The 144,179-nt window shown below is 27.1% G+C and overlaps 4 protein-coding genes across 4 annotated transcripts; 1 reads left to right on the top strand and 3 right to left on the bottom strand.

Annotated features, from left to right (window-relative positions):
- The first annotated feature begins 49,052 nt into the window (after window positions 1–49,052).
- On the top strand, window positions 49,053–74,490 carry LOC129611952 (uncharacterized). The gene is made up of 13 exons (XM_055525381.1): window positions 49,053–49,290; window positions 49,717–49,884; window positions 68,725–68,906; window positions 69,076–69,260; window positions 69,333–69,436; window positions 69,517–69,765; window positions 69,868–70,054; window positions 70,130–70,287; window positions 72,287–72,485; window positions 72,544–72,903; window positions 72,985–73,700; window positions 73,918–74,098; window positions 74,172–74,490. Exons 1-13 carry the CDS (start codon window positions 49,053–49,055, stop codon window positions 74,488–74,490), a joined length of 3,246 nt encoding a protein of 1,081 aa, XP_055381356.1.
- Window positions 74,491–76,456: 1,966 nt separating this feature from the next.
- Window positions 76,457–94,163, bottom strand: LOC129612038 (cardio acceleratory peptide 2b). The gene is made up of 3 exons (XM_055525481.1): window positions 93,480–94,163; window positions 77,875–78,015; window positions 76,457–77,728 (listed from the first exon to the last, which is right to left on the bottom strand). Exons 1-3 carry the CDS (start codon window positions 93,565–93,567, stop codon window positions 77,505–77,507), a joined length of 453 nt encoding a protein of 150 aa, XP_055381456.1. The 5' UTR covers window positions 93,568–94,163; the 3' UTR covers window positions 76,457–77,504.
- A 3,374-nt stretch (window positions 94,164–97,537) lies between these two features.
- Window positions 97,538–103,610, bottom strand: LOC129611880 (transient receptor potential protein-like). Its single transcript, XM_055525293.1, has 13 exons — window positions 103,318–103,610; window positions 101,684–101,891; window positions 101,382–101,619; window positions 101,185–101,327; window positions 100,736–101,114; window positions 100,438–100,672; window positions 100,228–100,380; window positions 100,017–100,162; window positions 99,576–99,943; window positions 99,152–99,506; window positions 98,526–99,084; window positions 98,111–98,467; window positions 97,538–98,049 (listed from the first exon to the last, which is right to left on the bottom strand). The coding sequence occupies exons 2-13, from the start codon at window positions 101,860–101,862 to the stop codon at window positions 97,670–97,672; spliced, it is 3,492 nt and encodes a 1,163-aa protein (XP_055381268.1). The 5' UTR covers window positions 101,863–101,891; window positions 103,318–103,610; the 3' UTR covers window positions 97,538–97,669.
- Window positions 103,611–105,470: 1,860 nt separating this feature from the next.
- LOC129611741 (transient receptor potential protein) lies at window positions 105,471–117,425 on the bottom strand. Its single transcript, XM_055525034.1, has 16 exons — window positions 117,236–117,425; window positions 114,887–115,122; window positions 114,672–114,816; window positions 114,511–114,606; window positions 114,302–114,444; window positions 113,462–113,663; window positions 113,115–113,291; window positions 112,297–112,531; window positions 110,890–111,042; window positions 110,532–110,677; window positions 110,028–110,395; window positions 109,611–109,965; window positions 108,119–108,344; window positions 106,792–107,109; window positions 106,534–106,697; window positions 105,471–106,464 (listed from the first exon to the last, which is right to left on the bottom strand). Exons 2-16 carry the CDS (start codon window positions 115,069–115,071, stop codon window positions 105,739–105,741), a joined length of 3,639 nt encoding a protein of 1,212 aa, XP_055381009.1. The 5' UTR covers window positions 115,072–115,122; window positions 117,236–117,425; the 3' UTR covers window positions 105,471–105,738.
- Window positions 117,426–144,179: the final 26,754 nt, after the last annotated feature.

Below are 144,179 nucleotides of genomic sequence, written 5' to 3'. Positions count from 1 at the left end.
TATACTATAGCAAACTATAAGAAGCGATGTCTTTGTTTGAAATAAACAATAAATTTTTTTCTAGTTTTTTGAAAATTTTTTATTTATTCATCAGTTTAACAATTGAAATATAAAATGTGTTTTATTCAAGACAAGCTCTCTTTATAGCTCAATATACTCATTTACAATTTTTTTTTAAATGTAATGACAGAGTAGAGTATTTATTTTTTTCTCAACAAAATAGTTAAGATGTGTGAAATTTAAAACATAAAAATTAGAAATATCGAGGGTATTTTGTAAATAAAATACTCTAATCGCAGATATTGGTTTACTTTCCAAAATTATGTATTACAAATTTCTTAGTCACCTTGTCGTTATTGCAACCCGCACTTAATACATAACAGCATCGAATTTAGAAATAATAGGACTGAATTTTACTGCATTTACTAGTGTTATAAGCAAAAATATCACTGTAAAGCAATAAGTTAGAAAAAAAAGAAAAATATTTTATCCTGAACCTTTTAAATGATGACGTCATTGACTTCTTAGGTACTACTAGGTTAAGAACAATGAATTCCCTACCCTTGTTTTATGTGTTCAATATTTACAAAATATGTTGAGAAAATTTAGGGATTTTTTTTAAAGGGTGATGTCTTAATTTATTTGTTACTAAACGGAAATGAATTCCGCAGACTTTGTTTCAAACAGGTATTCATGACACAGTCATTTTCTTTAGTGAAAATTCTCTTTAAGAGAAAAATCAGCTGTTAAAATTTATTACTTTTTTTTTTTTATTTTCATTATTAATATTTGCGTCAAAGCATAAAAATCGTATAAAAGAATAAATAATTTTGTATTCAAATCAGCACCATTAATGTTAAACGAAAAATTTATAAACGTGTTTTTTGTATACTTGAATGCTTTAACATGATTTTATTCCCCAATATTTTGATAACATTTTTAACTATCCCACAAAAAGTATGTAAGTCACATAAAAATTAGCATTTTTTACTGAACATTATTCCATTCAATGTACCGGAAATTATCAAGAGACTGGAGAAAAAAAAAATATCAATAATGGTAACCGGGAAAAATCATGGCGTTAATTTCCATTATTTCGTTGTACAATATTATTCTTTATTGTAACAAGAGTATCCCCTCAGTGTAAGTACGTAGACCAAAAATTCATATTTTCTCTTTGCATGTTATCTGGAACGTTATAACATTTAAAATGATTAAGAAGTAAATTTATAACATTATTTAATAATTTTTGAAATATTAAGAAGTCAATGAAAGAATTTTTAATGTTTGCTGCTCGAGGTGGCATATAAAGTACTTTAAAATTGGGTACGGAAGGGGAATAGGGGAAAAATCATAACATCATTTGGGAAAATTTGTTACAACATGTGCTTTTCTGTGATGTTGATAAACTTAAAGCTATTTTAAATTTTTAAATTTCGTGAAGAATGAAATTTGTTATATTGCCTTTTTTGATGATTTGAGTGGTACTTGTAAATTAAAGAAAATAAGACGCAAAGTGTTATGCTTTGTTATTTTATTTAACATTGGAATGTTCAATTAAATTTTAATTCCTTTAATGATTTTCACACTTTTAACAAGTCGAAACCGTAAGCTTGATTAATGCACTGAACAACTTTAAATGAATTGTAAAATTTTCTTTAAGAACTATTTGATACGAAAAATTTTTGGAAGATTTTTAGTCAAGGGAAACTCTGTGGACACAAACACAATTCGCCACAAAAATGTTTTTAAAGAATTAAAAAACAATTTTGTAGCTTTCTTTTAATTTTTTAACTTTCTTTTAATTTTGTAGTGGAATATATAAGGTACCGTCTTAACCGCAACAGTTAAATATATAAAAACCGCACTAATTAGAGTTCTTAAAAAATTTTAAACAGCTTTTGAAATTTTTTAGATTCTTTTTTAATTTTAAATATCCCAATTTATTAAAATTTTTTACTGCGATCTTATTTCTACACTTGAAAAGATTTAGAAATGAGATCTTCAAAGCAGTAATAAGTTCTTATTATTGCTAACATTCAAAAATATTATTGCAAATTTTAAGAAGAAATTTTTAATTATGAAAACGACTTGGTTTTAACTAATAAAAAAATTTTTCCAGGAATTTACTTAGTCCTGTTTTCAGTTTCAAATTCATATTGTGATAAAAAGTATAAAATAATTTCAGTTTCAGAAGCACTCAACGTTTTAGATTTTTATGCAAGTATCATGAAAATTTTAACGTCAACAAATATTTTAGAATTTAAAATTTTATTACAAGAATTGACGTTGCGTTGTACGAAGAATTTTCCAGGAATAAATTACACATTCGTACTTGGTCCACCACAAAAAATCTGTAAATATAAGTAAAGGCAACACTGTTTACAAAATTTTCAATATTTCTCTAGAACTAATACTCACTATAGTTGATTCATTAAAATTGGTGTTTCTTATCTGTTCGCACATGAGTGCACAAAATTTTTTCACATTTTTTGATTACGTTCTGTATAACACTTTTAAAAAGTACAGTACTAATTTAAGAACTAAATAATTTGTGACGTAAGTAAAGTATGAATGAAAAGTAGTTTTACCGTTGATGAAAACAACAATAGAAAATTGTTTTATTTGCTGCAACAAAAGAAACTTAGGAGAGCATTCCACTGTGTACTTATTAATACCATTTTCTCACGGTATACATACTTGTTTACGTAATATACAAGTATAAAGGTAGAAATAATTGAAAATTTCGCATAAATACAACAGTAAGTTATGAGCGTGTAAATAATAGTTTTGTTATAAATAATGTGAAAAGAATTCAATGAAGTGAAATGAAAAAGTATAAAAATTTTGTATTGTAAATCAAAGTAAATAATGGTTCTTAGAACGGCAATGATTCGACAATTAAGAACTTTTTGAATTAAAAGTTGAATATGTGGTTTATGAAAGAATTTTGCGAAAATCATGGAATTTAAAGTGACTTGAAAGAAGTTCAATGTGTTACTGTTTAGGAAATGGTGGGAAAAGCTGAAAAATTATGATTTTTAATTTTTAGCTGAAATTCTCATTCTAGAAAATCTAGAAAACCAAACAAAATTCTGTAGTACACAAAATAGAATAACCCACGCGTTGGACTTATGATAATTACAAAAATTTGAATTTCAAAAAAATTAAATAGGAGAATTTCGCATTAAATTCAAGTGCTAATAAAAGAGGTGCGTAAACTCTAAGGAATTTTTTGAATTAATCGACGCTCCGAAGAATAATCTTGTCCCAAAAGCACTAATCTTACTCAATCAATTTTATTTCAACGCTATATAACAAATCATTACGTTAATCATAATGAATTCTTTAAAATTTTTCTTATCTATAAAATTTATATGAAAAAAACCTTAAAATATGGAGACTTTAAAACAATGCCGTTAAAAAAAATCAATATTTTATTAATCAGGTTCTTATTTCAGTCTGCCAATTATAAATTTTTAATTGCAATAAAATAACACTGGTGTAACACAAACATAAAAAATAAAATTTATTCTTTCAAATAAAATAAAATTATATTTATTCAAAATTCAAAAATTAATTAAATTTTCCAGACAATTTCACTCACTATAGAATTAAAAATATTCAATGACGAAAAAAAAGATGGTAGGGATTTGGGTAACTCAATGAAAATAATTTTTATAAATTTGTTTTTTTTGCAGAGCGTATGTCTCATTAATTACCTTTTTCTTACTTTCCCAATTAAAGTGTTAATATTAATTTAAGAGAAATTTTTGAGGATATTTAAAGATTTGTGCATTCATTTGTAATGTAATATTCTTGTATGCTTGCAAAGAAAATTCGAAAAAAGAGAAAATTTAGCTTATTTTGTTTCAGAGCATGCGATAAGAATAATCAATAAATTATCCAATTCAGGGTATTGTTCCCAATTAGCAAAAAAATGCGTGCTAATTAATTATATTTCAATCAAACAGTTGATTACCAAATACTTAAAGCAACAAAATGAGTTTTATTTAGCCGCGTCAAAATATTGACTGCTCTGAGATCTTGGAATATCAGGGTTTGGGACTGTTATCAACAATTACAACAATAAAATCACATTATTAAATCAAATTTGTTTCTGCAGTACCCGTTCGAGATCCACCACCCTGATGTATTCGAACAATTTTAAAAGAGCCGAACAACGCAACTCTGCCGCTATTAGAAAAAAATCCCACAGTATTTCCTTTTCCTTGCGAGCGAGAGAAGCATACTCTTCCAAAAGGCTTACCGAAGTCTCCTTAACTTCATCCCAAAAACCTGCAAGTATCTTAAGCAAGTATCCTGAAAGTTCACGCAGTGATTCAACATGATATCGGTGAGAATTCTCACCTGATTTTTACTCATCTATAACCAGAAGCTCTTTGGCCTGCCGCATCCTGCAAGATTCCCCCAGCGACCGCCTCCTCTCTAATTTCTTTCTTAGTTCACAAAAAACAGTAAGTCGGTCGATTCCGTAGAAAGGCTCCAGTTGAAAGAGAGGTACGCTGGTCCCTCTCCTAAGCAACACTTCAGCTGCCTCAATTTCTTCTACGCCCACATAGCCTAATATCCAGCGCCTAGTTACCCGGTTACGTCTACCTAATTCATTCAGTTTCTCAAGGCAATTTCATATTTTGACGACCTTAGTATAACTGTGACAACCTTATGGCTATGTCAAAATTTGTTAGACTTAATATGAATTTTATGTAAGTCTTAACAGTGGAACGAATTTTTAGATAATTTTGAAAATGTCATAACTGCACAATCATTCCATTGAAAACCTTAATATTCAAACCCTAGCAATATTTAATTTTTTTCACTTTCTTACCTTTACTTGTTAAAAAAATGAACCTTTGTTTTGGAAGATTGATGTTTCCCATCAACAAAAAGCAACCTTTCAAACATCTTTCTTTTATTTTATTTTACTTTTTTTTTGCTAAATTCAGAAAACAACAAAACTGAATCAAGGACAAAAATTACCTTTTTAAGGAACACATATATAAGGTTAAATTATTTTTATTTTTCTTGTATAATAAACTGAAAGACCCAGTTTGACGACGACATCATTAATTTAAGAAGTATTTTTTCATCATTTTCAAGTTAAAAAGAATGAAATGTGAAAAGACAAGAAGAAAAAACGAAAAGCCAAAAATATCTTTTCCCTTATGCAATTGTTTTGTTTGTGTTTTTGTTTTTTTGTTATTTTTTCCCTGACAATTTTCCATTTCGATGATTAAACATTAACTTTGGCACTTTAAAATCTGCTTTTATTTTTTTTTATATAATTTGAAAATTTTTTCCCTCTTTAATTTTGGGATCACTTTTTAAAGTCATTTTTGGAAACTCCGTTCTATATTTTTTTTTAATAAAAAATGAAAATATTCTTAATCTTTTATCTTCAATACTTTCCCAGTTGATGAATTAATATAGAGGAATTAATTGTAAGGCAATGAGAAACGACGTAAGCAAAACAGAAAACAGAAAAATGCGTAAATTGAAATTGTAAAAATAAAATAAAATTTAAGAAGTTGTGATGAGTATGCAAAGTGTAGGTATTTCATGTGATTGAATTACTGGAAGAAAAAACAGAAACAGAAAAGTGGAAAAAATTGTGAAAAAAAAGAGAAATGTTCTTTTCACAATATTATCATTGCTGAACGCCATTACAACAAAAGTGGTATAAAAAATTAAAAACACGGTCTGGAATGGTCCTTTTGTTAGTGTTTAATAGGTAATAAGATCGCCATTCTCTCACTTTAATTTGATATTTTATCAATCAATTGAAAATTAAATTTGTTCACTTTTAATTTTGTTTTTAAGAAAATCACAAAAAGTGACTAGACGAATATTTTTTTATTTTGTTTTTTATTTTTTTATCTTCTTGCAAGTGAATTTAAATCAAAATTTCTTAAATTAATCACGAAAATGTAAATTTATTTTATTTTTTATTCATTGGTAGCTAAATAACAACTTGATAGCTAAAAAGAAATAGCTAATTTAGTTCAGTTAAAACAAGAACAATTCTCTATACGTAGAACAATATTTCAGTATCTTCTCAGGTGGAAAATGACCTGGTAAATCTTAAATCGAAATCACGTTTTCTTTAAATATTTTAAAAATTAATTTGTTTCATTGAATGCTATACAATTTACCTTAGAAGCCACTTCATTATTTTGTTCTCATGGATGCCTGAATTAAACTTTGACTTCCATAAAATTATTGGGGTTAATTCAGAATATAGAATCAGTAAACCATAGTCGTATTCGTCACGAAAATTAATTGTCATTATTGTAAACACAAACCGATTCGTCTCCATGATAAAGTGCTCTTATGATCAATGTCACTAGTGCTTCGATACTCGTTATTAGCCACGTTGTAACATATTCCTTCCTAGAGTGACTAATTAAGAATGAAAGTTAATTTGACAATGTTTTTTATTTTCTTAAACGTGTGGTTTGAGTAGAATTATAAATGATCCTTATATTTTCATAATGCCAACACATTTTTTCGCCGGCTTGTGTTACTCATATGCCATATTTTTAACAAGAAAAAATATTTGAGAAATAAGAAACTTTAATATTTAAAGTAAATTCACAAAATAAGTCTGCAATACTTTTTTATTGTTCTAAGAAAAAAATTTACAATAATTTTATTATGTGAAAATGGAAAATAATAATAAAAAAAAAATGAGACAACAATGGTGATGAAAATTCCATATTTTCATTCATTTTTATTTGCTGTTTATGTTTTTTTCGTTATTAAATTTTCACCTGTAATTTTTATTCATACGTAAAGTGGCAATTCATCTAAAATTATTTTTATTTTCATACACCTGTTTTGTATGTAGTCAATATTACGCATAAACGGAATCCCGTGAAAATTTATGAGGAAACTTATTGTATATTAAAAAAAATTTTTTTTTTATTTGATTTAAATGCGTGTAGATAAAAATTTTCGACATTATTATATGCGAGCATACATAGAAAATTTATTTACCGCACTTTTATTAATATTTTCGTTTGGTTTTTTTATTTTTCTTTTCTACGCATATGAAAATTTGTTGAAAAGATAAAAATTGTAATACATTTACATACATAAAGGTATACATGTGAAGGTTCATAATTTAAACATTAAAATATGGAGGAAGCAAGCATAGAGGAGTAATAATTTTTAAGAGAAAAACAAAAAAGAACTTTAATGTAGTCTAAAATATTCAAAAAATATTGAAAAATTTAAAATTCAAAAAAAGTTTTTTCCGGCATAAACTTCTTTGGGTCGAGGCAGAAAATTGTTTTTTTGAAAATACTTTTATGAAAAAATGCTTTTTGAACAAGAACGTAAAATTTTAATATTATTTTCCTTACTTTTTAAATAAACTGCTCTAATAATGGTATATGCGTGGAACGTAAAGGAATTAATGTAATAAAATTCTGTTATTTAAAACGAGATTAAGCTGAGGCCAGATTAAAATTGTTTACAAGTTTGTGGAGCTGATGCGGAAATAGGAAAAATAAGAATAAAAAGACCTGAAACCAAGAGAACAGATAGATCACTTGCTCACAATGGCAGTTGTAACCCTTATGTGTTGACACGGAACAAATTAAAGGTAGTATTTTTGCTGAAAGTGAAAGGCGTTTAATCCAAACATATATAACTTTTTCACACAGAAATCTCATGATTTTTAAAATATTCCCTTATACTTCTTACAAAATCCAAATTTTATTCAATTATTCATTAAAATAGTTGACGGATTGCAACAATTACCATTGGTTTAACGTCCATTTTTATAATCCAGTTATAATAGTTATTGGGTTAACGCCTTCTTCAGTGCGTGTATAACGAATTAAAAATTAAAATTTTTCATGTCCTTTTTAACATTAGAAAACTCGTAGATTTTCTAACACATCTTATTTACTTCTTAACAAGGCAAAAAGTAATAATTATTTATGAGAAAATTCCTTAGATTATTAGAAAATCTATAAAATGGATTTCAAAATTATCCTTGAAAGAATTCCTTTAATAGTCCACATTATAATAGCACAATAAATCTAAAGTCATTAAATTATTATATTTTATTTGATAATAACAGTCATATATGCGGGCACTTTAATATTAAGATTAAATTATAACGCCATTTTTGAAATTTAATGTGTTAACGCTTTAAAAATCTCTATCAAATAATTTATTAGTTATCAAAAGAGCAATAAATCTCGTATAGACCTATTATTGATTAGATTATAATAAAATAATAAAAATAACCTTAAAATTTCATTGGCCATTTTAACCAGAAGATTAACAAAATCATAATTTTTAATTGTATGTATGTACGTACATATATGATTAATAAAAAAATTTTATGATTTAAGAGTCTAATATAAAAGTTTATGGTCTTTATAAACTCAAATTTCTTACATCATAATAGTAAAATATTATTTCAAACAAGGGGCATAATTAAAATTCTTTAGAGTTGAACAAAAATGTTAATTTTAGAGAGTGGGTACGAATATTGCAAATATCGTTTATGAATACAAAATTGAATTTATTATTTAAGAATTTAGTAAAGGTGGGAATTAAATTTTGAATTTAGTTTGATGAAATTTACATGACTCCAGGTTTCACGTTTTGTTTGAAGAAAACAAATTTCTTCACTACCAAAGTAAGAGTAAAACAAGGCGACAATATTCAATACAAATATTTTTTAACAAAATTTTTAATTTTTCTCTCATTTAAATTTCAATAAAATTTACCCACTTTATAATGAATATCTTATAAATTTAAATTATTTTAATAATTATTTCCAAAGCCTTTATGAAAAATTTTCTTTTGAAATTTTCGTTTGAAGAAAGAATTTTTCTTTTAAGAATAATTAAAATTTTTCCTTACAATTTGCACCCACTTTGATTTTACTTGGGTAATATTTTTTTCTTCAAATCAAATTAATTAGATCAATTTCTGTGATACTTAAAAAAGAGAACGAACATTTTCAAATGTAATATGATTATTAAACCCACATTTTAGAGGAAATTTCAGTAAAAAACAATTTATTCGCAATTTGGCCCAAATTATTGATATAAAATTATACTCGTATTGTAGGTCAAAGTTTTATTTTGTAAGCGCAATAAAAGGGAAATAAAAAAAAAATTTATTTTTATTTGAAAAATTTAATTATTCCCTTCCATTCACCGACTATTATTACTGTCTTTGTCTACATTTTAAAGAATCGAAACGCTGTTATTTTAACCCCATATAAGATGGCAAACATAGTAGTTAATAATGGCATTATTAATTCAAATTAACTATTAAGTGGCCACCAACGTAAATTAATATTTTAATTGTACAATTAATTATCTTAAGGGAGAGCTTTACCCTCTGAATATGAATTCTATACGAAAAATGAAATTATTTGATTACAAAAATCTCCTAGTAAAACTTTTAATAAGCTCAATTTGATTTATTAATTTCCTTTACTTAAATAGATTAGCCCGGAATTTTATTTGAATAGCACAAAAAATTAGGATTGTTAATTGGAACAACTGAATATCAAGCTTACATCGTAGTTTAAAATTTTGGGACAGATCTAAAAATTTTCTTTATAAATTACAACTATTTTATAAAAACAGTGCCTGAAGTTATGCAAAATTATTAGAAATTACTATGAATTTTATCATCGACACACATTACAACTATATGCTCACTAATTGAAAATAATTTCGAATTTAATTGTTATAAAAGAACTGTCGGTTGAACAGCCTATAAAAATCTTTAACTACATACAACTTTATTATGTGAAAATTTTTAAATGAATGTCATTGAAGAACTCAATTAATTTACATTTGATTGAGAGGATCTGCACTACAAGTGACATATACATAAAAAAAAATTTTCATAATAAAATTTTAAAATCATTTTAATATGGTCAAAATTTTTAATATTTCGATGTCCTTTTTCATAACCATTTTAGATTTTCAAAAGGATGTTTTATTATCCTTTATGTTTCTCAATTTACTACTCACCAATATAATTATATTTATTTAGGCAAAAATAAGAAAATTAAATAAAATTTTTGAAATGCTTGACGTAAACATAAAAATAAAATCATAAACTTCCTTTTCCTTTATTTTCATTTTAGTACATTTTTTCTTCGGCTCTGGTCTGAATTTTTTTGAAATTTTCAATTACAAAACTTTTTGACGACCACTTCTGAATAAAATTTTTAATGGAATAAAAAATTCTTGTTCATATTAATTTCTTTATAAGTTAATATCATATCGTGATAAGTTTTAATAAACATAAAAAGGACATAATCCTTAAAACGAAAATTATTTTGTCCTTTTAAAACGGAATATTAAAATATATATATAATAATTTTCGGAAGTTTTCGATTATTTCCTATGTTTCACTTGAAGTATTCAAGATGGAATATGAAAATAATTTTGTTTGAAAAATTTATCTTTAAAAAAATTTAAAGATTTTTTGGTAAACCATATTGAGTTTAATAATAAGTTTAGGCAAATTGTAGGAAAATTATTTTTAAATATTACAAATTTTTTATTTTTAATAAAGTGGCAACATTTCTATCTGACTTTGCGCTTGTAATTAATAATTTGGCTTTAGTTTATAAGACTTTAATCCTAATTATAATTTTTGTGTGCAAGTTATGGCAATATACATAGGTTTTTTCAACAGCTAATGAAATTGACAGAAAATATTTAATAATTCGAAATAGACTAGGAAAATGAAGCATTGTATATGAATTTATTTCAGCTTTTTGAATCAAATTGGATTTTTTATGACATGTTTGTGTGAATATTTGCTTCCCTAAATATCAAAAAATTACTTAAAAAATGGTGACTTTTAAAAATGTAAAAAAAATGTATTTCGTAGCCATAAAATATTTTATTTATCGATTAAAACCATGTCAGAAGACAAGTTACTCCAAACTTTAAGTAAAATGTAAAATTTCTATCAAACTAAGAATAATGTGATGTGATTCTTTCATTAAATACATTCAGTAACAAACGGTGTGATATTTACAAAAATGTGAGTGTATTATACCTAGTTTTACCTTTAGAAGGTTAATAAAGTGTTTAGCTCTTTTTATTTTAAAATAACTACCTAACTCCACAGGAACTTCATTCGTGGAAATATTTTTCATCATCAGTCATAATTTTTTTAATGATTTTATTTTTAAATTTCGCGTGTACCAACAATTCAGTTTTTGGCTTTATTATTTAAAAATTTTAATATATGGGTAATTCAGTTTTCGTATTTTGCAATTGACTTTCGAAATCGGTAAACATTTCATTCCATATAACCCAAAAGGACATAAACGCACACATGTCATAATAATCAAAAAGTATAGATTTTTATTTGTGGTAAATTAATTATCTTTAAAATCCAATATTGAATATTAATTCCATGCACAAATAAGCAACCTAATAAAATCTAGTAATATACATATGTACAATAATGTATGTGTATTCAAAATAACAATCTCCAATAACTTTACGCAAATTATTCGCACATTTAATAATACATATATACATACAATTTAACATTTTAGGTTCATATTTTAATTGCCATGAAAAAGATTTTATACTAATATGCCACAAAATATTCTGTTTTCTATTAAGCCTTATAAATAATATGCACGTATCCTCATCTCTACATAAATAATATATTATGATTTTTTAAACCCTATAGGAATCATTTTTGTATTTCGTATTAGAAATTTGTTATTCCACCCGTAGTCTATTAAAAAGTTTTAAATAGTTGTTCGACGGCATAAAAAGTTCTTAAAATTCGTTTAAACCCTGCAATTCAGTCCTGATAGAATATTTTGCAATTAACAGTTGTATAGCTTTGGCATTATTATTTGCGGAATATCGGTATTCCTTATATTTAACTTATTATCACAATCGAGTTTTAAACTAATCAAAGTTACGACAGAGCTATTACTGATGAAAAATTTATACGTAATCATAATTACATGAGCTTCTTGCGTTCAATTCATTGATTGTGGCCTTCATATAATAATTATCAACACTATTAATGCCTATTAGGGAAAAAAACCTAATAAGGGTTTCCCAAAACAACCTATCTAAAATTAAGTTTTAGAATACACATAATATGGATTGTACTTTATGGTCCATAGATTTATTTCATTTCTGAAATATTACGGGTGATTAATATGAAATCGGATCAACAAATATGAACATAAAATCAATATTTTCAAAAAATATTTTGTTATTTTATTAACAGTCGGCAATTAATTATAATATATCTTACATGTACACATGTATGTATGTGGAATGCGATTATAATGTGGAAAAGGCTTATCAAACTATAAACCTAGCAAAAGGATGTAAGTATTTATAGTAATTATAAAATATTTACAATAATTTATTTGGTTCACCATTAAAAAGCTTTTTGGGGATTTTACAATCAATTTAAATTTACGAGTATCCTTGGTAAAAAAGTTGGTGTAACTATGATAACTATTTTGGGACCTGAACCTTAAAAAATTATTAAATATTGATACTTTTTTGTGATTAAAATATTATTAGAAATTTAAACATTATATATACGATTAGAGAAAATTTAATTTCCTAAATAAAATCTAAAAATTTAAATCGATTTTTATAAAGAAACACACCTGCATGTTCCAAAAGAAACTAGAATTTTTCATAATTTTTCTTTGATTTTGTATAATTTTTAGAAAATTGGAATAAATTAATTAATTTTTTTTCAAATTCTTCACATTCTTAAATCATTTTATTCATCAAGATGTGTAAGATATCAAAATCTGATCGTCAGACGTGTGTTCTGCAAAATTTAAGAAGCAGAAATCGACGTTTTCTAAATAAAAGGTTAAGTCGATAGCTACTTCCACTTATATCCTTGGTTGCTGCTGCTTATTGTATTGATTTTAATTTTTATATTGTAATTAATGTTTGTAAATAAATAATTAAATAAAGGGTTATAAAAAAAAATACTCCTTCATTTTATTTAGAAAAATGGGCTGTACGAGGACGAAAATTTGATGTTAAGGTTACTGCTGTAATTATTTATTTAAATATTCAGAAAATTTTAATTATTTAATAATTAAATTAATACGAATGAGATTGTTTTATTTTATATGTTAAAGGTCCTTTGCTCTTTATATAGCCTGGAAATTAAAAAAACTATAATACATAATATTTTCTTATATACTGTTTAACTTATTATACACTTTGGGATTAATTTAAAAAGTCATGTGAATAAAATAAAATTTTTACAACATATTTAAAAAATTTCAGAATTTGTTTTAAAATTTTAACCTTCAAATATTAAATTTTTACAAAAGAAATTTTTTTTCATTACAAATACGTTTTTGGTTTAATTATCAAATAATATGAAAGCATTTCAGTCCAAAACTCTTGAGAATTGACAAGGTTTATACATAAGTGAAACTGGGAATTTTAAAGAATATGACGAATACTTTCATTAAATACAGCAATTTTAAAACAAGTAAAACTTTTTTAATAAATTTATTTAATAAGCTCATATGAGATCTTGCATAAAAGAAATTAATTTAAACCTAAACTAAATATTAAATGTGATAAAGGCTTTGTTGAATTGCAATAATGGACGAGGAACAATGAAAACTTCACGTAGAATTCAACAACGAAAAAAAAAAATAAAATTAAAAAAGTGAAACAAAGTTCAATCCCAAAAGAATTTTTACAAAATTTTATGTTTTAACAAATTAACCGGTTACAAATTGCGAGAAATTATAGGTGGATATAAATGCATATCGTATGTTTTCAAAATTATATTATTTTCGGGTTTTATTTAGAAAATATAGTTAAATAAATTCATGGTTGATAAATTCAGTTTTAACAATTTAAGTCTACAATTCAAGCTGGGGTCCAATTAATTAACCGCAAGTGACACAACTATTAAGTCAATTTAAATCCCAAAATTTATACTTTATATTATGATACTCGTAATATAAATCATTGGTTGGCTTAAATTGTTTTACTGATGATGTAAACTTACGATCCACGATATACATTGCGTTGAAGATCGTATTTGTTGACCCAATGAAAATTAGAATATACATTTATTAGTTCTGTTAGGTAACAAAATTGGGGCAAATTTCTATAAAACGTAAGAAACTAAATATTGTTTACATTTTTTTTTTTCTTCCTTCTTTCATTCCCTTTGGGATCATAGGGCTTCCACATAACCTCTCCACCGTACTCTATTATTTGCCATTACTTTTATTTGTGCCCAGGTCTTGCCACTAGCCTTACCTTCTTTCTCCACCGTTCTCCGCCAAATTGTCCGATGCCTTCCCACTTTCTGCTTCCCTTGTGGGCTCCACTCAAGCACTTTCCTTCAGCGGCCTCCTCAAGGTATGGTCCAACCATCGGCAAATTAGCCAAAATTAGCCAAAACATGCTTGTGGTAAAATAATTGGAACAATTTACTCGACCAACTAACATTTTCTTATAGCTTTTTATGATGGAAAACATAGGTTCTAATCTCTCGGCATAAACAAAATTTGCAAATGGCTTTCGGTTTTAATTAAAAGATTAAAGTTCCCTTTTAACGAAAGATGTGTATGGAACAAAAGTTTTATTTATACCCAAAACTTTTGATCTTTCAGCACTATAGTGAATTTTAGTTATTACTTACTTACTTAAAAACATTAAAACTGTACGGAAATAGACAAATTAGTATACATTATACATTATTATGTATACGAACACACACATTACATATACTTAAAACAATAACCAACGGCAGTATCTTTCAAAATAACCACATTTATCACAAAAGGAATAAAAAGTTGAAAAACCAAATCTTTTTTGTATTATTTCCATTTAACATCTGGCACACGAGCAATACATATTTTTATACTACTATAATAAATTATATATGTATACTATATAAAATATGTGTATAGATTATAGTATAACAGTTTGTACACACACGTAAATTTTGATGTAACATTCATGAGATTTTTAGGAGTAGGATAAAATGCTATCCTATGAAGTGTTCCAGCTGCAAGTGAATTTTATTTTTAAAAGTTTCACATCATTGTACATTTCGCTTGTGGTTCTAAATACCCTGGGATTTAAGTTCAGTCATTTACTGAAAGTTAAATTCAACTTAAACTGCACCTAGTTTTCCCTAATAGCTTTTCAAGTCTAAAATTTAAAGACCCTTTCACTAGTTTTCTTCAATATTATAGTTGCCAATAATTATTTACTTAGGAAATATAAGAATTAAACATTAATCATTTGATTTTTAAGAGACATTCGACTCAAATTTGAAAATTTTATTCTGTACGGCACGATCAAAATACGGAATGCCTTATTAAAAGTGATAAAAATTAAATAAAGTTGGGTCAAACCAATGGTTTATAGAATAGCGCTTTTCCCATTGAACAAGTGAACACTAGTTATTTAAAAATAATCTACCACATTATTTAAATTACTTTCATTCATAATATATCAAAATATATGAAATAATTGCATAGATTTGGGATAACAAAAAAACAATCGAAAAAGGCGTAAACTTAATATTCGATTTTGACAGTTGAGTTAAATCTTTTGATTTCATAACATGACATTTATAGTTAGCTTTTTGCTTTCACAAACATTTGGAAAGTATGCAGTTTCGCAATCATATACAACTTCAATATTTATGACTTATAACCATAAGGTGCAGAAAATTCAAATCTTACAAATTTCAAGAGGCTTTAATTTGGTTCTGTAATATTTTTCTCCTAACAAAATAAATTATTTATTAATGTTTGAAAGCTGTCTATTCTGCTATGTTGTGTCGCCGTAAACAAAAGACGTCATTTCTTTCCAATTTAAATAACTTTTAAAGCGGGAAATAAAGGAGGAACTTCCTTCTAGAGAAATTATTTTCTATTAATGATCGATTTGTGTACATACAAAATTTCACAGTGTAGAAGTTTTGTAAACAGACACACAAATGGACGGATGGATGAACGGGCAGGATAAAACAATTAAGTACTTATTTTCCGATTTTTTTTTTTTGGAAAAAGTACTAAAAAGATAAGATATTTCAAGGTTGAACTAAAATACCTCGTAAATGACTTATGTTTATAATAATAACAGTGATAATAGGGGAATATAAAAGTATATATAATGTAAAATACACCCACACATTAATAGATGTCCCCAATTCATATAAATATGCAAATAGCACACACATTCTAACAAATAATCTGTGTATATTATTATAAAACTCAGTCTATGTAACAGATGTAAAATTCTTTAAGAAGAATATTCAAACAGAAGCAAATTACTATCTTTTAAGGAAATAGCTGTACAATAATAGTAAATTAAGAAACAAAAGAAAATAATCAAAACAATGAGGAAAACTAAAATTCATGAAAAATTATAGCTATAAAGAAGTTTATAGCATTTTATTTTCTCTTCTCAATTATAGTAACCCAGAAAAAATGTCGCCAACAAAAGCCTAAAAATTAACAAAGAAATGCTAGTTATAAAAAAAAAACTTTATTAAATTGAAATTGAAAGGAGGATTTTAATTATTTTGAGAAGTTGATTAAGAATTTCTAAAAAAATTTTGGGACATTTTTTATGATTTGAAACAATTACTTTAATTTCATCAATTTGAATGCACAATGTCTTGCTATTGGTAAAATGGAAATCATTCCATTAATTTTCGTAAATAATTGCTTAAGTGACTACATTATTTTGAATGACAAAAACCTACCACAAATGGCACTTCTAATTGTTATTGAGTTAAGTGGAATTCAGATTAGTTTTTCTAATATAAATTACTAAGGCATCTATCTTTAATAGAGACACACTTCAGTGTATATGTTTATGGGTATAAACATATTTTAAATTAATTTGAAAAATTTCGTATGTAACATTTTAAACCACCTATAAAGATTTAAAACCCAAACACCATTAAAATACTAACATGAGAAAATTTTATATTTCATAGCATTAAAAATTTTCATAACCAAAAAATTGTACTCTCAATAGAATTTCCACATAAGAATGCTTTAAAACGGCACGATACTCTAAAAGTTTATTTAAAAAGAACAAGAAGAAAAAAAATAAGAAAATAAAAATCATGGGAAAACCATGACCAATTTATGTCTGACTGCGGATTGTCTGAGTTTTCAAATATTTAATTTTATAATATTAAAAACAAAGCTAAACAATTTTATCAGTTAAATAAATTACATTAATTTAAAAGCATGACAACAAAAGTTAGAGGATGATTGTATCGAAAATAATATTCTCCATAAAATGGTATTGTACTACGAATAAAATAATGGGGATGAAATAGGGTTGATGAACTAATCTTTTTAAGTCACTGATTAATTTAAATAATAAAAATGATAACTAAATTATTTTACTTGAATCAATGAACAATACTCCAATTTATATTTGAAATACAAAGGGTAACAGCATGAGATTCGGTGCAACAATAAATATTTAGAATTTTTATTGGCAATGTTATTTTGTAAGTGTTCTCAATTATAATTAATTGGTGTTATCATGTTTTAAATTGTGCTGCAAAACAGCTCTTTCAGACCGCAAGTTTTAGTAATCTGAAAGTTTAATCATCTTTTAGCTTCTAGACTTATTTCAATAGAAGAAAATGTTTTTTCAAGTCCATCCCCTTCCAAGTTATCGCCTTCCAAAATGAGTAGAATTTCAATTTTTCCACTACTCTTTCCCCTTTTACTTTAAGATAAAATAACAAGGGGATATTCAATCCCCTTGATACTTTGTCTTAAAATTTAACAATTGTGCTAAAGCTGCCCTCAATTTCATTTTTTTTTGCTCATCCTAAAAATATGCAATGATTTAATGGATTGTTATAAATAAAGATAATTTTTTAGAAGAATTTTCACTTACCCAAAGGAAGTGCTATTTTTCAAAGCATTGGCTTGATCCGATGTACTACAAAAACTTATTTAATCTCAAAGACTTTTGCTGAACAAGAACACAATGTATAATATTATAACGTCCATACTTAATTTTTTAAATGTTATAAATGGATTTGGAAATTTATAATTCTTTTGAGCAAGCGTTGGTACGGGTTACTGCCTTAAATTTACTTAGCGGAAATGTCTCTTTCTGATATTTTGTAACGATTTGCAAATGTAATATTTTTTACATGAAGAATAGAAGCCATGAAATGAAAGAGTTTGATTCCCACTATATAAGGTGCTAATTAGATCGAAAATTTTGCTTTAGAATGTTATGATTTTCGACAATATTTATTTTATTAAAACTCCTACTCTCTGCTGCTAGAAATTCTAAAATCCTTAAAAGTCGTTTTTATTTAATTTACAATTTGAATTAATTGGTATTTTCACTCCATTACACAGTTGTTTAAATGAAATTTTCATATAGTTAATAATTTTTCATTCGAAGTAATTATTCTGTTAACAATATTATGCAAAATATAACCGTAAATTATACAATTATACGATACAAATATACGATACGTATATATTAACTTAAAATATATTAATTTTAAAGAGTCCTTGAACACATAACACACAACTCTATTATAATGCTTCGTCAGTTTAACTCAAGAATAAATTCTTATGGGACCTCAATAATCATTAACACCTATTTCCGATTTTCCAATTCATAAAATTTAACAAAATTTTACTTGACAAATATCTATAATGTCACTTAAAATTTTACATAAAATTATAATACATTTCAAAATATAACACATACTTACATAATATTACATACATACATATATTATATGTATACAGAAATAATAAGGAAAATTGTATATTTGAAGCTAAAAATAATATTTAACCTAAATTTATACAATATTCCAAGAGTCAGAGTATATTACAGCGGTAGATCTACGCAATATAGTAGCACATATAACAACATGTTTGTATCTCTCTAGAGAGTAAAAGCAAATAACATTAACACATTCAGAATAAAATTCGTGTGTGAGTGTGTTACTTAGAGTATAAATATGGAAATATATAGAAATATACTTTAGGTTCATCATTTCATTCATTCATTCATATAAGTGTTTCCAAAATCAAAAAACCAAAACGTTTAATATAATTTTAAATGAAGCATAAAATATATTTATAAAAATATGACGGAAATCATAGTGGAGTCAATATTAACGTATGTAATATAATATGAAAATAAAGATCGCACTTAAGAGTATATTTCACATACAAAGTAACCGAAGTTAATAACTTTATCTCTTTACAATATTCAGAAATATTAACCTATTTAATATTAAAATTTTAAAAGGATTTTAAAGTTAAGTTGCCATTTTACTGTGGAACGAAAAGATTTTAGCTATAATTTTGTAGGTGGTTAAGTAGTTCGATTAGTAATTGTTATAAATTTCGGGGATTATATAGAGTGTCAACTGTCAAGAGGTGGATCCCTGCCTAGATGGACTTCCTTTCTCCGCAACTCGTGGGACTAGTATGGAGGAAAAAACGGGAAAAACATCGATGAGTCCGGTACTCATAAAAAGCCGGAAAGGAATTTGGCCAAGCCAATTCCTCACAGTAAAACTGGACCTTGCAGAAGGCGAGTCCACTACTAAAGCCAGAGGTAACCAATAGAAATGCGGTAAGCACTGTTGCGAAACCAAAGGTGAAACAGGAACCCCAACCGGGACCAAGCAGCGGGGCACGAGGCTATGACAAAGTCAGGCTCAGTGCCAGCAGTACCGCATCGGGTGCAGTCACGAAGACTACCCGGAGGACAGAAAGGGCACCAACAGCAACAATCAAGCCCTCACAGAGAGCCTACAGGGAACGGCGATCGGCTTTCAGAAATCTGGATAGGATCGGCCGTACTCCGGAAAAACATAGGTCGGATGAAGAAAGATCCACATACAACTGGACAAAGAGTATAGTGGACAAGCACACGAGCGAGAAGGGGGTGGCTACTAAGCGTCAACGCTCCACAGAGGAACCACCTCGTGAAGCTAATAGACCGAGGCCACCGAACAATCCTTCAAGCGTTACAAGGCCGTTCAATGGAATCCTGAAAGGCCATCTAATTGTTTCAGTGGTAGACCAGGCAAAAGATGATGGCAGTTATGCTTCAAATAATCCAGATCAACCTCCATCACTCTAAAGCGGCATCGGCTGCGCTCCTTCTCCGCCTACAAAGGGGCGAAGAAGACATAGTTCTGGTCAAGGAACCCTGGCTGGCAGGTGGAAGGATCTGCGGACTCAGGACGGCGAACTATAAGCTGTTTTATAGCAACAGCGACGGAAAGGTAAGATCATGCATATTAATTAAAAGTAACTTAAATGCTTTTCTGTTGCCTCTTTACAGCAATGAAGATTTGACTGCAGTCAGTCTCGAGGTCGGTGGCAGGATCTCCTGGTGGGCCTCAGTATACCTGCCCTATGATTCCCAGGGGATGCTTCCACCTAGCAATCTGAGAGACCTGGTGGAGAAGGCGCGGTCTCTTGGCACTGGTCTCATCATTGGGAGCGATGCCAACGCACATGACGTGATCTGGGCAATCTGGGGATACCCACACTAGGTGAGTCACTTTTTGATTTTATCTTGAGTACTAACCTCACACTATGTTATAGAGGCTCAGAGCCCACATTCGTTACTAAAAATAGGCAGGAGGTTATAGACATAACCATTGCCTCACAAATTATTTTTGGCTCGGTTACGAACTGGAAAGTATCACAAGAGCATTCCTTTTCGGACCATCGCTATATAGAATTTGAATTCGTTGCTAGGCACAATTCTCCTTTGACTTTCAGGAACAGTAGGCGGACTGATTGGCCAAAGTTTCGAGACTCTCTAAGCGATTTCCTTGGACCCGAGGTCCCTTCACGTCCTGAGACGCCTGCAGACTTCGACAGTATGGTTTCTACGCTCACTCGAGCCATGAATGGCGCCTCTAGGGAGGCATGCCCGTTAACTCGGTTAACAAGAAACCACAATGGTGGTCCCATGGGTTAAAAGCCCTTCGTAAAAAATGTAGAACTCAGTTTAACAAGGCGAAGTTCACCGGGACACCACCTGATTGGTGCGCTTATAGGGATGACCTAAGGAAGTATAAGAAGGAGCTAAGGAGAGCTCAAAGGTCGTTCTGGAGGGAGTTTTGCGGCAGGATTGGAGAGACTGCGGAGGTCTCCAGACTTCGGCGGGTCTTGACAAGTGAACCGGCCGTGACGAGCTATTTGATGGCTGCTAGCGGCTCCTGGACCAATTCCGCTTCGGAGTCTCTGGAGCTGCTCTTGGATACGCACTTTCCTGAAGGTCACGAAAAGCATGCTCCGAATACTCATTTTGGCGAGTCCTGCGCGGGAGTAGTGATACTCTGGGCTATTCGCGGCTTTGATACATTTAAGTCGGCTGGCCCTGACGACACAGTGCCAGCAGAACTACAATACGCTGCGGAGGTCATCCTTCCTTGGCTTAAGATCATCTATGAGTGCTGTATAGACTTAACCTACATTTCAAAAACGTGGAATCCTAACGACAACCTAACCTAACCCAAAATGGTCTTCATCTCTAAGGCTGGGAGAAGTTCTCACAGCTGTCCAAAGGATCTTAGACCTATCAGTTAAACGTCTTTTCCATTAAAGATTGAAAAAGTTGATGGACGTATACATAAGGAGTAACCTTAATCCAAGGCTTATATCTCTACAACATGCGTATCGTAAAGGGAGGTCAACGGAAGCGGTCCTTCACTCTCTGGATTGAGCGCTCCGCTGGTAGGGTCACCCCGAAAGGAGGTGTGCTTTCTCCTCTTCTCTGGAACCTCGTAATTAATTAATTATCTGGAAAGCACTTTCATGCCTCTGAATCCAAGCATGGTTTATTGGCTATACACCGCAGTGGTGAGACCGATCCTGATGTATGGCGTTCTGGTATGGTGGCCGGCGCTCCACACAGCGGGGGGCCTCAGGCCGATAAGCAAGATTCAAAGAATGGCGATGGTATGTATTGGTGGATTATTACACTTCACCCCTACTCAGGCTCCCGAGATTCTCTTCCATCTGTCGCCATTAGATGTGCTGTGTTGGCAGATGACTGCGGGATCTGCGGTGCGCATCTCAGTGGTCTTGTGCCCCTAGGGGACATGGTTTCGTTCTCGTGGATTGTGGACATGCTGTGGGGCCAACAGATTATGTGCCCCCGGTGCTCTGATTTGCGAGGAACTTTGGGACCTCGATTCCACTCAGAGAAGCCTGGCTGAACGAGGGAGGTACTGACGACGGATCAGTACATTTTTACACAGACGGATCCAAACTCGATGGCGGGGTGGGTAGTAGAGTTTATTCTGAGCAAATAGATGTTGAGCTCTCCTCCCGTCTGCCGGATCACCGTAGTGTATTTCAGGCCGAGGTGGCCGCAATTGGAGAGGCTCTGCGCTGGCTTGGTACGACGTCGTATTGTCTGGTGGCGTCAGTAATTTCACTGACAGCCAGGCCGCGATAAGGGCACTAGGTTCTCCACGTCAAGAACGGTCCGGGACTGCAGGTCGTCTCTCAATGAGATGGCAGAGCAGTTCGAAATAAACTTGGTCTGGGTCCCCGGCCACAGTTTGGTTCCGGGTAACTGCAAGGTGGACGAGCTTGCGAGGCATGGAACTACTCTGGAGATTCCACCTGAAAAAGAGAATTTGGGCATGCCTCTAAGAACCATAGGGCTGCTGCTGCGCAACGCGGCAGTGGAGCACACCAACCTTAGCTGGTCTAACGGAGCAACGTGTAACGCGACAAGGAATTTGTGGCCAAAGCTGGATTTACGTCACACAAGGGATCTGATCTCTCTCAAAAGGGAAGATATCAGTGCTGTGGTAGGGGTACTGACGGGCCATTGTCTGATCGGCGAACATGCTAGGAGAATGGACCGCCCCGCAAAAGATCTTTGTAGGAGTTGCTGTGACGAGGGGGGAGGAAACGGTGACTCACCTTCTATGCTCATGTCCGGCACTGGCGAACTCCAGGCAGAGATTCCTTGGGTCTTACTTCTTCGGGCACGCTACGGACTTGGCGGATGTAAGCGTTAGGAATTTAAACCGATTTTTAAAGGGTTCGGGCTGGTTCGGATGAGGAGCGGGAGAGAAGAGATCCAGCGGTACCACAACGGGCCTAGTTGGCCTAGCCGCGACAACCTAACCTAACCTAACCTAGAGTGTCATCCTAATTCTAATAGATAGCGAATAAACACATTTAATAATTTAGTTTCTCTCGAGATTTTAAATTCTTCAATGAAGTGGATTTCTTAGACTTTATATATGAATCTTTGCACAGACCGCAAACTTGTAAATACGTAAGTGTAGTTTAAAAGCCAAATATATTGTGGCCGTCCTCATTTAAAAAGTTCTTGCTCCTAAATGGAATTGAATTTTATTTTTTGGAGGGACATTTACTAGCTTATTAAAGTTTAAAAAATTTACAATATTATAGAAATTATACTTGTAGAGCTTTAAGTGATGTCCTCCCTCGTATTTTATCAAATTTTATTTTGAAAACTTGTTTTTTCTCCACCCAATTGTATTAATAACGATAACAAATTACAATTAGTGTTCAACCCATAAAGTAATAATAATAACGTCATAAATATCAAAAGTTTAGATTTCATTCAAAAAGATTTGTTAATAAATTTGAAAAATATGAAAAATTCTTAAAATTTTTTATTTTCAGAAGCATAAAATATTTTCTTTGTTCTTGATTTTCATACCAAAACTAATAAATTTCAAAAAAATTCAATCTTAATAATTTCACCTATTTATATAATTTAAAAACACCCCTTTGGCTTATACCCCCTCCCACTTTTATCGAAATATTGCTAGTTAATATTATGAAATTTCTTAAAGTAAGTGTGCCATTATTATCAATGAAGTTTATTTAAGATTACGCTTCTTTGAAGCACAAATTTTACACTACAATAGGAAATATTAATTGAAAACTTTAGATTAATACAATCTTTAATCTTCAATATTGATCCTCTAGTTGTTTAAAAGTTTTGAGGCTACTAAACCTAGTTATTCAGTCTATTTACTGCAAGTATATTTTCGTGAATATTTAGAATATAGTATAGTAGAATAGATTATAGTACGCAAGAACTTATTGTAAAGTACTTACTCGGATATAAGCTTAAAATGTTTTAAAATTGCTTTTGTTTCTTAACTTAAGACATAAGGGTTACAATAACTTTTAGCCCCCAAAATTACTTAGTACAATCTTTAAACTTGAAAGGTACAAAACGAAGACTACCGTTTGTAACATTTTACTAAACAATATTATTCCATCGTGCTCTTCGCATTTCTTTCAAACATAAAAGAGGTTTTTGATAGTTATTACAAAATAATTTTCCATGTCTTATACAATAATAGAATTTGTTTGTAAATTATTTGGTAAACATTTTGAGCAATAAAAGTAAAAATAAAAATATTTCAAATTTTGAGTAATAAAAGTACAAAGCAATTGAAATGCGAAATGAATGTTATAGAGAGTAGCTGTAGGCACTTAAAATTTTCATTCTTTATGAAAAAATGAAAGGATTTTTATGTAGGTTGAAAAAATATTTAAAATTAATATTGCTATGGGTATGAAATTCCAACCAATTTTAGAACTATATAATACGAGTATTGTACCGACATTATTTTGGAATGTTCAAGTTATTTTTGTACTCTTTCGAATATTCGATGATAAGTGTATCGTATTATAAATGTTGGGCTTCTTTTGAAATGATTGCAAAGCATTTTCAAAAAGCTGTCCGGATTTGAAACTTCAGATGAATTTTTAAATTCAAAATCAGTTCTGACCATAGCTTTACTATTGGAATTCAAAATTTTTTATAGCATTTAGGCTATAAATTTAGACTCAAATTTTATGGAAATTCATCGCTCATTTTTTCATAAAAATTTATTTGATTTTCATTTTTCTTATTTAAAAATTAATGAAATTAGGCCCACATAAAATTAAAATCGTTTCTGATTAAATTTTTTTTTATTCTGGAAAGTTTTAAAATTTTCAGTCATTTTGAATTTTTCGTTTTCTTATTGAAAATCCAACATTTTAATTTTTAATTTTCTACATTACAGTTTCAGCCCATTTGCTAAGTTATACTGCTGCTAAATAAGTATGTTAATGTATTCGTTATATTTATACAGTTAAATGTGCTTCTTCTGAAGTCCATTAAAATTGATTACCATTAATCATTAAATATTGAAATCGTTTAATGGAAAATATTTCCGAACATTAAAATAAAATGGAAAAAGAAAAATTTTAAATATTTAAGAGAGAAAATTTTTATGCTAAAATTACCAAATTGTTTTTAAAATCTTTCTAAGAAAAAATTTTTAAAAGACGCATAAAAGCAACATATACAACCCGAAAGAGCTGTAAAAATAATATACACACATATGTGGGTTATAAGATCACAATGTTGCTTTTACGAATTTAATTTTCAAGAAATTGATACTCGTATCTGTTGAATGTTATTCTGTTCTATATTTTGTACAATTTTATTACGATATCATACGAATCAGTTAAACTCAATATCATACGACATTTAAAGACGATAAATACTTGGCACTTAAAAACAATCGCCATCGATTTCGAAATAAGGACATTAGAGGTGAAGTTCAATGTTTTATCGGAAAATCTGCTTATTTAGCCCCTATGCAATGCAATTTTATTTTATGAAATTAACTTCCTTAAAACTACTACTCGTAAAATAGACTAAACTATTTTTATCAAATATTTTCAGTAATTGCAACTGACATTTGAATTGAATCAAATATTATCCTTTTTACTTTTTAAATAATTTAATAAGCATTAAAATCAAAATTGCGTTAGCCATTTTTAAAAAATCTTCAATAATAAAATAGAATAAAATATATTTGCTAACAAAATGTCTAACATAAACGAACAAGATGTGAAAAAAATGTGGAAAACTATTTTAAAATAAAATATAAAATTAAAATGAATTTCTACTTTTATTTGCTTTTGTAATTATTTTTTGTATTTATTTCTATGCAGTAAACACATTTTGCTGAATTAAAATGTCACGTATTCTATTAAAGCAGAAGCATAAACTAGATTCATTCCATAACACTGTGTTCTGTGAGTAGTGGGAAGGATTTATAGACACATGAATTAAATTTGAATTCAAACTGCTGTGTAATATTAATTTACGATCAGATATTACGATATCCGTATTTATAAGAACAACTGTGTGGGAAATAATTTATTACAAATCCTTTCACTAAGTTGTGATATATATTGAGGTTTAGTTTTTTTGTGATTTAATGATACTGTGTATGCTGGATCCATTATTAACACTAAATAATACTATATTTAAATAATTCAATATTCAAAAATTATTTAATTCTGAAAGTGCTTTGATGTTAATTTGTCATTAATTTTATTACTTTTCATCTCAGCTCTAATCACGTATATTAAAACTAAAACTGAACTAAACAACGAAATAACTTTAATTGTGTTTTAAATTTAATTGCTCACACTTCACTTTAAATCAATTCAACATAATCGATTCATTTTTATCGTTCTATATGAAGATATTGATTTATGATTCATTGGTGCAAGGACTAAAGTGAAGCAAATTAATTCTGTTTTAGTTAAAAAGTGCGTTTTTAAAATTGAGACCAAATGGCCAATAATTTAATCAAAGAATATTGTTCTTTCAACAATACTCGCGTAATTTTTTCGTAATTACAATTATTTTACGATTTTGTTTTTTTTTTTCTAATGAACTAAACAATTGAATTTGCTGATTGAATTATTCTGATTTCAAAATTGCAATAGTGCTTGAGCACTACTTTACAAATCTATTCAATAAAATTAATTAATGAACTGTTAGAATATTCAAAATAGCTATATAAAAATACCTAAATCTCATTTAGTTTTTATATTTAAGAAATAATTGCTATTTAATGTTAAATAATTTTAAATAAAAATTTTATACAAATTCGCAAGGATCACTATAATAATCCTTAACATTTTTTCTGTTAACAAAAAGCATAATATGTATTTAGAACAAATTCGTAGTATTCCTTTGAAAAATAGGATTGTAAATATTGTTTGACAATATTAGAAAAATTATTCGAGTAAAAGGTGCCTTCACTTCCAAATAAAGTAGAAGCAAAATTTAAGCGAAACATTGTGATGAAAGTATTGCAAATGATTTTTTATGCTGCATTACGGTTTTTGGGTTTTGCCTTTTGGGAAAACATTGGAAAAATATCAATTTGTTCTGAAAAAAAAAACTCAAGTATTATAGCACACTTCGAATTGGACCCATTATTAACACTATATACTTACACACATTTTTATTTTTAACTTAACTCCTGAAAATCCTCCTACTTCGTAATAATCAAAATTTTTTAATCAAAATTTCCCGTGCATAAAAAATATTAATGGATTGAGAAAGGATGCTTTGAAATCATTGTCTATCAAATTTATCAAAATCGCACAAATTTATAATCTTATTTAAATATTACAATTATTTTGTTAATGTATAATGTGTGCATGAAATCTTGTTAATGGTTGCAAATATCGTAAGTTGGACTTATAAAACCTTTCTGTGTTGATAGCCCTGCAATTAAAAATTAATTATAAGTAAATAAATAAATAAAATTTCTCTTTTGAGTAGAATGTATTCCACTCACAGAATTTGGTATATTGAAAATATTTTTGATTTTCACTTACATGAATTCGACCTTCAGTTCAAAATAAAAATTTTATAAATTCCAACACAAAACTTAAAGTAAGAATTCCGCTCTCTAAAAATGTTGTAAAAAGTTTTTTGTGTTGTCTGTTCTAATGATTTATTTCAATAAAATTCATTGTTACTTCCAAATTTTTTGGAATTTATGAAGCTTTTTAACATAAAAAATTAGGAAAAAAAAACTAAATAATTTCAGCACTTTCCGATTGGTGATTGAAATTTCCCTATCATTTTTATATTTTATAAATAAAATATGAAAAATAAATTCATATTTTCTCCAGAGTTAAAATTCCTACCACTATAAAATTTAATGCTCTTCATAAATATAATCGATCGACCTCTTGAACAAAAGTTTTGTAAATTCTTGAAGAGCATCATCGGTAAGGAATGTGAAATTATTGTATTATGCATAACAAATATAAAAATTTTGGAGATCAATTGATTTTTATGATTATTTTTCTTTTAAAAATAAAAATTGAAAAAATGTGCTTATAAGTTTCATTTTGTTTGACCGTCGGTTCATGCATCTTTTTGCTAAACTTTCAGATTTTTTAAGATAGAAAACTAAATCTTGCTAAATAATCTTTTTTTGTAGAAGTACATTTTAAGTTGCTCAATACAAAAGCTTATGACCCTGTTACCGTATAGAAATATTTTGAAAATTTCTGTTTCCAAATCACAAACGGCTTATAAATCTGCAAAAGTAAAAAAACATTAATTTCCTTCTACTTCTGCAGAAGGTAGTTGGTTATTTTAACTCTTAAACTGCAAAAGAGAGTTGTTTTTTCTACTTCTTATACAACAATCATTGCAAAGGTAATTAATCCATGTTTCAAATCCCTAGTAAGTAATTTTTTAAAACTTCAGCCAGTCTCTAGTTATTGACTCAATCATAAAATCCAAAATCAGAAAATTTTTAGTTTTCAGTATCTGATTTCTTTGAAACTACTGGTCTCATCAAGTTAATATAAAAGTAAAGAAGTACCGACTGAGTCTATTCGAATTTGTTAAAACTTCTTTTAATTTTGTTTTCATCCGATAGATATGCAATAATTATGATATAGTGAGATGATTTTAAGAGAAAATTTGTATTTATGCCATCTTTTATGCTATTTATTATGCCATCTTTTATGCTACTTAAAATCTGGTTTCTCACAAATCATTAATTGAGTTGATCCGAATTGTTTGATTATTTGTTTCGATTTTGTAATATGTAACACAATTTGAAAGAAATATTTTTATAGTGTCAATGACAATACGAAAACAACACTTACTTGGAAGACGCCATGTCTCGTTCATTGCAATTTCAATTCAAAAATTATAGTAACTGAAATTTTTTCGTATACAAGCTTTCTATTTCAAAAATGTTTGCGAAATTAGTTAAGATTGACGATCGCGACTGTGAAAAGCAACTGTGGAAACATTGTACTCTTCAGGTACCATCAAACAGGTAGAATTATGAATGGTACTAAAAGAGCACAGTGTACATTTTAAAGATAACAAGAGTAGGTAAGTAAAGATAATATCACCCAATATTTGGACTAAAATAATAACTAAAACTCTTGTTGCATTTCAAATATCAAATTATTATACAATTGACAAAATACCGTAATGAACAACAAAGATGTCTTCAAATCTACAAGCTGAAGTTGTCAGTAAAATTTTATTTTGTGTAATTTTCTTTGAAGGCCTATTTTTATTTATTTTAAGATTAATTTTGCAGTCTGAAATTTAACATGAAATTTATTTTATGTAATAAACACATTTTGTATATTGTTTGTTATTAAAATATAAAAAATAATATTCTCGAACAATAATTTCGTGCTCTTGTCATATTTTTATATTTATGTGTACTATATTGAATGAACGTGCCTATTTTATTTGTGTCTCTAGTGATCTCATACTTTTCTATTAAGAAATAAAGGCAAAAAAAAAATAATTTTTAAGTGGGCAGTAGACACAATGGACATTACTATGGTAAGAGAATAGCATATATGTATGTATATATAGAAATCATATATGAAAAATATCTCATAAGAATTATGAGAGTCCCTGCATTTAGAATTAAAAATAAGATAATTTTACAAATTCTATGTTTTGTTGTGTAGGGATCAGCTTTTAGTAAGAATAATTTGGGAAAATAAAATAACTCTGTTCAGGTGAAAACACTTTGATTCAAGGTTTTTTTTTTCGTTTTATAACGTATGCACATTGTATACTAAAATATAATAATTTCTTCTATTAAAAATGACCTTGAAACTTAAAAACTACTTAAAACACACCGTCTAAAGATTTTTCATATATTTTTGTCTTTAATACAAAGGAAATATGTGTAAAAAATTTAAGCATGTCAAAGCATTTGGAATAACAATGATATTCTGAACAAAAAATTAAGTCCGAGATACTCGTATTAAGATTTTGTATTTACATTGCGTACAATAAAAAAGGATGTAGAATTAAGTATATTTTTGTGTCATCATTTACAATAGTTAAAAAGATTTCGGCCCCTTTACTTTTATTGCAAATTTTGTTTGAAAGTTCGCATTTACTAAATTTTTACCTTGATCCCTTGTTTTCATTTTACCAGATCAGTTCTTCACTAACTTTTTCATTATACGTTTGCTGCATACTTTAATGGAATCTATATGGAATCACACAAATTTGTATTAATAAAATATTTTGATATCTTAATTGAAAATCCTATTCATCTCAGTTTTATAAAAAAAAACTGAATTTTCATCAAATCACTTGCATTAATAGAGAAACATCTAATACCCACCTAATAACTCAATAAAGTTTATACGAATAGATTGCGAATTTGAGATCGCAAGTTGAGCGCATAATAACATTCGAGTCCATATTAGGTTTAGGCTATATATGGTCTAAATAATGTTCTGCAGTTTAAAATCTTTGTAACCTATAATAATCATAATAAAAACCCTAGTAAGTCAATAGATTCTTTTTGCGCCGATTAATGAGCGGTTAATCAATAGATAGTGGCAATTCATTTAAGTATACTTTTGCATTCAATTTTTGACTGAATTGTATCAAATACAAAGGCTATGGCAAGTGAAAAGCAAAAACACTCGAAGTAAAAAATTTAGTATGTAAAGTTAAAAAAAATTTGGAACAATGGATTAAGGAAAAAATTTCAATTTGTATAAAGGCATTGTGGGCTCAAAATTGTTCATTACTTCTGTACAAGTGTCCATTTTCAAATAACATTTGATATGCCACTTTTGGGTCACTGACTCCCATTTACTCTATTATTTACAAGGCAATCAAAGTGAAAATTAAAAGTAAAAAAAAAAAACTCTTATATTTTAGAATTCCGTTCACATTTTCACAATAGAAAAATGAAAGTTTTAATTTTTTTTCATTTTCTTTTGTTTTTCCTTTTTATATATTTTCGTTTTTATAACGGTATCTCAAAAGTCATAAAATTTTTAAGATGCGAATAACAAACAATGTATGGAGAGACAAAACAATAGGAAAAAACTGACCTTTCCTGAATTAAATTACAACAAAAGCACAAAAAAAAGCAAAGAACAACAAAAACTATAGTAGTTTTCCTTTTGTAATACGAGTTGAAGGTGTGAGAAATGAAAATAATTTTTTGTCCTTTTTATCACGTACACGTGCTTGATTTGTATTTATGTTCTACAGAGAGTTTATTTTCGTAATAAAATCAACACAAATATGTATATATGCATATACTGAGAAAATACGAGAACCCACCAAAAAACAAAAAAAAAAAGGATTAACATCAAAATTGATATCCTTTTTGCCTTAACGACAACTTTAAATCTGAACGCATTTAAGAATGCCTCTAAAAGGACTGAAATATTTTTTTTTCTTTTGTATTATCCTTCCCCTTGTTTTTGGAATTTTTGTGCGGAAATTAAAGGAATAAAGTCGATTGAAATTGGCTTTCAAAATAAAGAAAAAAAAATAAATATTGTTTTAACGCAATGCCAATTTTGTATATGCTTCAGATACTAGATAAATACTAGTATAGGACACAGGATCAGAACATTATTTTATATCTTATACAAAGAAAGATAGGTGATTTAATTGTGGATTTTGAAATAAATTGAATTCTGCAGACTTGTGTCCTGATAAGTTTTTAATTACTGTGCTATTAAACGAGAAATCAAAATCTTATGAGAGCACCAACACTATGATTGTGAACTTTTACGATAGTTCAAAGAAGGTTGGTTTGTTTATTAAAAAAAATGTATTTTTCCTGTTGAAGAGAATAGTTAACGAGTATATAAATATAGAAGTGCATAAAACTAGTTGGACGTTTTGTAAGCAGACCATATACTCACGAGATAAGGAGCACCTTTTTTGAAAAAGAGCACCTTGATCTATATGATTAGGAAAATTCACATTAAAATTTAAGACACCTTATCCTTACATATATTTTAAGGGTCGAAAATTGAAGTAAAATAAAGAAAAAACGCTGATTGTAAGTTAATAAAGAAAAAGGGTTTAATATTGAATTGTAGTTGTATTAAAACAACCTAAAATGACCCCATAAGGGTCAAAAGGTAATCGAGTAATCGATAGATAAAAACAAAATATACTTCCCACAAAAGAAAAAGCAATGTGTAATAAAACTTGTTTCCTTGAAAATTATCTATATATTTCGATCGATTTTAAAGGAAATAAAGTTGAACTTATTTTGAGATTTACGAGATGAATTACTAGATTTTATTTTTCCTCATTTTCTTTCCTAGGAATTGAATGCATAATTTTCAAATTTGAGGTTTAAATCTTTAAAGAATAATTTCACAAAATCAGTTAGCTATAATGATCGATCCTTAGAAATAATATTATAAAAGGATTTGAAAAAGGGATGAAAAATTTTCAATTAAATGTGAATGAGAACTTGTACCATATAAAAATGCGGATATCTTCGGAATTACTCGTACAATTAAAAATATTTCAAGATATTAAAACAATTAGCCATATGAATAATAATGAGATTAACAAACCCGAAATCATGTAGCAACACATACACACACGTAATTACTTTTTGATATGATTGACAATACATTGATTTTTAAAACTAATAAAAATTATATTAAAAAATTAACTGACAAGGCGCCGTTTAAGCAGTAAATTGTTCTATATGCCAATTTAAATATTTGGACATAGCAGTGGTATATATGTCATGTGTTATAAAGCGTTGCACAAATATTGATGACATTGTTGTTCTATATGACGCCATTTTTCAAATTTGTTTATTTTTGTTACCCTAACGAACTCTGTTAGGGGCCATTCGTTTTACTTTTACCCATGTGATGTTGGTCATGGTGATTTCTTTCTTTATTGTTCTTTGCCATGTATTCTTGGGTCGTTCAACGCTTCTTTTCCCTAGCAAGTTTGAATCCAATACTTGCCTTGTAATTATTTCAGGTGGCCCAGTTTTTTAGTACTTAACACTTATTAAATACTCTAGTAGCTACCTATACGAGACAATAAAAACTAAAGTTGTTTCTTAAAGTTTTTACTTTTTCTATTGTTATAAGGAAGGCACGTCTTTGTTAGAAAAGTTTATATTAGAAATTGTTTTATTAATATCTGAAATAAACGATCGCATTTTAACCAGTTTTGTGAAAGGTATTTCTCATAATTGTTGACCTTTTCAGTCATTTTGGATTCAGCAGTTTTTGTTTCATTTTTCACGAAGTGCAACATCGCCATGTGTATAATAGGACATTAGTCGATTAATTTATATTTGTATTCTATATAATATTCTAACATCTACTAAATGCTAATAACTGTTTTTGATAATAGCCTGTGTTTTGTTTCACTAAATTTCCAAATGAATTTTCACATATAAAGGCAAGTTGTATGTGCAAATGTTATCATACAGTTCAGATATTGTATTTAAAATTTATATACTTGGATATAAACTAATAACATACACCTACATAAACTTATATATAACCTATAGCGTATAGCATAATGTACGAGCACATAATTATATATTTTCCGCTTGAATTTTCAATATTTTAATTAAGTTACAAAAACTAAAGATTCACTTAAAGTAATTTTCGTAAATACGGGGAAAATAAGTAAGAAAATAACGTTGGATTAAATTACAAAATATTGAAATTCCAAGGTACCATTAGTATCGTGGCTATTTTCATATAATTTAAAATATACCATTTCGATAATTGCTAAGAGTCATATATGTACATAATTATCATAGAGTTAATAAAGAAGACATTGAATGTCGATGTTACGAAATATAAATTTTTCCTTAAAAATTGCATCTGTTCAAAGGTCTTCAGGTGAATTTTTTATAAATTAAAAGAAAACTATACGTTAACGTGATAGCAATTAGGTTTTTAATGTGCTTATATGAGGGTATATGTATAAAGTTTTATGAATATTTTTATTGCGACTTATTAGAATTAAAAAAGCTATTCGGTCAATGAAGAAACAGTTAATTACGCTAATTACGCGCTGTTTTGCTTTAGGTTGGTAAAATGATTATGTAGTTTTTTGTCTCACAGAGTGCTCAAATTAATATTGAACATACTAACTTAAAAATTAACAGATGAACGTTATGCAATATTTAAACCGTACACAAGGATGTAAATTGATGAGGGTTATAAATATTTTTTAAGTGCAAAACATAACATTAAACGACATAGGCGTGTGAGTTAACTGATAACAACTTTCGATTGTTCTTCATGCATACCTAAAGTAATAAAGGAGTAGCACACCTTTTCGCTTTTTGTACTTTCTTGCAACTACAAGGAAATTTTATGTAGATAACTTATTTATTTTTTATTATGTGAGTTAATTTAATAGCGGTTATTAAGTACGAAAGAGATTTAAGTCAATATTTTAATGATGACAGTATCAAATTTAGTGTGGTTTTTATGTTAAATTAAATGATAGCGAGGTGAAATTAAGTAGTATAAATTAGGAGCAAAACGTACATAACATAAGCGGTCAAATAAATTGTGTGCCTTGCAGTAATATCGCAATGTTTATTTCAAATATAATTGCCCTCATTATTAGAGCCATAGACAAAAATTTTCCTCTCTGCAAGTATTTCTTTGTGCATAGAAGAATTTAATTAGTTTTTTATTGCCGTATAAAATTTTGAAGTTATTCTACTTTTAATATTCATGTTTATGTTCAATATGTCGTGGCTTGATTTACAGCCTCACTTCTTCGTTCAAAAAATAAACCATTTTTCCGTATAATTTAAATTTTTTTATGAATTTTGAAATTATTATCCATTCTAGGTACTATCGTAAAAAGTTGCACTTGGAATTCATGGACATTTACTTTTATGATTATTAAATTAAACTTTTAATTCACTTCATTATGATTTAAAATTCAGTGACACGTTTGGTTCCCCATTTTCATAATTTTTGCAGTGAGTTTTATGCATTATGCATTGTGAAACTCTACACAAATGGCACATTAAAACTTTTTCTACATCAGAATGAGTGAGTGCGTTTGTTCTGCATATTTAAACAAACATCATTGTTATAGCGTACAAGAATGTCGTACATGCTTATTAGAAAAAAATGTTGTAAATGTTTACTGTGTGAATTACCCAATTATATTTAATTATTTAATAAAAACTAAAATTTAATATTAAAGACCTGGAGTGTGCCAATGATATTCAAGATTCATACGAAGTTATAGAATAATTTTCGTTCCCAAAGGATTTGCATTAATACAGGTAGGTTAATTAATGCAGGTAGGGTTGAGTTCCTCGGTTGGCTATGGACTTGTTCGCCTTCTTGTTACCCGCGAATCTCGATATAAATAATCTTGATATTAACATATTTATAAAAATCATTTTAATTCCGTATACATTTTGTCCATATGCCATAAATTTTTAACTTTAAAACTACCTTTTCGCGATTATTAATGATTCAATTGAACTAATACTGCAAAATTGACTGAAAGTCCTTTCATAACAAATCAGTTGATTTTTCAAATTAAAATTTTTTTAACTCCCTTTAAACAAAATGCTGTTCACATTTTGAAATTTCTTTCAACATTTCAACATTTCAGTTTTTCAATAATTCTTGTCATGACCTCGAGTCGCCATTCATTTTTAACTTTTATAATTTTATGAATAGGATTTTCTTTTCAATATTAATTAAAATTTCATTAAAGGATTTTTAAGAGAAAATTTTGTTTATTTTATTCTCAATTTTTGTTTTTTTTTGATGAAATTTTTATAATAAATCTTGAATTAACTGACCTTCACAAAGCGTTAACTTTTATTTTCAAAGTAAAGAAGAAAATAAATAAAAAAATATTAAAACTTTAAAATGTTCCCAGAAACATTTCTATAAACCTATATTATACACGTGTACACACACACATAATTTTGCAAGCAATAAGTAAAATAGTCGAAGTAATTTTTAAATAAGAAAAGAAATCTATAGAAGATTGGCCAATTTCTGATTTCTGGTAATAAAATGACGCCAATTATTCTTTAAGATTTTAATGGAATTTTTACACAAATTTTAATTAGTAAACAATGGTAAATTGTGATTTGATTAGAAAAAATTTTTGGCAAATAATAAAATTTAGACTAAAATATTGTTAGGAGTGGAAAATTTTTTCGGATATAATAACCTTTCATTATAACCTTGAAGTGTAAAAGAAATTTTGATATCAAAAGAAGAAGCGTAATGAGAACATATCAAAAACTGTAAAGTTGTTACAGTAGAAAAATGTAGGTTTTCCAAACAGATTTAAATTATTTTCTTTCTATGCTAACCCATTTTGTAAAATTCATAATTAAAATATGTTTACAATATTCAGAAGACTTGCGAATTTTAGCAAATAATTTAACATCAATTCAATCTTTATAAAAATTTATGTAATACGTGGGAAAAATAACGAAAAACGCCGGATCAGGTTAAAGGAATTGCAATGCTTGAAAGCTTGAAATGAACTTTAATTAAAAATTATTTTTTATTGAATCTACTTTTTTACTGTGTTTTGTTCTGATAGTACTCGTACCTAAAAAGGCAATAACAAAGGTCATCTAAATTCAATTAAAGAAACTTGATATTTTCATAAGCAAATGATTGCAATGTGTTTTTTTTTATTGTATTTAACTTTATAGTGAAATAAGCTGTGTGCCAAAGTCAAAAATTTTTAAATAGGTGAAGGTCTAAAACTTCTATATCATTTATCAGAAAAAGAAGTACACAAAATTGTTCAAGAAAACAGTTCATTTGAGATAAATTCCGCCACATTGACGTTTCGGGCTCAAAAATATGCGTTGTTATAAATTTACAATAGAAGTTGACAAGTGCGTTCTACAGAAAGTTCTATATAAGGATAAAACTTCACGTACCTACAGAATTCTTTTTGCAATTTTGGTCACAATGTGATAATAACGAAACTTTGTTTAAAATAATTACTAAAATATTTCTAATTATCAATTTTCTACATTCCACAATCTTTATCACATTATATTGTAACCACCTTGTTCCTCTTGGGACCCTAATTATAAATAAGCGTGGAATAAGAAGAGATTTTAACCAATTATGTAGAATACCTAACCTATTACCTTTGAGATTTGAGACGTTCAATAATTCAAGTTTAATCTCTTTTGCAGACTTTTTAAGCAAAATTTTTATAAAATTTATGAATAAAAATTTGCTATCAATTATCGATTAAGTCAATTTAGTATAGGTACACAGAATATAATACAGACCTACAATGATAAAACAAAGTACTTACAAACAGTGTGTTTATAAACTGTGCGTTTGGGTGTCAATATATGTGTTGACGGTAATGAAATATCATCACAGTCGTATGTACTCATAACGTTTTTTGTTTCTAATTTTCTATGTATACAAAAAATGGTAATTTATTGTTTTTGCTCCTTCTAGTCGTTTTATAAAATTTAAAAAAAAAATTCTTCATAGCCTTGACTTTAATGTAAAAGAAAATTTGTTTTGTCGTTTTGTCTACGCTTCTCACCTTCACTGTTACTCTCCTAAAGAAATGCAAATTTTAATATTTAAAGATTTCAAAATGTTGGTCACGTTTTGTCATAAGAAAATTTAAGGTTATATGAATAACTTTGGAATTGATAAAATTTTAAATTTTCAAAAGTTTATCCTATATCTCTCATATTATTTTTGTTCTTAAAGCTAATATGAAATTAATATAAAATTTAGTAACTTCAGTTCGGTAGGCAGTATGAAAATTTAGAGTCAGCATTCGTGAATTATCAATTTGATGATATAAGGACTTCTTTGGGAAAAATCAGTTTTTGAGGCGAAAATTAGAATTATTTTAGAAAAAAACCAACAGAAAAATGCATTCCTTAATGCACAAGCGAAATTTGGTTATTTCTAGATGTTTTAGAAAATTAAATTTCAGACTATTTGGAGTCATAATTCATAAGTGCATTAAAAATATTGAAGAACAAACTGAAATAGAAAGTTCTGATAGTAAGCAGACATAGTTTTAATTTCAATTTTGGAGCCTATTATTTTTATTCAAAATTCGTTATAGAAAACCACCAAAATAGAAAATAAAAAGCTTTTGGCATTCAAAAATAATAAAAAGAAGTTTTCATTAAAACTTAAGAAAGAAAAAATGAAAAAGGCATAAAGCAAGGAAACAAATTTCCTTTTTAATTGCTTTCGAATTACACGTGTTAAAAATTAAAAAACATAAAGGAAAAAAAAATTAGAAGCAAAAAGAAGCAGTCGCACGTAGTAAATCGGAATAAGAAAAATGTTTCTTTTCTAAATCAAAATGCAATACAAGGGACGCAACGACAAAAGGAACTTTTAATTTTCTTTTCCGTTGTTAATGTAAGAGATTGCAATCGTATTTAATTGATAATTTTTTTAAAAATAAAAAATATGTGAAATCTTTTCAAAAACAAGTAATTATGAAATTATTGAAGCGGATGCTTACTCTCCCGCAAAGTACGAATATGACGTGTGTCTGTTTTCATGTACTCTGAAATTAAAATAAAATTAATATTTTTTCTTATTGGAACGCAGTACCCGAGTAGGTGCTGCCCACAATTCCATACTATCTTTACATCACTAATTGACATTCCTTTGAGCTGCCTTCTGTAAGCCCCAGGTTCCTGTTTCTTGCATCAAGGTTTTTCTTAGATCCTCTTTGAACATACTTGCTGGTGCAACAGAAACTGCTGTAATGAATTATAAATCAAAAATATTAGAATATTAATTAATTTTCACCATATTTTTGCTCCTACCAGGTTCTGCATAAAGTAATGGACTTATCATATCTCTGCATATATTCGGAATGCGTACATCTTCTGCTCAAAAGCAGTTAAAAGCGTAATTAAATTTCTGGACACTCTAATATACTCTAATAATTTTTAGATCCAAGAGTTATTCCTGAATTATAATATGCTGGTCCGTACATTGTTTAAGCTATAATTATGTGTGTGTATTTTGTTTCCTATAATTTTTCTGAAACTGAAACAGATTATGATTTCCTAATCGAACTTTACGGACTAAGTATTTATTCCTGGGTGTGCATAATAAGTTACCCGACGAAAATATCTAATTCATTTCATATGCGTAATCTTACTGTTTCACTCTCTTGAACTTTCTATTCGAGGTATAAAAACTTGGATATATGTTTATTGTCCTTTCTAAATATGTTCAAATAGATCGTTGTTAATTTCAATATTGATTAAAAGTTTTGGTCATTTAGAATTTTGACTTATTTCATACAACAACTCTTTCAATCCAAAGTATCTGTATCGGTAATCTTTACAGTTAATAAAATTTGGGAATAGATGAAGATAATAATGGAAATCCTCCCTCCCATCAGCATCCTTTTCATTCATGTTATTGTGTTTCTATTGTTTATCCTGTATTTCATTCATCTTTTGTTTAACTTTGTGATATGAATCCTTTCTTAATATTCTTAAAATATTTTCTAGGATTCTTTATTTTTTGTTTTAATTTTTAAAATATTTTTCCTTTGTGATTTTCATATTTTCTATTATGTAATTTTATTTACTTTTATTTTTTTTATTTATTTAATCCTATTTGTTAAATTTTAATCTAATAATTTTGAATGAACATTTTTTTTCATTTTCTTTTGTTTTTAAGTTTTAATCTTTTAGCAGTATTTGTTTTTGTCCCTATGATTCTGAATTTCATGATTCTGTATTTACTGTATTTTATAAATAAACATGAAAATATTAGGAAAGAAAAGCCTTGTTAACTAATTACACATCTGGAAAAGGAAAACGAAAATATGGAACAGAAATTATGAGATTTTTACTTTTTGTTTTTGTTTTTTGAGGAAGACATTGAAAATGTTATGCGAAATCAAAAGGAAATATAAAAATGATTCATGTTTATGCTTTGACTTAATTTCTTCTTTCATAAATATTTCTTTTCTTTTATTTTCTTTGATCTTAAATTAAAGCAGTTAAAAAAACAATCAACAAGATCTGTAACGTAATGTAGATAACAGAACAGGATAAACTTCTACTAAGGCAAACGTCGTAATAGACATAAAACCAGTAAAATTGTATCTATGTAGAATAAAATAATAGCAACTAATTCCAAATTTCCTCAGAGTTAGCAGCAAACAGAAAGAAGAGTTGCTGGTTCATTTAAAAAACAGTTTAGAAGTGCACGGCGGTCTCATCGCCGCCCCCACAAAATCTGCACAGGGGGGAGCCCGACTTCCCCAGCCTATGCAGGTGGTACTTCACTGGGCAGTACCCCGTGAAGAAATTTGCAATAGTGTGAACCCGGCTCCTGCTCATCCCCAGCAACTCTGCGACTCATCCCCAGTAATCCGCTGGAGTACGGCGAAAGAAACACCTTCGCATGACGGCACCCTTTCATGTCGTCTTTTTATTATTTAGTATATTCAATTCTAAATTCTAATTAATCAAAATTTCATACTCTGGTTCAATGTTTTAAACTTAAAATTACTTATATAAGCTAAATAGCTTTCAAACTGAATATTACATTAAATTTATAGAGATAATGTAAAATACTGGTTCAACACAAAACTATTCTTTCTCACTACCATAACAAATAATAAATTTCAAATCAGGATAATTTGTGTTGTTCTACACTATTTATTTCCTGCTATCACGTTTAACCGTGCCATTTTCCTTAAAGCTCTAATTAACTGCACGATAAATCAAAGTGATAGGTGGAGACCAATATTTTTACAAAATTTCTTATACAATAACTGAGTTAGAAAATTTTTTTTTTTTTTTTTTGTACGTATGTTATGTTCTCATCACATGTTCTATAGATTATCGATATGTAGGTTACATATACATTATCAGTGAACACCTAAAAGATTATTCATTATATATTTCACTATCTTTTATATAAAACACATAAATTTCACGTATATGTTAGATGGCCTACTCTGTAAAACATGGTTTAGTTTATATGTAATGGATAATATGTGTGAAAAAAGGTATTTCGAACTAGATGTAATAAAAAAAACAACAAAATACACACCTCACTTTTCTGTGTTCATTAAGCGATTGTATAGGATTAATTCGGAAAATTTTTGAACGGAATTGTCTTTCACACCAAATTTATACTACCCGGATATTATTATCGTATACTTGCATTCAAATATAGTTTTTATCGGAATACTGTAGGTTCTGTTGATTGTCATAAGTGAATTTTTGAAAAAAAAAAATGTTATTAATCTATAATATTACTATTATTAAGGTAGTCTGTTCATAAGATTGGTATTAGCTCTTCAAAAAATGAATGTAGCTAACAAAAAAACAAGAACATACTGAAAACAATTCGTTTGACTGAAATGGCTCCCAAGAGTGGAAGATTTTTAATCAGTTAACAAAAAATATTTATAAACAAAATGATAGTCGTGAATGATAGTCATGTTTTTAAGCAATCTTTACCAGTTTTCCGTAAACATGTTTGTTAAAGTTTTATATTAAATGAATTCAGCTTGTATAATTTCCACTGTTGTGAAAATACAAAGGCCTCAAGACATTTAAATGCAGCTCCAGCCTGTATAGTAATAAAGGATGATATTTGCAGACTCCGTTATAATTATAGGAGTAGGGCTGTGTAAAACATATGCCAATGTTCCTTGCGAGATATATTTCAAGGTCACTCAATAAATTACTAAAAATCTGAAAGTGAGTCGACGAACAACTAACAACACAATTCGTAAACAAAAAGCTTAAATACTTCATTGTTCAAAATATTATCAAAGGGCAGTAATCTCAAGACAATACAATTTCCTTGTACATTATTTTTATAACCGTACGAACGTATGTTCGAAAGGTATAATAAATTTATCTTACCGTTTGTAACGCTAAGAAATAACGGTCTAAGATATAGACTCAAGTGTATGTTTTTGATCAGCGTCGAATTCTGAGTTGATTTAGCTTTGTTTGTCGTTCCGTCCGTTCGTCCCAACGATAACTCAAAAACTAATTGAGTTCAGTTCACCAAATTTTCACGAAACTATAAAAGCTATGGTATTGAAATTTCACACAAGTGAACATATTAGTAGGGCCGATGTGCTTGATAAAATTCGTTAAAATTTCTTGGCTCTTTCAAGTAGCTGCCGTACAATTTCAATAGTAGTTTGGCACACACAGTATTTTGAGAAACACAGTAATGAAATTTTGCATAAATTAATATGGTAATACGGCACATTAAAGTCATTGTCTGTCCCATAGTCAGTTACATGTTTCGCACATACGATAACGAATTCGTACGGGTATCACAGAGTTGACAAGGTCAACTCTATTTTTTCTCGTTTTTTTTAACTTTACTTATCAAATGAGGATTGTTATGTGTTTATAAATTCTTAAATCAAAAGTGTGATAAATTGGATGAAAATTGCCAACATATTCACCTAACCATTTATATACCTTTGTATATACATAAATACATTATATGATAACAAATTCCATTTTGTTTTTTATGCCTACATTTTCATAATTAGATTGTGGAAAACAAAAATTTCGGGTCTTATGTACTTTGTGACATTTTATTTTAATTAATTTAAGAGGAGAAATTATATGTGTTTTAAATGGTTTGCAATTTATATTGTGTCAGGAATGCTTAGGACTACATTTATTTAGATTTAGAAATTGTACTTTTTACTTTAATAAATTATGATCAAATCACAGAATGTGATAGTTACACAAAAAAGAATGATTGTATACAAAAATAGATATAAAATTTATTAGGTAAATTTTTTTGTGATGATTGGTTTAGGAGACAAATTGTAGTACATTCTGGGAAGCTCTTTGCTTTCAGCACCTAATCTACTCATAGAAGAATTGGATAATTTATATTGTATTTACCGTAAATAAAATTAATATTGCATTTTTAATTTTTTGCGACAATTTCCATAAAAAAAACTATAGAAGTGTTAATCAATGTTGTAATTAAAATTTGAGAAAAATTGCCTTTACACTTTATAGATTATATTGGGCAAAAGTGAAAAGTTAAGCAAAATGTTGAAACATAAGAACTTTTCTTATCTCCGGACACATCTTGAATTATTACGATTTCCATTAGTACAAAATCGACGAGGCTATAATGTGGGAAACGGATCGAGAAATATGATTTTCTAATTAGTGAACACAGCAATTAACATTTTTAACAAGATGTTGTCAATCATATAGAAATACTCGTACTCTCTATCTAATCCAAGCTCATATGCTTCTTGCAATCCCAACACCTTCGTTTATGATGAAATTCACCACAACTGAGATTACGTAAGTAAAAAAAAATGCTGACTGAAAGCATTTACTGACTTGAAAGCATTACGGATCAAGTTTCACTTAAAGTCACTTTGATTCACAATATTTAATATTGCATTTTGACGAGTTTCGGAATTAAAAAAACATAAAATTTGTTTGTTCAATTCAATTCAAAATCCTTAAAAAAACTGATTCGGCATTAGACGTAACTGAATACTGACTTCAAAGCAATATTGTTTTCATAACTATATGCAAATATGTATATATGTATGTGTAGATATTAAAATGTCAACTAGATGTTACACAAAAGTTAACACGGTTTTTCTTAATTACATTATGAGTTTAAAGGATAAAATAATCAAAAAACAAAAAAAAAAGAAATGAAAACTCACTTAAAAATTCTTTTGATTTAACACTTTCGAAAGTCCTACTCACTATAGTTACTTTGCGTGTTCAGAATAAACTACATGCACTCATAAAAGAAAATTCGATATAATATGTACCATGTTAGTAATGCTTTAGGTCACACACTAGTACTTAATTACAAAATTATGAAAAGTAAATTACTTTTCAGTGAAAGAAGCAAGGATTTCAAATTCTGCTTTTTCTTCTGTTTCTTTTTTTTGTTTGATGCCGTTCTTTTTATTCTATCCTATAGTGCTTATGTGTATGTATGCGCAAATATACTTACATAAATATTTTTGAAAAGCAAACAAAATATATTAAGAAATGAAAACAACAATGATAAAAGTTTCACAAGAGTCCTTAACTAAAACTTTCATATTTATTTTCTTAAAAGGATCTTTGGCTTTGACAAGTTCTTAAGAAAGAAGACAGAGAGAAAAAAAAATTGAAACTTTTTGCATTTATTTAATAGCAGGGTTCTTTTCTTTTATATTAAAAAAAAAAAAATGAATTTATAGAAATAAAAAAATTATTTTTTTTTTTGCAAAAAACGCATTAAAATCAAACATTTTAAAATATTTCAAAACATATTTTTGATTTTTATGAACTAGTAGTCATCTTATTATTTTTCAAATTGAATTTTTTCAAGAATTTTCAGATGAATTTTTCAGATTTATAACCATATTAAAAGATTTTTTATGAAGCATTGTACTCAATAATTGAATTGACTTAGAAAAATTACTTAGCAACATCATAGCAAAGCCTAAAACAATAGGCTCTCATCAAAATTTTGGATTGCCTATAGTCTTAGGGTTGCATAATTTTAATGAACATGCTATATGCACATACTAGGATCACAAAAAGGAAACATATTTTCACACTGAAACTCTAACATTCTCAAAATATGATTCTTATATTTAGGGCGACTTTTCAGTGTGTGAAAATTTAAAGATTCTTACTACTTTTGAAATAAATACATTAATAATAATTTTAAAATTCATAAGTTGACTTAAATCAGTAAATCTTTTCAAATGGTGACAAAGCTGCGTATAATATTCTCAGATAAATAATATCAAAAAAGAGCATTTACGACTCTTGATAAGACTAAACTCTTTAGAGGAAAATCATAAAATTAAGCGAGTCCAATCATTATTTTTACCAAGCTATTAAAGAAAACTGAAAAATCATTATTTGTCCATCTTAAAATTTTTCTTTTGCTTTAAAATCGAGTTCCGACATAATATACGACACTTCCGACCTAATATACGACAACAAACTAAAATGTTAATGTTAAAGTTCACATTGAATTTATTCGATAAATTTTTGTATTGCATAAATTATTGGCAATTTGTTATCTTCCTTTTTCCTTGCGACCATATCAAAAATTCCGCTTGCCAAAACCAAATGTACAAAACATGAATTTTTTAATGTATTATACAAGATTTATTTTTAACATTTAAATTCCAATTGATATTCACGTAATTGCATTTTTATAATTGCACCTGTAAAACTCATTTTATAAAATCTGAGATTTTTAAAAAGAAGAAAAAAATTTACTTATAAATTTTTAAAATAAAAAATATTAAAATTTATTCTGTTAGAAATTTCTTACCATAAGTAACACGATTACCGAACACAAAATAATTTCTATTTAAAATTTTAAATTTACGTGATGTGCTTCTGACATATTTTTCTCTATATATATTCAAATAATAAACCACATTGTATATTTTAATGTGGTATTACATTTCTATACCTAGATAGAATATAATAATTCTTGTAATGAGTATACACATACACATACATAGTTTAAATTTACAATTCTTACTAAAAGTATGTATGAGCTTTATTCAGAAAATTTATTTGAAAAAAGGCAGGAACAACGTCAAGATAAATAAAATTTGCATCCTGAATGCATCCTGATTTCTAAATTCGTTTTTTAAATTTTACGATAATAGATAGGATTACTTTGCTTTACCAAACTTTGGGATATTTGGGAATCTGGTTCGAAAGTATTTGAAAGAAATTGAATGTTGATTTTGAAATTTTTACAGTGTGTTCAAAAATTGGAATAGGGAAACCACAATTTTTAATAATTCGTTTTGTAGGAGTAAAGTTGAGCCCTATAGTTAAAATAATTTCGTAAGCAATATTAAACTCAGTAGTGTGCACTGCGTACTCGTAAAATTTGTTCAAACACCATACTTAATTATAATTTTGGGATTAAATAAACAGTTCCACGGGACTCCTAATTAACTCATCACAATTATTTGTTAGTTGGGAAGTCTTAAAACAAGACACTCAATAAAAATTTCAATTTTTTTATTCTTCAGTCATAAATCAAGTATAAAATTTCCAATACCTTTTACATGTAGTAGACACTGTACATGATTGTAAACACTAAAAAATCTGAAATTTACAGACTTCTCGGAGCATATTTTTCTCTTATCGTTTTATTCAACTTCAGGTTTCTTCTTTTAATGTGACAATTCAAAAAATATTTTTAATAAAAAATTTATAAGATTAGAGATGAAATATTTTAGAATAAAAATTTTGTAGTAAATTCGCTGTTTGTTGTTGTAAAATATGCAATTCATATAACAGTTTTTAAAGAATTTTTTAAAGAATTAAATATAAATCATGTATATGTAGTCAGTTTGTTAAAAAAAATTGCATTTTATAGGATTACCACCAGTGCAAGCATGTGGAATTTTAGACTTTCTGAGTAATTGAGACTTTGGTAAGATTATAGATTTAATATCCAATCAACATTTATTTATGTTATATCTTAACACCAGTCGAAAATTGGTTCTGTAAGATTATACAAGTTGACGGTTGACGGTTGTTTCATATGATTTTTCTCATTTACTGCGTATTCTTGAGTCGTTTTTAAAAAGTTCTGTTCTAATTCATAAATACAATAACCTTCCTGTTGTTACGGAAGAACTTGTTCAATTAAGTAGTTGTGAGTACTTAGTGCACGCCTAATAACAAAAATATGTTTGCTCCAAAATTCTTGTTTGTTTTAATTAGAAAAATTACTTATTAACAATCGTGCTTGGAACGTCTGCAATTTAATAAGGAATTCAGGCATATTTTTGATTTTAAACACAAAAATTTAATATAATTTAAAGAATACATATACTCTGTGCCTTTAGTACTGATATAGAGGGAAGAACGTGCAGGAAGAAAAATTATTTTGCTTCCATACGAATATAACAAATCTCTTTGTAATTCTTTACAAATGCATTTCACAAGAACAAATAATCTTTCCGCCATGGACTTAAAATTTTTATTTTGAACCAACATATACATACATACATACTTACATTATACGTGTTCATTAAAAATTAAATGTAGAATTTGAGAAATGTTTTAAAAGGAAAAATTTAAATTTAAAAGAAAGTTGTTGTTTCAGTTACTGTAATTTAATAATTTTATTCAATTGTCATGACATACAAGTTCAATTTCCTCCTATTTTACAATTTTTATCTAATTTATTTTTCCTTTTGCATTTCTTTAAAATACTTGAACAATTTTTACCACAAATGCAATGTAATTTTTGTAGTAGCGAAAACATTTTACTGGCGCCGGTGGTGTCTTCTGTACATTATGGTTTTTGTTTTTTTTTTCGCCACAATATTGATTCCAAAAGTATTTTATAAGTAGTATAAGTTAAACGAATGGAAAAATATTTATTTTGTCCTTCTTGTGGGCTAAATGGTCAAGGATTTATGAATAATAACAAGAATAAGTAAAAAATTATATTTGTTTAAATAATCCAGTCTACTTATTGTATGTGTCAAAACTTTAAAGTTGCCAAGATAAAAATTAAAATGAAAATATTTTTTAAAAAGAAAAAACAAAGAAAATTGCAGTGCCGAAGATTCTGATTGTAATTTATTGGCAAATTCGTAGAAATGAAAAAAAAAATTGTTTTCAAGCAATAATTTTAAAAAACAATAATTTTGTGATTGTTACATTTTAAATTTTTTTTGAGTAAAAAATAAGAATTTTAATGGCCCTCGTTTTCAAACATTTAGTAAAGATCTTTCGGAAGCAACTGCGACATGTTCAAGTACTAAAGTATTTTTAATTTATTTTTTCACGTATTTTTTATTTAATTTTGTACAAAATATAGTTTTTCTTTTAAGTGATCTTAGTTGAATGCATGACACATCTGAAAATCTTCTTCCGAGAATATTAGCATTTAAAGAATACTTCTGCCACTTCTAATTTAAAAAGCATTCCATAATGCAATATAATCTGGGATAAAAATTATTTGAAAAAATTTTAAATTGATTTTATTGTCAAGATGATTTCTATTATACTTGAGGAATTTTTCAGTCGTTTGAATTCGTTTATACTTTGATAGCCTAAATCAATAATTTTAAAGGCTTCGAAGCGAATCAATTTTGTAATACAGGAGAATTTCAGTTTTATTTTATTATATATACGAAAGTTTTAAATAATAAATGAATTAGTGTAGGCCTTCACAGTTTTCTTTAATTAAATTTAATTTATACAAAAATTTTCGAACCCAATGTGAAAGTATGAATGTAAATTTCAAATAAAAATTCCCACAAATTTTGACTGTTTCAATTCACCCTACCTTTCAAATCAGTGTTCTAAAAATAAATAAAAATAAACATTAGGAGAATAAATACAACAAATCAACTTATTTCAATTGCATTGTCCCCCTTTGTACAATTCTAGTGCTATCGCAACTAGAATTTTATCCTTGTACAAAATGTTAAATTGATGTATTGATTTTCATCATTAATTTTTCATATAATCATTTTGTATCTATCATTCAACCGCGACACTCAAATCGTGTTATTCGTGATATAAAGTCTAATTAGGTAGGTTTTATTTTTTATGTGGATAATTTAACCTTTGGAATTATAAATTAACTTGATATTTTACTTTAGTCAATTTATTGGACTGAAAATTTTCGTTAATGCATTCATGAAATATTTGTATAGGTCGAAAACTTTGATAATCATTAGAAAACAAATTGAAATACAAAATTTATGAATTACTTTGTTGAATATTATTGTAGAGATTTCGTTTATAATTTTATTTAACATATACAAGTCCACCAACTTCAAGAAAATAATATGGCAAAAACACGTAAAGAAACCACAATTGAGGAAAGGGAAATAATAATGAAATTAAAACATAAAGGCAAATCTTTCTCGACAATTGCCCAAATAATAAACCGTACCGAAAATTCAGGAACCGTAGAAAATCGTCAGAGAATTGGTCGTCCTTCGAAAATGGATAACCGTGCTAAGAGAGGTGTTTTACAAGAATTAAGGAAAAATCCAAAACTGAGTGCTCCAAAATTAGCTGCAAGTATATCACAAAAAATGGAATACTGATATTCATGCCCAAGCTATTCGTAGATTTTTGTGGCAAGAAGGATATCACAGCCCAGTTCCACGTAAAAAACCTCTAATATCAGATATTAATAAATGCAAAAGAATAGAGTTTGCAAAAAAATATGAAAAAGCAACTTAACAGATAAAAGTAAATTTAGTTTAGTTTTTATTGGTGGGAAAATAGATCAGGGGCAATATTTAAATATTATTAAAAATAATTTAAAGCAGTCTGCCGAAAAATTAGAGTTGGGATCTACCTGGGCCTTTCAACAGGATAACGATCCATAACATACTGCGAGAGTCGTAAAGGAATGGCTGTTGTATAACGTTCCAAAACAACTTCATTCACCACTCCAGTCGCCTAATTTGAATCCCATAGAACATCTATGGGATTTTTTAGTACAAAAAATCAGGAAACACGATATAACTGGCAAGGAGTCTTTGAAACGCGTTATAATTGAAGAATGGCATAAAATACCGTCGACGGTTACTTGTAACCTAGTCCAATCTATGCCAAGACGTTTGGAAGCTGTGCTTCAAGCAAAAGGTGGACCAACAAGGAATTATTGTTTTATAACTTTGAATTAATGAATTGCTTTTGTTATATATAACCTTATATATTTGTTTTACTTCATTTTCTAACAAATAATAAAAATATTAACTTATTTGGATATCTTTGGTGGTAAATTATTTAAAAAAGTAATGGTGTATGATGACTTTCGTTGCTTTGTGTATAATGTATATTTACGATCACATTCCAGTTAATCAAACTTGAAATATTCTAGAACGATCCAAAGAGAACCAAATTAATGTTGAACAATTTTAGTTTTTAGTTATTTATGAAAAATTCCCATTTTCCCATTTCTACTACTCTGCTAATTCCCATGTAAAATTTACACATATGCATTAATGTGTACATAACACCTTTATATGAGAGAATTTTGGAACTAAAACATGAAATATGGTTAATTTTCTACAGTGCAATAAGGAAATTTTTGCATGGAAATTTTTGGTTGAAAATTTTTCGGTCATTCTTTTTCACAGATGAGCAGGATATGAGATTGGCGAATATGAAGATGTAATTTGAGCACATTATTTTCTTGAGTAAATAGGCAGCCTCATTATGCATAAGTTGGCTTTGCAACATTGTAATTTTACGTGTATGTTCTATGTCCTATTATCTGAATATGTCGTCTTTCATTCCATACCATACAAAGTTTTACAAAATCCCTTACGGCGTTCTTTTAGTTTACTGAACTAAGCCTGTACCGTAATTTATTAAAAATTCATTTCTACATATTTTTATAAATTATTTTCTGTTTTCTTTTTGTTTTTCTACCTTTATCGTAATTTATGTAAACATGACATATTTTTATATAAATAAACTGAGAATATTATTGTACAATATTACAAATTCATTTTCATATTTTTTTGGTCTTTTTTTACATTTTCTTTAGAAATACTCTTTTGAGCCAATTATTATGGTGGTCGTCATTTATAAAATATATTTTTAAACAATATTATCGTATAATATAGTTAAACCACCTGTCGAATAAAATATTCATACACGCGTGTACCAAAAAATACACATACAAATATATACATGAATTCCATTATAAATTTGAGAATATGATTTGTATATTATTACTCGTATGTTTAAGTATATCTACATGAATGTATTTTTATTTTAAAAATATTTTAAAAGGACATTAATGTAAGAGCGTCCTTGAACATCTCTAATTTCAAATTTGGTAAAGTACAAAATAGCATATTGTGTGGAAATAAATTGGTGTATGTAATGAAATTGTACACACATACATACTCACAAAATGAAATGGTATAGTGGGTAAGGTAAATATCATAAAAATTAAAATAAAAATATTTTAAATATTACAAGGACATTATATTGTCAGGTTAAATAAGGATATATTGTTATTCTAAATATTTTTAGATGTGTAACACACATAAGATGTTTAATTAAAAGATTTATTATTTAATTTAAATGAATATAAACCTAATTTACCTACGCATGTTATGGCACACATACTGAAATGCAAACAAAATCAAACTCAAGTCACACATTCTGATTTTATATACAAATTTCATTTACAATTCGAACTGACCATTTTTAATATGAAGTTAATAAAACAATGTCGTCACTGAAAGTTGTTACAAAGTTACAGTTTTCAAAAAATTAAACTCCAAAGTAAATTGGTCAACATAATGTACATGCTGTTTTAATCAACATTTTAGAAATTAAAAACTCTGAACACAAGTTAAAAATTTTAATAATAATGGTAAAGTTGTTCTAATGTGCAATTATTTTCATCCCAACCAACAACTCTGAAAAATATTAACTAAGTATTATAATTTAAAATATTAGACAACATTATTTTAGTTCACTTCAATAAGGCCAAGTTTTACATGCCAAATTCAATGAATTTTATTTGGTAATATTGTGTAAATCAAATATGTATTTTATCCGCTCTTTGAATTATTTTACTAGCATCTGGACCGAAAATTAGTTGTATACTAACAAGGCAAAGAAAAATATGTACTTATCAAAGTACTTGTATAACAGTTATCTTATAAATCTAGGATCTATTTTTATTTTATGGAGTGATATCGGAACATTTTGGAATTGAAACACTCAATATAATTGAATATTATTTATTCGACATGGAAAAAATATTTAAAGCTTTTTCGAAATAAATTCAAAGCTTTTCTAAATAAAATTTTGATTTTGAGTAAATAATGCTCTTATATAAAAATTAAAATATATATATACAATAAGATTATGTAAAGACAAAAAGGAGAAAAAAATAATTGTATCATATGTGCTTATTAATGTCAGCTGATTTTCTACATAATACGAGTATTGATTGGATGTTTGTGTTATACATAAACTATATGTATGTGCATGTGTATATAGTACATTACATAAATTTTATTGTTATATTTATTAAAAATTTTAAGGTAGTTATCGATTCTATTCACTCGTACTATTAAATTTTTTGAAAGCATTAATACTGCAATTCTTCAGGCATTTTAGTTAAATGAGGAAACAAGAGTCTTTTATAGGATTTAAAAAATCATATTTTAATGTAATTTTTCACATTTCTATAAAAAGAAGAGAAATTATTTGCATAAGCTATCGATTATTGGGGTTACAGTCGAATACATACATTATTGTTTAATTACTTTAAGACCACGCTGTTATTAAAGGAATAAAGTTACTGAAAATTAGCAAATATAAAAACATATTGTGACGGAAATAGAAATTAGAGTAAACAATTGAAAGGCAAATTCGTTATAGAATAAAGAAAGTGTAAAACAGTAATTTAAGTAATTATTGTTGCAGTTACAGGGTTATTATGCTACAAGAATTGATATTTTTAAAATGCTCATAAAGGCTATAAAAATGTAATAATTGCCACTTATTACTAAAACTTTTTTTATTACATTTTCTTCGGTTTGAGAGTACAATTTCGTGCTTCATTTCAATTTAAATTTTCCCAAGTTATTTTGGGAAGATTTGAATTGTACATAGCTTTTTCCGCCGTGGCTGAAATGATTCATTAAGACCTAAAATTCTCGTATCCATTGCATACGCTTATCCCATACTCATATCCCATATAACAGAAATTCTTAAAAAAAAAAAAAAAACAGAATTAATTAGTTCATTGTGTTGCACTCTATTATAATGCAGTGCACACAATAAACTAATTAGCTGTATGCAATATTGAAGAAAATGACATGCTGAAAGCAATATTCATAACAATGTCATCATCGTGAGAATATAAATCAAGAGAACTTCAGGGAAATATTCATTTTAGAAAAATAACTTTTAGTTTTTCTTCTCTAATATTTTTTTTCCATTTTTCTTTTCGTCAAAGGAATAATTTTCCAGTTGATTTATTCCATTCTCTTTAACTTTGACAGGAGTAGAATATTTTTTTTGTATTTGTTTTTATTCATTTTGTATACACGTACATACTTACCTATTGACTTTTTTATTTTTCTTATCCTTTTTACTTTATATCTGGAATTTATTTTTGCTTTTATTCTGGTTTTTTTTCTATTTTATTTTAGTGAAAGTATTGTTAAAAGAATTTCATTTTTTTTTCGATTAATTCCAGTCAAAAGGATCTCAAAAGAAATTATTTGTAATAGATTATGAAACATGGTTATTTGAATACATTAAAACTGAAAAAAAAACATAGAAAACATGAAAGAAAAAATAAGAAAAGTTAAGAACTTAAAGGATCCTTGTTGATTTTTTAGTTTTTTCCTTTATTTTTTTCTGATCTTTTTGTGGCTTTGTTTTATTTTACTTTTTCATTTTAAGTACAAAATAGAATTGTAAAAATGTATACGTTTTTTTTCGTTTTAAACAACTTTTATCAATTGATTTAGTTTGAGATTTAATGGTAATTTAAAATAGTTAAAATTTACAAAAGTCTGACAGTTTTAATATTAATTAAATTCAACTTTAGGGTAATTGCATAATTTATAATACAAGAGAATAAGTTTATGGGAAAAAGGACTTGGTTTAAAGGTTTTTCAATCAAAGTAGAATTTGAGAGTAAAGAAAATCGATTAAAATTTTTGTAAAGAATATTTTGTATGCTTCTCATTCTTTCTATAAAGGCAACGATCTTTAAAAGGATCAAAGTGAGAGTATACAGGCATTATAGAGGAACATTAAAACCTTAGAACTCTTCAATGAGGTAAAATATAATGAATAATGAGTATTCTATGCAACAGCACGGTCTTTATAGCATTAAAATAAAGCAATCAATAAGGTTTTTCAATAAAAACGTTCCCTCTTCCCAAACGATCGTCCACAGTGCTTCATCTGTTCTGAAAAGAAGGCAATAATATCAAAATTCATTCATAATTTACTGATTATTATTTCATTTAAAATTATTAATTTAATAAATTTGTAAAAATCCAAAAAAAAATTGTTTGGATGCTTTAATTTTGAACTCATTTTTATTTTACAACACAATTTCACTTTATTATTAAATTTTTTTTTTCATATAAAAAAGAAAAGTTTCGCGATTAATAACCAAGTAATAAAAATTTAAACGTTATTTCTGTTCTTATTAAAAATAAATGTTAAACTTTTCGCATTTTTATTGCAAAAAACCAAAAAAAGAACAAAAAAAAAAACTATTACGCCCGAAAACAATTACTTGAAGTCAATATTTTTTCTTTTTATAATTGAATTATGCAAAAATTTAAATGGCCAACGTTCCAGTAAAGTGGAAAACAAACGGAAACACAATAATTCTTTAAAAAGATTTTTTTATTACCTTTTAAAGTGTAGATAGCTCCCACTTCTTTGCTCAGCTTTAATGAATAAAAAAAAAAGTTTTTCGATGCTCTTAAATAAAAAAAAGTGGAAATGGCACTTTTGGTAATGAATATGATTGTATAGCAACTCTAGGATAATTAGGTAGAACAAAAGTAATATAATTAGACCTAGAATATAGTGTAATTTGTCCATCATTTCCACCATCTAGAAGAAGAATAAATTTTTTAAAAAAAAAATTAAACTTTGAATGTAAATTATATTCAGAGCTTAAACTTATTTAAAAAAGTGTTAAGTGTACGTCAAAAAATATTTTGTTTATACCCGTACATATGTGTTCCATTAATTTTTTCATTACTTTTAACATTCGAATTTAAAATGTTTTAATTGCTAAATGTAATAATGAAAACAAAATAATTCATAAAAAATTGCAAGACAAACAATAGAGTGTGAGACCTCCATGACCAGAACAATCGTAGATTATAAGTCGTCTCTTAACGAGAGGGGCGCAGTTCGAATAAAACTCTTGACAAAGAGAACCAAGGCATACTGCGGAAAAAAAGGAGGAAGTGGTTATGTCTGGCGCTGGCGAAATTCAGACAGAGGTCGGGGAATGATATCAAATTATTTTACCCCGAATTATGGGATCTTTTCATTTTAATTTACTAATTAGAAGTAAAACAAAATGATGAACAATGAAACAAATTGCTCTAGAATCTAGGATAACACGAATGAATCAAAAAAATAATATACTAGAAAATTTTTCTATTATTACAATTAAATATTATTAAAATACGATGTCATTCTGCATTAAAATTTGCAGGATTTTTTCTGCATTAAAAATGAAAAAAGTAATTGGTTATACCTTTCGAATAATTGGATAAAATTCGTATTAAATGGGACCTTAAATAAGCTTATTGCCAAAAGAATTTCCGTTTTTTTAAGAATTTTATGATTTTCATTTTCTTGATCGACGATAAAAAAAAATATTAAGGAAACAAATTCAAGAACCATTTATGAACCCACGATTAAAATTAAATTCTTAACTTTATAAGATTTTACCTCTGATATTGTGTACTATTTGCTCTCGAATATAGAGTAATGAAAATTATAAGAAAACTCCAAACAAAAGCAATAAAATTTAAAAGCTGTAAAAGAGAAAAAATCCTCTTAAAAAGTAATACAACTGGACCAATTTGTACACATGCACTTATACACTTAGTTCATTGTATTTAGGTACAAATATATTATTTATGTAGGTGGGTTGATTCTATAACTGTTTCTTTTTATTAGTCCTTATAGAAATTAGAAATTTTCACCTATTCTAAAAATATAAGAGAGAAAAATAAAAATTCTTTTTTAATTTTTAAAATTCTCCATTGGTCGGCCACGTTCCATACTCTCTTTGTTGAATTTTTAACCAAAAATATTTTAGTGCCTTTAAGTGTAATGATGGTTCCCAAGTTCTCTCTTAAGGCTACTAATATATATTAAACGATAAATATTAAGGATATTTTTTTTCCTTTTCTTGATTTCTCTTTTGTTCCCCCCTAGACTGATGTCTAAAAATATAATAAATAAATCGGTACTTGGTATGAAAAATTATTTAAAATTTTTTTTTCTCTTTGGAAATTCTTACTGAGGTGAGGAGCTATTCATACAAACGTATTTAAGCTCATTTAAGCAACAGCTAAAAATAAGTAAAAAAAAACAAAAATATATTTTTGATACAGGACTCTTTTCAAGGATAATAAGTGTTTTAAGCGTCCTTTAAGTGCGTATATATACATTTAGCATAAAAAAGTTTTTATCAAAATTGTTTTGCATTTAAAGTGCGTATGTCCTGTGAAATAAAACAGAAATAAATTCAGTAATTGAAGAATCATGTTAAAATTTTAAATGAATTTTTTTAAGGAATAAGTATGAGATTAAAAAGGAATTATTTACATTTATTTGGTCATGAAACCTTAAATACATCTGTAAACAAAATTATAAAAAAATTAAAGGTCAGTGTTCAGAGATTAATACAAGTGATATTTCGGTTATACTTGTAAGTTAAAAAGCAGATCAACACTGAAAAAGGCTACTGTACCAAATGGAGTCATTAGTTATCGATTTTTCAGTATCTTTGATTAAATAAATCAATATTTTTCACCTATATTTAGACGATTTTCTAATATTATTTAAAAATTTTTTCTTCACCACACTGTTTTTAACAAATGTGTTGAATTTGTTTTTTACATTCGCACGAAAATATGACGTTTTTGGGTGCATCTTGCCCTAATTACTGTTATAGTCGTAATGTATTGTGTGTAGCTTTAATATTTGCTTATTTAAAAGGGTACAAAATGTTTTCAATCGATTCTTTTTTCATATTCTGTGTGTAATACAAAAATCTTAACATAAGAACTGAGTTGCCAAATTGTAGAAAATTTCTTTTTTTCTCATTTCTCAAAATTGTTAGAAGTTTGACAATGAACATTTTCATTTTTAGCAAACAAAATGTCTACATAATATTATTGAACATTGTTGTCACATTTTGGTATTTTACAATAAAAAATTTGTTTATTATCAGTTATTAAAACTTTTGCTGGATATATAATTCTGGTGGTAGAATATTTTTTTATTTAGAAAAATTTCAAATAAGAGAAAACTGTTGAAGGAAATTCACACTGTAACAACTGATGTACACGAAAATCAAAAATTGAGAATTTGCGAAAGACAAATCTGGCAACTCCTCTTTATTGTTAGTTTTTCTATAATTCTATATTGCCTTTTAATCTGTAAAATATTTTATGGAAACCATTACAATATTTTTTTCTTTTTCTACAATTTCCTACTCACATTATTCTATTGGGAATTTTATTTTTCCATTCTGATATTTAAATTGTTACTTTACTTATTTGTAAACTCTTAGGTCGTCTTCTAGTAACAAAAAATCTAGGACAATATTTTTTTTCGTATTCCTCTTTGCGTAAAAGAGTTTTGCTTTTTGCTTATTGCAGAAATAATTTTAAATCTAATCATCTACTAAATAGGGATTATTTATACTTACGGTAAACGAGCAATTTTAAGTATTATATTTTTATTATGCATAGTTATGTTCGCAATAGCTGTAGATGCACTTATATATGTATATTATACATGTAACTGTTATATTTAGATTGGAATCAAATGTATCAAGTTACAGTACTAAAAACAGTAACAACAAAAGGTCTTGTGTTTGTTTTTAAGGTAGTTGGATAAGTATATTAACGTATAATGTTCTAAAATTTTTATTGTACTAATGAATTGTAATTTGTAATATTTTAACGATTCGTAAGAGAATATTGTATTTGTCCGAAAATTTTAAAGATATTTTAATTAAAATATGTAGGTACTTTTCTCTTGAATATTATGTTGAACTATATGGCAGCATTTATACAACTACAATGATAACAATATGTTTTTGCACATACATATGTATTTAAAATAAAACGTTGCTACGCCGCTAGCTACATCCAATTATGCTACCTTCCAAACTGATATTTTATACCATTTGTTGACAATTTTGTAATACATACATAAAAACTTCAATTGGTTGAACAATTCGGCACAGACCGCTTCTTTACCAAAAATTCAGCCTATTTTCGATGACTTCTATTGTCCCTCCGGTTGCGGTAACTATACTGCCGAAATAGTTGAATTCTTCGACAAGAAGTTTGTTGTGCTAATTCGGAGTTATTTGGTTTTTTTCGTGTTAACTTGCATACCGGCTTTACCATCCTAATATGTAAGCCCTTATAGTGGCAGTTAAATTCATCATTGTTTCATCTATGACTATTAGAATGATAGTAGCGACAGAAAAAGATAGGAATTTTTCTGTTTTGCAGTCTTACATTATAGCGAAACCAAATTCCGGCGTTTTTATTACCCAGAATATTTTTTTACGTACCGCACCGTTTCTTTAATTTTTGTTGCTGTTGTGAGAAAAGGTAACCTTTTAGGAGCTAAAAATAATTGAGTTTTTTTTCTAAAATATCTAGAATCTTTCTATAGAAGCCAGAATCTTTCTACGGCCAAAATATATGTACGTATGTTTATAAATATGAAAACAAAAATATCTGTATGAAGATTTGTACACAAGTTTTTATTGTATGAAGTCATTTTTGTTTTACATTCATTCATAATACGCAAATACTATACTTTATTTTCATTTTTCATGTCATAATATGTCTGTGCCTACTATCATAAAGTATACTGTCATAAAAACAACATAATGTACATATTACGCTATACATAAATATATATGTACATAATATATTGTTCAAAATTAATAAACAATAATTTATACATATATGTACGTAGATATTTTACAATAAACAAAACAATTTGTACAAATGTAAAATTATACTCACTCACTCATTTTTGTTTTGTAAAATTTCCACTTGAGTGACAGAAAGCGCTAAATATTTTGAGCGTACATTTTACTTTACCACTAACATGATAACAAAAAACTGTTTTCAATAAACAATTACATTATTCTTTAGTTAATTTGGTAACCCATGGTTACCAGCGTAGTTACGAACGACAAAATTTATTAAAGAATAATAACAAAACACAAACACTTTGTTTTTTAATTGAGTTGAGTGTAATTTTCATACTATACTCTTTAGAGTTCAATAATTTCAAGTCTCAGTTAGAAAAGAACCGTGGAAATTTTTAGATTAAAAAAAAAACCAAAACGGAAAGCATTTATTTTTATAATTTTTTTTATATTTTTTACTTTAAATTACCGGGTTCCAATACACTTACACGCATACCTGTATAGAATTTTCCATTTTCATATTATATTTTATATAAATAAAAGTGAAAAAAAATGTAACACACCTTAATATTCAATCAACGTTTTATTTAGTCTACTTTCATTTAAAATTTTCATTTTATATTAAAAAAAAAAATAAATTAAAGTATTAAATAAAAAATATAGACAAAAAAAATGCAAAAAAAAGTTCAAAAAACTTCAGAAATGGGTTAAAAAATCATTGGAGTAATGATGAGGAATCTACTATTATAGATTTTTTTATAACAATTTTATAATAAATATACACACATACCTACATATACATATAATTTTTAATATAATTAATGATAGTAAAAATGTGTACAATAATAACAATTTTATATTGATGACGTCATAGTCGTAGTGTATTTTTAGAATAAATTCAAAACAGAAATTTAATGGAATTATAAAAAAAAGTGAAAATTAATGATAAAAATAAAAATTTAAAATTTTTTTTTTATAAATAAATCAAAAAGTTTATTTCTGAGAAAAATGTATAAATTTCAAATGATTGTATTTTTAATTTTAATTATAAGTTCTAAAATTAAATTTGGATTAACTTTGAATGAAATGAGCTTACCAATTGTAATTGGTGGTGGTGAGTAAAAAAGTAGTTGTTTTCTAATAATTCAAATGTGTTTACACTTAAATGCATACTTATAGGAAATTCTATACCTTGGATTATGACTTTATTAAATTATTTATAATTAAACCCTGATGCGAATTTTTATGAAATTCGGTCCCTTGAATTTACAAGAATTTTGAATTTTTTATAATTAAATTTGTGAATTAATTTTGTGAATTTAACTCTTTAATTGCTATAAAATTATATTGAATTTTTACTCATATCGGAAATTTTTGCACTTATATGCCACATTAAGAAATAAATTGAACTTCTCATATTGGAAGATTTATTCTTCTTTTAAGTTTTAGTTTGCCTCTTTATATTTTGTCTTTGCTTTAAATTTTAGAAGGAGTTCATTCATTTACTTCTTTCCGATGTCAAAATGGGTAAAATGAAAAACCTCTGTTAGTATAGAATAAAAATCTACGGTCTTTTTATATATATTCTTCTTAATTAGACGCATTACTCTTTTTGACAAAAAAATGGACTATAGTAATTAAACATTGAATAATTTATACAGTTCTCGAATTTGTTCCTTGAGTTGAAGAAAACTCCAAATTTATTAGTGCTAAAAATTATAAATACTAACAAGAATGTCCATATTAGCTGGATAAGGTCCTCAGTAAACGAGTATTTCGTAAAAGCTTTTTTCAAAAATTTTGAAATGTCATTCTCTTCCATTTTTATTGGATTTTCCAAAAATACTCTTTATTAACAACATTTTGATAAATTTTTCCCGCACAATATTCTATAATAGTGAAAGTGTACTTATACTCGATTTCACTATTTCAGACTTACATCATAATATTTAAAAATAATGTAATCATTAATATTTTATTAGCAAGGAATTCGTGAATTTAATTTCAAGGAAAAAATTATAACAAGTATACCCTTCGTGTTCTATAAAATGCAATTATGACAGAAACAAAATAATGTTTCTATGTTTGTTCATTCATATTTTAATCAGAGATGGTAATGACAGATTAAAATTTACACAACTTGTTAATTTTATGAGTACATCGAAAAAAAACTAAAATGAATGCGGTTTTGATTGCTTTTCGTTTTTTTTTTCGAATTGATGAAGATAGAAAAATCTATGAGCAAAAAATATAAATTAGAACAAACAAAGAAAATTTCTTAATTGTGTTGACACTAATAGTAACCGGATTAATGAAATTTCAACTTGAGTTTATGCTCTTCTAACTACATAATTGCAGATTAGCATAGTGTCTCTCAATTTAAAAAAAAATATACTATTGTCAAATTAAAAATTCTTAAAATTATAAATTTTATTAATTTTTTTTTATTTACAAAAAAAAAATTTAAATTCCATTTTATTTAATTTTTTTGTATTTTGTTATGGTCAAAAACTGACCTCTATGTTATACGTCGCTGAATTCGCTTCACTTACTTCCGGTTTTACTATTAAAGAATAAAATTCTATATCGAATAAATTCGTAAATAAACAAAGTCATTAAACATATGGTGTTATTATTTAGGTACATACCCAATTTACATATATAAGAATGTGTGTTGAAAAATATGACCACTATACATGTGTGTTATACTACAGAATAATTGTGTATTTTAAGTATTTATGTATTTGTGGTGAAATTCATTTTCACTTGAATCAAATTAATTTCATGATTGGATGATTTTATACGTACATATGTACGTATAACAAAATTAATTATGCACACACTCACTTATATACTAATATGATTTATTTAATTTTTGGTAAAAAGAGGAGACATACATGTTATACTTGTAGACCCATATACATTGCCTTAAATAGTCAAAATAAAAAATTTTATATGTCATGTTAGTATTTTGTACATAAAGTAAAACACGCGGTTAATTACATGATGAAATTTTAATTTTTAAGGTGTTCAGACATACTGACGTTAGAAAAGTAGCAAAGGTGAGTGTTATTCGTGCTTCAATATGGGATTTATTTACTTATATAGGAAAATGTCATGATCAAGACCTTTTTATACAATATCAGATTTGTATATAGTTTTGTTAATATTTGATGAGATCAATGTAGAAACTTATAATTGTGTTTTTATACACGGTATCTGAAAATTTAACAAGTAGCTATATTATTATTTCTCCCTGTTGCAACAGCCGATAATTTAAGGTTACAAGTATATTATGTGCATCCCTTTGGAAAAATTAATGTCTTGACGGACAGACAATAATTTTCTCTTTAGTACGTCCCTAAATTTAATTTATCTTTTTTTGGTTTAACCAATATCAAGTCAAGCCCATTAAATTATGAAATCAGTTTATGATTAAATTTAGAATACTGATTTCAAAATTGAATTGCTTTTTATAGTAAACAAATTTTTTGTCGGAATTCAGGGCCTCCATTTTTCAAGTTTTACTACAATCATAATAAGTATACTAATAGTACATAATTATGGGCATTATAATTGAATTTAATAAAAATTTCCCTTGAATAAGAATGAAATAAATAGAATAGAAAACACATTTATTTAATTATGCATTATAAATAAAATTAAAAAAAGAAGAATACTTAAACCCTTCAGTGACTCGTAGGTGAAGGTTCTTTAAAATCGCGTTCTAAATGAGTTTATTAGTAGAAAGACAATCTGATTGATTTTTGAACTTTCAATGAACGCGTTCAACTATGGATTCATTGCCAAAATATTTTTATGAATTGAAATTTTTGTTTCATTGTTCGTACTTACAATGTAATTAAACAGCAAATGGTCAAATATTCTGATTACTGAAAATGTGCATCTGTATATTCTCAATTATTGACTTATAAAGTCTCATGGGGCAAGAATTTTTTAATGCTTTCAAAAAATACTTAAATAGTTTTAATCCCTTGAAGGAGTTCGCACTTCTATAAATAATATTTAAAAAAATTGGTGTTTTGTTTTTAATTTTAGGGATGTTACGAGTGTGAAGTGGTAGAAACAATTATAGTGCTTATTACTGAAATAAATCGACACACTGTCTGTGTAGTTATTTTAAGTACAAAAAATCTCATTAAATTTGATTTACGTTTTGTAGCAAGTGTAATGAAAAAATGTGGAATTAATATATTTGTTATTTATTATACGTACACTTCACGTTCCGTGTCTCTTGAAACGAAAAGCAAATTAAAGAGAAATTCTATGCTTCCCACAAAATATAATTATGACAAATTTATATCAACTCATTTTCTTTAAGAGCTCAGAAAATATTAGTTTCTCTTCAATAGTCAAGTAAATTGAATAATTTTATTTTGTTCTAAAATTAGACAAATCAAAACTGGGTTAGTAGTTAATACAATTTTTTTATCGATGTGAGTATGTTTGTAAACAAATACAAACAAACATGAACAAAAAAAAAATTCTTAAAATCAGTTTGGCTTTTATTGGGTTGTTAATTTCGTTATTCTTTTTTACCTTTTCTCATTTCATGTTTTTCTATATCATGATCAAATAATGATAAATTTTGATTTTTTATAGGAGTTCGTGTTAGCATGCAGGGCGGGCGTAGAGAGAAAAACAAAACATAATACTCTTATTGACTTTTGTACTTTTCAATAAAAAATGAAAAATATTTGATTTACTTTCATAAAATATGGGAGTAGAACTAACTAATATTGCATTTCTGGTATATAAAAAAAATATGATTTGACCCACTTTGCTAATTACAGTATGTACTTGTAATTTTTTTTTTTGAAAATTTTGACTTTTATTTCTTTCCTTTAATTTAAGAGGATATTAATTGTGACATTTCATGTTCACCTTGGATTAATAACGAGAAGCATGAAGTTGGATTCTTTGTTTCAAGAATTCAAGGCTTTGAAATAAATTTCAAAATATTTAGAAATTGATTTTTAAAATTTGAACTATTATGCGTTCGACAAGTATCTCCAAACGAATTTATATTGGGACTTAAAGAGATTGGAAAATAAATATAAATAGTCTAAACTAAAGAGTAATTTCCTGAAGTTCCGTAAATACTATAAGATGTTTATGAGATGTTTAACATAAAACTAATATTTTGAAAAATCTTACCCAATTAGAGAATAGAGAAAGCGTAGACAGTGAATGAAGTAATTTTTCAGTTGAAGATGTTAATTTAACATATCATTGCCTTTATAAGCCAACGTCTTTTTATAAGCTAGTTGCCAAATTAGTTATCGAATTTATTTTACTTAACTGAAATCAGCGTAATTACATTGTTTAATTTACATTTAGAAAAAAATGAAATATAAACTGGAGTTTGAGTAAAATCAAATGACAGAATTCGATTTTGAGACACTCAGATGAGTATTAGCCTTCAATATCTTTAAACTAACTCAGGGTCATATCAGCATCCTTCAATATTTTTACTAATTTTATATTTTCATATTACACGAATTTATTTCGAAAATTTAATATTAAACTCACTGCCATATTATATTTATAAATTCCTTAAATTTGAATTCAATAACACTTTAATAAAAGATTATTTGTTTCTTATAAAATTTTTGCTATTAGCAAAAAAAAAATAAAAATTCAGACATCAAGGATATGAGTAGTTAAGCTTTAAAAGAATTTTTTTTTGAAAGCAAGTAAAAAGAACAGAAAAAAATGTAAATAAATTAATCTTACCATCATTGTCCTTATAAGGATCATTTTTAATGAAAGACTATGGGTTGATACACAAACATACAAGAAATGATAAATGGTTTTAACTTTTATGTTAATAATCAAGGATACTTAATTAAAATGAACTTAAAATATAGTAGTTAATAAAGAGTAAAAATAATTTTTTTTTTAAAAAAAAAATTTTTTCATTAAAATTATTTTTCGAATTCATTTATTATACGCATAATTAAATAGACAATACAGAATGATTAAAAAATTATACAAAAATAAAGTGTGATGAAACTGGACTAGACCGTTCATAATTACAATTAAAAAAAACAACAACAAAGTGTGCAAAATAAAATTAATAAGGGTGGGGGTCGAAAAGTAAAAGTAGTGTTTCTTTTGGATTTTATTCTTAGGTGTGCTTACACAAATACTTATTTCACTTAGTTCGGAGCCCGATGAACTCAAGTTGATATATTTTGAAGTCAGGGTCTCATATATATTATACGAAGATACGAGTAATATTTATTAAAGAATTGTACCAAAAACATGTTTTGTGTAATGAAACTGATAAAGAGTAAACGACTTATGAGCAATTGTGACAGTCCGTTAAATTAAACACATGAAATGGCACCCTTTATTCATCAAAAGTTTATTTGAAGGTTAACTCTCAATATTCTTGTAACATCTACTCTCAATATTTTACTTGAATTTTGGATTTAAAATGAAAACTTGGCACTTAAAGCGGAAATGTTTTCTTGTTAAATTTTTTTTAATATTTTTACTTAGACAATATAATCTTATCCATTTGGAAAACGATCAACAAAGTAATAAAACTATTTCTGAATTACTCAACGAGGGTTTTATTTAGAATAGCTGCCACTTAATTACAATTTTCTTTGAAAATCATCCCATTTTCATCACTTACTCTCATTTTTCTTATATAACATCATAAATTAAAAGATTCTTTACTATGAACAAAATTCATAACAATTTTTTGCTGTCCTGTCAAAGAAAACTATTTAAGGCATTTGTATTCTTTAAGAACATTTACAAAATTTCGGATTAAGCACTTTGACAGAGATAAATTTGATTGGAAAATAGTGTTGTTAGTTTTATTTTCTATATTAATTCTTTTATTACTGCAAAAAATTTAATGAATTAATTATTTATAAAGTATTTTTATAGAAAGGACTAAATTGCAAGGATATAAATTTATTTGGATATATTATAAAGAAATAAATTTCTGACAGTTATTATTACTGTTGATCTTGTTTTTGATACAGAACAATTTTTCAAGGGCAACTCTATTCATTTTGTTTACAAACACCGTAACTCGATTTTAGAATTAAAGTCCAAATAAAACTGAATTTAAACTTTTATTTTTATATTATAAAGAAGTAATAAAAAATTTTAATAGTAAAAAATTATAACGTTTAATATTGAAATTTTATTTCTATTTATATTTATTAACTTAAGGAGAATTCCTGGTCTTCTTATACTATGATGTGAGTAGTTGTACAAGAAATCACGGGTTAACTGAATTATTTTCAAAAATGCAGTATTCACTTTGCTTTACAGAGAAGCGTAATGTAAATATCGAAATTTTAATATTTCCAGTAGGGAAAATTTCTATCTTAGAATTGAATATTTGAAAATATTGGGGCGCCTTATTCATTTGTAGGAGGTATTTGTAATAAATATTGTAAATTGGAATGTTAACCGGGAGTTACAAATGTCACTTTTAATTCGGATTTTTTGTCTATGTTTGAAGTTGTCCGATTATATTAGTGGTAAAAATTTTTATCTTTGCTTCTGATATAGTAAATTTTAATAATTACGCAAAATATTTTTAAATTTTCGTAAAGCTCTCAGTAAAATGACTAAAAGTGATAGCACAGGAAATAAAAATCAAAAGTTCAAGTTTTCGATAATTTGGAAAAATGCTGTCTGACAAAATGCATATTTTTAACTGCATTGAATCCAGGAACCTTTCATGTATCTAAAAACTTGTTTGGGCATTGGAGCTTCGGTCAATCAATGTGGACTACAAAGTTTGTTCTCGATTTTTTCAAATTCTAAAATCGATTCCGACCCTAACTTCAACTTAAGCTTATTTTTACATTTTAGACATTCTTTTCAATTTTCCACTCAAATCTAAATTTTTAAAACCATTGAAAGTACTCTTCCGCAACCCTGCAAATACTCACTGTAAAATTTATTAATAATTGCCAATTTCTACAGAAAGTTTAATGACAAATTTCATAATTTTCAAATTTCCTGGTAAAAGTCCTTTATTTTTGAAAGCATTGATTATTTCTTTTTTCTTTAACATCCGCCAACATTGTTTATCGTAATAAAGTTTTAATATTCCACAATTAGACACGAAAATAAAAATAAAATCCTATTCAAAATGAACATAAAAAAATTTTCCTCTTTCTTTTTTCGCATAAAAATTTAAAATATAGTCAACTTTTAATAATTCGAAATACACAAAAAAAATTTATTCCTTATTTTCCATAATAACTTTAACGTTCATCGTTCATGATTTTGTTCAATTTCTAATACAAAGAAAATAAATTTCCACGACAATTTTCACAATTACTTTGTATCGACAAATCTTGGAGAATCAGAACAAAATCACAAAAAGAAAATAACAATAAATTGTTTTTAATAAAATTGATTCTTTTGTTTTTTGTTCTTGTTCTTATTTTTGATATCTCTATGCCAATACGAATTAACATTTCTTGGAAAATATCCTTTAAATCGTCATCATATTCTTCGTCATTTCCTTATTTCTCATTTCAATTTTTACAATTTAAAAAACTCAAAACAGAGTAATAGAAAATGATTTTTTCGTTTTTCTTTCACTTTATGCCCATTTAGAACGTTTGATCAATTACGGTCGCTAACAGCGACTTATTGTTTTTATGTAAGAATCAATTAAAATTTATTTCGATGATTCCATGGGTTCACAGTTTATTGTTTATTTTTATAACATTCTATTAAATAACTTCCGGGTTATATTTGCAAAGTGTTTTAGTTAGCAACAAAAAATGTTTTTATTTCTTGAGTTTATCCTTTTGTTTTTGGCTTAACAATAATGTTGATATTTATTTGTTACATAGTTTTATGATTCTTTAGGAACAACTAATGTAGAATAGTTGAAGTAAAATATAGTAGCACAATGAAAATCCCTTTAGTAATGCCTGATATTACTTATTCATATTGGAAAATGAAATAGCAAAAAACAATGACAATAAAGAAAATTTTAATTAGGTACAGAAGTTATTGTACCTCTGCATGCTAAATTTTAAGACAAAAGGAGTAATTGAATTATTTTTACAAAAAAATTCATTATATAATTGCGTTAAAAATTATGATTCAGAAAATCTAAGTCTATTATTCAAATAATTGCACAAGACTCTCTTAAACGAATTCAATTTAGTTTAAACTTATTGGAAATTCCATGGGTTTTATTTTATTTAATTTTCAACAATTATTGGCAAATGGTTTCTAGACAAAATTGAACTAAAATTGAAATTTTTAGCTGCGAACTACAGCTCTTAAACCCCTTATTTCATTTAAACTACATACTTATAAAAATACTGGTACTATAAATAACACTTATTTTTTCAAACCTTTGAAATTTGCTAATACTATGCAACGTGTTTGAATCCTCTACAACATGTTTGAAATGAAAAGTTGCTATTAACTATCCTAGTTTTTTTTGCGTTATATAAGAAAATTCTCTTGGCCTTGCAATGTTTTTGATAGCTCTGCTTACCTATTAAAGAACAAATCTTTTATAAACAATTTGCCTTAGACATCAAATGTTTACAAAAATTTGTAAAATGAGTCATTAAGAAAGCGTTATAAAAGTTTATTAAATCTGGTTGAAGATTTGGAGTTATATAATTTAGGTTATACGTAACGCTGTACAACCTCCGTTATTAATTGTATAGCATTGTTTTTATTAATACTTACTTATCTCTTATTGAAACTAATATTTTACCTTTTATATTAACTTACTCCATTTACAACAGGCGAAAAAGAAAACGATCCAACAGCTAAAGATGAAGTTCAATTAGAAGATTTCTTTTGGACTGGTTCTGGCGATGGACCACCAGATTTTGTTAAAAATGTTCATACCGGTATAAGTAAAGGAAATAATGTCATCGTTAAGACTGAAACTGTTGTAGCCACTGTTTATGTAAATGAAAAGAATGTAAGTATAAAACATATTCCAAAGAAACAAAGTAAAACTAATGATTCGGAATTAAAAGAAAAATTATAAAAAAGAAAAAAAAATAAAAACGTTGTATACAAAATTGGAACTGGATGAATTCTAAAAATTCATAATGAAAAGATTTTATTTCAAAATTTTAAACTTTAAGGATACCGACAGTTCCTTAACACCATTATGTGTTGATTGTAAAAATGATGGAAAACCACCATTGAACGTTAGTACAACTGATAGACGTTACTGGTTACTTACAGTAATTTCAGGATACGTTAAACCACAGGATCACACTTCATTAGAAAATAAGCTAGCCAATTTGTATCGCGTTGCATTCGCCAGGTAATAAAATATTTTTTTAATGAAATTGTAAAAAAAAAAATAAAAATTATATTGAATTGATTTTTTAATTAGGCAACAATCAAAGCATTTAGGTCTTTCCAATGGCGGACTTGATACCAGAAAATCAGATTTCTTTAATCGATACAAAAGAGAAATTAGAAATGAAAGCCTTCAAAGTAAAATTTAATTAAAGTTTTCCTTGTTAAATTTATTTTACATTTCTTGTTTTTTTTTTTTACAAAATTTCTTAATTTAGATCAACAACAATTGCAACAATCGGATAACAATGGAATACCAAGTACAGTACTAACAATACAAGCAAACAATAAAAATTTTAATAATTCACCGTTTGGACCATTTCATATGGGAAAACAAATATCAATAGCATCTGCGATACCATCATATAAATCTACAGAAAAATTTGATATTGGTGATATAACTGAATTGCATACAATACCACCATTAGATATATCTAATAAGACACTGGATGAAGTACAGAAGAAAGGTAAATTTGTTCATTTCTTCGCATAAATTTTTTGTTTAAAGCACACAATCATACTTTAAAAATTTCAATAATGTTTTCCTTTATTTTCAATGATTTCATTAGATGCTACAGGATATGATATGAAAACAACATCTTTGGATAGTTCAAATCCAATGTTTTCAGAGTATGATGTACGGGTTGCTCTTCATAATGTAACATTACTAAGTGAAGATGAAATCATAAATTGGACTGATAGTGAACATTTAAAAAATGATGATACTGAAGATGAAGATGAAATCAATATCAAAAGGTATTTTAGATTCGTATATCATTTTGAAGGTTATACTTAAAATAATTTTGTGTTTGTTTTCTCTAATGATTTTAGGGAATCACGTCCTTTTGCAAATCAAACAGAAATTATTTATACGGTTTATGTTAATGGTAAACCAGTATTGGCAACAACAGCAGCTGAAGATATGAGATTAGTTGGTGAAAATGAAGTGGCTTTAGTTATGGGAAAAGAAGTTTTTATGAAAGCAGAACGTAAGTATCGTTACAAATTGTGTAATGTTAATTGTGTTTATTTAATTTTAAATGACAAGGTTAATAAAAAAATAGATATACAGTTAGAGAAAAGTTAACAAGGGTTTAAAATTCAGGATTCAGATAATTTCAAACTTTCTTTACAATATTTTTTCATTCTTACAATATTTTCACACATTCTCTAACAATTATTTTTACAGCATTGTGTTCTGGTTTTAGTAGCCCAACGTACCGCTTTTATCCTTTATGAAATAAAAACCACATATGCTAACATTATTTTAATTGAAAAAAGGAAATTGTCAAATAGTTCAAGTTATCTCAGTTCAAAGATCACTAAGAAGAACTAACATGAAATATAAGAAGTCGATGTTTTTAACAGGAAGTTGCTAAGCACATTTTCTTTAAACGCTACAAAAATAGTAAAATGTAGTATTGTACTTCGCAAGAGTTGTTGAAAATTCATTGTTGAAAATTTTTTTTGAATCAAAATACTTTATTCTTCTATTTGCTTGTATTTGAAGTGATTCTCGTTCATTGTTGACATCAGAAACTCAATAAACGGCCAATGAAATACGTTTTTTACCTTAAGGATTTGAAAATGTGATAAAAGTAAACGAATTTTCCAAGTGACTTAAAAAATCTTAAATTTTACTAAACTTTGATTTCTTCTTCCTCAAAGTTAAGGAAAACACCTTAAATTACATAAAACCTGTGAATTTTTACATAAATTTGATAACTTTGTTATTATTTACTCTTTGTGACAACAAAAAACCTGAAAAAAAAAATAACAAACTTTCTAGTCGATTATGGTAATTTCCCATAGTTTGTTTAGTTACCAAGGTTTATTTTGAATCAACTACGAAAAAGTTTGAAAAGCAAATTTATGAGATTTTTCTTTATTTTTGTTCTTCTACTTTCTATTTTCGTGCATTTATCTATTTATAAAGTTGAAAGTTTTGATCAGGAAGTTAAGCAAAATTTTCCTTAGAAAATAATGAACTCCTTGTTTTATAAGTACATTGAAGCAATTTTTATGATGACTCTTATTGATTTAACAAAAACAATATATTTTAAAAATAAATTTTTGATCCTTTTTTTCTATGGGTTACCAATGGGTTTGTTGTTCTACGTTGGGAAACTTTAATTTTTGTAATTTCCAGGACAACAATATTGTGTGGAATTCAATATAGCTTTTAGTTGTAATTGACACTAATATTCTATTAATTTTGCTTTTCTGTATAAAATAGGTTTTTAATGTACAAAATCGCAAGTTTAAAATGTTTGGTTCCCTTATTTGATTAATTTTTGTATAACTGTGTTTCTTTTCTTAAAATACAGGTTGTCCTTTTAAGAACTTGAAATTTTTCATAGCCAACGCAATAACTTTCAAAATTATATTTTACCTTTCAATTGAAATTTATAAGTTTTTCTATGAAATTTTTCGCAGTAGATGTAGGGCTATTCAGTTATGAAAATTTCGAAAGAGACGGAGGTTTAATTTTTTATTGAAAAAGATAGGTAAAAGTTAGCGGAGATATGGTCCATTTTATGGAGGTATAAATAAGATTTTAATCGTTGGAAGAACATTCGTCTAGTTTGTGATCAGTCTACCATGTTCGAGTTGATACATAGGGTATAAAATGGTTCTTTTTACTTTCTTTGCGAAGAACCAAAATGAACGCATGGCAGTACTATATGAAGTAGCAAAAATTTTCTCCACTTATTTACACAAATTCCTTACAAGTGAATGCCTTGATTCTACAATTGAAATATGAAAAAATCTGTTAAAGCATAAAACATTTTGTATTTCTTCCCATTTCTTAAATTTCGTCGACAAAACTTGAACTATATTCTTTTTAAACAAAAGTAAAAAGGGTCAGCAGCTTTTTTAGAAACTCTCTTTACTTGGATTCTATTGATAAAGAATTTAAAAATATCAAAATAAAATTTTTTAAAATTACTTTAATATTAATTTTTTCCTTTTTTTTTATTAATTCAGCTTATTTAAAAGAACCGCAAGCAACACCATTGATTCCAGCTACAAAAGCAATGCAAAGTCCCAACTTTTTCACATATATTCAAACCAACCCAATTCTTGTAACTATAACTTCCATTTGTGTAATGTTAATACTTCTATTACTCCTTGCGCTTTTATTAATGACTCGTGCTAAAAGGGAAAGAAGTGCTGAAGTCAAACGGTAAGTCACTTAATTAAAGTCACTAATACCAAAAATCTAAAATGTTTGTATTTTATAGACTTTCAAGCAGATCGGGTTTATTAGCTGCTGATGAAACTCAAAGATCACATGGTATGGAATCAACAAGAACAGATGAAGGTGGCGGTTTAAGTACGATATCTCGCCTTGATGGAGAATATACAGGTGATGGAGTTCAAAATTATGGATTTGAGCATGAAACCTCCCGTCGAAAAGATGGAGATCGTAATCGCCCTCATATTAGTTTTCCTCTTCCTCCAAACGGAGAATCAAGACCAAGCTCTTCATCGACAGCAAATACATCGGATTCCTCTGTTTATTGTCCAGTTAATCGACCAAATATCGATTTACAACATATGCTTGATGAAAAGGCTGCAAAACTTTTTGATAAAAAAAAAAAGTCCAAAACCCAATTTAGTGGAACTGATGAACATGACAAAGAATCTGAAAGAGCACAACTGGAACAAGAAGAGCAACAAAGAAAATCACATCATCATCATCATCACCATTATAAAAAAAATGAACCTGTTTACACCTCCGTTGATAGCGATAGAAAACGAGATAAAAAATCGAAAGCATCAAAAAATCGTCGCCGATATTTATCCGACAATCGAGTTGGTTCAATGGACGAAGCAGATACAAATTCTTCAGCTGAAACGTCAGTATCTAATGACAGTAGTTCTGATAGATTTAAACCAGATTATGAAAATTTCGAACACAACGAAACATACAATTTGCACAATAATTATCACAGAAATAAAGTATTACAAAATAGAGTTTTTACAGACACACATTACGATACAGTTCATGAAGAGCCGATGTCTCCAACAGAAGCCATAAATCGAGAACTTATTAGAGCACTTCAACCTGATGGCAAATCTTCAGAGAATGACAGCATCGGATCATTTTTATCAATGGCTTCAGTTAAAAATTTCCCCAAAAGTACACTTCCTGAACCCTTAAACCGAGTACTTGAACCTGTCTCTGTTACTTACTATGATCACTTCGATGATGGAACTGTAAGAGCTCTTAAGCAAACTGATCGAGTTAGAACTGTAGCTACAATAGAAAAGGTACCTCTTGATAAAGATAATAAACCATTACAAGTTGCAATCGCCTCCCAAAGTGATAATCCTGATCCAGGAGTCGTAGGCCCAATTGTTTGGGAAATTCATAAGAAGAAAATGAGCAAGAATGGTAAGTAAAATAATATATTTGTATATATAAATAGCAACGATAAATGGAGAAATTGCAATTTACAATAATATATCTTTAAAAAAAACACATACTAATTACATAAAAATGGAATCTCATATCGCCATTTACAAGACACAATCAACAAAACTGTAACCAATATTCAATTATTATTTTATACACAACTAGATTTAAACTAATTATTTTGAACAACTTTAAGAGAGCTTAGATAGTCCACTTCGTGATCCAGCAGCTACTAGAAATAGATTTGAAGGACTATTAGAAGATGCCATTCAATTATACGATGACATACCATCTCATCACCCCGGAACACTTGGGAAAAATACACAAACAAGAAATCCAAGCAAAGAAAATAGGGGCAAATCTGCTATAGTTTCAAGGTGAATATCAATTTTTAAAACTTAAAAGTATTAAACACAATAATTCAATTTAAAATTTGACCTTTGTTTCTAGTGTTACGAACCGACCTCATAAACCAAATCAAGAGCCACGTCCTTTAACGGCCGATCGATATCAACCATCTATGAGTAATCAATCAACACAACCACCCTCACCAACTGTTGGGGCATGGAGCTCTGGCGCAACATCACCTCATCCAACAATTGTTCGACCGCTGAGTGCCGGACCATTTCACAGGCCCGAACCACCACAAGTAGATGTAACGAGAGTTTTAGTGTCACAGAATACGGAGAAATCACAAATTTCGGCAGCACCCTTAATAGAAGCCATACAAAATGAGTTACAAAAATTTAAACGAGATAATAGCCAATAAATTGACTTTTAATTTTAAGATCGAAATATTTAATATTAGGAACGTAAAATAAAATTTTAAAACAAGTGCAATTTTTAGAGAAAATAAGATTATTTGTAAAAGTTTAAGAATTTTTTTTTAACGTATAGTAAATTTATTTACGAAAATTATTAGAATAAGATTAAAATAGAACGGAAAATTTGTATGAATATTTATTTGGACAAAATAAATCAAATTAGTTCACTAAATTTTCCAGTCTAATATTCTCAAATTTAATGTAGATATAAATATATTATCGCCGTTGTTTAAAATAATTAGTAACTGACTATGAAGTGAGAACTAGCAAATATTTTAGACCGATCTTTTCAACATTTGTTCTAGCACTCAAATTAAATTTAACTGAGAATTATACCCTATCCTTTATTTGAATAGACAGTATTTAACAATTCTCGTGTTAAATACTGACTATGCCCTAGCGCCAATTTTATATTGAAAAAATCATTGTTTCAAACCGATAACATTTCTCGTAAACATTTTTAAATTGTTACCATAGACACAAACCATATTTGGTTGCGTAAATATTACTATAACGGTACTCGTAATATCATTACAATTAAATACCTAAGCGGCTAAAAACTTTTTTATATATAGAGTGAATTCAGTTTTGTGAGAACTTCGTACATATTTGCTTACGAAATATTTAGAATGACAAGGCGTTCTAAACGACAAGTAAAGTTCGTTTGTTTTTTGAAATGTTAATCCAAAGAAAATCCTTTTACGTGAACCAATTCATCATCAGTTAATCATACAATTACATAATATGATACGTACAATACAAACTTGTACGACCGAGTAATTTACATGGAATAGTAAGTAATTCATATAATGTGAAAAAAATCCCTTTTTCGTAAAATATCCCAATATTTTTTAAAGTTTATACATATTTTTCTGGAAAGCAGATGTCGCTGCAGCTGTCGGATTCAGCCTTATTGGATTTTTTTTTTTTTTTGGTAATTGAACATAATAAGTTTTTTCCTAAAATGATTCGTGTCTTGGAAAACGGATTCTAATAGGAATTCAATATTTTTTTTAAAGAATATGCTGTTGATATACACAAATTTGTATTGTAGAATATACGTAGGAAAAATGAATGAATGTGTAAAAAACTGTTATTTTATTTCCATGTTAAAAAATATAAAGTTGGGTCGAACCAATGGTTTGTATTGTAGCACTTTCCGTTCAACAAATGAGAATACTGCTTTTTTATATATTCTATGTATACCTACCACACTAATGTAACGTACACTATAGAAGAAAAACTGCATTAAAAATTTAGAAAAAACGTTTAAGATAACGGTAAATTTTAACGGGCATTTTGTTTGTTTAAAATTCAACAATAATATGGTGGGTGTTCAGAAGCTTTTTTGCAAGCAAATTTATTACGAATCTCGTTGAATATTTAAACTTGCGGCATTATGTATACGCATATATTACAGTATCATTGAATATGTCAAGATGAATTTGTATTTATAATTTTTTTCATATTTACTTTTTCAGGAGAATTTTGTTTTTTTTTATTAATAATAATGCTATATCCAAAATTAAGAGACAGAGAGCCTTTCTAGTAAATAAGAGCACAGAGCCTTTCTAGTAAATGCAAATTAAATGTCAGTTTGATGACTAATTTGACAATTAAAATTGTTTTAAATTTATGAAGTATGGGTCAAGTCGGCGTTAGTTTTAACGTAGGTTTCGAATTCAGTTTCAAAGACAGGAACTTTTTTAACTACGTATTTATAAGGGTTAAAACCAAAATAAATCAAGTAAAATCAGTTCTGCCATTTTCTTTTCAACTAGAGCCAATATATGTAATATTGAGTTAATAAAATTTTTAATGTTTTTTTTTTGTTTTTATTCTCTTTCATCATCTCGTAATGTCGTAATGTATATAATAGTCTTACAATTTTAATTTTGTTCATTACTTTTATTTTACAGTATAACATATTCATTTTTTTATATTTAAAATTAATTAAATTTTTCTTTTAAATTATTTAAGTATTTTTTTTTGTTTTTTTTTTACATTTTTGCTTCCTAAATATCTAAAAAATTTTCCTCTCGATTTTTTTTTTTTCTGCTGTACTTATAAGATTTTCACCATATTTTTTTCCATGGTGAAAATATTAACAGATATTTATGTTATAATAGTGTTATGTTAAATGTTGTTTATTTTGCATTATGGCATTAGATTATTTTTATTAGTACAATATATGTAGGTAGTTAGTATTAATAATTACAAATATTTAACAATTAGTGTGTGTATTTTTATTAAATTTTATTTGATTTTTATTTCTGTTGTAAAGAGCAAATCACATTTAGTAAGAGAATTTCTTTAAATTTATAAATTTGTAGGTTTTCGTTTTTATACAGGAGAATCAGAAAAATTTTAACAAAATTTTTTTATTTAAAATCAATTTGAAATTAAGAAAAATTTAAATTTTATTAAAATTTTTTTTTTAGATAAATTTCAAATGAAAATTCCGCATTAAAAATGTTAACAAATAAAATTCATTTGATTTTTTTGAAATTGGATTGGAGCCTTCATTCATGTCTGTTAGATTCAAGGAACTTATTTATAGTAAACAAAAAACTTAATGTTTCCAAATTATAGCGGAATTTTTATCTGAAATATCATGAAAAAATTCTACCAGCCGCTTTTATAATTTTTCTTAATTCGAGTTGATTTTGTTTTGTAGTTTTGATTTTCTTACATTTCTGTTCAAAAATTCATTGAATGCTGTGTTGGCATCTAAAACTTGTCTTTAGTCAAAAAATGTGGAAGAAGTTTAAAAGAAAATTTCATTTTTGGTTATTTTTGTTTTTAACATTTTATAATATTTTTTCTTAAATAATAATTAGGGCTCGTTAATATTTTATATTTTTTATTAATAAATATATTTAAATTTTTCCTTTTATATATTTAACTGGAGTATTTAAATTCGTATGATAAAATAAACAATATTGGGGTGTTGGGGTATTTACATAATATCATCGTCATTATTAAATGTACTTCGCTTTTGAATTCTGCCTAATCTTGGGCCAAACCATAAACCATTAACACCAGCATTTTCAGTTCTTTTATCCATTTTATCCATTTGTTGTTGAAGTGATGCAATTTTAGATAATTTACGTAACTGTAATCCTTCTGATCTACCAACACGGGGGAATGGTACTAAACCGGCTCGTTTTGATTCCAGTCTCTCTAAAATTACAAAAAGAAACAAAAGAAAGTTTACAAAATGAAAAGGCTGTTCAAGACTATAAAAATGACGTTGTCAATAATTTCGGCTTAAAAATTTTTAAAGTTTTTGTAATTAATTTTGAAAATGTTTATGGCCTTTAACTTACCATCATATTCTTCGTATGAATTATCAGGTAACATATCCATAGATAAAGCTTGTAGTCTCGGATCACTTCGTCCAACACGTGGGAATGCAAATAATCCAACTGTACCACTACCACCTCGTCGAAATTTAGCTTGTTCAATTTCTGAAAAACATATAGGGGAAATTTTTCTGCTCAATTTTTCTGGAAAAATTTATAAAACAATTAATAGTATTGTAATTAGTTGAAAGAATAAGGGAAGTTTCTAGTAAAACATAAAAATTAATAGGAATTTTTTTTTAAATTCAATTTTTTTTTTTTGTACAATAAAATAAAGAAGAAAAGTTTTTAATCAAATTGTCAAGATTTCAATTGTATAGCAAGACAACAGAAAAGAAAAATAAAAAATCTTATAGCACAGCATGGTAGGTTATTAAATTCAAATACAAAATGAAAAAACACCCACTACTAAAATTTTTCGAATAAAAACTTAAGATGTTACCATTTTATTTCGAATTTCCATAAATAAATTCTATTTTCTAATGCAATTTAATTTTAATTCGTCCAGCAATCTTAGAAATTATTAGTTCAATAATGACTCCAACTCTCTAGTTTCTATCAAATCTTAAGAATTGTTAAAATTATTAAATTTAAGAATTTGCGAATTTATAAAAGTTGAAACTCGTGTTAAAATTTCAATGGTGGCATTATCCTCAAATATTATTCAAGGTTACGGAATTTTACTTTCTAAATAATTGTTTTAAGTTTAAAAATTTGAAAGCACTTTAAAACCTTATTGAAATTAATTATTTTAGCAATACCTACAAAAATAGTAACAGTCCATTTTATTCTTTACATCCAGTTTCTATTACAATAAGGATTCTAAGATGTCAGAAATCTTTTTTTTTAATTCTTTTACAATTTGATCGTATTTTGATGGTATTTTTAATTATTTCTGGGAATTCCTAGAAATTTCTTTTTCAATAAATCTATTATATACTTATAAAAATTAAAGTTAACATTTTAATTTATATAAAATTCACTTAAATCTTTTAATTTTAAATTTGTGGATTTTTTCTGTATGTTAAAAAATATAAGATATTTTTTTAATAAAATTCCTTGTCTATCACTGAAGCGACGTCTACAATTTAATTTAGTTCTACAATATTTTTTCAAAATGTGAGCAGAAAGATAAATTAATTTTAGGTTCAAAGACAGAGCGTGACGAGATGAACTATGTTAATAATTTTTGAAATTAAGAATAAAATATTTCGTTGTGAATTACGTCGTAACAACACTTTAGAGTGAATGGCGGCAATAACTGATAATTTCGGACTTTTGTTATTAAAAAGAAGTTACTACAATTTAAATGTACTTGCAAGAATGTTGAATATTCATTGAAAAGGGTTGGAGTCGTACCGCTATAGTAATTATATGACGAATTAGGGGATCAATATTAGACTTCAAGCATTTTACATTAAAATGGATCACTTGTTATTTGTAATTACTATAAAACTTTTAGTCTCTTCTGCTAGTTAGACTTTTAAATGTCTTTATATATATTGTATAATGTTATACGTTTTGGAGTCCTCGATACATTCTTAAATTAAAATAATAGATAAAAAATACAAATATTTTTTCCCCAAAATACAAATTTGAGAAACTGATTAAAAATATTAGACCGAAAAAAAATTTCATCTAAGCAAATGTTGTAAAAAAAAAACAACAGTCTCGCATTTCATTTTAAATTTTCTGAACTTTTGACTTCGTAAAATTTTCAAAGTTTTCTTTTCTATATTTTAGAAACTTTTTTTCTTTAAATAAAATTTTGGTTTTCTTAATAAAAAAAAAATACAAATGTATAGCTTAAGGCTTATGAAAATAATAAAAAAAAATTATGCAAAGAATTTTTTTTTAGACTTTAATAAAAAAATGAAATCTTTGGCATGAGTCAAATGAGTCAAATGAAATCTGCAGTTCTTATTTGAATGAAGTTCTGCAAATTTATTTAATTCAGGACTTTAATATTTTGTCACATTGTAAAAAAATTATTTTTGATGGTATTGTAACAGATTAAGAACTAAAAATTGCGTGCCTATATGTAAGACCTTCATTTTCATTTCAAAATAATATTTGGACTATATTCGAAATTAAATTTTCAAATTAAATAACTAAGAACAACCTTCTAATTTTATAATTAGCTTAGCGTATGTGTTTAGATTACCCATAAATTAGATTTTTCCTAGTTGATCAATTGACTTAATCGGATAATCTTCAGAAAACATTTTTATTTAATTGATGCAATCAAAATTTCCCCGAAATATTTCTGATTTTTATAGTGTTTCAAATAATAAATGTAAAAATCATTGTAAAACGACAATCATGTAAAAATTTTACCGCGCTTTTTATTAAATTTATTGAATCTTTTAAGAGCATTAGAAAAATATAATTTCATCACCTTAAATCATTCTATAGTAAATGATTATTATAGAAAATCATATATAGAAAATCAATAAAATATTCTCATTATTCAACATAATTTCTAAATTAAGTACTTAAATATAAAAATAATGCACATACATATCTCACTCATACAAGCATTTCTATATGCAGCGTGTGCAGTTTTATTCCCATAGAATCCTTTTATTTTATAATAATTAATTTTACATAAACGGAAAATTGAATGTGGTATTATCAATTTGTAATTCTAATGAAAATATTTTGTTATTTTAATGGAAACAACCGATTCTTTGCTGCATAATAATTATTGAATTACATTTATAAAACCAAAAATAAATTAGATTTTTATATTATAAAGTACTAAAAATATACAGAAACCATCATTTTTATACAAAAAAAATATGATGCCATAAATACCAAAAAATATTAATTGTCCACCAATTCAATTCAAAATATAAAAATAATATATTGGGAGTTCTTAGACATGATGTGCGTGAGTATTTAGTGAGTATTTTATTATTTAATTTTGAAATAGAATTGTGATTTTTTTTTTAAAATTCTGTTTCGAATGAACAGATAAAATGATTGGGCTTTTATAATAATAAAAATATTCCATTTGACTTTTACGGATTCTTTTGGCGGAAATATTGACATTATTTTCAATTTTTATAAAAATATAGAAGACTTAATAACACCCATAAAATATAATGAAACCCAGAAATAATACGGGCGACAGCATTCATATTCAGCCTTGTCTAACAAATTAGATGCCCGCTTGTGGACTTTGTTATGAATTTAAAACTCAATATAGAATATAATCATGTAGGTACATACTGCAATTATAACAATATAGTTTAAAGAACTTTATAAAGATATTAAATCAGTAAATTAATCAATACTAGGTACTTTATCTATTGAGTTATTATAAAAAATATTGCAATGCCATTGTAATAAAATCTAAAAATTTTCAAATTTAATATGGCAAAATCTAATAAATTAAAATTCTTCCTTTATAATAGTCGAATCGTTAACACTTCAGTTGATTCTCATTACCTCAAATATCTTCTACTATATACTTTTGTTCATGTATGCATATGTATGTATATATGTATAAGTTCTTATTGTATTTTTTGGGCATATCAATTTTTCGAAAAATTTATTAATAACTTTGAATTAAATTTTTGAATTATGAGACGAACATAGCAAATTTCTTTTAGCAAAGGAAAAGGACTATTTTCGATTTTCTTTCTACACTAAAAAATTAAACATTTATGAGATTTTATTTAAAATTTCCTTAAAACACAATTCTTTAATATAAGCAAAAAGCATAGCATATTTTTCGGGTTTTTTTTTCTATCCTATTAAAAAGTTTCGTTTTCCAAAAATCTTAATTTTCACTGAATACTCAATATACTTAATAAAAGACCTAAAACATAAAACGAGTGTATAGTTAATAAAAATAATTTACGTCATACGTCTTGTATTTACACACATAGTAGATCACAGCAAGGATATAAATCACCTATAATTTCACATATCAAGTTACTTATACACTCATTTTTACAAACACTTCCAAAAAAATTATACATATACACGCACATTATTATAAAATAAGCAATAAAAGAACAATAAAAAAAAAGTTTGTTTAACATTAAAACCAATTCAAAATTTGTCTTCCTTTTCTTAAAAATTATTATTCTCGTTCTTAAAATTAAGTGCTCTTAATTTTGGTGAAGATTGGAAGCTAAAAAAATATTCATAATTTCCGGAACCTTTATTGCAAACAACAAATTCATCAAAATACATACATACATACAAAACTTTTTTACAGTAATGTGTGATATAATTCCTTCATATAGAGGAGATCCATAGGAAAACATACCAGAATCCTTCTAACATATGAGGTGAAAATTAAGCATATTAAAGGGGAAATTTGATATCAAAAATTCAAAAATAAAAAATCATTTTGAATATTTATGAGTTTCACCTGTACCTCTTTTCATCAAATGCGTAGACAAAGAAAAAAGGATCATATAGAGTGTGTGCTTGTCAGTGTGTTTGTAGATAGTAAATCTCATTATTAAAAACCATATTTGAAAAATATTTGATGAATTTAAAGCAAGGCCATTTTTATTATGAAAGACAATACATTTGTCTAAATCTTAAGAGGATTTTTTTTTTATATTTTGTTTTTTTGACCGCTTAAGGATATTTTATATTAGGAAAGTCAAAATAAATGATAATTGAAAATAAAGAAAAAAAAATGAATTTTTGATAAGGGAATTTAAGGTTGAATTGATTTTTAAATTTAAATAACTGAAAGAAATTATAAAGGACTTCATTAACTGTACTATATGAGAATTTTAATGTTTGATTGTATGATTTGAATATTTGTGGTAATAGTGAATCGCAATCCACTTCACGTCTGTTAAATGCCTCAGACATATGAATATTGCTGGCCAATATTAAAAAAGTATAGAAATTGAACTTGTTAGAAAATAACCTAAACATAGGTGTGGGAAATACACAAAAAAAAAACATTAATTTTTAGAGATTGAAATTATTATTAATCGGCGAAAATTAAACAAAGAAGTAAAATTTTTTTTTTAAAAATTCTCACCACTGTAAAATTTTTTCAAGTTTTGTTGAATGTTTTGGAGGCCGTATTAAATATTATTCTCGTTCTTAAAATGCGTTACACTTAATTTAATGCTAAAATTTTTTCTAACAAAAGAACGATAAATCTATTTTCTATTCTATTTGCTAAGATGAATACGGAAATTTTTAGGTATTCATCGACTGTCTGTCATTTAGCAATTATAATATCCTTTCAAAGATTACCGAAATTTTATTGTTATTCAAATTATGGCATTTCAAATTCCAATTACCTTCTTACAAGTTCGAATTCTATTAAATATAAATAAGAAAAATAATTTTGAAATATTAAAATCTATGTCGAATTTACGTTGATATTAACATGCGACCTTTGACCGAATTATACTTTACGAAACGCTTTAGTACAAGATAACAATTTTGTAAATTTAATTTCAGGAGCCGCTTTAAAATTTTATTATTTATTCTACGCATAAGAGATATAGAGAATTTCGTCGAGATTATACAATTAATCGTATTTAAATTATTATTTTCTTAATTTTTGCAAAATCTCTTCCATATATTGCCATTCACATGGATTGTAGTTTTAACACAGTAACTAAGAAATTCATTTTAATATACAAAAATTATTCTTAAACAAATGTAACAAAATTTCAGTCTTATTATTTTAATTTAAATTGAAATTTAAATTAATAGTTCCAAATTTATTACGAAACTCTATGGTAACAGTTTCAATTAAGAGTACTTATAACGTTGTTCTGTGATATAACGTTAATCTTTTTAGGTAAGATTGTAGTCGAATGTAGGTTTAATTGATTTGGTTATATGGTTTCGTTTTCATCATATATTATAATAAATAAATTTGGAAAATTTCTAAAACGATTCGATTACGTCAGAATTTTCGTCTGACTTTATAACTCTTACCAAACAATGAACTAAAAATTATTTAATTTTATTCTGAATAAATTTAATCCCTTATTATTAATTCACTATAATTTTTATTATTATTGTATGGCTTACTACTCTTGAATTAAATTCTATTTAAATAATTCCACATAGCAGTTACAAAACAACTTTTTAACAATAAATCTTAATATTTTGTATAAGTACTAGAAAAAAGATAAAAATCTTTCAAAGTACAAAAAAGAAAAATTCAAATTTAAAACAATTTCACTGTTTTAATCAAAATCAAAATGAATTACCCTCGAATAGCTTATACAAAGAATCAAGGATCTAAAAATAGAATAATTGTGATAATTTTAAACTTAACATTGGGCCATTCATTATTAAATTGCTAGTATTTTGTACTCAATACCTCACGATCTTAAGATTCCCACGTAATTTTTACATTTCTGTAATTTAAAACAATATTTTTCCTATGCCTACATAATGAAAAAATTAAATTATTCTTCATAAAAATCAAGAACGCGTAACGCTTTGGAAAATCTTTTTTCTTTTGTTTTTATTCAATTTCAACCTATACAAACATTGATTTGTACAAACACCTGTATTATAAAATTTTATTGACATCTTAATCATTGAGGCAATTTTTTTCTTGTTTCTTTTTCTTAGAATATTTTCAACAGTTGGTTTTACCTTTGAGAAATTCAAAGTTTTATTTGAAAAATTTGCAAATCAAGATCAGCTTAAAAAATAATTTTATCACAATTACTTAATTTCGAACAGTAAGGTTTTCTTTTCAGCACTTTTCCAAAACAAAAAAAAAAAATGGAAAAAATTGATTACTAGTTTTGCTCTGTCCTTCCGTTCATCTGTCGGTCCGTCTGTCTGTCTCTTCGTGTGTCGGTTTGTCCATGTATCTGTTTACAAAACTTTTATACCCTTTAAGATAGAAAGCGGAAATTTTCTAAATAGATTTTTACTTGAATTTCTGTTAAAGAAAATTTTCACCTATCATCCCCCTCCACAAGTATTAGCCTCTAATAGTGCTGGAAATTCTGAAAAGTTCATTTCTAGACATTCTGAAAAGTGAATGTTTTTACAATAATACAATGGCCATAGAAATTAATCCTTATCTTAAAACAGTTTTTGTTTTAAATTTTTGACGTCGTTTTTCTTCGAAAACGGTATGTTGCAGAAGTCCGAAATATTAGAGGCTTTTAGACACTAATAAACATCTTATTGTGTCAGAAGAACATTTTTTTCATGTTTATCCCCTTTCAAATTATTGCTTCTTAAAATGCATGCTACCAAAACCCTTTTTTTTCTTCCAACTCATATTTTGCTCATTATCAATATATGCAAAAACTTAAAATATTTTGGTATTTTAATGAGTAACTGAAAAAGCTAGCAAGAAAAGCTGGATTTTAGATATAGTATTTTTACCTGTTCACGAGAAAAGTGCTCACCCCCAAACCATTTGTTTAATCCGCCTTTATTTCTAATTTAAGTTGAAAAACAATTTTTTGTATTGAAGGATAAAAAAAGTCCTCTTTGGAGAATATTTTTATTTTATTAATACTTCAGATGTGTCAACGTGCATATTTCTACATTATTTATGTAAAACATACCATTTACATCATATTAAAGGGAAGCAAACCCAGCAGGAATTCATTTATCGTACTTAGGATCTTAATTGAAAAAAACAAATTTAACATTTATAATAATTTGAAAATTTTTATTTTTATTTTTTTCTCGTCTCCTATAAAATAATAATAGCGAAATTTGTTAATTTTATGTGTATTCACACTGTATACTAGTGTGTACCTATACAAAATCATTTGCATGTACGTGGTACACAGGCACTCACTAACTTGTAAAATATTGTGGAGGAAATCATTTTGCGCATTTATGTGATTTTATTTTTATTTCTTTTTCATTATTTTTCTTCAAATCTTGTAAAATATTTCTAAATTTTCGCATAAAAAATATTTCAGTCTCAATATAAATATTAGATTTTTTATTTTTCTATCGAAACAATTTCAAGAATAAAGAATATTATAGTAAAAATTTTATATTTTTTTGGAAATCATAAATTTGTACGCGGTCATGGTTACTTAACTTTCATTCCAGTTGCTTCCTTTCTGCTAATGCATCCACCCATCATAAAAACACATTTATGTAAAAGCGAAAAGAGTTTTAGTTGACTCTGTCAATATTCTGTGACAATTTTGCAAATACATTGTTTAGAACGTCATGTGGAATCATATTATTTCTAAGGATTACAGAATTCAAGGGTAGTGGTATAGTCTTTTTCAAACTGTTTCAACAATATCCCCTAGAATTTTTGTATGCATTATATTTTCAATACTTCAACGTTAAACCGCTATCCCATAATCTTCATTAAAAATTTATTGAATCCAAATAAATTCGGATTGATAGAATTTGGATAGACGACAATATTCTATTTACTTGTAGTATTTGGAAACAAACCAAAAATTTAAGTTTTTAATTGGTAATAACTTTTATTTCTTTGCGTTACAAACGGAATGGTGAATATAAAAAACCTCTCTAATATCTAAATCGCCTCTTAGAACTTGGATAAAATAAATTTGTACTCGATTTTATTTGGAAAGCGAAAAAACGTAATTGAGCAGTTCAATTTTTTACGTTTTTCAAAAATTTTTAAAAAGTTTTTGTGGATCATGCATGAGAAGAAAACAATTTTTACACATAATGACCTTAGGTGAAATTAGTTTCCTTTGAATAATAAGGTTCTTTCTTTGAATTTTCTGAGAAATTAAGAAAACGAAAAGTTGGTTTTACTGTTGTTCAATTTACGCTCTTTGCTTTAAAAATTGCACTAAATTTTCTAATTGATGCTGGTTGAACAACTTATAAAATTGACGGACAATAAATTGTGTTATTAAAAATTTGTTATCCTTTAGTCATAAGTTGTTCAAGGAGGATTATTAATTATGCTTTTAATTTTCATCAATTTCTTACAAAACTAATTCACTTAATTTTTATTTTTAAATCCATAGTAGAAATTTTGTTTTAAATTTTAAAATTTTTATAAGGAAATTAAATTAAAAAATTGCATACTTCTCGGCGCGCATATAAAAATTTAAAAGCAATATACATTCAAACATACATAAAAAGTAAATGCAAAATATTCTTTTACCTCAAAAGTTATTATCCTTCTTAACTTAAGTACATTTCGATCGATTATAAGCAAATCCTTTTTCAGTATGCTATCAAATTTGAATTTATTTTTAAGAAAGGAACTCTTAAAAATTGATCTTTTTTTTAAAAAAAAAAATAAATTATTTACATGGTATAATAACCATAAATTTTCTTGTATATAGGTACATGATTTAGATTTTGAAGAAGATAAAATTGTTTCTTAAAAGGTAAGTTGACTTATAATATCCTTCTTAAAATAAAACATAAAGATTTTCACATACAAAGCATTATTGTTATATCCTTTAGCTTTTCCATTGTTTTAAACAAACAATGTGCGAGTATGTGAAAAACAATGTACATTATACAGAAATATTATTTATAAAAATAATGTTTAACGCAGTATGAACAAGGATTATATGTAATAATTAAATCGGAAATAAATTTCATATCCTCTTAATGCAAAAAAAAATTTCGATTAAAAATTTATGCATGTTATTTTTGTGTTATTTTGCGGTCAAAACAAAATTATTTTGGGGAATTTTTTAAGTCTTATTTTCTGATTTAGTATAAATATGTTAAAATGGTATTTAATTTAAGTATTATTAATTATCAAAGTAAATTAACTACGATTGACTGCCAGATTGTAGTCATAATGGATTAAATTATTACCAATTGAAAGGATTGTCAAAAGTTTTTAGCTGTTTTTGAAGAGCATAGTGACAATATCTAATAAGTTCGAGGAATATTAAAGCGATATTCAAAAATTTTAATATTTTACGTCGGTTTTGCATAAAATCGACTTAAGTCATTGCTGCCACAGAATTTTCCGGAAAATAAGTTTGGTATATAGCTAATTTGGATATAAACTAAATTTCGATAATTTGAAATGATTGTTGGCTTACGTTAATCGTCATGAAAATTAGCAGGGAAAATGTAAAGGTTTTCCACCATTACAGTTGTTTATATGAAAAAAGTTCATTTCATTAAGCAAGATCTTAATAATATAAAATCTGCTCAATAAGGAAGAGAAACTTCTAATTAGGGTATGCAAAAGTTTTTCAATAGCCTGTGACTATTTATAATTATTGATCGATCCCATAAGAATTTTAAAATAATTTTTTAAATGGAAGGAAAATTGTGTCTTTTTTAATTTTACGGTAAATTTAATAGAAAATTTCCCGTTTGAAAAAAACACATAATTTTCAACAGTCCTTTTGATTTTTCAATTTGGAAATTTAAATTCGTAGAAAAACTGGAAAGCAAAATGTTTTACACAGTTGCCTTGCCTGCCTGCTAGCTTTTATTTTTAGCATGCTACTTTTACTACGATTGCGTATGGATAAAAACAAAACGTCCATTATGTTATGTAAAAATTTCATGAAAATTGATAACACATTTTATACGTTAATTTGTCTGCTGTTGTGCGATTTCTGGCGACATGTTGTTTAAAATGGAATTTACATTTTAATTTTAGGTGAATAAAAACCTTAAACACAAAAACTTAATTTTCATTTTGTTAAAATTGTTATTTGTGTTCGAAGATAAAATTTCAATTTTGAATTCCATTTCACATCCAGAATCAATTATTGAACTTCTAATGTGTACCTAATAAAGAAAAAATTTTGCATAAAAAAGAGGAAATTCAATTATTCGTAGAACGAAAAATCGCTTATTTTTATTATTAATAAGGGATTGCACAAATTTTCGAGTTTCAAATCATTTGAAACTTTTGACGTTTCCCTGGGAGATTTTCTATTAAAAATCGGTCGGTCACCAAGCCAAAAATCATAGTGTTGAAAACTTTTTTATTTTTATTTTTCTTATTTTTTTTTTTAAATTTTAAATGATTAATAAGAAATTACTTATTACAATTTATATTTTATAGAAACATAAAAGTTTCTGGGTATAGTTAAATGGGCTAGACGTATTTGCAATTGTGATTATGGAGCTTTAAAGTTTTATTCCTTGTTTACACTCTCAAAACATTATTGATTCATTTTTAATATGACCTTAGAACTTTAATAATACGCTCTGTTACATAAAAAATTTTTTCAATAGAATATAATATTGTACAGGGTGTGGAAAATTTAATTCACAATTCAATTATAATAAAAACAGCAAATTTTGCTAAAAGTTTCGAAAAATTTAATTAAAAATTTAAGATTAGCATTACAAAATTTTTATTGAACGTCTTGCTTAATATTCATGTTGAATTTCAAAACTAGCTCAAAATTCAATAGCGCATCGCGAATTTTCCCGTCCACACTTATCTTAATGAAAACCAGTATAAAATTTACTGAAAAACTGATTTGTCATTTCTGAAACATGTTCTCGGAAAATCTTGAACACCCTGAATTAAATTTTAGGAGGTGTAGCTAAATAATGTTCAACATTTATTACGACATTGGAAAACATTGACAAAATAAAAAAGAAAAAGAGAAATAACAAAAAAATTTTGGGTGATATTGAAAAAGAAATTACAAAAACAACAAAAATGATCCCAATTTTTTAAAAATTCTCGTAAAAAAATTAAATTAAGAAAAAAATTGTTTAGAAAATTTTATAAAAAAACAAAAACGCAAAAAGGAAAAGAAAAAGTATCAAATAACTTGTTACTTGGTGTGAAAAGAATTGATTTCAGTTGGAAAACAACAACAAACTTAAAATTTTTGAAATTAAGTTTTCCATTTTTTTTTTTTGATTTTTTTCGGAAAGCTGTTTAAAATGGAAAATGGGAATTTTCGTTACATCATAATTCTCTCCCTTTAAATCCACCTACAAAAATAATAAAACAAAAAAATAAAAAAATTTTTAAGCTCTGTTAAATCGCTTAATTCTGGGAATAAAATAAAAAACTTGAAATCTATTCAAACAATAATTTGTGGATTATTCCAATTCGAATTAAAAAATAAAGTAAAAAAAAGTGTAATTATGAATAAAATGTTGGTTGAGCTGAAAGAGGAGTGGGAAATGTGATTTAAAGGATAACAAAAAATAAATCAGAAAAAAATTAAATCGTCATTTGGAATACCCGCATTTTCCCACTCCAATGTAAGTGAATGTGATTAAAATCTTTTTGTATTTAGAAAGTTTGGATAAAGTTATTGAAAACCTATATTTTTATTTAATTCCGAATTATCCATTTAATCCTACTTTTTTGGTTTTTTTTTAATTTACTTTGTAAGCACTTAATTTATTGAAGGTCAGCAAAAATTAGAAAACAATTAAATAAGTACGCTTATCATTTAATTTGAGTGGAGAATGGTCTGTTTTGAAATTTGGTAAATAAAGGTGGAAATACTAAAAAAAAATTGATATTAAAATTATTTTGTTATAAACGGCTATTTTTGCGTTTGATGCAAAATTTCCGGTGATTTCAGTCAGAGCAATTAGCAATTGACTGCTGAAAATTGCCGTCTTAAGGGCTTTACCACATAGATGGGCGGAGTTTAAAATTTTTTAACCCTTGTGTTGACACCTGCTTACCTGAGTATGTTTTTCAATTTTAGCAGTAACAATTTTATTTGGTACACTCAACATACACAGGCATTTCATACATTTTATATGGAATTCAACAAGACAACATGATTGAAAGCAAATGTTCGAAAAAAATTAAAAATTTAAATTGTATTGCAATTAAAATTTAAATAAAATTAACTCTTTTGTAGAAAAGCAGGTCAATAACCAATTTCATAAAGGAAAATATAACTGCATATTCTTGCATAAAAATGCTACGTCCTATTTCGGAGCGGAATAATGCCCTAAACTTTATTGTTTTGTGAATATCATAATGCAGGTGGATTTATGAAATGGTCTTAAAAGAAGTACAATATTTTTACTCAAATAAAAATGTTGCAATGAAAGCAAATAAAAAATCTACTGTTACACAAACATTTCAGGCATATCTAATAAAAAATCGGAAATGATTTTGGACTACAACCGTACAAAGAACGGTTAGTCGATAATTTGTACAAAATGCTGTACGAATACACATGCAAAAAGTTCATAAATCGATGGCTTCTTCTTCAATATAATAGATGGCCGCTTATGTAATTCATTTAGAATGTAAAAGAAAAACAAACAACCGTCCTAAATTTCTTTAAGACTTTGCAGAACAATATTAGTCTCAATATTAGTCTCAAGATAATCAAACGTATAGCACCAACAGTGAACTCATTAAAAATTGTAAGCCTATTGAACTGGAATAAAAAGTATGCTGCTATACAAATTAAAATCGCAAAGAGACATACCAAATAACTTCATTTCGCTTCATAGCTATAAGTATAGTAGAATTCAACACGAAAGTGATTGCTAGAAAACTTCGTTTTACCAGGAAATTTGTAAAGAATGCCTTTTTCAGTACAAACACAAAGGTATGCAGTTCTCTTGTAAAATATCCAGCTTATTTTCGAAAGCAATTTTTTACCACGAACTACATATGAATTTTCAATTGCAATTCGTATTTAAAAAGTCTATTTGTACTTAAAAGAACTTTGTTTAGCAAATTTTAATAATTTTTAATCATTTTTTAATTATTTAGAATGTCTTATTTAAACGAATATACTCGGCCCTTATTACAATAGACTTTAATCAAGCGTTTTTATAATTTAATCACTTGCTATATCGAAAATTTTCACAATTGAAAGTTTTAGTGCTTGTGCAGTTCTTTTTAAAATTAAAATCCAAAATTTTCAGTTTATCATTCATTCATAAATTTAAAATATGTTGACATTCAAAAACTGTTAAAAGGGCAAATAACCTAAGTTGATTAGAAAAAGCACATTTCCTATTCAGCCGCTATAACAGAAACAACAAAAATATCATTAAAATTTTATTTTTTCTTTGAATGTAAGTGATGTTTGAATAAGTGAATTATAGTTCCAAAGTGCATCTTTATAATTTCATTTCTCTTAATTAAAAACCAATTGTAAATACGCCTACAAAGTGCACTTAAAAACATTTTTGTAACATTAATGTTAAAGGGAAACCTATTATAGGTGTAAAAGAAAAAGTTTTTTGATTCTATTTTTAAGGTTAGAACTGAAGTTGAAACTAGAAAAAAAAGTATTTCGTTTAACAGGAAAAAAGGAAAAATTTTCAAAAGAGTAATTTAATATTAATCGCGTGTGGTTGGTAATTCTAGTAGAAATTCTAATTTTCAATATATCTTCAATATTGACAAATTCCTGTGTAAGGGTCTAATTATAACAGAAATAATTATATTAAATTAATATTCTAACTGATTCAACTCTGCTATTTATAGAAAAAAATTTCACATTTCCTACTAAATTAATTATTTAAAAGAAACTAAAAGTTTTTCTTTATAATTTCACCATTTACAGCATTAAATTGTAATTGGAAATTGGGAACGTTAGGAATTGGACTATAAGAGCATATTTGGCAAATACAATACTGAAAAAAAGTAAACTTAATATTCTGGGACGAAATTAACATATGCGATTAACCTTTTGATAAACTATTAAGGAAAAAGTCATTTTAGTCAAAAGTAATTGCTAATACCATTAATTCTTATATTTAACAATGTGTTTAACTGTATATATACTGTAGATTTGCTCCTCGCGCCATTGGAATTGTTTGCTTAAGGGACAATTTAAGGAAATGATATTGTAACCATATTTGACTAATAAAATGATGAACAAGAAAATCAAGCTCTCAAAATTTATCGATATTAAAAAAGATTGCCAAAAGAACTACAAAACAAAAAATGAAGCTTGCAATAGCCGATTCATGTACGGAGTGGCGTAAAAATGATTTCTTTTCAATTTTTAAAAATTATTATTTAAAAGTTTTAAAAATATGTTTATGCCTTTACCCAAGGAACAATGCTTAAACCCAAGGAAATTTTAACAATATTACCCAAATTAATACGCACATTTTTCAATTAATTGAAAATGTAATTATTAATGCGAAGTCTTACCATACAGTAATTACTAAAGGTTTGTTAAATTAAAATACGAAAATTATTGAATCTATAGGTAAAAAATCTTTACATCTAATCCAAAATAAAAAAATTTGAAAATAGTTTTTTAGAAAATAATTTATAGAAATTTCAGTACCAGAACCAAATTAAATATTTTTTAAATAGTTGAATAGACGTAAACGGCAAAACTTGCTAAGTCGTTTTCTAAAATAAAAAGTTCAAAATATTCCCTTTTTTTCTTGTAATCTATATCATAACGCCTCGATATTGATTAAGCTTATGGGGAATTTCTGAATATGAAGCAAATCAGTTTTGGAGTGACGCTCCTTAGAATATAAAAGGAATTAAATAATTCAATCTCTTCGATTTATTGCTTGATTTCACAAATTTTTTTCCTTCATCTTCTCAAAAACCTTAAAATTTTATAAATCTTTTAAAATAAATTTTATTTTTTAAAAATTTGTAATGAATAATTAAAAATAATATAGATTTTAAATAAATGTTTTTTTTTTTTTTTGTTCAAATTTACCACCAGCTAAAGATGCTCCACCGAATGCACAAACTAAAAAGCTAGTTAAAAGGATCATATCAAAAGATGTATTGGAAATTCTTGCCATTTTATTGAAAATTATTGCAATTCTATACGCAAATTCTCTTTTAATTCCTTCGAATACAAAATTTCAGGTATTGTCCTTTTTAGTTTTCAATTTAATAAAACCGAAAAATTATAGTTGAACAAAATTAAAGTTCGAAAAGTTTCAAAATTACCAACGTATTCTAAAATAAAAATGAAAACTCCTTTAAAATTTTTCTGTTTTTGAAGTTCAATTTAGCGTCAATTAATTTTCTTGTGTCTATTGAATTTTAATAATATTTTAAATATTTTAAAATTTTTACACGATTAATAATATTTTAATTAGGTAATTTTTCTACAACTTTTCAAAACAGTTTTGGATTAAAATGTAAAATTCGAAATTATTATTTTATTTATAATTATTTTGTTCGTTACACTTTTACAATGTTAATTTAAACTTTTGTTTTTAATTTTTCTTTTTCCTTTTTTCTTTTGGTTTTTCCACAAAAAAATTATATTAACACATTTTATTTAAAAATTTTTCAAAAAATTTTCCGCAGATTTTTTCTCTCTACTTATAAATCTTTTTTTTAACACGCTAATTTTTTTTCTTGTTTTTCAACTTTAAGGAAAACTCTGATCAACAGTCACTGACGATATGAAGGATATCAACAAATGGTTTTTCCTTTTATATACAAGAACATGTCAAAAGTTTTCCATTTACGTTTGTTGCGTATACAAAAAAAGAAAAGAAGAAGCAGAAATGAAAATGAGGAAAAAGCAACAAAAAAATGAAAAAAAAAATCAAAATAGAAACACAAAAGTAAATGTTAAACATAAAATGTTAAAAAAGAAATAAAAAGAAAAAAAAACAAAAAAAAATAATAAAAGAACAGTAAAAGAAATTTATTCTAAAATAACGGTATAAAGCTAAACAAGTAACATATACAAAAACAATTATTGTTGTTATATAACGGTAGTATAACAATAGATAACCGAAATATTTTGGTAGGATAAAAACAATGTAATAGAAAACTTTTGAGTTTATTTGTAGTGTGTATTCATTAATAAACACATTCCCTTACACATAGCTATACACATATTATGTATATGCATATTCTATTAATGTACGATTGAAAAACGATTTACAGTAATTCATTCATTACGTGATATGTGAATATTTTATAAAATAAACATAAATTTTAGTACATATATATAGGCGTACAAGGTACAGAAAAATTATAATATAAATATAATATTGCATATAACACAATTTAGTTATATGAGTGTGTGAATTTGAGTACATGATCAACATTTTTAAGTTTTGGGACTGTAATCTTGCAAGTATAACGAGAAAAGAATATTTTACGTGTTATAGACAATAATCTGAACTACATTTCTATATTATGTTTATTTATATAGATAGACTCATTTGTAGATTGGTGAAATATGGAAAAGAAAGATCCAGTTTTGTATTATTATTTGCAAAATTTCTAATATATACAACATTCGAAAATATTATAACAAAAATTTATAAAAATAAAAATAAAATTATAAAAAATAAGACATTTTTACTTAAATCAGTGATCGGATTCGTTAGTGGATGGACTTGTATTAAAGATAATACAACTAAGGATACAAAGCAAATTATTTTGAGAATCTTTGAGCAGTCTAATATTTTATGTGATAAAGGTCAAATATAAAGAGTACTAGCAAAAGCTCAAAATACTATAATCAATTTTGTTTATTTATTCTTTTTGAGGTAATTCAATGGGACCTTGGTTGGTCGCTAAAAATTTATTTTAAATATATGGGAACTCAAAATACGATGGCTGGAGTGGTACATATAATATGTAGCTCACATATTATATGAGCTACATATGATAGCTAGAGTGATAGAATGGTTGAAGTGAATTTTACTTTATAATGTAAAAAAAAACTTAAACTTAAGTATACCTTACTTGTGTTTGACTATTAAGCTTATTGCACAGAAAATATCATTCTGAATAACTCGGTTATGGATGTTATAATTTTCAATGTAATATTATGGAGAAAAGCCAAAAACATTGAACTTTATATGAACTGTTCTAGCTTTGCTATTTAAAGAAACAAACAGTTTCAAATTATTTAACTTTCATTTTAAAACAATTTTATTGTGAGAAAGCTATTTCCCAAAATAATATTGGGGGTAATCAATGCAAGTTTTGATAACAAAATATTTTTTTTTTTTTTATTTTTACAAAATCGAATTAGAAGAACTAACATTAGTCATGAAGTTAAAAGCACAGTCCTATTTCAAATATAAAAGTTTCTTTAACATCAATTTTACATTATATTGTCCAACATAATGTTGAAGGTCATACTTGACGGATGGTCAATAAAATTCTAAGTTGCCATAAATAAAAATTAAATTCTTTTAAATTGTTTTAATAATTTTTAACCTAAAAAAAATATTTTAATAATAAAACCTTTCGCAACGCGATTGACCTTTTATCTCACTCATTATACTTTCGTATACTTGCATATATGAATACGTTTTGTATGTACGTACTTATTACAGGTATATTACATGTTGAGGTGTCATCACTTCCTATCTCTCTCTTTATTCAACTAAAATTTTTTAGTTGAAATATAAAATACGCATTTTTTAGTGTCCAACTAGAGGTAATAGTTACTAGTAATACATATACGTACATTATATAACTTCCATTACCTGTAACCTAACAGGATGTTGAATTCAATATTATAAAGAATTTTTTTTTTACATGGACAAAGAATAAAAATGTATTTTAAATTAATTATCGTTTTGTTTACTGTCCTGTAAAACTTTAAAAATTATGAAATTTTTCACAGCATCTTTGGTCCTAAAACATTTTTTTCCTCATTTTAGAATGGCAGCATTAATAGATTGTAGTTAAAGGAAAATGTTGTTTTTCAATTATAGAAAAAATTTATAACATAAAGAATGTTTTGAAATAATATTTGAATAGTTCCTTTAAATTAATGAAAGAAATCTTTTAACAACAGCATAAAATCTTGAAATGTAACGTAATAAGATTTAATCCAGTAACCAACTTGGAAATTACGTACAATTGCTGTTCCAATGTTTCTATATAAGTATTGAAATAAGTTACTTGTACATTATTGTTTAAAAATAATTTCTATATTTTGAAATTGCCAATTAAGATTTTATAGAAATCTGTAATTGATGATGTTGTAAAATTTTATAAAGCTCTAATAATGAGCCTTCATTATAAACCAATATAAATATAACAACAAATTTATAAATGTTGAACGCAATGGTGGAAAAGCATTTCAGTATAGCAGACACAGGTAAATATTGTTAAACAATACGAACCTGCCAATTTATAAAAATTAAATAAAAGAAAAGTTTATTGGTTTAAAAACTTTATGAGCATTACAGCTTCGAAACTTTCTACAACTTTTTTAATGTCTGTATAAATATTTGATTGCCATTCCCATTATTAGTATTGTGGGTAGTTTCAACTCGTTAGAAATATTTTACGATGTTTTTCTTAAGAATAATATCGTAAATTTCAAGAAACTCTTATTTTTTTCTTTTGTTATCGATTTAAAATTATTTTTATAACATTGAACGTGATTTGAATGTAATTTTAAATACACAAAATTCTTTAATGAATGAAAAGAGTTGATAGGCCAAACTTTAAAAATCAATATCCATTCTGAAAATTCACACATATTATGAATACCTACACTATTCCTTTTAATGTGATTTGTTTGTTTCAGAAAGACCAGGTGTTATGTCTACGAAAATATTATTTTTATGCATAAACTACTGAATATAATCTGAAAAGATGTTTTAAAAGCTTAGAGTTTTTGATGATTTCCTCAAAATTTCAAACATCAAAGGAGAGCTAAATCATTGTTATAGTTCCCTTTTCAATTTTGTAACAGTAGTAATTTAATATGAGTAAGCAGATCATAACATGGTTTTGTCACGTTGAAATTGTTTTTAAAGTTTGAAATAAAAGAACTTGTGTTTTTTTTTATTTTAATTTTCAAAATATATTTATATGAAACGGTAATACTTTTGAAATTGTAATGGTGAAAAAATTATTTAATAATTGTAGGTACATTCAGCATAATAGGTAATATTATCTCTTTTAGAGCCATCCTGATATCACTTTTCCGGTAACAACAGATTTTCCTCGATCTCCGGTTGCACCAGCACCAGCTGAAATCATAGCTTCTTTTGCTGCTTTGCTATCTACTTTTGGTGCATCTGCTTTTGCTGCAGCTGGTTTATCTGCAGGTTTATCACTTGGTTTTCCAGCAGGTTTGTCAGCTGGCTTATCAGCAGGTTTATCAGCTGGTTTGTCAGCTGGTTTATCGGCAGGCTTGTCACCTGGTTTATCACTCGCTTTGTTGGCTGATTGATCCGGTTTGTCCGTTTTGGCAGCAGCAGCGTCACTAGATTTTTCCCCAGGTGTGGCACTTGGTTTTCCGCTAGATTTATCTGCATCAGGTTTATCAGTTTTATTATCTAAAAAAGTTTTTCAATTAAGAAAAGAAATATAATTTAAATTTGAAATATAATTGCATACCTTTTTTCGAATCTTCTGTTCCAGCTTTATTGTCAGCAGGTTTCTGATTATTTGGAGGAGGTGCTGATGTTTTTGATTGATCGCTTGGTTTTGCCGGCCCAGCTGTTGTTTCAGCTTTTTTCGCTTGTGCATCAGATGGCGGAGGTGCTGGGGCGTTACTTTTCTTCTCATTCGTTGTCTTATAAGAAACGGTAGGCTTACGGACAGCTCCTTCACCTGAGGGTTTAGTGGCGGAAGGACCTGCTTCACTTTCCTTAGCCTTTTCGGCTTCTGCTCGTTTCTGAAGGGTTGGTTTCATAAACTTAACATAAGCTGCACGTGTTGCTGGACCGATGTCTTCCAACAGGGGATTGAATTCTTAAAAGTACAAGAGTTAAAAAATATCGAAAAATCTCTAGAACAATTTTTAGCTTACTAAGTATTTCGTTTTGATCCATTTGAGTCCATTCTTTCTTATCTTCCTCAATCATTTTGCGGCGTATACTTTTTTGAGAAGCACGAAGAGCTCTATCTTTTGAATTTCCTATTGGATCAGAATTCGACATGAAATTTTTCTTAACAATTTTATTCCAATCTTTCTTTTCCTTAGTGCCATCTTTTGGAATAGATTCTTTTCGTTTGCCAATAACTTTTGCAATGCTACTAAACACATCTGTAGTTCCGGTGCTAATTTCGTTTTGTATACTTTCAACAATTCCAATTGTGAAATCTTTCATTATACGACGTTCTAATATTTTTGTTTTCCTATTTACTCCCTCGCTCTTTTCGTCGGCATGGGGAACAACCCAATTGTTTTTCTTCAAAATATCTAATAATTCAAAACGGAAACTGCTAATATCAGCTCTTGTCTCAATTATATCATCTTCAGTGACTCCAGTTTCATCACGTTTCCGTTGCTCGGATACTACATAACGCCGAATAATTAACTTCATTACCTTATCGTGAAGTATTTGTGCCCTGTTTTTATCTTTTCTCTAAAGTTAAATTGAAGTATATATAAATTAAACGACTAAAAACTAAAAAATAATATACACAACTTACAGTGATACTCTTTGTTCTTTTTGGCGTTTTTCCAAACATTTTTTGCATTTGTTCCATTGTTGGACACATATTAAAAGGTGCTGGTAGAACACCATCTTCTCCGAAATAATTAAGCCATAATTGAGACCTAGCAAACTTCCATTCAACATCAGCCTTTTCATAAATTACTTGATATGAATTTGACATCATAGCGATCAACATATTTAGTAGGACAATAATATTAATTAAATTGTAAGATCCAAACATCAGCAAACTCCAGAATCGGGTAAAGCCTTTGATACCAGCCAATTCGAATGAAACTAAATCAACAAGGCCAAAAGAAGCCCAAAACAATGATTGGGATGTTTCGAATAAACTGGTTTTGAAAAATTTTATATCGTATTACTTAAATGTTTCAAATTTTAGCTATTTTAGATTTTCTTACTTTGCAAATCTTCTCCATATTGTACAAGCTTTCTCTTGATCATCAAAATCAGCGATTTCTGGATGTAAATGATAACATTTTTTCATTTCTAATTCTGCATAGTACATGAGAAGTAAATTAAAACCACATCCAAATGCAAATAAAACCAATGTGTAAATAAAGAAGAATTTAATAATATCAATAATCATTCGGCCAAGTGATACTTGTAAGGGTCCCAAGTGTTGATTTATTGGAAAAATATGAACCAATTTAAGAAAAGAAAATATCATTCCAGCTGCGAAAGCACCTTCACCAACTAACATCGGGTCAAATGGATGCCAATTTTCTCTTGGAAAATATGGGTCAATCTTACGATACCAAAGATCTCTCTATATTTCGGAAAAAAATTGAATTACATAAATCCTATTTTTAAGCTTACTGAAAATATAATATTATATTTACATGAACAACAAGCCATGAACACAATCTCAGCATTATCCATGTCACGTAAAATTGATTAGCAATGAAATCGACAATATTCCATAGATCGTAAATATATTCCATTAATCCTTCTTCATAAAGCGTTTTCAATTCTTCGAATATTAAACCTACGTCAAAAAAATTAAAGAATAATGAATAGCTAGGATGTGATAGTGATCAAGTTTATACTTACTTCCGATATACATCATAATCATTAACTCAATAGGACCTGGTAATGAACCCCTTTCATATCTTCTCCAATTATCCAACATTTGAAGCATCCAAGGAAGTCCAATGATTTCGAACATAATTGGGATTATTCTAAGAGAAGCTCCTGCCAGTAACCCTGTATCGAGAAATGAGTTTTATTTTGTAGAAATAGTATTCACAATTTCTGACTTACCTAAAAACACCATGTAACTCGAGGTGTGCATAATGAATTTGACAAAAGGTTTTTTCATTAATTTAGCTTTCTCGCTGTTCGGTGCTAGGATATAGTTCATGCAGTATATTGGAAAGCTGCATCCAATTGTTAAAACTTGAACAAGTTGATCTGGTAGTGTTTTCCTTTTAAAACCAGGGAGACCATCAAACCAAATCGCTGCTAAAAGTTGTTGGACACTTGGATGCGCAACGAACTGAAAATTTTATTTTTGGTGCGTTAAATTTTATTATGAACTTATTAAGCATGTGTTACTTACAGCTTTTTCCTTATATTTAATAGCCAATTGAAGACGCTCTAGAGTTTGACGCTGTCCAGGGAACCATATTTTATCTTCAGCTTCTGGATTGAAATTTAACATAATTTCTAACTCCACAGAAGTTCTGGCGTGATCTAATAACGTCGAAACAAACGATTGAGTTTCCTGCCTCATTTCAAAATAAGCATCGCGGAATTCAGATTCCATGCTCTGTAAACGTCTTAATTCCCATGATAGTTCAAAAGCAGTTAAAATCGGATCTCTTGAACTAAGCGCAATTAAAGAACTGGCGGATAGAGCTCTGTAGGCATTTATACGGGCTTGCGAATAACGAAGTGAATCAGCTTCCTGCGTCTTGACACATGTATCACAGCCACACCTTAAAGCAAATCGAAAATAACAAAATCCTGTTATTGTTGGGGAATTTATTTATTTAATTTGATTTATACTTGACATCATGAGGCATAGGAAGTGTTGCACCTCGATCTAAAAGAATTTTCAATATTTCGTAATTATTACGATGGGCAGCTAAAATTAATGGCGTAATATCCGGTGTAAAATCAGACATCGAAGTGTCAGTTGCCTCCCAACTCTTTAATAAAAGGGCCATTAGTAATAAAAATTATTTATACTAATTTTATCTTACGTAAGGTTTTCCCTCCACGTGAGTTTTCTCTTCCCATTTCAATAATTCTTCTACTGCTTCAACGTACTCTTCAGAAATAGCATGTAATAAAGCATTTCCCACCTCTATTCCTTCACGAAGTAAAATTCCAATAAGATCTTCATTTTCATTTTCAATAGCTGATATTAAAGCATTTCTGTTCAGTGGATCCACACAATTAATATTAAACTCGGGATTATTTTTGTTTTCGAGAATGATACTGTAAAATTTTGAATTTGTATTAATTTTTTACCATTCTGTTGGATAGTCTTTGTTTAACTCACGTTTCTACACCAGCAGTGTCACCCTTTTCAACAGCTATAATAAACCTCTTTTCGATATCCCTCAAAACATATTCTTCTGGTGCGTTTACCAGATAGTCGAATCCTGTCACTCCTTTTTCTAAATCTTCTTCCTGCATGTTTGGAACAAGACTTTCCTTAGAGTCCGTTTTTTCTGGCATTTTCAAGGTTTTTAAGTGATAACCTTAAGCTGTACAAAAAAAATATTATAAAACAATTTTAGTAAGCTTTTTTAATATTTAAGGAGCATTTTTAAATTGAATTTGAAATAATTTGAATGCTTCTTAGTTCTTTCATTTTCGTTAATTTTCTTATTCGGGGTAAACAAGCTTACTATAACGTAGTTAATAATGAAAGTTTAATTTAATATGTCTTCAACAAATACGAGTAGTGAAATAGTTAAACGAGAATTACTTTATCGGGTCAAATATGTGAAATATATTGTCAAATATCTTTACGAATAAATTATTCCAAGTAAGAACTATATCATAATTTCAATACACCTTAATACCACCTTTTGCTATCTTTATAAAGTATCTTTGTTGTAATGCCTAAAGTTCTATCTCAATTTTAGCGCAGCAGACTGAATATAATTTGAAAATGATTTGGACTATTTTTTTTTATTTAATATTTCTACATTTGCTTGTTTGAAATTTCGGTATTAAGGTTTTTGTGAGATATTATGAAGTAAATTTTGAAATTGGAAAACAGCTTTTTATTAAAAATAATGTATTTATTTTTGCGAATCTTTATTATTATGGCTTAAATAGTTTTGATGTGTGGTAATTTATCTTTTCAAGTTTTAATGGCAGGCACTCAAACCACTATTTCAGTCACATCCAATTTGGATACGATTCTATTATTTTTTTTTGCCATAAACAACATATTTGTTAAATTTTGATGAATTTAACTCAGTTTATTTAGAAGGGATATGATTAAATCGAATTCAATTATGTGTTCATGTGCTTATGAGGTGTAATAACGCCTCATAGATGAATACGTTTTAAACGTGTTACAAACATAGCTATAAAACACGTAAATTTAAAATATCCTTCAAACTTCTGTTCGTACAGGTATTAAAAAAAGTCGTAAGGTACTTTTCTTCCACTTAAGAAAAAATAAATTAAAAATTACAATGAGAAGGAAAAATAAAATTTTTTTAAAAGAAAATAAAAAAATTAATGCGCCTGCAGCCTTGAATACTACTAATTATATTTTATTGTTTAATTACATTTAAGTTAGTACATTTCAGGAAGAATCATAATCCACTTTATCCGAATGATTAGTCAGTTAAAGTTCCTAGCTGTGTTAATTAGTATTCCGAAAATCTTAAATTATTTTTAACTATGATAGCTCGATCCCGAAAATTCCCTTTTTGATGAAAAAAATAAAAACTCTTGTATCTGAAGTGATTTGGAAACAAAATTAGTTTCTTTCAACCCCAAAGTTTTGATAGAGTAAAACATTAATGAATAACTAATATTTTTTTTAACAACGTCTGATAAGAGTCCGTTTTTTACTTATTGCACTTATTCTATTAAATTTCACTATCTTTATTTATTTTTTGTAAAATTTTTAATAATTTTAAATGTTTTATTTTAAAAATAGCTATTTACCAAAATATTTAACTAAAAATAAAATTATTGCAACTTTTCTCCAATAGTTTAATTGAACTTTTACATGAGTATTTTTATTTTGACTAAATATAAATTCCCGATTCCCGTTAAATAAGAATGCGGCTAATTTTTTATGAATTTCAATAAGTTTTCAATAATATTTAATTATTTAATTTTATCTTAAATAAATTTTTAAAATTTAAGTTAAAAAAATATTAAATAATTTTTTTTTTTATTTTTTAGTTCATTTAGCTCCTAGCAGACTCGGAGCTCAACAAGAACTGAAAATTTTTTCCTTCTGTCATAGGCTTATGAACTGCTAATCACATTAGTAGAAATTCAAAATATCACACAAAAATAAATATAATAATTGAATATAATGCACTTGCGATATTAATAAATTTTCTTGTAGGCACCTCAGTTTATGCAATTAAATATTATTGGCATTCAATAATAAAAGAAAAAAGGCAAGAACAACTTTAATTCAAAAAACAAAATTACAAAATATAAAACTCTTAAATACCACAAAAGAAAAGCAAAAATAATAAATAGTTGGTCATTGGACTCATAAGATATTCATGTGAAATTTGTTAGAATATTTGTGATAATTCTCTATAGACGTGATTGTTGCAAAAAATCATGTTTCAGAAAAATTAAATTTAGTACAAAGTTTACAGGTGGTGTGAACTAGTGCCAAAAATGCTTTGTTATAGTTGAAAATTGACTATATGCATAAATTTTCAAAGACAAATACCTAATCACTGGCAAATCCAACTTTTGAATTGCAATTGCTTTTGTTCTCTTAATTCGCAAAAAGGTCTTGTTTGTCTCAAGGCACTGAAATCTTTCAACATCTTTTCATTTGATATAACACTATGAGTAAACTATTTATTGCTTAACTAAATTTCACTGGATCCCTTTGAATTACAATTCAAGTATAAAAAGTGCGTCTAAATTTAAAATGAAAATCATAATATCCAACTGAAAAGGCATGTTCTGCATTACAAGGTTTTTATTTTTTAAATTTACATTCATACTGAAAATAAACACCAAAAAAGTGTTATACAAGAAAATTTTAGAACAAACAACATTTTATAACAATCGGCACATGTATGTATATTCATATTCTTCAACTGTCATAAGCTAAATATAGATAAATAATATGTTTTCCGTTTATATCGTAAAGGAAATTGCAAAGAATTTAACTATTTTGACATTGTTCAAAAAATCAGTTTTAATGATAAATAACTTTTGAATCAATGGTTTTCGAATAAGCACATTTGCTAGTTGGAAAACATTTTATATTGACAAACGGGTAAATTGAAACAATATCAGAATATGAGACAAAAGGCAAATTACAGATGTTCATCGAAATTTTTTTTTGTAGTCAGTATGGCTATTGTAAAGAAAATTGTGTACATTTCAAATTTGCATCGATATAACTCGGCCTAATATCTAGTATGTCCATAAACTTACGGACGGTTGGTCAAAATTTATAAGCCTATTTTTTTTAAACTGTATTGTAAATGGACTTAAAGTGTTAGGAAATCGTTAGTAGTATTAAAATTGACAACAGTTACAAAAAAATCACGTATTTCACGGTGTGAATTGTTAATTATGCTTTATGTATAATGAATATACGTGCAGGTATATGGGGGTCTAAATATAATTAAATTTAAAAAACGCCATGTCTTAATTGCAATATTTTATTATTTGCATACAGTTGCAAGAAGGAACGCATAATGAAATGTAAATCGGAAATTTTACACCAAAAGTGTGAGGTTAGGTAAGGTCGATTTATGTAAGTCTAATACACGCACTTACAAATATAAAGTTTTTTTAAGAATTTCAGAAGGGTATGCTCCTTTGGTGTAATTCAGAAATTTAGACATACTCGTAATTACAAATTATTCGAACTAGGGCAATATACATAAAAATTTTTAATGATCGGAATAATTAATCGGAGAACTTTTTCTTTGTAGAAACTTTCTGTAAAGCTATTATGATAATTATAGTTATACCTTACGCTTGACAGATGTCTTAATATTTTTTCCAATATAAAACCTTTAAATAAGTGAGTATTCAACTTAATCTTTCTGTTAATGTTTTTACTACATTGAAATAAAAAACCATTTTTTATTACTCAAAATTCGAAATATTTAAGATTTTATTAATACTTTTATTAACATTGCTATTGTAACTTATAATATTATAATTATTATTCACAATTGTCACTATATTCAAATGAAGAATATTAAGATGAAATATTAAATATGATTTAACAAGCTAAATAATTGGTACTTAAGTATTAAAGTATTGCTAAAAAAAGTCTGTCTTCTTATTGAAGGTTTTACATCAAATAAATAACACAAAACAAAAAAATCACTAACTTTTATATTACTGTTACCAAAATTTTGACACCTAAAGCCATCCAGAAATCATTTTTCCGGTTACTGTAGACTTTCCTCGATCTCCAGATGCTCCAGCTCCAGCTGTACTCTCTCCTATATTTATTTTAGTTACTGGTTTAGTTGATGCACTTGGAGCTGGTGGTTTGGAACTACTTGTCGTACTTGTCGTGGTTGAGCCTCCCTGAGCACTTTCAGATTTAGAACTCTTTTGTTCACTTTGTTTATCTGAAGACGTTTTTGCAGATTCGGTTCCTGATTTTGGTTGGTCATTTGCTTTTGTTATTTTATCATCTAATTTTGTATCACCTTTTTTATCTGCTCCTTCTTGTTTGTCACCTTTTGAGTTTTCTCCACCCTTTTCTGTTTGTTTTTGTAATGGTTTATTTTCTGATTTACTACTTCCTACTTCTGTTGTCTTCTTAGCAGTATTTTCAGATGGTTTATCGCTGTTCTTAGGGGGTTCGGATTTTTGATTTCCTCCAGGATTGGAGGCTGATTTTTCATCAGGTTTGTTTTGAGAGGAAGGTTTTTGTGGTGCGTTGGGTGCATCTCCTTTTTTACGGTTGGGTGGACTTGGAGCTTTTCCTTTTTCGGTTGGTTCTGATGTTTTTGGCGCCTCTGGTGCATTTTTGAGTACATCTGTAGATTTTTCTGCAGATTTTTGACTTTTCAATGTATTTTGTTTAATTAATTCCTTCTTAACAGATGACATTGATAATGCTTTGGATAATTCCGGCTAAAAGTAAATAAATATCGTTATAAGTTCCAAACAAAATTGTAGGCAAATGATGCAAAATTAAATTACCTTTGGAGCTGGAGGCTTTGGATCTGATGACACTCCAGCATTATTTTCATCACCTTCGTCTTTTATGTCCTCTAGCTCCTCACGTTTAGTCAAAGTTTTCTTCATAAATTTAACATATGCAACCCTGGTGGTTGGTGTAACTTGACTTAGTCGTGGATTAAATTCTGTATTTAGAGACAATTTTGAAATAGTTTTATTAAAATCAAAAGAAAATTTGTTTTCGTAAATTTTTTGATAAGTCAACCTTCAAAACCTTACCAACTAATGTATCTGTATCCATTGCCAGTCCAGCATTGGCTTCTGTCAAAATCTTTCTTCGTAAACTGCGTTGACTTCTTCTTATCATAGAGGATTTTGTTGAACCAATAGGGTTACTTGAAATAGTATTTTGGCGTACGATAGCATTCCAATCTTTAGAAGCTTTTTCATTTTTGTTTCTTCCGACAACTTTTGCAATTGTACTAAAGATATCCTTCGAATTATCTTTTTCCATTTGAGTGGCAATTGTTTCAACGATACCAATTTGAAAGTCTTTTTTAATTCGACGTTCTAACACACGACCCTTTTTATTTGTGGCTGCAAAAGTTTTAATTTGTTAGATAAGATATATATATACACATAAATTTTAATTTCATTCATATAGGTTATGTGATTCAAATTTGTGCTTATGAAATTTGGGGAACATCAAGTAGAGGATAAGAGAAATAGGACGACAAAATTGGTCATTGTAAAGTTGATAGCTGTAAAGTTAATTGACAAATGTTAACAGGTTTTACCAAAAGGGTCGTAACAAAGCTTAATAAATATAAAAAGAGGTAAATAGCTACCAACAAATCAATTTTTTCTAAAAAACAATTTTAAATTCGTTTTTGTTATTGTTTCACATTATTTTATTTCTTTAAAATTCAATAAAATCAGTTTGAATTAAATTTGCATAATATGCCTTGAAATTTTACTATCATAGTGGTTGTGGCCAATTCCAGAGCGAATTAAGGAAATTCATACAATACGAGTATAATTAAAACTCACGTGTAATTCACAAACTAAAAGAAACTCATGCCTTCAAATATGCCAACTCAATCATGTGAAAATCAAAAAAACGAGCATGTGACAAAAAGAAATTTATATTTTTAAGGGCTTCACGAAACATTAAAATTTTCATAATTGTAAAACACAAAAGAACGAGAATAATTCCAAATCGCTTCAATTTACAAACAATTATCGATTTTCAATATTTTATTCAGTTTTACCTTTTGTGACGCTACTTTGTTTTCTATTCTTTTTGTATAATAATGATTAAGGTAGCACATGGAATATAATTCCTTGAAAATACTATCAAAAAGTTTTCATTTCCTAAACATCCGGTTCGAATATTTGTTATTTTTCTTTGTTACAGTCAGTTTAAACATTGAATCAAAACTTATAAGTAAAAAATTAATTTACGATAAGAACGCGCTTTGTTTATTCTTGACGTCTTACTATGACGCTTCGTTTATTTTTGACGTCTTTGATAAATTTTAAGGTTAAAAAAACTATTTTTGAAGTAGTTCCTTTATTTAAAATATAATATACGCAAAAGACTTACCACCAGTGTCCCTTTTCCTGTCGATATCTGGTATATCAAATCTATTTTGTTCTAATATGTCTAATAATTCATATCTAAATGAACTTATATCAGCTCGTACTTCAATAATATCATCTTCAGTAATACCATAATCATCACGTTTTCTCTGCATTGCAATTACATATCGGCGAACTAAATGCTTCATTACTTTTTCATGTAATCTTTGAGCTCTTTCTAAAGCTCGTCTCTATAAAATTTGAAAAAAAAAAAACAAAAAAATAAAAAAAGATACATTGCTTGAGCTGTAAACAAAGATAACATAAAGATAGAAAGGCTAATCTTGGACTTTTTATTCAGAGAGAACAAATAAAGAACTCAAATTAAATCAATATTGTGATACTTAAGAGTTTCGTCGTATATTTCAGCTTGCTTAATAATTATATTCAAAGTAACAAAATACAGTGACATGGTAATCATTACACAATTTTTAATTAAACACATACACCTACACATAATGTTACATTTCATAATATTTACAATATACTGATATAAGCTTTTTTATTTGGTAAAGGTTTTGCTTAATGAAATCATCTAAGCATGAAAACAACAATTTTATACACTAGCTAGCCATATTAATTCAGAAAAAAGATTATAAAATTTAAATTTCTCTTTTAATGAAATTCAATAAATTTTGATTTTTCACTCAATAGGAATCAAAATTAAATTTAAGTAAAATCTTATATCGATTTCAAAATTATCATAATAGAACTGAAAATTATCAAAATGGATCACTTGACTTAAGATATTGTATATAAATAAATAAGCAAATACCTTATTTTTATATAAAATTTAAATAAAATTTTATGGTCTTACATAGTAAGATGAGGGTGTTATGCAAATTGGATTAAGTTTTATAAATGTTTAAAATTTATTTTGTTTAATATAATATAAATGACACCAACATCATCTCTATCAAGCATACCATCTTCAAATACATATATACCATACCTAACTGAGTCTATAAAGATATCTTGCTTTTGACGTAATAGTTCCTAGTTTTGCGAATTCTTTCTAGGTGGTAATGAATTATAAATAATTCTATAAAACATTGTATACAATATAAAATAATAATGTGGAAGCAAAGAATTTTAAAGACTCATACATACACAGATAGACAAGATACAGTGAAAATAATAATGGAGTCTTATAATATATTGAAAGGTTGAAAATTCATTGATGGCCGACAGATTATCCTGCTTATTTTTATTTTTTTTTGTAATATAGACGTCATAACTATTTTTAATAAAATTGTGAGTATTTAATTAAAATTAGGAAATTAACATGAGGAGAAAAAATTATTTACGGAAACATGCAAAGGTATGGAAAATTTTAATTTTTTTTAAATTAAAAACTTTCCTCATTCAAATTTCATAATGTTCGGGTAAAGAAAATTATTCATAAAAATCTATACATACATAATTGGTTAAACATAATTGCCATAAATTATAATTACCAAGACACTCCTCGTTCTTTTCTTTTGTTTTCCTAATGTTTTACGAATTAGTTTCATAGATGGACACATATTAAATGGTGGAGGTAAAGTAGATCCATCTTCGAAATAACTCATCCATAATTGTGATCTAGCAAATTTCCATTCGACATCAGCTTTTTCATAAATTACTTGATATGAATTTGACATCATAGCAATCAACATATTTAGTAGGACAATAATATTGATTACACTGTAAGATCCAAAAAGTAAAAGTGCCCAAAAACGTGTAAAACCTTTAATACCAGCTAAATCGAATGATACTAAATCTACTAAGCCAAATGATGCCCAAAAGAGTGATTGCGATGTCTCAAAGAGGCTAAAAAGTTACCGTATTATTGACCGTATTTTAATTGATAAAAAATTTTTTTAAAACTTTACTTTGCAAATCTTCTCCATATAGTACAAGCTTTTTCTTGATCATCAAAATCAGGTACATCTGGATGCAAATGATAACACTTACGTTTCTCTAAATCAGCATAATACCATAGTAATTGATTTAAACCACAACCGAATGCAAATAGAACTAAAGTATATATGAAGAAGAATTTAATAATATCAATAATCATTCGACCCAATGAAACTTGAAGTGGTCCTAGATGAGGATTTATCGAAAAAATGTGCACCAACTTGAGAAACGAAAATATCATACCGGCAGCAAATGCGCCCTCAGCTATTAGCATTGGGTCGAATGGATGCCAATGTTCACGTGGGAAGTATGGATTTATATTACGGTACCATAAATCTCTCTGAAAGGAAAATATTTATGAGAATTTTATTTATTTATGAATATGAATGATATTTCAATAGATAAAATATACAAGAGATAAAATACATGAAATCAAATGCATATGCTACAGTTCATTATACGCAAAACACACTTACATGAGAAATAACCCATGAAGTTATTCTCATTAATATCCACGTCACATAAAATGTATTTGATATAAAATCGACAATATTCCATAAGTCACAGATATATTCAAGTAATCCTTCATTATAAAGTGTTTTTAGTTCCCCAAATATTAAACCTGCAAACAATAAAAGTATTTTAAGTAATTGTAATTATTGTATTAATTTTATCATTTCATGTTGTTCCATTAATGATGCACATGAACACGTGTATGTATTGTCATAATTTATTGCAAATCGCAATAATTATTTTACGTATGGTATTGTGTGTTTTTATTGTAAAATAGTTTTAATTTACTAATTGTACAAATTTATTATTTGTTTTTCTTACTCGTGATATACATAATAATTGCTAATTCGATTGGACCAGGTAATGATCCGCGTTCATGTTTTTTCCAATCTTCAAGGATACTCAGCATCCATGGAAATCCCATTAATTCAAACATTATTGGTATCATTCGTAGCGATGATGCTCCAAGTAATGCTGTAATAAAAAATTCTATACATATATGAATGCATTAAGAGTAAAATCAGTTCTATTGTACCGTGAAAGTAAAAGAAGGATAACAATATTGCAATTTATGATATAAATGAGTTTTTCAATAGGTTATATGTAATAGTAAATTATTATGTCACATACGAGTACGTATATAGTTTTTATTCAAATATTTGATATTTCAGCCCTTATGAGTTCACGACAGATGTGCGAACTTATCATGACAGAGACATAAAAAATTTCGACGAAAACATAATTACGGAAATAAACCCTACAAACGCAACATTAGTAGGATGTTAATAAACCTGCGTTATACCTACAAATTATATTTCACTTAATCTAACTCAATTAGAATTTTAACTAAGTTTGGTTGCACATCGAACAAATTGTCAAAGAGTATTATAAGTTCGGATTGTAGCCATACAATTTTAAAGACAAATTAGTCATATTTCTGTTACATAGAGTAACAGGGCTCTATTCCAGTAAAATTTCATGCAAACTCGAAATCAATTAGTATTTAATTAATACAATATGTACACAAGTCAAATACAAACAACTTTAGTTATAGAACAATTCTGAAAAATTGTATTGAATTCTTTTGTCGAGGTATCGAGAAACATTCGTAATGGTATCACAGATTTGACACGGCCATTACTTATGTCTGGTTTAATTGCTTATTTTTATACTATTTAAACTTGATTTCCAATATTTAATATTTGCCCGTATTACATAACCTATTAAAACACTATATAATAGATCACCCAAGCAATATTTATGAAATTTGAAAAGTATGTTAAGCGTAGGATGTAAAGCAAAGATATGCTATTTTGTTAATTATTGTTGAATAAGATTAAGAATCGGAATAAGAATATTAATTTTGAGTTTTGTTTGTTATTTAACTCACAACTATTACAAAGTTCATTGACAGATCTACGCCGGAGCCTAATACGAACATCTTACGAAAGTATTCAGTGTTGAAAAAATATTTTCCATACAAAATTAAAATTATTTCAATTATTTGGATAATGAAGCGTATAAGTTTCAATTCTTTTTGTATATTTTCTCCTTTAAATTTTAACAAACCTCCTATTTGATTGTCGGCTGATTTTATGAATATATTACAAACATACATTCCTTTACATACTTTGATGTACATTTATTTAAATAATCTAATCTCTTAATAACATGAATAGCGCATAAGTTAATAAAATAGCATAATGACAACTCAAAAAGAAAATTTACCTAAAAAGAACATGTAACTTGTAGAGTGCATTATAAATTTTACAAAAGGCTTCCTCATGAGAAGACCTTTTTCTGAACCTGGTGCTATCAAATACGTTAAACTGTAAATTGGAAAACTACATCCCAGTTGCATTACTTGTGTTATTTGTTGTAATGTTTTCTTTCTACGAAATCCTGGTAAACCATCATACCATATTGCAGCTAACAATTGTTGAACATTTGGATGAGCAACGAACTGAAAGATAACGAAAATGTATCAGTATAATGGGAAACGGTACCAATCCTTGGTATATAAATAAAATAATAAATTAAATACATATTAGTTTAATATTACACAAATTAATAAGTGAACACGAGTTTAGTTGATGAGAGTGAATAAAAGAAATAACAGTAGCACCTATATGTACAACGCAAATCTATAAGAAAATATTTTGTAGCTTTACTTGAATTGCTGGAATGTCTACTTGCCCTTCTGACGACATGAAAGCACTTCACAAACATGAAGTTTATTCTGAAGAAAACTATTGAAGGTCTTAATTTTTATTTAATCCATATATTTGTGAATTGGTTACAACTTGGTTGCAGTTGCACAATATTTTGAGTTTGTACTAAATTTTTTAGAATGCTTCGTTGTCTCTAAATGTAAAATGTTTATAACCGTATTCTACATATTACTTTCAAAACCCTGTCAATTCTTGTCAAACAATCTACTTTACCATTGATTTATGAATGCTTGTATGAGGACGAATATAGATGCTTGTATAAAATATTAATGAAACTATAAACCGTTTTCCCGACATTTTCTCCTATTTACTTACATTTTTTTGCTTATACTTGATTGCTAATTTTAATCTTTCTAATGTTTGTCGTTGCCCGGGCATCCAAACATCTGTACTAGCTTCATGATTAAAATTTAACATAACTTCTAATTCAGATGAAGTTCTTGCATGATCAAGTAAAGATGTCACAAATTCCTGAACGTCTGCACGCATTTCCTTTTAATCGGACCAAATGAAAGTTTATTGTTTTTTTTTTAAATAATATTTAGGGAATTATCACGCTTCTAACAATATTTTGAATATAGTATTTATATTATTATAAAGCATACATAAAAATATTAAGTATGGAATCTAGTATCCCATTGTATTGTTTATATTTAACTTACAGCATATTCGGCACGAAATTCCGATTCAACAGTTTGTAAGTGTTTTAGTTCACATGAAAGTTCAAAAGCTGTTAATACTGGATCCTTTGAACTGAGAGCTATTAAGGAGCTAGCTGATAATGCTTTATATGCGTTTATTCTTGATTGTGAATAACGTAATGAATCTGATTGTGATGATGCTATGCAAGTATCACATCCACATCTAAAACAAACAATTTTTTTTATTTATTTCATTAATACTACACAATAGATCAAAAGAGAAGCCGCGAAGTCAAGAAATTTAAAATTGTGCTCGACGATTGACTCCTTTTTCATTCATTGTGCGTGCTATAATGATACATCCGTCAGAGGATATCTTTTTGAAAAAAAAATTCTAAGTTTTGATAATTCAATTCATCGACAGAGTGAAGGAAAAACAAACTGAAAACATAGTTTGCCGAAATATTGGACATTCTTTTTCTATAGAAGTTTCAGAAAAAGAAATATTAGTTGCGTATTAAGAATATAATTATAAAGATAAATGGAAACAATCTGGGTTTTGAGGAAAATTCTTGATCATAGTAAAAGATCAACAAATTACTTAAATATTTTCAATTTTACAGTACATAGCACTTATTACTATTTTTGGTGGATGTTGCTGTTAAATTGAAAATCTTCCAAGTTAGGAAGTTCTGCGGTAATTTGGCAAACTATTTGCAAAAGTTCATTATTCTCAAGAACACAAGCTTAGAATCAAATATTAATTTACAGTTTAATTACGGACAAGAATCTTTTAAAGGAATTAATTATGAAAATAGTTAAAATCAATATATGTATATTTTCTTTTTTAAATTTAATCACTTGATATCATGAGGCATTGGAACCGAAGCTCCTCGATCTAGAAGAATTTTTAATATTTCATAATTGTTACGATGTGCAGCTAATATTAATGGTGTTATATCTGGTGTAAAATTTGATTTTGAACGATCAACTGCTTCCCAACTCTGTGGCAAATGAAAAAATATTACTTATTTATTAATTGAATAAAAATATTTTAGAATTTTTAGTACGTATGGTTTTCCTTCTTCGTGAGTTTTCTCTTCCCATTGTAAAAGTTCTTCTACAGCTTCAACATATTCTTCAGAAATCGCGTGTAGTAAAGCATCCTGTACGTAAGTTTTGCACATTAATATGAAGTTTAATATTAAATAAAAATTTGGACAATACTTACTCCAACATTAATCCCCTCTTCCAATAATAATGTTATTAAATCTTCATTTTCATTTTCGATAGCTGATATTAAAGCTGATCGGTTAAGTGGATCAACACAATTAATATTAAATTCAGTTGGTTTGTCTTTAAATTCATCAATTATTCTAAAAAACAAAAAACCGAATTAAATGACTCTAAAAATATATTTAAAAATTTTATATTTTCTATAACTACTTTTTAACTCTGGCACAGTCGCCTTTTTCAGCTGCTAAAATGAAAGCTTTTTCTACTTCTGATAAAATGTATTCATCCTGTGCATGTATATTTAAATTTTCTATTGCAGCTTCTTCATCTTCTTCCTGTTTTCTACTTCGTTCTTTTTCTTTTTCAACAAGACTTTCTTTTGATTCAGATTTCATTGTAAATGTTTATTTCAATTATTAGAACTAGAACAACATTTAGTGTAAATTCTGTAAATTAAATTAAGGCAAATGTCAATATACAGTCTACCACGGAAAATTTAAGTTTAAAAATTATACTTAAATCAATTACTTTATTATTTAATATTAAATTTATTCGAAAATATGCAAAAATCAAAGTTTCATCATTTTACGATTTTAGTGGAAAACATAGAGATTAAAAGGAAAACCTTAAAGTTTATGGTGGAACTTAAAATAATAACCTCATAAAAGTCATATTGTTTAAAATAAAAATAATTGGAAAAGTTGACAATATAGTTCTAATTTGAAATATTATTGATACTAGGTTAATACACTTGATTTTTTTACTAATCCTACTTAAAAATTGAAAAAATTTAATCAAAGGAGCAGGTACTTAAAATAGTATTAAAACATTCTTACAAAAATCCGGATTATTATATTTTCGTTCTTTTGAAACTTTAGTAAGTCTAATATTTTTATAAAGCTCTGTTAATGTGGAAGCACAACTGAATATTAAGGTAAATCTAGCTCTAAATCAAAATTTAGGATTCCAAAGTGCTGTCTGTTTTCTATTTTAGTTTTAGTTCTTATTTTATAAAGTTTCCCATTGGGAAAAAATTAAGAATATAGACTCGGCTGTTGATTCACATTTTGGGGTCAATAATGATTACTTGCTTCTGGTTTGAATAATTTAATTTGTAATAAAATTATTGTAAATAAGGTTTTAAAATTAAAGTCTTGATAATGTAAAAAAAACTGCCAACGGTGAAAAAGGAATTTAGGCTATTTTATCGCCGGCGGTAATCTCGTTTGATTCCGAACAGTTCCGTTTAAATATGTTTATTCTACATGAATTTTGAAATTTCACCGCGAAAAATCGTTCTTATTCTACTCTCAATTTAGGGCGGTTGACAGCTGAAGTATATCACACGCAAAGTTCCAAAAATATTAAAAAGATTAAATTTTAACTTGAAAATGTTTTAATGTTGTTGAACATATTTTTTCTTAGAGAATTAGAGCTAGATTATAGAGTAATTATAAAAGTATGTTTTAAAAAATCAATATAATCTTAGATTATAATTGCAATACAACATTTATAGAACCAAGTTTTTCAAATTAAGAAGGGTAACGTAAAAAATTGATTTTTTTTAAATTTTATGTTCCAGTACATTTCTATAATTACTAAATTTATTGAACATTCTACTTTAATTCTATTTAATATTTTAATTTCTTAGAAGGTTGTTCTTAATTCGGTGAAGGTTAGTTTTAAATTGTAATATAGAAACAAGGTTATATTTAAAATAAAGAGAAAGTGAAACATAAGAAAGCAAATATTAAGTATAAGAAAGCAATTTTCATTCATTCACTCCTCATATTTAGATAATATTACAGCATAATTCTAAAATCGATTTTGAACATAAATAATGTGTGAATGTAAAAAAAAAGTGCATTTAGAAATTACGACATCATATGTACAATATAATGTATAACAGTCTATGACCTATGTCATACTATTACATATGTACATACACTTGTATTGAATTGTTAGCACAACAAAATGAATTATAAACATTTTTTTTTTTGTTATTAAGTATTAAAATTTGACCTTTTACGAAAAAATTCAAAGGGTTGAAGTAAAGTCGTTCAACTAAAACTATATAGTTTAAGTTGAACGACTTTACTTCAACTGCTTTTTGAATTTTGATTTCTTAATATAAGTCAAATCAATTAAGAAAATCAGTTACAAATTTTATGTAATATTAGTTATCCTGGAGCTCTAAATTAGCAATCCAATTTACTTTCGGCAAAGAGACAGGCAACGAGCGAAATATTGCTCTCCATTATACCATATTGAAAGTGCTGACAGACAATGGAAAATTCGATTAATTGGAAGAACGTGAAATTATTTATTTACGATATGGATCGTTAATTGATATCCCGGTGGAATTTGTCAGAATTCTTTGATTAAATAGTTATTGGAAGCCAACATTGTGTATAGCCGTTAAAGTAGTTGAATTTCTGAATTGACACATTTTTTTGATTTCTTCAAAAATTTTATTTAAGTATTTGTGCAACTTATGTTTTAATATCCTTTAGTTGTCATTTATTTGAAAAATTTGTATGAAACTTATAATTTGCTTACAATTTATTTATTTTTCAATATTATTTTTAATTGATTTATTTTCCAATTTTAAAAATGATTTTATTATAATATTAATATTTAAAATTAAAATTAATTATTAATATAGTTAAAAACATTAAATCCTTTGAATAGCTTTTTATTATATTTAAAAATTTAAAATAATAAAACTAGTTTTATATTTAAAATTTTAGGCAGGTAAAAGTTTCAACCGTTCCGTGATTAGAATTGAACTGAAATTTTATTGTCAAACTGACCAAATATATTACTTTAATTACATTAAAAATATATCAATACAGAAATAGGCACATTTAAGGTTTTATTAAAATTTCTAAATGTCCTCAAAAAAACCTAGCTAATTTGTAATACGAATTTAAATTACAAGAACATCGAAAATTTGTGAAGAATACAAACACAAATAAAAAGAATTAAATTACAAATAAAATTATTTTGGTTTTCTAATTTGTTTTAACATCATTCCATCAGTAATTATTTTAGGGTGGTCGAATTTTTTTTTTATAAAATAGTAAATTAGTCATACTAGCTCAAGCGTTTTGTTATAGGCTTTTAATTGAATTTCTTAAATTAAAAAATAAAGTTGGGCCAAGGCATGATATATAAAACTATTGTATACATTTAGAATGAGCAAAAAAAAAATTTAAGGAGGCATTAATATACGGACGAAAAAACGAACGGATGAATGAACAAACGGACGGACAAAGGGACATTTTAGGAATATACTAATTACCTCATCTTTAAAATAACAATAAATTTTTAAAATCACCTAAGTCCATTTCCAATATTCCAAATGCTTTTAATTTCCAAATTAATTATAATGTCATTAAATTGAATTTTTTTAGGAAGTTTGAAAATAAATATACTGCAGAGTGCAGACCAAAGACTATAGTTTACCAAATTTTTAATTCACTTTAAACTCATTCACTTAAAAATGAAATATTGCAATACTTCATTTTTATTTAAAATGTTTTCTTTAAAATTGAAGCAACTATTTAACAATGAACTCGAATTCAAAATTTGATCCACCTTAATTGTAAAACTCTTGTGGTATAATATTGAAAATAAATTATATTAAATGTATAATTGAAAAAGATTAAGAAACATAAGACTTTTACTATACAAAGCTAGTGGATTAAGAGTGTTCGCAATTTAGATTGAACTTCAATACTCGTTTCTGTTGTGTAGTGCCTTTTTTAATACAAATTGAAACAAAATTTAAATATCAATTTAGAGAGAAAAATTCAAATTCTATATAGGGTGTAAAGAGAAGTATGTGTGTAAAATGTGCACGTATACGTTTAGCATTTTGTATGATAAATTATTCGCAAGTTTAAATTAGTGCTATTAGAGGAATTTATTATATATACAGCAAATCTAACCAACATTTCACATAAAGTTTAAATTTATGCACAATTGAAGTTGAATAGTACACGTTATTCCAAAACAGTGGTTAGGTAGCAGTTTTTTGGAATTTAGAGAAATTAGCTCTTGCGGCACTACAAGTTCATTACGTAACTTGAATTATTTGACTGACGTGTTTTTTTGCGCGCATCTCCTTTTTTTTCAGGGAAGTCATGATAATTGCGAACACTACTAATTAGTTTAATAAAGAATGTTACTTACAAATAAAAATATATAAAAATTTTTTGTTTGTTTTTTTTTCTTGTGAAAACAGGAGAATTATAAAACATTTCGCATTGAAATTACTTATCGAAATTCTAATTTAAAGAGTCTCCCTATGCAACATTAATTTGTTCATTATAGTATATGTACTTTGAATTTAGAAAAGGCAAAAGTATAGGATAACCTCGTGACCATTCAAAGAAAAATCGAAAAAAAAGTGAAGGAAAGGCTATTGAAACTAAAAAATCAACTAAAAATCTAAAAATGTAAAATTTCAATAAAGAATGAAAACAAAATAAAAATTGTACTTAGAAATCTCAGCCACTACAATGATAGAAATATGTCACCAACAAATTAGCACAGAGCCTGAATTTGTAATCAAAATTCAATTAAAGTAAAAATTAGACTTCAATTAAGATGAAATAGACTACAATTTCCGAAAAGTAAAGGACAATTATAGGCATAATAACTTTCATTTTCATTCGTTAAATTTCATTTAACCAGTAAAGGAATGCTGAAACTTTCGATTAGCTAGGATATTTTGCATCTATCTTTACGTAATAATATGTAATAAACTTTGCTCAATAAGCATATTTATATAATGATATTATAAATTCAAATCCGATGAAAAATCAATATTGCTCATCTTTGGAAATCTCAAGACTTTATTTATCATGCGTATAATTTGTCTAATCTTTAATTTTCCTTCACAAAAAATTTTGCTCTTAATTTGGAAATATTCAAATTATGCGTGAAAACAGTTTTTCTTTTCTATTTCACTATATACACATCGCATTTAGAATATTGTTAAATTTTGTGTGAAGCCTTTCATTTGATTGCAATCACGTTTATACGTTCGTGGATTTTGTTGTTTTTAAACCGGATAGAAAGGAAACGCAAAGATAGAAAATTAATCTAGATAAATAAAGTAAAAGTTAAAAATTCTCAACATTGTTTACTTATAAGGTTAATAGTACGGTCGTTAGAGAATGGTCTACAATACAAACGAGAAACGTGAAAGTAATTTAGATACACAACAATGTTGATGATATAATTAATTAGAGGGCAAATTAGGTTTATTAGAAATGCAAGAATAGTTGTAAAATTCCAATTATGGAATGCGAACTGTTAAAGTTATTTCAAAAAATATGATATATGAAGTATGATCTGACTAAAATTAGCATTGGTATGATACCGGCCCTTTATTTGGATGGTGTCGAGTTCCTGACCCTGGATAGGTTAATATAAAAATTATATTATATAGGTTAATATACTATTATATAATATTATAAAATAAAATATTGTTATAGTAGTAACAACAAAAATGAACAATAAATATCAATAAACTTCAATATTCAATATAAAGAAAAAAATACGGCAAGATGGTCACGGGATAGTTAAGTATCAATAAATGGTGAAACTGTAGCTTTACTATAAGAATTCAAGGAAAATTAGCGCCAATTTTCCCAAGGGGAACAAAACTGCACACGATGCTTTTTAGGCTTAGAATTTTAAAAATAATTTTATTTCCATTTCTACAAAATTTTTGTGTTCGCTACCTTAGAATTTCTTTTATAAACGTTTAGTACAATATTCTGTACAGATTTGTACACGTATTACATATTTTCTTCGCAAATTTTTATCAACAGAATTTTCTACGAAAACCTTTTAATTGCAAAATTATTATATATGAAAGTGAGGTTACTATAAATTTATTTACGAAAAATTTGATGGGCTCAAGAGGGGAAAATGTAAATAGAGGTAAACGGAATAATTTCGCTACAGCAATAATATTATATCGGCACATATATAATTTTATTATGACCCTTCAGCTGAAATTCTAAGAATTGCAATGTGCAATAAAATTAAAATGACAAAGGAGAAAAAGAGATAAGATATTTATATTTTATGGCGAAACAATTTTAATTTCGAATATCCCGGGAAAAATGCAAAAATTCGTGAAATTTACAAAATTTGAAATTTCGGATAGGTTATAAGCTTCTTTAAAAAATTTTTAAATATGAAAAACTGCCATATTTTATAAATTTAGAGTATAAAAACCGACACTAACTTTGCATTCCATTCAATAATGTTAATTTTGTTTCGCCCCAATTACTTAAATTATGTTTCTCTCCCATCCATCACCTATATATTATACTTTTTTTTAAAACATTTCAAAATTTCTGTAGATTCATTCAAATACAAATCATAAAACCCAATAAATTTTAATAAAATAAACAGAAAATACAAGCACACAAACAAATAATTTTAATTTGTTAAAAATTGGAAACGATTTAATATCAAGAACTTGATACTAATTCAATATCGAAATGGCAATACTAAAATTTTTACGAGCTTGTTTTATAAATTTGAAGAACCTATTAAAAATATATTCGTAATAAAACTGAAAATGCTTCATTTCGAATTGGAATACTTAAGATTTCTTTTGATCTATGCGTATTTACATATTGTGTGATGTAGGTAGAGTTTCGTATTTTAACAAATTTTTTTTTAAAAAGCATCAAAAACATAGCTATTGTATGTTGAAGTAGTCGAACTCGCATACAACTAAATAAAAATTTGTAAACATAGAAAATAATTAATTTAAAAATTTGGAAAGTTTATACGATTAATTTAAATAAGAAAACAATAAAATGTTTATATATTCACTCTTGTATGATTGTAAATGTAAATAAATAAGAAATTAATAGAAAAATAAGGAGCACTTTACCTGAACTAGAGCATAAAATTTCAAAGTATGTAATTGTATATGTAATATAATCAAAAATGATAATTTATAGAAGCTACAACCCTGTCATATGACAAAGCTAAAATTACGAAAGCCTGTCTTCGAATTTGCGTGGAGAAAACAATATGGAGTCAATTAGTTCACCTCCCCAAAAATATTAATTTAATGATTTAAAAACTCATATCTCATTTACTAATAATTGATTTCTTAAAGTATGTTTTAAAGATAGACGAACTTTTACACTTAATGTTTATGGCATTTTTAAATTCCTGCATTTGTTAAACAAAAAATTTTTAACACGTAATTTTACAGTAGGCTATTGTAATTTATTTCTCAATTAAACACTCAATTAATATGGTGACGCCACTTAGTGTTTGAGTAAAAAAAACCAAAAAATAAAAGAAGAAATTTCCAATAATCTGAAATTAAAATTTAATTAAAAAATATTTAACAGTTGCTTCGTGGTGTTTTACGATAAGTACAGCTGAATAATAACCCTTTACACTAGGGAAGTTTTCCTACAATAATATTGCTGTGTAAAATTAAAATAATTAATAAAATTTTATTAAAAATAGAATAATTTTGTAAATTAAGAAACTGAAAAATTTTATAAGACCAATAATTAATTAAAAAAAAAAAACAAAAAAAAAAATAGGAAGTGTTTTGTTTACATTAGTGCCTAAATTCTATATAAATATTATAGAAAAAATTATACTAAATAAAGAAACTAAAATGGCGTCTCAGTAAGTAGAAATTAATAATATGTAAATATTCCAAGAAATTTTGAAAACTTCACACATATTTTTATTAAAACTAGTTATATGCCAACTGTGTGCGTGCTTATGTAAGTTCCTAGTACCTAGCTTTATCTAATTATACAGCTTTTTATTTGAAGTGTGCAAAACCCTGATTTTAAAATAACCAGTTTAGTATTTATAACCATACCATGTTATAAATATTTTTACCTCGATTTAAACGAATAAATTGGAAAACCATCGGTTCGATTCGGTAACTTTCCACAAAAGCAAAAGTAACGCTTTTAGAGCTAAGTCAAAATTCTTTGATAATTGCTTAAAGAATAATTTTACAAGCGAAGCATTGTTGCAGTGTTTTTATTAAGTGATTTTGTTTTTAATTTCGTTCTTCGTATAAAATTTTGTAATGGCACATTAAAAGAATATTGAGATTTCTAACTGAAACAGTGTTTGAATAACAAGTCTCGTATGCGCGTTAAACTTTAAACTTATTTTCCGATATTGGCCGATTTTCTCAAAGGAAACCTAAATTAATTACGAGTACAGCCACATAACATTCTAACACATAATTGAGTCTATGGACTCAATTTTATCAAAATTGAATACAATTTTGAAATGCTTTTGCTATTCGGCCAAACACATTATATTTTTCGTCTAATCTGATTCTTGATGTTTTGTTGTTTTGATATTAGAATGAGTGCCGCCATCCAAACATAATAATTCTTCTTTCATACCTCTATAGTCAATATAGTCGTCACCTTCTGGAAAATTTCCGTTGTGAAATATACCGTATCTGCAATAATTTTTGTTATGTACAGGCAACACAAATTATCTGTCAACGTGGTTTGTGAATAAATTTATGTTTTTCTCAATGTTTTAACAATAAATACTCACACGCACATATATTTTTTTGATTTTGGAGTTTATTTTTAATTTTAATACAAAAAAAGTAAAATATGTATGTAAGTATTTAAAGAAAAACTAGAAGAAAATTTTATTTGTATTGACTAACCGTCAGAGCGAGAACGCCAACAGCGTAAAAGTAAAACTTTGTGTATAAAACGTGCTGAGTTATATTTAACTCTGTGTGAATGCGTCATATTCTACGGATAGTTCTATTTAAGAAATTGTTAATGAACGTAGGACTGAAACTGTTTATCTTCCAATATGATAACTTACTGGACAAATTAATTTCGGAAACCGAGCATGTTAGAAATCGGTTATAAAATTGTGGAAATTAACAGTTGTAGATGTTCTTGTATGGGTGACAAATGACAATAATTAAAACAAAAATTTGACAGATTTTGAGATTTTACTGTAAATTTTGAAATCATAAACTCTGGAAATAAGTGTTTTATTCAGTTTCAAAACTAAGAACTTTAGAAAAATTCCGTTAGCTCTAATTTTGTTATAATGGTTGTCATTTGCTGTAAATCACATAGAGTGCTGTGTAAATTGTGTTTTAAGTCATGTATTTCAATTGTGGAAAATTGGAATTTTATAAAATGAACCACTTCACCGAAATTTTCTTAACTATGTGCTAATAATGTTTTCAAAACAAAAAGTAAATAATGTTCTATAGCTTATTAAGTATGTGTATATCCCGCTATTAGAAATGGCTATTAAGCATTATCAAATAATCAAACTTTTAATCGTATTGTGGATTGCCTATAATAAAATTTTTAAATCTTTGAGAAACTTCCAATAGATTGTATATAATGTAAATGATTCTAACTTGAAAATAGAATGTCGTAAATAAAACGAGTGAAAAAAACATTATATTAGAATGTATTAGGATATTAAATTAAAAAATGCTGAAGAATTGAATAGAATCTATTGATTTCATATTATTAATGGAACGGAACAAATACCATTATATATTAAACATCTTGAATATCAAAAGTCTAGAACCGACGTTATTAACTAATTTAAGAATTAATGGTAGTGCTTATTTAAACCTAATTCCATAATTTTTAAAACGTAAAATAATTAAGGTAGCTTTATTAATTGGATATAAAATCAGACAATTTTCTAAATTTTCACGAAAAAAAAATTTTGTCATCAAAATTGGACCAACTGTCAATAATACAAATTTAGATCATATTTTGATTAAAAAAATAATAAAAATTCTATTTTTATTCTTTCTTTAAAAATAATATTTTCAAAAATTGTAGGAGGAAATTTTTGACGAAGTAACAAATTCTCACATTGAAATTTATCTCTTTCATACTATTTCACATTTGCATCTACAGTGATCCCAATTTAAAGTCGAACAAGATAATTCCGTATTTCAATAATAACTTCCATAGTTAGTTTTCTTGTAGATCTAAATATAGGACATGTGTACCATGATAAATTTTTTGTTATTGCTAAATTTTGTATTGATCTGAAAATATCGTTTAAAATAACATTAAGAACAGAAAAACTCGAATTAGCAGTAATTTGTTCTTGAGAATTTTTTAGATTCAAACTGTTTTCACATAAAATGTTACCAAGCTGAGATCATACCATTTTCTACACCGTCTGAATCGATAAAACACAAATTCCTAAACTCTACATCTCAGTCAAAATATATGGTCTGACTCCTAAAAATCAGATATTTAAAAAAAAAATAACATTCAAAATTTTTAAAAAATTATTTAATTTAGAAACTGTGACGCCAATGCAGCCCTAACTCTTAACGGAGTGAAAATATTAAAACTAAAATTATGAATTGTTCTCTTTCTTTAAATTGAGTTACTGTAAATGCGTGAATACAGTTACATTCATACGTACTATGTTATTGAAAAAAAAAATTCCTAATATCAAAAACCAAAATTTTATTATTTAATGGGAGATATCATATAGATCCAAAATCATTGATCTTGATTGTAAGAGAAAATTTTTCTTTTAAAAATAATAAAAAAAAATTTGGAATGAAAATTGTAAAACAAAAAAAAAAAAATGTTTCAACTGCCAGGAGTTTTTCTTCTCTAAATTTCAAATAGTTCACAAAGATCGTTCGTTGTCGCATCACAGGTGAAGCTAACTATATAAATTTCGCCAAAGAATTTTATTTGTATTCGAAATATTTATCAATAATTTTTTTAAATATAACAATCGTGTTTATTTATAAAAATCATTAATTTTATTAATAAAAGAACGCGCGCGTCAAAATTTTTATTTACAATATTAAAGATTGCTACATACGTAGATTCGTCTGAATTCTTTTTATATAAATAATTGGTATTACTTTTATTAATTCTAATATTTATTTATGAAAATAAATACTAAATTAGATTTTATTTTAAATTTATATAAAATTAATTTTTCTCTAGAATTCTTGCTTTGATTGTTTCATTTACCCTAACATTATACTAAAGATGGCTTTAAAAGAATTTTTATAATTAAAAAAAAATTAAATTAAAAACTAATTTAAAATAAGTTCTTCATTTTGAATTGCACAGGTAAATTTAAATGGAAAAATAATTCTTTTTTATAATTTAAAAACAAAGCGTCGCCCACCACAATTCAAATTTTAGTGCGAGATATACAAAAATAATAACAACTTCTAATTAAACAATATTAAAATACTATATAACTGTTATACAAATATGATTTACAAGAATAATAGAATGAATTTAAAAGTAAATGTAAAATTTAAAAGTGTCACCAATTCATAAAAAAATATGTCCATCAAAATAATTAAAAATAATTTCATTGCATCCTGACGTAAGTATATATTATTATGGTGGCGTATAACTGTCAAGTAAATTGCATTTTAAAAATAAATAATTTTAAATATACCAGGTAGTGCATATGAAATATCTAAAAACAAATTTATATATTTAAATACATATTGTATGTAAGTAGTTGTTAGCTATATTCTTTGTCACAAAAATTTTTTGCTCTATTAATATTTTCAAAAAAAATAATTACGAGTACTATATATATCAATTGCTATAAATTGAATTATACGAGTATATAAGAGGATGTAAGTTTGTATGGTTTTATACGGAAGTTGGATTTTGTGAAATAATTACCCTTACAAATCAAATGAGTTATAATTATTATGTCACACCGATCGCATAATGTACCCAAATAAATAGTAAAATTAAATACACAATATCCACAATACACATGGGTATCTACCGTTTATTTAAACAAGCCCTGCAATAATCTTATTTGAAAAAGAAAAATTTTCTTTCCTCCTCCTCCTTAAAAATTTTAAAATATGTAATATTTGTGGGCAAAACCATTAATAGCCGAATTAATTATTATAATATTATTAAATAATTGGTGGCGATTACAAGGTGCCTAATACATAATATTTTAAAAATTTCTGAAAAATTTGGGTTTTTATATCATGATTTACGCATTAGTTTGGGGCATTTAAGATTTTTTCTTTTTAATGTCGCAAAAAGTAGGCATATTTTAAGCCGAGTAACAATTATTAAGATTGATTTAATCGTTATTATTCGTTTTACTTGATATTCAGTAAATTTTTGATTTCTTTCTTTAGGTTATTAGTTCCTTCAGTTATGATTTTTGAAAAATAAATAGTTTTTGAAAATAAATTGAAAGTACAGGTTACAAAACTTAGGGTCGTCGTAGTAAGCATTATCGTGTAGTCTTTTACGGAGTGGAAATTCTTTTATCCCTAATTCATACTTATGTGAAATCATATTTATGCAGATATATGCAAAGTCGTTTGTTCAATAGGTGGTTTTAAAATAATTCACTTCACATCGGCATAATGAATCGGCAGGTGGCGTTCTTAAGCAATTAAGAATCGCCACCTGGAACGCTAACGGTATAAAAAACAAAATACAAGAACTTGAAGTATTTCTTATAACGCACAACATAGATATTTATTTACTTTCGGAAACTCAATCCAAAGGTGGGAGTGCTTTAATAATAAAAGATAATCTAAACTACAATGTACAGAATAGCATATAAAATATTGAATGTCAACTAACATCAATTGAAATAAAAACAAAAAAACGGAAACTCGTTGTTGGTGCAATATACCTACCACCCAAATTAAACCTGAAAAAGAATGAATATATTAAAATTCTGCAAGAACTAGGAGAAACATTCATATTAGGTGGGGATATAAATGCCAAACATGTCTCATGGGTATCTAGATTATCTACAATCAAAAGGAAAGGAATTGAAAGCAGCAGCAATTTGCCATGGTTGTCATATCCACTCAACTGGTAAACCAACCTACTGGCCCACTGATCCAATTAGATTGCCAGATGTATTGGACATATTTATAATAAAAAAATAGCTACAAATTGCATAGATCTGATCATTCTGCTGTCATCTTAAACCTGAATCAAAAAGCAATACCAAAGACAATTAAACCAACGTTAACGAATATAACGACGGTTTGGGAGAGCTTTAAAATGGATATAGAAAATTCAATTAAACTAAGATGTACTATAAACACTACACAACAACTAGAAGAAGAAACGGAAAAGTTTACAAAAATAATACAACAAGCAGCATGGCAAAATACGAAAAACAAATAACATCACATATCCTAATGAAATAAAAGAACTAATTAGTGAAAAGAGAAAAGCTAGAAAAAGGTGGCAATTAACGAGAGACCCGGCAGATAAAATCATATTAAATAGAAAGACACAGGTTATGAAAAGAAAAATTCAAAATTTTAAAAACGAAAACATGGAAAATTATATCAAAAACTTAACACCAGATGAAAAAACTGATTATTCGCTGTGGAAGGTTACAAAAAAACTCAAGAAACCTATTGTACATATTCCTCCCATAAAAACAACCAACAACACTTGGGCAAGAACAAATGAAGAAAAAGCACAAACATTTGCAAAGTATTTAGAAGAAGTTTTTAAACAACATAGGGTAACAAATAATAACATACAAAATGAGCAATCGACTGATGAAGGAATTACAAGTCTACAAATTCCGCAAGTTTCACCAAGGCAAGGTAAAGATGAAATCGAAAAAAGCTTCAAAAGAAAAAAAGCTCCAGGGCACGATTTGATTACCGTCGAAATACTGATCCAGCTGCCAAGGAAAGGTATATTATTTTTAAGAAAGCTAATTAACACCTGTTTTAGGTTAAAACACATGCCGATGATTTGGAAAGTTGCTGAAATGACCATGTTACTAAGGCCAGGAAAGCCACAAAACGAAGCAAAATCATACTGACCTATTTCATTATTACCAATACTATCGAAGCTAGTTGAGAAATTGTTTCTAAGGAACCTAAAAAATATAGTGGAAAATAAAGACATAATACCAAACTATCAATTTGGTTTTAGGGAGAAACATTCAACAATTGAACAAATCCATCGTGTTACGGATATAATAGAAAATGCGTTAGAGGAAAAGAAAATATGTACAGCAACTTTTCTGGACACGACACAAGCGTTCGACAGAGTATGGCACACAGGCTTGATCAACAAAATTAAAAAATTTCTACCATCATCGTACGTCGATTTCATATCATCGTATCTAAGGGATAGATTATTTAGGGTAAAAATTGAAGGTCAATATTCTGAATTAATGGAAATAATGGCAGGTGTACCGCACGGAAGTATCCTGGGACCGTTCTTGTACCAGCTTTACACTTATGATCTACCAACTTTCGATAAAGTAACAGTGGCTACATTTGCAGATGACACTGCACTATTAACAGTAGACGAAAATATAAATACATCAACACAAAATTTACAATATGCAAACAACAAAACCTTAGAATGGACAGATAAATGGAAAATGAAAATAAATGAACAAAAGTCAATACACATAAATTTTACAAACAAAAAAAAATTGCCAGAACTTACCAATATATTTAAACGGTAAAATTACACCTAATAAAGGAAAAGTCAAGTACCTGGGTATGATACTGGACAAAAAGCTATTATGGAGAGACCACATTAACAGAATTAAAAATTAAATATGCAAAGTTACAATGGCTGATTGGTTATTACTCCAAACTCAGTATAGGTAATAAACTTTTAATTTATAACCAGATATTAAAACCAATATGGCTTTATGGAATACAACTTTGGGGTTGCGCTAGTAAATGTCATATAGATATGATCCAGAGATTTCAAAATAAAGTACTTAGAAACATCGTTAAAGCACCATGGTACGTTAGAAATGCTGATTTACATCGAGACCTCAAAATAAAAACAGTCCAAGAAGAAATAAAAAGATTCGCTGTAAAACATTACGAAAAATTAGCATCACATACTAACATTGAAGCATCAAAACTCAGTCTAACAGGGGATGAAAATGAATCCAGAAGATTAAAACCAAAAAGAGGCCTTACGATTGGTTATAAATCTTGATTAGACTATATTATGTGTATATTATAATAATATGAAATTGCTTTGACAGGAAACAGATAGAATGTTGAAAAGTAATTGTGTGATTCAGCAAGTATTATTTAATTAGGCTAGGGTTACAGAAACAAGCTGACCAGTCATCAAGCTCATTTTGACCAGTTTTAGCGCTACATATAGATAATAAATCTAAATAAAAAAAAAAAAGGTTATTAGTTCCTTCAATTATGATTTTTGAAAAATAAATAATTTTTGAAAATAAATTGAAAGTACAGGTCACAATACTTAGGGTCGTCGTAGTAAGCATTATCGTGTAGTCTTTTACAGAATGGAAATTCTTTTACCCCTAATTCATACTTATGTGAAATCATATTTATGCATATATGCAAAGTCGTTTGTTCAATAGGTGGTTTTAAAATAATTCACTTCAAATCGGCATAATGAATTTTGTTTGTCTCGGAAATAACATGGAACCTTTAAAAACTTGAAAAACAATAAAAATAAATTGCATTTTAACAATATGGATATTATAATTTTTTTAATCCCCCTATACAATGTGATTACCATTATCTTACTCATCTTTAATATTGAAGTTCATTGAAACAGGGAATTGCTATAATATTACAAAAATTTAATGAATATTTATATTTTACGAAATATCAATAATTACATTGTAAGTTTAAAAATTATATACAAAAACTTTTACTTATACTATGCAGTTGTATTCCTAATTTGTTTACAATACGTTTGTAGGAATATATGTATTTCGAAGGACAAAATCATGAACCAAAAACAAAGCTCTCTTAAATAAAACAAACAAAATAATTTTTAATAACTATACAAGTCTATAACAACAAATACTCTTATTTACATACATACATACATATACGTGCTTATAAACTACTAAATGCAAATTCACATAAATTTTAAAGATGTGTTTTTATGAAAGCTCATAAATTTATAGATTTTTAAAAATAAATAAATAATAAAATCATCAAATTTTGAATTATAAAAATAAACAAGTTAATTCTAACATTAACATTATTTATAGGTACAACATAGTCATATAAATGAGTGTGTATATATGCGTATACATATTATGGTTACTTATTTACGCTGCTTGTACATATTATGTATATGCACGTATCATGCCAATATGACTCGCATATGTACATAAATTTGTTTAAAAATTTTATTCTTCGTTTTAATCACCTGTCGGATTTGTTGCCATATGTAAAAATAATATTTATATATAAGTTCGAAATGTTGCACTCATATTCATGGTTCCGTGAATTCTAATATAGAAAATTTAGTTTTGGAGAATTGCACATCATAACATAAAAGAAATTTGTGAAGGGGCTAAGCAACTATAGAACTAGCATCAAATCTTCTATTTGGCATGTAAATAAATTTTCGTTTCAAATAATAATTAGGAATTACATTTTTAAGGCACATAAGTATACATAATATGCAAAACAAGGTTATCAAGTAAAATGCAAATGGAATTTAAAATATCATTTCATTAGCTACTCGGTGGCATAAAAACGATCTACATTGAAGTTATTTCACATCAAGTTAAAAATTAACGTGTCTGTCCTAAGAAAACAATAAAAGATTAAAAAATCTGATGTGGTCAGCACATACCCGACCGCATTGTGTATTGTCTAGTTAAATGAAAGTGTTACAGAATATTATAAAAATGTCTGTTAAATACTTCTTTCCAATTTTTAGGACATTAGTAAGCTTATAGTTAACATACTTAGAAAAATGTAAATTTGACTCTTAGTAGAGTTTCGCTTTGTGCTACCCGAATTCCCTGAAATGCTCGCCAGTTAGTTTCGGTAACAACCAGAACTCAAATATCAAATTTCAAGAAATTCCATCAATTTGTTCTGTGGATATGGTGAAAAATGTAAAATCGGCCCGCAAATCAGTTCTCGAGAACTGATCTTTCCAAAAAAGTTATATGTTCATTGCTTTAATATGAGGAATTCATATATTAAATTTCAATGAAATCGGTTGATTATTTCTCTTTATATACACAAAAGTGTATATTTGGCCCGTAGTAAACGCCCAGTTGCTGATGCCTGATTTCTTCCAAAAGTTAGGAATTTTTGCGTATGATCGAGCAAAGCTTATATATGAAATTTCAAGTAAATCGGTTGAATACTTTCTTCAAAATGGTGAAAAATGAAAACAGGCCCGCTAAAAAGTGCAGTTCCCGAGGCCTGATATATACCAAAAGTTGATCGATCCGTGCCATGGTGGAAACAAACTTACATATAAAATTTCATCAAAATCGGTTCAGCCGAACTTGAGATACACGCATGCACACACAGACCGACAGACCGACAGACCGACAGACGGACAGACCGACAGACCGACAGACCGACAGGTTGCTAAAAATAGTTTATTTACACTTCCCTGCTATGGAGAAGTACGTTCCCACCGAAAACTCGATATGCAAAATTTGTTGCCATCACATAACCTACCTATTGTTTACACAATACGGTCGGTAAAAATTTATTCTACATTAAATTAACATAAACATTGTAAAATTTTTAATTCAACATTTTGGACATTATTATTATTTATTATAGTGTCATTTAGTCATTGACAACAGTTTTAATGGAAAAATGAAAAAACAGGAGACCTTGAGTCAAATTTGAATTAATTTTTTATTTTTAAAAATTAATGGTCTTCTCGCTCTTCCCGCTCTCACAATTTTCTATAATTTTCCAGTTATAGTTTTCGGTTATCTTCAGAATCACATATCAGACCTTGATTTTTGATTAATATCATTCGATTTTCTTTTTTTTTCTTTTTCAAAAATATTTTCACCCCCACATAATTATAATTATTGAAATTCATTTTCACTACGTCATCAGTCAGCACATGTTTTTCTTTTACACATATGTACACTTGCCACGTAAATTATATGTATGTATGTATGTACATTTGGACACAAATAAAGAAAAAACGAGAAAAAAAATAGAGTTGACCTTGTCAACTCTGTGATACCCGTACGAATTTGTTATCCTATGTGCGAATAACTAATGTGCCATAACTAACTATGGGGCAGACTATGACTTTAAGTTGCCGTATTACCATATTAATTTATGCAAAATTTCAGTACTATGTGTTATTCAAAATACTGGTTGTGGCAAACTACTATTGATGTTGTATGGCAGCTACCAGAAAGAGCCAAGAAATTTTAGCGAATTTTATCAAGCACATCGGCCCTACTAATATATTCACTTGTGTGAAATCTCAATATCACAGCTTTTATAGTTTTTGAGATATAGTCAAATAACTTTTGAAGTTGTATGGCAGTTACAAGAAGGAGCCAAGTAATTTCAACAACTTTTATGAGACACATTGGCCCTACTAATATATTCGTTCGTAGGAAATTTCAATACCATAGCTTTAATAGTTTCTGAAATATAATCAAATAACTTTTGAAGTTGTATGGCAGGTACCAGAAGGAGCCAAGTAATTTCAACGACTTTTATGTGACACATCGGCCCTACTAATAAATTCGTTTGTATGAAATTTCAATACCATAGCTTTAATAGTTTCTGAAATATAGCCAAATAATTTTTGAAGTTGTATGGCAGGTACCAGAAGGAGTCAAGTAACTTCAACGACTTTTATGTGGGATATTGGCCCTACTAATATTTTCGTTTGTGTGAAATTTCAATACCATAACTTTTATAGTTTCTGAGATATAGCCAAATAAATTTTGAAGTTGTATGGCAGCTACCCGAACCGGTACCCCGATCATGTCCAATTTAAATAGGGTTCTGGCACTTACTACAATAAATCATTTGTGAAAATTTGGTGAACTTAGCTCAATTAGTTTTTGAGTTATCGTTCGGACGGACGGACGGACGGACGGACGGACGGACGGACGGACGGACGGACGGACAGACAAAGCTAAATCAACTCAGAATTTGACGCTGATCAAAAACATACACTTGAGTCTATATCTAACACCGTTATTTCTTAGCGTTACAAACGGTAAGGCAAATTTAGTATACCCTTCGAACATACGTTCGTACGGGTATAAAGATCAAAATTTGCCGAAAATTATAATAAAAGCATACCAAAACATGATGTTTATAGGTTTGTGTATTAATTTTTCAACACGGAATGAACGACTCGATAAAAAGTTCATAAACTTCAATATGAAAAATTTTCAAATTTGTTGCGGTTTCTCAAATAAACATAAATATAAACATTGTGAAACAAAAATATAAATTTCAAAAAAAAAGAATTTTTTTTTAAAGAATTTAAATTTTTTTTTTGTTTTGTTAATTATAAAACAAGCAAAAATAGAAAAGTAAAAAAAACCCATATAAAATTCTGCTTTATGTTTTCCAATTATCTTAATTGAAAAAAATAAAATTTTAAATATTTTTGAAAATGGAAAATAAAAAGAAAATTCTTAAATTTTATGGTACCACCGATTAAAATTATTTTACTATGACAGCGACCAGATGTACTGCTGAAAGTCAAATCACCAGACTTAATAATTACTTTTTCACCTTGAATACAATCATTTTATATATTTTGTTACAGTACGTTCCAAAAATTTGAAGATTGTTTTCGCTTTAATATAAAGGAAATATTTTTTCGTATTAAAATGTTATAAATGACGTGTTTTTGACGTAAATGATTGCCGACTGCAATTGTATACAATAAGGGAGGTTACATTATGGGAACAAATTTTGCATATCGAGTTTTCGGTAGGAACGTACTTCTCCATAGTAGGAAAGTGTAAATATACTGTTTTTACAGAGGTGTCGGTCTGTCAGTCTATCTGTGCGTGCACGCGTTTATCTCCAGTTCGGCTTAATCGATTATGATGAAATTTTATATGCAAGTTTATTTCGACCATGGCACGGATTGATCAACTTTTGGGATATATTAGACCTCGGGAACTGGACTTTTTAGCAGGCCTGCTTTACATTTTTGATCATTTTGAAGAAAATATTCAACCGATTTACTTGAAATTTCATATAAAAGCTGTAAATTTTAAACCTCTGAAACGGTTGATGGCTTCTAGAAATAATAAAAGAATTTATTTTGCCAAAATATTTTTTTATCCTGCTTTAATGTTTGCCTTTATTCTAATAATATCCGTTTTAATCGGAGAACATACAATGTTACACAAAAAGAAGACTTAGAATGTTTAACAAAAATTTGCAGCTCCCACAGAATTATCGGTCTACGCAACTATTCCTAGGTGTTTACTGTAACGCACAAATGTACACAGTTATATGGTGTATTCGTGAATAATTTTACCAATATTAATCGAAAATATTTTTAATTTTATTATTTCTTTGATGATTGTTGTTTTTTTTTTAAAGATATTTGCACGCTTCAAAGATATTGGCTGCTATCCTTTCTCCATTGAATAGGTAAAGAAGAACATTATTTGAACATGACATATTAAAACTAAAAATAACCGTTAACTTTAAAATATAAGAATGTGTGTAAAAGAAAATTGTATTTGTTTTTTTGCTTTTTACCACATTTTCCAAAAAGCTTTTAATTTAATTCGTAATATTTTTTTTTCGCTTCTACATGGAAAACATTTTAAAAGAAAATTAATAGTAAACAAAATTATGTCAACAAACATCTACACGCCATAAAAAAAATTTAACGAATTCAATGGAAAACTTTCGGAAAATCGAAAATTCAATTTGAATTCAAAGCTTTTACGACAAAAGTTACAATAAAGCACGTAAAGCTTTTGCAACAGAAGCTTCGTATTGAAGAAAATATTTTTGCGTGTTGCCGCTGAATAGAAAAAATTTTAGATTTTATATTTTTGCTACAGTAATGAATTTTCAGGAGAAATTTTGAAATTCATGTTGATTTATACAATATGTAAGTTTAGATGTATTTGGGATAATCTATTAATCAATTCAGAATTTCTTGACTTTTGTTTCAAATGAAGCATTTGAATTGTGAATTCTGCAATTGTTGAAACTTTTACATTCCATGATCGAATGCAGGTTTTTGTGAAAAAAAGGGAAATTTGGAATTTTCTAAAAAGTTACGTGTTAAAATTTGCTCTTCTTTGATAGGATGAAGAGTATCAGAATTAATTGGGTATAGATTTCTTATAAAACACTAACTGCACTTTTTAACACTTCTTAGTGTAGTGATTATTCTAAACTTTGAAAAAGGTGGTAACTTATTTAACGAAATCACTTTTTTAAAATATAATAGAGCAGAATTTAGCTTTTTGCAATTAATTTTTTAATACCTGCGAATATTTCGAAAATCTATATGACCTTACACGTTTATTTGTAAATTTTAAAGCTTTTAAAAATGTTTGTCTTTTATTAATTGTACATCTGTACATAATTTATCTACTTAATTTCCATAAAATTCTATAAAATTTATCTTATTTGTTTTTTTTTGTATTAAGTAATCGTAAATTTTGTATTTTAATTTTTTCGAACATATTATAGGTACATTACTTTTTCCAGCTAGATAAGCATTTGATTTTTGACACACATATTTCTCAACTTCCTAAATTGTATGTTATTACATTTGATTTAATGGATTATCCAATTGAATTTGTAAATCTTTTAATTTTTTTTATAAATCTTTGTTACTTTTAGATTTTATTCTTCAATTTCCTGGCAAAATAAATTCCTAGATTAATGAGATTTATGTTTATTTATTTGCGATTAATTGAAATAGAAATACAATATCAGATTATCATTATATGGGTCGGTTGAACGTCACAAGAGATTCAATACAACAACATATGCAATCATAATTCCTTTATTTTTGCGAATTGTTATTAAAAAATGAAAGAAATGAAATTAAAATGAGGAAGAGAAATTAAATTTGAAATTTAATTAAATTGAAATTATTTTGTTTCAAGAGTACTTTAATACGTCTGTTTCTGATTAAAAGATTAATCATTAGACGGGAAGTGATGTTTTAATAATTTGCACCCAGAAGGAAATTTTAAAAATCGAAAATTCCTAGATAAATTCCTAGTTAGTGAATATGGTAGCTGACCTAAGCATTTTCGTCTCTTTAATAAGAAATTTGAATTCAAATTAATATTACTTTAATTTGATTGTTTTATTTAAGTATAGATTATTTTAATAACAATTTACTGACAATTTTTAAATGAGAAAAAGGAATAAACAAAAAATCACCATTTTCAAGTTTACATTTAAATTCCCTTGATTCACAATAATACTCTTATTAAGAACATGTAAAAATTTTCATAAAGAAAAAAAAAATTTCAATATGAGTTCATTAACTTCAATTAGAATCTCCATTTTATAATACCCGGAATAGTAAACAAGATTTTTGAAAAAATTTCCAAAAAATCACGTTCATTTTAGTGGCATTTAATATTTTGGCATGAAATATCTTCATTTTTATACACGTTCCATAGATTATAAAGGTTTTCAATGTCTATTTGCTTTTCACAGATTCAAATTCGTTATTTTCGTTGTAAATGTAAGCAACAAGTTATAACAATGCTCATAAACACAATATGTATACGTAAATGTAAATATTAAAAATGCATGTACCTATAAATTGAATATTCTATATACACACATATATGCATAATTAATATTATTAAGAGCTTATATATTACTTTTTGATCTCCTGTACTTTTCCACGTTATGTAAATAAATTTTCCTTTGCATATATAGAAATAAATAGAAAAGGATATTTTACATCAAGTGCATAAACATACCCAAAAACGTTGGTTATCCTCTACATGTTTATATGATTCAATCTTTGAAAAAAAAAAATATGAAATAGCCATTAATTATTTTAGAATAATTGTCACAAAGGTTTCCCCAGTTATCCTTGAAAATTTAATTATGCGATAAAGCATAAATTTTTTGAAAAAAAATTTCGTTCAGGCTTTGATTACAGTATCTATTTTAACCCTTTGCTATTAATGCAAAAAAAAATTTCATCAACATTGTTGTACGTTTGTGAGATTTTATTGATTATTTACCAATTTTTGAGGATTTTCAATTAGTGAAATAAAAAAAAATTCTATAATTTTGTTTTTTATAATTTTACTCAGATCTCATTCAATTTCTTTGGTTTTAGTATCAAAATTCATTCATAAAATTTATTAATTTTGTATGCAAATTATACTGCAAGCAGATTGCCTCCAGGTTGTGATGGAACTATGAACCATTTACTCACTTTTTCTTCGGTAACATAGGCACAAGTTTTTTCTCCTCTCTAAATTGATCACTTGTCATTTTGTCTTATTGCTATCTAACAGTAATTTTGCTTAACAAACTATGACGTTTTTTTAAAAATACTTCCGTTAACGTTGGTGTCTTATAAAAAAATTTAATTTTTAAGAAAAACAAGACATTATTACAAAGCATAACGAATTGATTAATTGAAAGAAATTAGTAATATCAACATTAAATCAAAATTGGAGCGGAATAGAAAATGAAATGAGATAAAGGTCTGTGAAACGCTGAACAACAGTAATTAATTAAAAATTGTGTGGTATAATAGGGTTAATCAATTTATAAATTCCACATGGGAATTAATTTGTGTTCAAAATAGTGTGAAAGATTATTGTTATAATAAAAAATTTTAATTAGCAATGGTATTAGGGGACAGGACAATGCTATACAAAATATTTACATACATACGTAACATATTCCCATAATAACTATTATTAATAATTTTTCGAAATTTCTAAATTTTTTCTTAATATAATTTAATTTAATTTGAATAAAAAACGAAGTATTGTTTAGGGTACGATATAAAGTGTGTGATTTATAAAATTTTGTATAGTATTTATTAAATGCCAGTAATGTAACAATTTCAAATGTTAGAAGAATAAAAATTTGAGTGAATGTTGCCTGCGATTTCGAAAGTTTTTCCATTCTGGAGTGTTAAGACTATACTTAATATAAAGAATTATAAAATTACTTTATAAGAATAAAATTGAATTTTGGATATTAACTAGGTGATTTTCCTAGAATATTTTGGCAATATGTCAAGTACATTTAAATAAAATGTTCTCATATACATACGTACATATTAAAAAACAATTTATTGTCATTTAATTTTTAATTTACTGCAAATTAAATAAAAATATTCTTAAAAAACGGAAATAATAAAAATATATATAGAAAAAATTTAAATATCAACTAAGAAAACAGCCATGAATAAAATTATTTTTCTTTTCTTTTTCTCATTTTTGAGCACATACATAACATGAATATATTATAAGCACATAATACAACATTATTATGTACCTAAATTTATATGCATATTATATTTATATGGGTATTAAGTTCATTGCCTTCTCTTCCATTAACTTTTTATACTAGGTAATCAACAATTTTTTTTTTCACTCTCACGTAATCCCTATATACGTTTCTGCATATCATCATCATCCCAATCAAAAAATCTTTATAATATAAAAAAAAAATTTCAAATTTTCAAGATTTTTAACCTTTTTTTTTGCTTTTTTTTTTGTTGTTAAATACAAGTGCACACACGTGTACTTTATGTTTACCACTTATAAATTTCCATATGTGTACAGAATTACAAAATATATGTAGATAAATTCATATGTAATTTCTATAATTTCTCTGTCTCTCTCGCATGCCATATATAATTTAAAATAATACCACCTGTCATTAAAAGCTTTCGAAGCTTTAAAATTCAAAAAGACAATATTTACCAGGTGAAAATCCTCAATTGAAATTTAAAATATTATAAAAATAAAATCACCTTAATAAGCTTTTGAATATAACAAAAAAAAAAGGTAAAATTAAGTTGTAAATTTTTTTTCATTTCTCTCAGAATAATTTCAGGGCATCTATACACGAAAAAGCAATACACACATATAAAATTTTCTGACTACTAAAATTTTAAGGCTTAGTAATATTTTTGTACGAAGGAAAAAATTTTATTAAAAGTTCTATCAAATTTCATCAAAATCATGAAAAATAGCAATATTGAATCAAAAGTTAAGAAAATGTCCTGAAAAACTGTTAGATAAAAGATATATGAATAGATTTGATACGAATTAAAGCAAATTTTCAACAAAATATTTTCAGAATTAAAATTTTGAGCTGGATTTTCTTTTCACTATCACTTCTCAAATAAAAAAGGACACACACATGACACATCTTTTGTTCAACGGAATTTTATTTATTGTTCAAATACTGAAATAAATTTACCATTCCTCTATTTGAACAACAAATCCAATTATCCAATTATGAATTTATGAATAAAGGGTAAAAAAACTTCACCTTCCAGAAAAGTCAAAATTTCCACTTTCATTGAATGCTCAAAGAGGAAAGCAAAGAAAAAATAGAAAGCGCAAAAAGAAAAGAGAGAAGAAATAATCAAAAATAAAATTCAAATAAAAATAGGCAAGGATAAATTTTCCCGATTAGTTCGAAAATTCTTTTTGGCAATTGAATTTTTTTTAATACATGAAAAAATTTTGCGGAAATTTTCCAGGAATTAAAACGCTTTACCTCATAAATAGGGTTTATAATAACGCTTTACCCCAGGTTTAGGGTTTTATAATACAGTCTTCACAGAAATTTCCTATACGAGCTTTAGTTTTTCAGCTTCTTAAATCATTTTCTTTAAAACCTATTCAACTTGACGGTTTCAGTTTTGCCTTTCATTTTCCTGTTTTAATTCCAACATGCCGAGAATATTTTGTTATTTAATTTCTGTGTCAATATTACACATTTTCAACAAATTGGCTTCAACTTCAAATGTCGGAAATTTTCTAAAAGATTTCAAACAATATACAAAAACTTTCTTTAGCACTTTTCTAACAAAATTGAAAAAAAAAAAGAATTTGTTTATTAGTTTTATTCTGCCCGTCCATTTGCTTGTTTGTCCGTGTATCTGTTTCAGAATTTCTACATCCTTTGAGATATAAAGCTCAAATTTAAATGCAAATAATTCTTTGAGAAAAACCTGTATATAGAAAGGTCTTGTATATTTTTGAAATCGCAAACTTTTCTAAATTTTTATAAGAATCAAAAACCAAAGATATCCAAGTATATGTTTATTCACCTTATTTGACTTAAATAATCGGCGAATTCGACCATTATGTTAGATACACATAGGCCAGTAAGGCCCGTTGTGATACCCTCACAAAATCCCCTACCCTCACGAGATCCAGTCCGAGCTTTTCAGAAGCGGGCTAAGGCCCCTAGCATTTATATACAACAAAAATTTGTTTTTCATCCGAAATGTATGCAACATTAATAGTATTTTAAATAGGTAATATATTGCTTTTAGAATAAACATATTCAGTTCAAAATAAAAGTTCTACTTTACAAAAACTTGGTTAGATCAAACTTTATTTTAGTTAAGAAAAAGTAAAAAAAAAATCTGCTGAAATCACCTAAATTATACTATGGATATGGGAGTGGGATTATTGTAAAATGTCAAAATATTTGATTAAATCATTTTTGTGCGATGTACGGCTCCTCAGATTTAGATTTAGGGAAAAAAGAAAGTAAAAAAAAAAGCATATTTACAAGGATATCAAAGTGAACAAATAAACATTTTTTTGCACCGATAGTTTAATAGGGAATAGTTTTCTGATGGAAGATAAAAAACCAAAGAGAGATTGCAGGTGAGTTTTGATAGTTCATATACGTACTTACATTTAATTTTGGTTTATACGTACTTAATTTATATTTGGTTTAAAGAATTTCTCATTAAATTTGAAAGTGCAATAGGCAAAATTAGGAGATTAATTTCTTATTTAAAAATGATGAAAAATTTTATAAACGCAAAAAAGATTTTAATGTTTGAAGGAATTAATCAACAACCTTACTATCAGTCAGAAGGTTTAGAAATCAATACAAGCATTCACATTTCACAACAAAAGTATGGTGTTAGAACAATGTTATTTACACAGTAAGTTTACATACACTTAACAACTGTATTATGCCGAATCGAAAATTTTAATGCTATCTTAATCGATACACAAATATAGTTGAATACGATTTTTCAATTTCATTGAATTTTCAAGAAACAAAATTATGACCCGTTAAAATAACTTTAGCATTTTATGCATAATTTTTTTAACATGTACTTGCCACTTCCACTTTCAATTCAAATTTGTTTCATGCCTTTAATTGAGGATGAATTTTCCATTTATTTTTTTCCTTTTCTAATTCCTTTTTTCAATTTTCCTAACACGCTATTTTATCAATACATGTTCAATTAAATTCAAGTGCAATGTCATTCCTAATATACAAAAATATTAAAAATTCCGTCCGTGACTGCTAATCAGTTTCTTTTGATTACATTAATAATAAATGTGAGTATTTTTAGGCCGTATTTTCCGTATATTTTATTTTCCGATTATTTTTGCGAGTTTAATTACCGCAATGAATAAGTAAACATTATTCGGCTATATTATATAGGCAATGAAATAACTGTGTGTGTATTCTACCATAAATAAAATAACAGGAATTGTTTGAAGTTAACAATCAATCAAAATAAAAATGCTAACAAGGTATAGGCATTATAAAACAAAAACCAAACATGTTTTTAAGCGATATTAATAGAATTTAATGGTCTACACCCTCAATTTGTTCGTATAAACACACAAACACAAAAAATTGTTTCATTTTGTTGAAACAATTACACGGTGAATGAACTACGATAATCACTTACAACTGAATCCTATGGTTTCCCGCCAAATCTATTCTAATATTATAATATTGAAATATATTAAATTTAATGAAAATGAACCTTACCACCTATATACATATACAAACATTCGAATAGATAAAAGAGAAAAGGAAATTTTCCATGAAAAGATTTTGAAATCGGAACCATTTTTGCTTTTTCTCTTCAGTTATTTTTATTTTATTTAAAGTCCTTTAAGCGTGTATTATCAAAGTGCGGTAAAGTAAAACAAGAAAAAAATTGTTAGTTTGAAGAAAAACACTTTTTTTTTTTTGCCTTTATGTCTACAATAAATTGTTTAATCGCGTGACGAAACATGTAACAGCTGTCAATTGTCAATCAATGAAGTTATTTTAGCTTTAAATAGAAATATGGAATTCATAAAAATGCTCTAATTTACTTTAACAATAATTCTTCTTTAATGTAAGATGGTTAAGTCTGAAGAGGATTGAGGGGGAAATTTAGAAAAAAAAAATTGTTTTTGTAAAATATTGAAAGGTTTTTCATAAGGATGTTTCATGTAAAAATTGAATATGTTGTTGTTTTCTAATGGAGTTAAAATTTTTGATTTAAATCATCTTCATTCTTGCTGCCCAGTAAAGATATGTCAAGTCATTGTTGATTTGTCTGCTTACTGCTAACTGTGGACATTTTGTTAGATGTTCTGCATCTTGAACCCTATTTAGATCACATAGTGTGCATAGTTTATGTTGTACCAAGCCCATTCTGTGCAGGTGATCATTTAAACAATTGTGCCCCGTGTATAATCTAAAATGTGCTACCGCCCTTTTCCTAGTGAAATTGGCGATTTTGTCGTATTCTTTAGAAATGTTTTCGTATGTTTTTTCTCTTAGGAGGTTTTCTCGACTTTGTTTTTCTTTCTTTAATATATTGTTTTTTATTTGATTTAATCTCGTTGGAAGTGTGGTATACATTCTTGGAGTTGTGGATAGGTTTGCTCCTTTTTTTGCTAACTTGTCTGCTAATTCGTTACCCAGTATGTTAACGTGTGATGGGACCCATTGGAATTTTATAATATATTTACTATTTAGTAGTGTTTTTATTATTGTTTTTATTTCTCTCAGCATGCTATTGTCTGTTTTTGGATTATATGATTTTATTGCCTGTAAGGCTGCTTGAGAGTCTGATAGTATGACTATTTGTTGGTCCTTTATTCTTCTTCCTAATATTTGTTTGAGTGCACATTCAATCGCTGCTAACTCGCCTTCAAATACCGTGGTGTTATCTGGTAATTTGAAATAGTGATTGAAATATGCACTATGTACACCAGCTCCAGCTCCGTCATATTGTTTGAGCAGGGATCCATCAGTGTATACATGAAACCATTTGTCCTTTGGGTATTTTATATTAATGGTTTCCAAGGCTATTTGTCTAATAACTTCATTGTTGTTTGCTGTTTTTTTTATGTGTTTATTTAAATTTAATTCTACATCTACGTCTATGTATTCTAGTGGATCTTGAGGTGGTAGATTTCGTTCCAATTTAGGAATTGGGCCCATTTTGTTAATAATTTCTTCCGTTTTTTGCTTGAAACTTGGTTGTGATTTCAGCTTGATTTCATGTTGTTTTTTTAAAAACCATGTGTGTTGTGATGGCGCGCTTCTAATTTTTTCATATAAATGTGTGGATCTGATGTCTATATCGGTTGCAATTGGGTTGTTGTTGGTGAAACTTCTCATGGCTTGTACTGGTGTTGTTTTTACTGCTCCTGTAATCAGGCGCAGGGCATTATTTTGGCAGGTTTCTAG

This window comes from Condylostylus longicornis, unplaced genomic scaffold (assembly GCF_029603195.1).
Source record: "Condylostylus longicornis isolate FDR11 unplaced genomic scaffold, ASM2960319v2 ptg000055l, whole genome shotgun sequence".
NCBI classification, from domain to species: domain Eukaryota; kingdom Metazoa; phylum Arthropoda; class Insecta; order Diptera; family Dolichopodidae; genus Condylostylus; species Condylostylus longicornis.
The sequence above is the reverse complement of the archived record's forward strand: the minus strand, read 5'-3'. Positions and strand labels throughout refer to the sequence as shown.

What these genes read in the sequence shown, in the direction of transcription:
- LOC129611952 (XM_055525381.1), top strand. Translation starts at nt 49,053, where the DNA reads ATGGCAAAAACACGTAAAGAAACCACAATTGAGGAAAGGGAAATAATA. An exon ending in AGTTTTTATGAAAGCAGAAC is followed by an intron (nt 70,288 to 72,286) that starts GTAAGTATCGTT and finishes TTATTAATTCAG; the next exon opens with CTTATTTAAAAGAACCGCAA. An exon ending in AGAAGTGCTGAAGTCAAACG is followed by an intron (nt 72,486 to 72,543) that starts GTAAGTCACTTA and finishes TGTATTTTATAG; the next exon opens with ACTTTCAAGCAGATCGGGTT.
- LOC129612038 (XM_055525481.1), bottom strand. Translation starts at nt 93,567, where the DNA reads ATGGCAAGAATTTCCAATACATCTTTTGATATGATCCTTTTAACTAGC. An exon ending in TGGAGCATCTTTAGCTGGTG is followed by an intron (nt 78,016 to 93,479) that starts GTAAATTTGAAC and finishes TATGTTTTTCAG; the next exon opens with AAATTGAACAAGCTAAATTT. An exon ending in TTCATACGAAGAATATGATG is followed by an intron (nt 77,729 to 77,874) that starts GTAAGTTAAAGG and finishes TTGTAATTTTAG; the next exon opens with AGAGACTGGAATCAAAACGA.
- LOC129611880 (XM_055525293.1), bottom strand. Translation starts at nt 101,862, where the DNA reads ATGCCAGAAAAAACGGACTCTAAGGAAAGTCTTGTTCCAAACATGCAG. An exon ending in ACGTGGAGGGAAAACCTTAC is followed by an intron (nt 101,328 to 101,381) that starts GTAAGATAAAAT and finishes CTTTTATTAAAG; the next exon opens with AGTTGGGAGGCAACTGACAC. An exon ending in GAGTTACATGGTGTTTTTAG is followed by an intron (nt 100,381 to 100,437) that starts GTAAGTCAGAAA and finishes TTCTCGATACAG; the next exon opens with GGTTACTGGCAGGAGCTTCT.
- LOC129611741 (XM_055525034.1), bottom strand. Translation starts at nt 115,071, where the DNA reads ATGAAATCTGAATCAAAAGAAAGTCTTGTTGAAAAAGAAAAAGAACGA. An exon ending in AATTTCGTGCCGAATATGCT is followed by an intron (nt 113,292 to 113,461) that starts GTAAGTTAAATA and finishes TCCGATTAAAAG; the next exon opens with GAAATGCGTGCAGACGTTCA. An exon ending in ATATGGAGAAGATTTGCAAA is followed by an intron (nt 109,966 to 110,027) that starts GTAAAGTTTTAA and finishes GTAACTTTTTAG; the next exon opens with CCTCTTTGAGACATCGCAAT.